The sequence below is a fragment of the Electrophorus electricus genome, chromosome 2 (assembly GCF_013358815.1).
Source record: "Electrophorus electricus isolate fEleEle1 chromosome 2, fEleEle1.pri, whole genome shotgun sequence".
NCBI classification, from domain to species: Eukaryota; Metazoa; Chordata; class Actinopteri; order Gymnotiformes; family Gymnotidae; genus Electrophorus; species Electrophorus electricus.
The window spans coordinates 4712130-4834948 of record NC_049536.1 but is presented as its reverse complement, the minus strand read 5'-3'; the positions used below and the strand labels follow the sequence as shown (position 1 = coordinate 4834948).

Genomic DNA, 122819 nt, shown 5'->3' with positions numbered 1-122819 from the left:
GAAACAAAGACAAAAAAAAAGAACAGATTTGTGGAATTAGTATATTTGTAATTATTATGCTTATTATGATTTGCTAACAATGATATCTAAATAATGTATAGGCCTATCAATGAGACTAGATGACTGAAGATCCTAGTTTTGACACTACAGTTTTCCCCTGGTATTATTTATAGTGGGCTAATAATAATAATAATAATCATAATAATAAAGCATCATTTGCCAAAATACATTAGAAAATTAAAATTTGAAAATGGATGTGCCTAATCAATTTCCTGTGACCATTATGTTGCTACATCGAAAAAGATGCAATATCTTCAAAATTATGAATTGGAGACTACTAGTAGTCCTTGATATAACTTTTATGATATTGACCAAATATGCCTTCCATAGTGTAGATGCAGGCAGTGTGACAACATGCACGCATAACTTCCAGGAAGCCTCCATCTGTAGCAGGAGTGTATCTCACTCGTCTTCTCCTCTCCAGAATAGAGAAGCTGCCCTGAACAATCTTAAACCAGCGTATGCAGATCTGGCAAAAACATGCGCGGGTAATCTCCAGACAGTGTGTGGATCTGTATCGCCCTCTCATGGCCGTCATCAAAAAACACTACAAGCTGGAAGGTGTGAACTGAAGCACCGTCTAACGGAACAAACCTGTACTCTCCAGTCATTTACTCGCTTAAGGTGTTACTTTGGCATTACACATCTGGAACTAGTGGTTATTATCTTAATATTCAAATACCAAAAAAAGTATCAGTAATTTTTTGGAGTGAGGAAGCTGTGCTTGTAAAAACCCAGAGGTAAAGGGTAGTTGGTTGTGGCCTAAAAAAAAATATACCTTGACGACCCATTTTATTTTGTTAAGCCATGGGAAAAGGTTTCGTTGTCTACATGTATGTTTTGCAATTGCTGCATTAATGTTCAAACCTAATGTGATAATCCCCCGTTGTTTAATAATGGTGTTTTCTGTCAGAAAGGTCTTCTGGGTTTTTAGGGTGTAACTGTACTTATGTAAATGTACTTCTGAAAGAAGTTGTGGCTATCATGTTTCTTCTTGCATTAAAAATGCATAGCTAGTTTTTACTACAAAGTTGACAAAGTTTACTTAGCTACTCACTCCCACTAAAGAAATCAGTAGGTAGGCATTTTGTACCAGGTCAAAGCAATTCATTTCACCAAGATTGAGTTCAGTTGAACAGCAGTATATTTAAGCAGCAGTATTAAAAGGTCACCTTATTTATTGGAGGATTACTATGCACCTCAGGCAGTTTTACATCTAATACTTAAATTCTTAAAATCTATTCAGATTAATCTCCCTTTATAAATGCATTCTACAGAAAAATGCACCCTTTCCTTGGATGACAGGGACAGAAATGCACCTCATAGCTACTTTGTCCAAACTTTTAGAAAAGGTATTCTCAAAGGTTAAAGTTTTCAGTTGCCTCGTTTGCTGCATTTGCAAAGCTAAATTCCTCCGCTGCGTTGGGACTGTGTCCCAGGCATGCTCATGCCTACAGAGAAAGTGTTATTCGGTAACCTACTAAGCAAGTGTCATTCATAGAAATATGTCAAAGTATGAATTTGAGTCTGAGGTAGATTCTGATGTGACTAGCTTTGAACACTCAGTGGCATATCAGTTTAGTTTAATCCATTATGAGGGTGTCATATGGCTTAGGTAAAATTGGCACTTACATTTACAAGGTTAAAACAATTTTGCTCGCTATACGGTGATGCTACTTCCATTGCTTGGTGCGTTGTCTGGGTATGAAGTACCTCTGTAAGGGACCTGATCAAGTTTGTTTTCACATGACTGTAAATGTAATTCCAGCTGGACACAGCAGATGTCAGCAGATGTAATGTGAGGTATTCACACTCAATCTCTCATCTCTCCAGCCTTAGCAGAAAACTGTCATAAATTGCATGTAAATACCAAGGTACAGACTGTTTTTTAAAAACAAAACAAAACAAGGACTTATCCTATGTATAGATTAAAGCTATCAAATGAGTCTGCTAAATGAAAGGGTCCCATTACCACATTAGCCAGATTTAACAGATTTTAGAAAGCTTTCATCCAGGAACTTATTTATTTTGATCTGCACATGGTTCAGGTAGGCCCATAACTAGATTATAAATAGTTCTTCATGCATGAAGAGCCATGTGAAGGACAAACAGAATGATAAACTGTTTTGACAGTGACGCAGTACCAGGGACTTTCCTTAAAAGCCTCTATAGTAGCTCTGAAGTTTATTTTGTACAGGGTCATTTCACATTCACTATACAGTTTTCATTACAAAATTATTTACAATTCAAACAATCCTTGCCTCATTTTTAATTTAGGCACAAATGAAAAATTATGTAGAAAAATCAGATACTTCATTCAAATTTAGAGCAGTTGGCTAGAAGTGAGTCATGTGTTTGCGAACTATGGTGAAGTGAATCATTTGCATCAGCTTAGCGGATAGGTACACTTTTCTCAGTTACAGAAACACTGTTCAATAGGTGCAGCTGTGCCACCACAGCATAGAGCTCCTGAACTAACTCAGGGTCTGCAAAAGATCATCACTGTCTAGAAACACTTATGACAATCTCCAGCCTCAGGTAAATAATAAATACCTTCAGCACAATCTTTGGGAATACTCAGGAAATGTAGAAGAGACATCACAAACAGTTAACTCATGCACAGGTAGAGGCAGCATGAAAAAATAAAGCCTAAAACAGAAGCTGTTAAACAGGAAACATTTCATAAAATAAAGTTCACAGTGTAAAATGGTAGTAACAACATATCACTACATAGACAAGTCCTAAGACCTCCATTTTTTGAGGCCAAAATCAATGATCCATGGAGCCAGTCAGCATTTCACATTAAGCGTAAAAGGTTAATGGCGTGTTGCATCTTCTCTACTGGCAGAATACCACCCTTTTCTGATCAGACCACTAAAAAGAGTCATTTACTGTTATGCACACAGGGGTGGACATGGTTCTTCATTGAGCTGCACTCAGAAAATTCATTTACACTGCAAACTTCCCCACGTTGTAAATGCTTGCATGCAAAATAACCCTGGAGTAAACCTTCCGCTGAATGTAATTAAAGATTTTATATTGCTTAAGTTCATTAGTTAAAATAATTTAAAGAAAGGCTTTGAGCAAACAAGCAAGAAAAATGTATTTCTGTGGCATTCATGTTAAATTATAAATCTCCCAAACCATCTATACACAGAACCTAGAATCCAAAATTAAATACAGACTAAAATTTTCCCCCTTACTCGATGTTTTTCAACACCCTATGTAGAATGCAAATAAATGCTTTTCCAACACAACTGCACACTTCTCATTTTACTTCCTCTTTAAAACATACAACAAAACAGAGACTAAACATGGGGGGCCTAGTAACATTCCACCGTAACACCTACAGTATTAGAAATCATTGATAAACACCAACCAAATGCAAATAAGAAAGCTGAACACTGATGAGAAGTTATTAGATAAAGTAACATGTCAAGGGAGAAAATTACTTCCTCTCAGTTTTGTTTGCACACTTCTCTATTGAGATGCTAAGCAAGGCAGGGTGAAGTTACCGGCTGACTGCCAGTTTGCAAACTTCTCTAGATCACAAATGTGGACTGAACAGAAGACAGGAACTCAAATGAAAGAAGTCTTTGCATTTAAAAAAAAATCACCTAAACTTCAGTTCAACACTGCTGGGAGGCACCATGAAGTGAAAATAATTTTAGGAACAAATTATGCCGCAAAAACAGTTCATGAGATTGACCGAATCATAAAACTCACCCACACACAAATTTACCTGTAGCAGACACTCCCAAGTGATAACTTAAAGCATATCTGGCCATTGCTCCAGCTTAACCAAGCATTAACAATTGAATTCATAAACCTTTGATTCTAAAGACACACATTTTTACAGAACACAATAGCCTCTACATAAGACCTAAATGCAACATTCCCAAACTAAAATTAACAAAAAGTAATGCTTGCATTTTTCTGCTGCTGAACAGGCGATAAATGATGGTTGCTTGTTAGTAGCGTCTTTTCCAATAGTCCATTTTAGATACCAACAGGACTAAAAGAACCACAGGATTCAGTTTCATAATTCTGTCATAAGGATCGACAGGACTTTCATGAACTGCTGCAGGCAGCCCAACACTCTTTATACAGACTCTAAACTCGTTTTGAAAGGTAAAAGTGACACATGCATAGAATTTCCCGCAGAGCACAGCCAAGCTGTTTTTCACATATGAACACTGTGAGATGCTTACGGGTTAAAACTGAGCAGACACTGAGACTGGTTTGAGACACAGCTGGGCTGCTGGAGCTACCTGTTGGGGACAGCTGTATCATGGCACACGTTAGTGTCATGCACATTTTTTGCTTTACTTTAGATGAGTGACTAGGAGGTACCTTCCCCCCAAATCATCACAAACAGCCAGAAGGAGATCAAGAGGAGGTGAGGTCGGCCAGGAGCAAGCAGGCCGTCCCGCCTCAGATAGGTGGGTCTGGCTGCCTCTGCATGCGCCTTTCCGCTGCGGCTGCAAGCATCCGGCGACGCGTGGTCATGGCGTCTGAGCTGGGGCCTTCATCCTCCGCCGGGGTCACGGCCTCATCACACTCGGGGGCATATGCTAAGGAAGCAGTAGCTCCTTCCCCAGGGCTTTTGTTCAGATAGCGCCTGTTGAAAATAAAAGGCCCAAAGTCAACACCCTTCTTTTATTGGATCCTAGTCATTGAGCAAGTACACAAACAAATCTGAACTCATGTTACACTCCTAAAGCACTTCTAGTCAGCTACGGGAAGTGCAGCGAAAGGAGGGCGGAGAAGAGGCAAAGCTGCAGACCTGCGTGCTCTCTGTAGGAGTTCCTCTTTCCTCTGCAGCAGCATTCGCTGCCTCTCCTCTGCAGACTTAGAGAAGCGGCTGCCCCGCACCTCAAAGTCCTCCGTCCCTGCAGACGGCGCTTCTGTGCCACCACTGGCCCCTGCGGGCTCCTCCAGCTCTGGGTTCACCTGGATAGGTGTACGCTCTGCAGGCTAAGGGCAAACAGAATGAAAAAAGGGCATGATACTCAATAATCCCACAATCAGTATTTTTCTCATTTTCACATCAAATGCATTCATATGTTTGTTTCTCCAGTGTAATCCAGGCTTCGTATTGGGACCCAACCACAGCACACAAAAAAATACCCATTTCACTAATATACCATATGTGGCATACGGTAAACTGTCTGAAAACTGTCACTGGTGTATCTCACTCCAGTAGCTGGAGAAGGAGCAGTTGTAAACAGTCATTGACACAGTCTGGATCTTAACAGCACATACTAGCACTCGACCTGACCTAGAATAGCTTGGCAATGTTATATCTTGACATCAACCCAACAAAAGTATGCTGGTGGAAAATTTCAATGCGTTTTATAGTGTGGTTTAGAGTGACAAGATCCACCTTGTATCTCGCACCTCTACAGGGTCACAGGTTTAGGGTCCAACTGGGGAAGACTCCAGGAGAAGCAAAGAGAAACTGACTTCCACTGGGAGGTGCTACAACCAATCTATTCTTCCTCTTTCCTTTTCGCTTTTTGAGTTAAAAATGCCTTATACCAGTGCCAGGACCAATCCTTTCTTTCATCCTCATACGCACAGGTTCTGAGAAACATTTATATGAGGACATCTCACGATGGATGGTAGCCCACCACCGGAAGCTGAATCCAAGCAAGACCATGTTGCTGCACAACTGGTCCTCGCAGGGATCTTGTCCTCTCTTTTGAGAACACCTTGATGCCTCTACCTTAGAATGCACGAAACCTTGGTGCAATTGTGGGCGACCAGCTGTCATTCTTGGATCATGTCACAAACTTTCCCCAGTCATGCAGATTTTTCCTCTTCAACATTCAGAGAATTCGCCCTTTTCTCTCCAGGGAGGCCAGCAAGATGCTTGTTCAGTCTCTTGTCATCTCCAGGCTTGACAACTACAACTCTCTTCTGGCAGGTCTTCCTATGTTTGTCATAAAGCCATTGGATCGGATCCAGAAAGCTGCAGCACAGCTTACTGTCCCACTACTCCATTCACTTCACTGGCTTCCTGTAGCTGCTTGCTTAAAACTCTGATGCTTGCCTATAATGCAAAAAATAGACCTGCTCTTTCCTACTTGATGGCAATGGTCAAATCCTGATCTGTACCTTGAGCCCTTTAAGTTTCAAGTAAAGCCCAATTTGAGCCCCCATCCTTCAAGATTCATTAAAGACAAGCATCAAGACTCTTCACCTTAACACCCAGCTGGTGGAAGCAATTTTCTCTGTCCAAACAGAGTCTTCAAATGTTGTCTGAAGAATTATATGTTTGAAACCACTTAAATTTAACATACTGTAAGAAGATATATTTTCATTCGGTCCATCTTGTTTAGTAATATAATGAACTGTATTGTTTCAAGTTTGGTTTATTTGTCACATACATAATCATACACAGTATAACTCGCAGTGAAATGGTTTGAGTGCTCTGTCCAAACTGAGGAAAAAAACAGGGGTTTATAGGGAAACATATATCTATATATAAACAAAATATATTAATGTATGTACAATATATGTATAATATGTTTATATACACAATGTACAATGCATATATGGATATGTATAAATGTATGTACACAATGTACAGTTCCAGCTTACAATTGAATATTTACAGTTACATGGTGGTGGTGGTCCCCACAGTTTATCAGTTTCCCTGATTCAGGGCCCGAATAGCCTGTGAGAAGAATTGTATTCTATATTTTCTATAATTGTATTCTATCTCTAATCTAGGTTTTAGCACTTAGTTCTGGCAGCATCTCTGTTAGGGTTATTTTTGGATTCCAACCTATTTGTACTTCTTAAGCATACTTTTACCAACGTGCTTTATGTTCTACTCATAAGTCACAATGGACAACGCAATAACAAATTTTATTTTACCAACATGCACAGGAGGTAACTTAGGTTAAGGTATAAATAAACAAACCGATACAAAAATAAGTTTTTGTGCTGTCAGTTCACAAGTAAAAAAAATGGGGTACACTAAAGTCTAATTTTTGTTTGCAAATTACAAAACATTTTTAAATACACCACACAGAGTCATGTGCACAACATTGTATTGCAGGGCTTGCAAGTTAGATTTAAATATAGAAGATTTGTCTTTAAAAACTATCATTTCCGTTTCAGAGTTTACAGTAAGAACCTTTCACATACTGCCAGCTGTGCTGTGGGGGTTACCTGAGCAGGGAAGGGCACCTGGATCCTGCCTTCCAGGATGTTGTCAGTGGTGACCTCCACAGAGCGAGTGAGTTGCAGGTCCTGAAGGACAAGGTGGTAAGGAACCTGGGGGAACATCTCCTGGATCTGATGGGCCTAAGGAAGTAAGCATGACACATCTTTAGAACATCGCACTTCAGAAATGTAACAGAATAAAGATGATGGGACAGAGGTCACAATGTGCCTACGGCTATTGAAAGAAAAGTGGTATGTACTGTCACTGATGACTGTACTGTGCTCAGGGCATACACCACATAAACTGGAATGCTCACCATGGAATTGAGCTGAGAGTTGTTGGCCTGTCCAATACTCAGGAGGTTGGTTGTATGCATTACCTCCACAGAGAAGCTTGGGAGCCAGCTAGCAATGCGGGAGCCTGGGAAAAGGAGCAAGGATGTTTAAAAATGTGTGTCTACTAGTCAGGCACCAATCTGAAAACTGTGGGGCATTCAGTACATTCAGACCTACATCCATGACATGGGTAGCACCAATGAAATCAATGAGAGGAAGACTGATATTGTGCAGGGACATGATCAGTGACTACCATCAAAGTGAAAGAAGTGGTTATGCTGGTTGAGGTGAGGTCTGGTGTCAGCCCCGGGCCCTGCAGCCAGGGTATCGTCTGCTGGCACTCGCTGGCCAGGCTCCCTCTCATGCTCGCCCTCATTTATGTTTAGCGACATGCGGCAGGTCGGGCAGGACGTGTCTTGCTCCAACCATGAGCGCAGACATGAACTTTTTCACACACACACACACACACACACACACACACACACACACACACACACAAGGAGGGGGACAAATGTGAACAAATATGCATACAAATAGCAGGGTTTATTATTAGCACTCCACAGCAATAAAAACAATAAAAACAACAAGTCACATTTATTTAGCGAGTTGGCATCAGGCACCCAATGGACACTGGATCCATTTTATACTGTGATGCATTAGTTTCTCCAGAAAGTTGGCCTTAGAAGCAAAAAGAAAACAGTCCTATTAGCAATTCACTGAAGCACTCGCTGTTCACAACTTACTTGTGGAAGAGGTGTCCACAGGGCAGCTTCCGTGCTGACGTCATTGAATCCCAGCAGATCGCACAGTCATCATTATTAGCCATGAGCTCATCTGGGGTCGCCACTGCAAACCTGCACAACAAAGACGGCCAGAAAAGTGCACCCCTCAGTGCATGAACCTTGACTATGAACCTTAATATTCATACCAGTATGCATCCATTATGCATTACACACCCCCCCAAAAAACGCAAAAATGGCATCACCACCTGGACTCCATGTTGTCGATGACGCGCAGGTAATTTTTGTGGCGGCGGATCCTCCTCTGCACCTCATGGAAGAGGTAGCGCAGCTGCATGAAGATCACAAGACTGGCCATAGACAGCCAGATATTCCCAAAGAGCTGGGAGAGGACAGGAGAGAACACACAGCACATGCCGTTTTTCATATGCCTGAAAAGACTGAGTGCAGTATCTGCAGAAACACAGAAAGGGGGGGGGGGATCAATGAAGTGGGGACCTTCAGAGAGTGCATTCAATCCAGCCCCAAGGCCAATAAACGACCAAAGTGCAACAGGTATGTGTGCCAGGGGCTTTGCTGTAATGCAGGTTTTCATAACTGTGCTGAACCAGAAAGGCTATTGGGCATTAAAACAAGGCTATAACTAAGTCACATCAGATCAGTTGGAGGCCACTTTTGAGGTTATGTGATCCTCTAGCTCAAACAAGCATAACTGCATTCATCTACATCTCTTTTCAGCAGGGACAGGGTTTCATTTACGACATTAAAATGTGGTCTGTCTTATCATTCACTTTGATCAACCAAGATCATATGTATTAAAACTGTTTACACTATAGGGTCAAAAGCATGTCAAGCCTCCCAATTATTGAGTTCAGGTGTTTCAGGCGCACTCAGACACACACACACACTCTTAACAGGGGTACAAAATCAAGCACATAGCCATGTAATCTCCATGCACAAACACTGACACTAGAATGGCTGTATCAAGTAGTCATGTGACTGTAAACATGGCACTATCACAGGACACCACTTTTGCCACAAGTCCAATTGTGAAATTTCTGTCCTAACACTGTCTCTGCGAGCTGTGTGTGTTATTATTGTGAAATGAAAGCATCTAGGAGGAGCAACAACCCAACCATGAAATAGTAGACCACACAAACTCTCAGAACAGGGCTGCTGAGTTCTAAAGCATGTTGCACCTAAAAATCTCATATGTCTTTTGCAGCACTCAACAGGGAGCGCCACACTGCCTCTCAAAGCAACATCGGCACAAGAACTGCATGTGAGGAGCTTCAGGAAATGAGTTTCCGTGGCTAAGCAGCTGCATACAGGCCTAAGATCAATATAAGCAACACCAAGCATTGGCTAGAGTGATGTAAAAGACACCACCATTGGACTAGTAGTGAAAACGTGTCTTCAGGTGAAATTAATTACACTTCACTATCTGACAGTCTGAAGAACAATTACGTGTTTAGTGAGTACGATTGGAACACTACCTACTGGAGCACAGTGCTCACAAAGTTTGGTGAAGCAAGGACCTGGAACTGTTTTTCAGGGTTTAGGCTAGGCCTCTTACTTCCAGTGAGGGATGATGGTAATGTTACTGCATACTGAAACATTTAAGACAATTACATGCTTCAATCTTTGAGTATGGCTTGGGAGAGGCCCATGACTGTGGTCCTGTGCAGAAAGCCAGTTCCTTAAAGACGCGGTCTTAGAAGAGTGATGCGGAAAAACTCTAGTGGCCAAGACCCGAGTCCTGACCTCAACCCCACTGAACACCTTTGGGATGAACTAGAGCCAGGCTCTCATACATCAATGCCTAAGCTCACCAATGCTCTTTTCACTGAATGGGAATCCACTTCTGGCCACACAGTGAGTGCATGTGTGTGATATTTGGACACATACCTTATTGTTTAGCATTTTTATTATATATTGCTGGGAAAAAATAAAATGATATTCTGGATAAACTTTGGGACTGCACACTCCATGCACATTAAGGACACAATTATATACTAGCTACAAACACAGCATTAAATTTCACTCCATAAGCTCAACTCTTAATCTGCAATGCTCAACATAGTTCACCACACTATGAGTAGAGTTTTAATCATTCTGCTTATCAGCACAACATCTGAGGATAATCACAGGAAATGACTGTTCACACATCAGTTGCACATCACTCACCAGCATGTGGATGTGATGCATCAGGTCAAGGCAGAGAAGGGTAAGCTCCATAATAAAATCAGTGTAGTAGATATAGGAGCCTTTGCTCTCCCATGTACCTTCATGATTAAGGTCCCACAAGTGAATTGAGTACCTACAAAAACATTATGAGGACTGAATAATAGTAAAAACAGGACAACCTCAAACCAGCCTCAGTGCCATATTTCTCTGTGTGCACAGAAACCTGAGAGAGCCAAGCAGCTCAGGTACCTCTACGTACAAATGGCCCAGTGTAGATGGCACACTTGTAATGGATATTGCACAAACAAAACACTTACCTTATAATAACATGCCCAGTGCGCACTGTAATGAGTAAACACTGAAAAAGAGAGACAAAGATCAAGACATATATTTAATAAAATGAATAAACAATCATCTAGGATTGTGAAGCATTTAAGAAATTCAAGAGACCCTACCTCAGCCACCATAAAGGCAACAGTATGCATGCCATGGAGATGTCCAACCAGGCCACAGAGAGCAGCCAGGCCTCCACAGCACATGAGCATGGACACTAGCAGAGCTAGCACTCGCACGTGACTGCCCATGGGAGTGGTTGGGGAGAATGACAGCTAAGAAACAAACACAGAATGAGGGAAGGCTAAATCAGATGTGCTTAAGTAGTAAAGTATTAATTGTTCATACTCCGTAAAGTATTTGTTGACACCATAAAGTACTTTAAAATCACGTTATATAAATTGAATGTGTGGTGAAATCATCAATTCAAAGATTCGGGAACTACTCACATATTCAAAACGATCTTTACATAGTTGAACCATGAGATGGAGGAAGATGAGTACAGCGAACCACAAACACCACAGTACTACCTCCTCCACTGTCTGCACATTCAGCACCCCAAAGATAAAGATGAATTTATAGAAGATGAAGTTCCAGAATTTGTCCTTCAAATGCTGTTGGGACAAAGTGAACAAACAAACATGGAAGGTCATGTGGGAACAACAGTCATTCCGATCACCCACCTCCAACATTGGCAGTTGCAAATGCTGCAAACCATATTAATCAGAGAATGAAACGCCATTAAACGGTTAACATTTGCCATTTATAACAGACGCCTTAACAATTGCATCACTAAACATATTACCACGCCAGGTATTACGCAGTGAAGAAAGGCCGTAGTGCTTACCTGTTTCTCGCTAACCCGCAAAGGGCCAAAAACAATGCACTGGATCACCTTGGCAACCAACATGAGACCGCAACACGCTGTATTCACCATCACCTGAGGAAGAGGACCATCATCTTACTCCGCTGTTCGTTACACTCACAGAAGAAAGGGATGCTTTAAGAGAAGGCCGACACACATACCCAAACAAACAAGCTGTCCGAGGCCATATGCAACAGCACAGTGGTGGCCACATTTCCAAAGCCATCGCTTTGCTCCAGTTTTATGTCATCGCCAGAGTTGCTCTGAGCTTCTCCTGTCCCCGACGACTCAGTTTCCGATACAGTTGTGTAGGCACTTAGGATTGTCCCAGCCAGCAAGACCGTGCTGAGCGCCGTGTAGGTCTGCAAGCTGGGCCAAGGGAATCTCTCCAAAAACAACAGCGGCATAGTGGAAACGTACGGCGGGCACCGTTCCAATCGTGAGTTTGGTCTCACCTACAGAAGTTCTGGGCAGGACACTGTTGTTAGTGTGCTCCCTTTTGCACCAAGCTTTAGAATTAAGGTCACAAAATGAAACCTAGAGCTGGCCACCTGTTTCAATAAACCGAAGGGATGTTTAAATAATGCAACCAGTTAGCAACTGCAATGTAGCTAAGCAGGCTAAATCACTGAACTAACTATATATATATATATATATATATATATATATATATATTAGTTAACCTAGAATACGTCTGCGTGTCAAGTAACGAAAAACTAACCTCGCTAGACCGTTACCATGCTAGCTGCGTAACTAACCAGCTTACTTGTCCATTTGCAAATTACTGGCTCCTCTGTAAACACAACAATGAAAACGGTCAGTTAATTCCCCGTTTCAGTCTATTTTAAATTCCATTACTACTGGCTCTCGACAAATAAATTTACAATGTTAAATCCTCACTAGTACAAAAACATGTCGCTAGCTTTGCTGGACAGCTTCCAGCGAGCAACTAGCTGACAAGCTAACCCAAACGGCTCTCTAACCAATATTCTTGAGCGGAATAAGAGAAACTAGGATCGGTCACGATTAATTGTTGTCGTGCCTTGTTCACCGACTGTCCCTCGACGGAGTTGTGAAGTCTTAAAAATCGAGCACAAAACGGTCGCAGTCTCCGGTTTTGTGTGATTGTTTCTCGGAGTTTCGCTCTCACCTTTTCCGGCAGTTGTGACGTAATAGTATCCTCTTCCGGTGGACGAGAACGTGACGACGGCCGACAATTTCTCTTTGAAGCAGAAAACCATTTTGAGCGCTTGGCTCAGATTGTACAGAAGCGCACAATAGGATTACCACAGAAATTACTATCAGTGTAATGACAAACGTTTTGGCTGTAGCTACCCATTGTTTTAAAATTAAGAATGAAGGATAAAAACAAAAAAGAAGCCTTTCAATGCATGGAATACGTTTTTAAAAATGGGACTTTACTTCAAACTTTCCGCAAAGACAAGGGACATTTCAGCGCATAAAATGCCACCCAGACTATGTTCAATGTACAAATGTATAAATAAAAACCTGGATCCTGGGAAAATGCATATGAAAACAAGGATACATGTAATCTGCAAATACAAAGCAAAGCCTTTCCACATTATCATCAAAATTACACAAATATGATAAAATGCAACTAGGTTACACTTTAAAGTTTTAAAGTAATTCTATGGAGCTAGCCAACAATATTTTGATTTAAAAATTGTATTGCATAGATTTGAGTCTTAAATACCCTTCACAGTCAACATTTAGCAAGTTAAAACATTTTACACAGAATCTCACATTTAGGCACATCAGCAAAAGGCACATCTCATGGTTTTAAAAAAAAAAACTCAGCTGGAACATATACATTTGTTAGCTAGGCTAACAAATTTAGCTCATCTTTTATGAAACTTCCCATAAACATATGTTAAAAGTCATGCTGACTTCTAATAATGAATCTTAGTACCCAGGTCTTCTGTATACAATGGCTTGATTATGTCAGAGGAACCGATTCACCAACATTGCTGCTATGGCAAGCTGTGACCTTCCCCTGTAGATTCTGGGTCATGGAACAAGCTATGGCCATCCCCCGCACAATCCGGATCCTGGAACAAGTCTCTCACAATGATCTCACTCACTGAAAAAAGAAAAAATATATATATTATTAATTATTAGAAGTATTAATAATTATTAGAAGTATTTATTAATTAACTATCTAATAATTATTAGAATTATTAATAATTATTAAGTAGATAAGCAGTAATAAGGTTTTCAGCATTTGGAACTCTGAATGTACTCTGAATGCTGAACTTACCATACAGGAAGGCATGTTTTAAACATATTTCAACCTTTTATGGTGCTTACCTTAGAATATAGATGGCAATTGTACAGACATATGTGTGTGCAGATTAAAGCAGTTCCTACACTGAAAAACATTTCCAATACAGAATATCTACTGACAGTGTAATTAATAGACTAAACACTGAAAAAGCACCTCATACTGTTATGATGTTCTATTTCTAATAGGATTTCAGAACCATCTGAGAGCAGTATTGTTCATACATTCATACTCCATTATGTCTGAATGTCTTCCTGTAATTCATATCAGTGTGAACATCACCATAGAATGTGCATGCATGCTGTGCAAGCACAAGTGAGTTAGCTACGAATCGCTGATATTTAATTTACTAAATTTCTCTTTAGATAAAACAGTCATGATCTACTATTTTTAACAGCTTACACAGCCAAACCCAGGTTGCAGTGTTTCTAAAATCAAAACGTAAAGGGGCTATTCAGTGAAATGAAAGGGATCAGTAAGAGGAACAGCAACACGGTAATCAGAGAGACCCAATTGTCCATCGCACCTGTCCTCTCTGACGCACTAAAGTGGAACTGAGACCTGGTGGAGGACGCCCAATAGGGTGGGCACATGTGCTTGTCTGCAGACACATCAGCACCAGGACTAGCAAGTAAAAATGATATGATGCATGTCTGTGCGCGTGTAATTAGATTGTAATCAGTGACTGATACTCAACACAGAGTAAGAGATGTTTTGCAGCATATTGCTTCATTAAAAGAAACATGAGCAGAAAGCAACGGTATAAACAAAAGGTCAGAAACAGTAAAGGCCATTGTTTTGGCACGGGCCGTCCAGCGGGTGCCAATTTCCTCAGATATGCAAGGATCTCATTCAGTGCAGAATGCAAGAATGGTTTGTGTGAGCCATGCATGTCTATCACTACAGTGGCTGAACAGCTGTGCACCAGTATCTACAGAAGATTAAGATTCCCGATATATTTAACTCTCTTGATGACTCCATGCAATGCTACATACAGACCCATATCCTCTTTCCCTTCATGCTGCAGGACTGCAGGCTATAATTAGGTGCAAACCAAACAGGTTTCCATATACTGGGGGTGGCAACTGCTGGTCCCTGCTTGAGTGTAAACAAAAGTCACAAGCATATGGCCTGCCTTGTTTAACACAGAGCCGATGTGAATTTGTAGGAAGCACGTGGCTCATTGAGGCAAGCCAATTGCTGGACCATCTCCAGTACTTCTAACAATAATAAAGGACAGAAAAGTAACAGTGAAGTGGCAGAGAGGGTAAATACAAAGAATACCATCTCAGCACTCAGTATAACAAATAGTATCAAAAGTCTCTCACCATCATCAAGAGTGATATCCTGTATCCCAATGGACTGGAAGGTGAGCTCCTTCTCTTCTCCTGGTTCTTGTGTAATGTTAAGTCTATGCTCCACTGAGGAGCAACGTTGTGAAGTTTCAGAGGTACTGGTGCAACTTGAAATAGCTGCTGGGAGGGAGGCACTGTTAGACTTTGGGTCTGTAAAGGCTTCTCCATTTAAAGATAAGGTAGTTGGCACTAGGGCAGAAGCTGGAGACTGCTGGGGAACAGGGGACTCCGGAGAGGGAGAAGAGTTTTGAAACCGCCCCAGGTCCACAGGCTCATGACCAGATCTATGGTGACCAGGGCTACTTGGTTCAGGCTGGTTTGAGGGATAGCTGAGGTAGCTCTCGGTGCGCCCCTGAGAAGAGCTTTGTTTCAAGGGTTGAACAGCCCCAGGAGAGCCGTGATGTCCAATGCCCAGCAGAGAGGTCACATGATCAGACATAAGAGGAGGCGATTTTCCTCCGTGGAGTGGTTCCCAGTTGCTGGGAAGACTGAGCTGTCCATTGTAGGATAGGCTCTGCTGAGGTCCTTGGAAGGAGGCTTTAGAGAAATCCAATGATGAGGGGTGGAACATAGGGTATTGTCCATGTCCAGTTCCAAGGCTACCGTCTTGTGGATGATATTGGTTTAGATAGGAGTGGTCCAGCGGGGTGTAGCTGGGAACTGGGCCTCCAGAGTAGAACCACTGTTCCAGATGTTCAGGAAGCTGCTGGGCCGCAGGCATAGCAATGAATTTGGCTGGGTCACAGGCGACGCCATCCCCAGCACCATCGAACTCCTGTTTCACATGCACTGCTTAAAAAGACATGGTCTAATTAATCTAGCTGTCAGAGAAGTTGGATTATTTACAATTAGCAGTATTGTTTACATTTTCACTTTTCCAGTCCAGTTTTCCACATAAAAACAACATGTTTACTCATATCTCAGTAAGAAAACCCAGAGCCATATGACCGTAATGGAACCAGAGCTGACTCAACCACATGTGACTTAAGATGAATAAGAAAACATTAAGAGCTGTACCATTCAAAGGGTTTTGATTTGGGACATAGCTGAAGTGCTGACTGGGGCTCCTCTTCCTCTTGCCATTGCTGACGTAAAACTGGACTTGCGCAGAGGACAATAAAGTCCTTTTATAATACGATGGGATCTTCACCACGATGCTTGTCTACAAAGGCCAACAATTAAGTTTAAAAATCCATCCTTATTGACCTGCATATCCTGACAGATTATTCTTACATAAAACAGTAATAAAGACTATAGAAAAATATAATTAAAAAAAAAAAATTTTTTAAAGGAAAAATAAAAAACTAAAGAAACTAAAAACAACTGAACCAAAATAACTTAAGTCAGTCATCTAGATGCTTACATCCCTACTCTTTTCACACACGGGTTTTGCATCCACCTCCCACTGGGTTCTGCCATCTGTATTGGACAAAAGAAACTTCAAGTCCATTTTTCAAAGGACAGGCAAGGAGCAGAGTCTCAAAACAGCCCTGGAATGGTACTCATCATTTATTTAGGCAGAAAGCTCTGCAGATGCCTCTTACCAGGGCCCTTTTCCAGGAAGATGACCTTTGAGTCTGGCGTGATGTTTGGGCCTGTGATGAGCATCTCCTCGCCCCCACTCGCTGAGCCGTAGGGAGGGCTGAACGTCTCTATCTGAGGAAGTTCCTGTGCTGAGCGCTGAGCTGAAGCCAGAAAAGAGCCGGAGGGGGGGGGAATAACAGACCATACTCAACTGTATTCATGCGCTCACAATAGCCAGCTCTATTATTACAAATGACCTAGGACGACTTATGACTTTGTTTTCTTTGTTTGTAGCCTTTGTTTCTAGCTCACGCAAACAGGTCAGGACACTCACAGCACTCGATAGGTATCGAGGCCACCTGCAGACACAGCACTTTTCCATTGGCCTGGGGAACGTGCACGCGGAATACGGCCCGTACGCGGGTGTTCTTGCGCCCCACGTCTGTCTCACCCTTCCGCAGCTCAATGTCAGCATTCCTGAGCTTCAGTATCCCAGCACAGTCAATGCTTTAAAACAAAAATTAAATTAATGTCCTGAAACAGTAACACCATAACTGAAACATGACACTTCCAAACATTAATCGGCCATAATTGTGGCATATTTTTCACCTATGTATGCCATGCCTCTGATCTAAATAAATAATGAAATTTAAAAAATAGAAATAAAAGGAAAATCATTTCTGGTAATCCTGCTACCTTGGTATTTTCCAAGAAAGCATAAATGTAAATCCTCACTGTTTCTGACATGTACCTGGCAGACATGTCGTTTTCAGGGAGAAGAGGAATTTCAAGAACTTTGGTGCTGGAGATAACCATTTCATGGCTCGGGGTGGCCACTGTTTTGCCGGTAATCCTGTGCACCTGATAGAAAGCGTGTGGTCTTGTGTGACGATCATCTGCTGTGCCAACAAACATCTGCATGGTGACTGGTTTCTCGTTGTAACCTATGAGCTGTGAAGGCAGAACACATGCACACACGCGCACACACACACACACACACACACACACACAGTACAAGATTAAAAATTAAAGACTGCAATTTGTTTTGACTGCTTTAAAAACAGTGTGGTAATTTTTGGGGGGGGCTGTGTACTATGTGAAATGTCATTTATATACTTTACAGATTGGTGATTATTAATTATAACTCCCAGTAATATGCTGGCATACAAGACAAATGAGGAACAAGATAGTAAGATCCCACTGAACATTAGAATAGAGCTGCCGAGTATTAATATTGCAGAATAATATTACATATGAACACCTGGGGGGAAAAAAAGCACATCTTATCTAAGGCCTCATCTGTTCCACTTCTGGTAAGCATGACTGACCAGCTGGATCTTAGGTTACAAGAGTAAACAAAATGGTCATCGAATGCAATGTTAGCTTTTCTTGGGAACATGTTAAGAATAACTGAATTAAACTACACCAGAGGGAGAGCATGTTTCAGTAGTCACAATGCATTCCTTAACTGTGTATATGGGCACAGGTGCAGCAAACTGTTCCAGTAAAATGCAAATGCATATAATATACATAATAGAGAACTTGCCCACAATAACTCTTTTGTAATGATGATGCAGAAATAACGTGCAGATCTAATGAGCTTGCTCTAATCTGGAATCTACGCCTTTTTTTTTAAATAACATTGACATAAATTCCATATTGCATGCTGCACATTGCAAACACTAAACAGCAAATGCTAACATTGACAGACTTTAGTACCTGAGAAGATTTCAGGCGTAGTTTGGATGCATAAGAACAAGCAGTCAATCCAGCACAGAGATCAAAATGTACATAAGAATCAAAATAAGAATTTAGGTTTAACCACGGCAAACGTAACTGGATTACGCAATGAACGTTAACACAACAAGAAGTGTCTGAATGAAGAATACGCAGAGAAGGCACAGCTGTTCCAGTAGAACGATTAACTGTTCTATCAAATAATTGCCACACACTCAAGTCTGGGCACTGCAAGAAAACTCTTAATACTCTTTTAATACATTAATGCTGTTCAATACTGAACTGTAGTTAGGTTCTGAGCTACAGCATAAATGTAGCATGACCAGGAGTTTGTATCAGAGTTATTTTACCACCGTCTGTCTGGAGTATTTTGGCTGGTGACCTTTAGATGGCCTTAGCAACACTAGAAACAATATATTTGCATATATTATAAACATTTCCTGGCACAGTGCTTGGTGATGGATAATATAGAAAACGAATTTTTGTTTTAAGCATCGTCTGATATAGGAAGAAGCCATTTCTTGCCTGTGGGCACTGATATGGAGTGAGTTTTGGCCTGTGCTTATCCTAGAGGTCAGTTATGGGACTGAGAAAGTTGGTCTGATATTGGGGTAGGTGGATGCGTACCTTTACTATAGGATGCTTTCCGCAAGCTGATTTGATGGCCCCTCGACTGCCCTCTGTCTCATAGTGGGCTCTGTGGTGGGGTTTGGGCTGCACCTCCAGTTTCAGCTCAAACTGCCCATACTGACTGGGCAAAAGAGAGCAGTCCAGCAGGGGTAAAGAAGTGGACCTAAAAGACACACATGCAGAAACAGCCCTTAAAACAGAATCCTGTTGGTCACTAAGGACTCCAAATAACATATATCTATATTTCACCATACCACTGTGAACTGATACACTTCAAACAATGCATCTTACTATCCTACTAAAGTAATTGACATACATTAAGTTTATCTTCAATGAATATATAAAAACAAAGCAAAGAGAAACATTTAAAGGATGCATCCTGTACCTGAATAATGGGGTTTGTGTTTGTTTAGGTTTTCCCCATGTGAAAGGTGGAGGGACAGATAAGAAATGTTCCACTATGTCCTCCTTCTTCAGAGACAGCAGTGACATTTCTACGTTGGACTCCGGTGCTGGGGACACGAGGCTGCGGTCTTCCCGCCCCGAGTCGCCCTGCCCCGGCAGCAGGGACATACGGTCCTGACCGTGGTAAGCCTGGTAAGTCCTTCTGGTTTTAGAGGGAATATCCACCTCAGTCGCACAAGCCTGCATGGAGGCAGCCATCAGGCTGGGGCTTCCCAGCCAGGTGTCATCAGTGACACTGCCCCGCGGGGAGTGAGACGGGCTGGGGCTGGGAGAGAGATGAGGCGAGGAGGACCCCGGTACGGCCTCCGCGCTGGAATGCGGCCTCTTGCCGTACGGGGAAGTCGGGCGAGAGGAAGGCCGCGAGGAGGAGTGCGGGCAGGGGCTGAGCCAGGTGTCCTCGGTGACGCTGGTGCGTGGTGACTGATAGGGCGACTGGTGGGGTGAGAGTGAGCGCATGTACAGGCAGTGCTGCTGCTGCTGATAACGGAGCCAGGGCTCCTCTCTGAACGCGTAGCCCGGGGAGCCGAACGGAGACACCAGAGGGGAAACCTGCGGCGACGCCTGAGGGGAGGCAAGAGGCGACGGCAGGGACGAGCTGAGCGGCGACACCAGCGGCGAGTCCAGGCGGAAACAGGCCGTGGCCTCGTTCAGCTCCGCCTCCACGTCGTCATACACGTGGGAGAATGACTCGCAGGACGAGGCATCAGAGAGCCAGCTGCGTGACGACAGGCTGCTGCAGGGACTCGGGCATAGCGCAGACGCATCCCTGTGCGATGCATCCGGCGGGAGGTACAGCTGGTCGTGGGACACCAGAGGGCCGGTTGCGCCCCCGTGATCCGCCCTGACCCCATCCTGGTGGGAGGCCAGCTGGAAGCTGGCTGGGATGGAGGTGATCTGAATGCTGGGGCAGTCAAACACACGACTTGGAGAGTCCATAGCTCTGTAGGTGGCAGCAGGGGTGGCATGGCTCGTGGGGAAGGGGTCCTGGGCAAGTGGCAGCTGGGTGGCAGCACCCTGCATGCCTGGAGGCTGCTGGACAACAAGCTGCTCATGGGATGCAGGAGAGGGATAGCAGGGTGCACCACTATTTGCGCTGACACCTACAGCAACAAGATTAAAACGGCATGCAAACGAGTGTTTTTTTACTTTATAACTGAATGCCTGGATTATAAGATATGTAGAGCTAAAATAAAATTAAATGAATTAATAATATGATAATGTATGGAAAACAAAACAAGAAAAAAAAAATTACACTCAGTGTGCTGTCTATTAAATAATACATGTGGCAGAACCGAACCATCATGAGTCAGGCATTCATAATGTAAGAGTAACAAATCAACCCAATGCTACTAGTATTAAAAAAGGCTGGTGCTCACACAAAAAGCACGTAACTTCATTTTACATGGACACAGTGGTATTAGCAATCTTTCAAGAGTACCTCATATTAAGTCATTTCAGACAAGTGAGCAAAATAAATGCTGTCAGCAGTGCAACAGCAGTTTACTATAAATAACCTCATGCGTACACACACACACTCTCACACACTCTCACTCACTCTCACTCACTCACTCACACACACACACACACAAACAAACAAACAGGATGCTGGGTGAGAAGACAGACTTCAGAACAAACTGATAAGCTGTAGGGGAATTAAAAAACTGTACTCAGAACAGAAGTAGTCTTGTAAGCAAAACTACTCTGGAAACAATAGTAAATACAAGATAGGCAGTAGGCCATGTTTGCGATTTAAATTACTTAATGTTTCTTCCCTCCACTTATTTTTAAAAACTTTCAAACCTTTGGCAGATCTGTAAACAGCACATCTGCAATATCTACAGACTATTCACACCTGACAACTACATCTCAAGTACACTAAAAAGTGCTCTCAGTATATATTTAAGTCTACCGTGTACTAAGAATGAAATGTGTTTATTTTAAAATATTTAGACAGAACTTGTAATCTAACAATTTAAATTATTTTGCGTCACAGTCGTTTGATGTTTGGTAATGGGAACTAAATGAATGCTTCAAATTAAAAACCGGATTCTCAGTCACACAAAGGTGTGGTGATGAAATATTGTCATGAAATATTACGGTCATGCGGCTAATAAAGAAGGACAACGTCTGAGCTTGAAGCGGGCAAATAAAAAGTACATTATTTTATTCATTTTGAAAGTAACGTGCCGCTCAAATATTTAAGACAGCAAATGCCCTGGAACTGTAATACTTTTACTACTAGTAAACAGTGCTTTGATGGGTCAAGAAACAAATTTTATTGAATGCTATGGTGGCATTTTACAACTTAGCTTGTGGTGACAGGAGTTGCCGCTTAGGTTTACTGCATTTAAATAGAGACAAAATGGCAACGGCTGGAAAGGGAATATGATGCGTAACCGTACAGCTAAATAAGGGTCGTTTTACACGTTAGCCTTTTATTATTCAAACTTAATTCTAAACCAATCCGTCTTCCTCTTTAAGAACTGTAACGCTACAGTTGGCAGCAACAAAGGATGTGGCCGACTTGAGCCAGCATTTTTCAGAAAACGGATGAGTGTTATTATCGGGGGACTAATATGAAGAGCTGGTATAACTCCTTCACTGACCTGTGTGGCCTAACGCCGTGTGTTGACTGTCCTCCCCAAAAAGAAGTCTGAAATCCAGTTCCTCGCTGCCGCCGTATTTCGCAGTAGACATTGCATTTGAAAGGTTCAGGTTCACTATTATCTTTTCAAAATTGCTGAGCGCTACCTACCTAGCTTTCTAAGCAAAGCGTCGTTGCATAATTAAAAGCAAACTCAACCTTGCCGATGTCAACTTTTCCTGAACTGTAACGCGGGTTTGGTTTACAGGGTCGACATGGTGCCAGCTTGTAAACCCGGAACACACACTAAAGTGCCTGTGTTGCTGAAAGTTCTCCAGCTAGCGTTGGCTGGAGGATTTCCCGTTGCAGATACCCGCTGTTGTTATCGCCCATTCAATCGTAGGCTTAATGAGGTCGGAGAGGTTTTCAAACCGTCACAATTTCAGCCTCGCGTACACCACCACCAAAACTTCGCCACTGCACGCTCTTGCGTGCGTGACGTCAGCACCTTTGCCACCACATCGTAGCGAACGAAATGGGAGCACACTGTGTGTGTGTGTGTGTGTGTGTGTGTGTGTGTGTGTGTGTGTGTGTGTGTGTGTGTGTGTGTGTGTGTGTACGGACGTACCATTCATCCAGGAGATAAGCCATCACAGCCGGGACTGTCTCTGCATTCATTTAATAGCACTTTGGAAGTTCATATTTAGATTTTATTTGTTTGTTTGTCTGAATCATTTTTCAGCAACTGCAAGGGGAAAAAAGGATAACTACCAAACCCACTAATGAAAGTAAAATGTTTTAATTCAATAAAAAATTATTGTAATATACACATGGACTCCATCTATTACACCATACATAAAAGTATAAGTCAGCTCAAAACTTCGATGTCCTTGAGAAAGGACAGCCCAGTACAGGAAGTTCTTGAAAAGGAGTATTCTCTCAGCCATAGTTGGTAATTTAAATTTCATTCGAAAGATGAGGAATGAAAGGTTACTAGGCTGCCCCCTTTTGGTGTATGGAACACTTAGTTACTGAAATGAAAACTAAAAAGGCATGCTCAAGCATCTCTCAATCTCTCTCAATCTCTCTCTCTCTCACACACACACACACACACACACACACACACAAAATAAATAAAAGGACTGTGTAGTGCGTGTGAGAGAACATGCAGGTGTTCCTCTCAAGTTGACAAGAAATCTCTGTACATGACGGTAAGAGATGATGTGCAGCATTATCACAAACACAAAGCAGCAGACACAATCCTCCGAGTTCAAAAGGTGAGCAGTGTTCTTTGGTCATGGTTGTGGTACACCATTCACTACCATCGACTTGTCACTTGATTCCTGTTCCTCTTTCTGGGATTCTTCGGTGACCCGTCTTTTCCTGTTTGTTGAGTCTGTGATGCCAGTATCCTCAGATGCACTGTGTCGTCTCTCCTCTCTCTTTCTCTTGTTTACCAGACTTGAGTTCCCCTCTCTGATAAGGCCCTCAGGTACTCCAAGTGTGCGTAGACATACAATGGCAGCAGCTTGTTCAGCAAATTTCTTAGACTTCTCCCTAAAAAAGGAAGGGAAAAAACCCCCATAAAAATCAGATTTTACCATCCCAAAATGAAACCACTTCTGACTGTCGGCACGCACCACAGGGTGGACCGATACTTCTTCTTTGCCACGGTAACTGTAGACTGGAAAGCTCTGTCTTGGGCGCGTTGCTCCTGAAAGGAGAAAGAACAGACACTTTGATAAAGTTGCTCTCATGAGACATGTTATTCATAAAGCTTGAAATTCACATGCTTGCAAATAGGAATATTATTACTTAATATGTACAAGTTACAGTTAATGTTAAAAAAAGTTATTTTTTTTATTTACAATTATATGTTAATATCTTAAAAGGAAACAATTACTAGATAAGGACATTTCAAGAATGTATAAAGAAAGTTTTTAATACATGTAAATTTGACCTACAGTCTATTTTAAGCATCAATATTTGGCCTTTAACTAGGAATACAAATAAAAATGTAATGGACACATTTCTTAATCCATCATGTTCCACTACTAAGCAAACTTTTAAAATGTTATGGGAGACTATAAGTAAGATAAAGAAACAAAACGTACTTCTACCCTGTAGTGGTGGAAAGTTGAATGCCGAATACACAATGTTCAACTAAAACTTTGTATATTTTTTTTATAGCTGTTGGATTGTACAAGAGAGAACAAAGAGATACATGGTGTTCTGGTGTGCAGCTGCAGGGCATAGCACTGCTGTTTGAGTCGCACCGTCTCATACACAGGCTGCTCCAACTTCTCTTTTCGGCTCCATTCCAGCAAATACATCTTTGGGGTTATCTGAGGGGGATATTCCCTCCTGTGTTTCACACACACACACACACACACACACACACACACACACACACACACACACACACACACACTTAAAGCTCTTTACACTTGTAGTAATTTTACTCTCACAAATATAAACACTTGGGAACCATCTTTGTTTATGGCCCAAGCAGCAGTACTGATTAAGACACGTAAAAAAAATTACCATGCAATAATTTGTATTTAAATACAATATTTGTTTTGTTATTAATGCAAAGCTATCTTGGGACCAACCTTTCAAACCTGACAGCCATAGTGATGACATCACCATCCACTGCAGGCTGGTGCCCTGGGCTGCTGGTGGCCTGTAGGACCCACCTCCGGGCTTCCAGCTCAGCCTGGGTCATCTGATAGTAATCAGTCATTCCGAACACCTCACTGCAAAAACCCAAACCGCAGATAACAACTGTAGCCTTTGCAAATATTTGGATAAAATGCTGGAAAAGAACAAATCCACTTATGCTAGGAAGCTTAGCGGTGCCAGCCAGGCCCCTCTGGTGGAACCCGGCTGTGCTGTGCTTGTGTAACCGGGCCTCAGTCTCGAAGCTCATTAATACTCACACACTCCCCTCAGCAGGCGCTCAAAAACACGCCTCTGAAACTGACGTCAATAGCAACTGTTGTTCTAAATGAAAATATCTCACACTGATGCTTCCAATATGCAACATCTGTGTAGCACAACTTGTAGCTCTATACAAATACATAGGGTCACAGGATGGCATCATCTTAAATTTTAAAAAAGCAGAAGTGAGCTACATAAGAGTGAAAATGTAGGAGGCCTGAAACTCTGTCTTGGTAATGCAGAAACTAAACTGCAAAACTGCATAAACTAAAATGAAGTTAAAATTTACTTCCATCAAAAGTACAACTGCATGAGCATGATCTTATTCTACCACATTCAGTTCCACAACCAAACTGTAAGAAATTAAAACTTTGTAGAACTCAACTTGTTTGGAATTGAGCATACCAAAATGCAGTCATCCTTCATTCAACAATTTGTGAAGTGGGGCAACATACCCAATTGCAGGTAAAGCATGTTTGCATATGTTTATGCTATAAATAAAAATATAGACAATGCCTCACAATAATCACACGAAGCTCTCTGTAGAACACAGCCTTGCCTTTTACCTCATATTCCCTCCCATGACAGTGTCTCTTGCTTGGGGTTTTTAAACACGGTGTAATTTTCTTATCCTTCTGTGCAGATGAGCTACAGTTAGAAGTTATTATGCTATTCAGAAATCTTCCAGTTTATAGCTATTTATGGCACTCGAGAGTCAATTTCAGTGAATGCTTTACCAGATCTCCTCATTGGTCTGTGCAGCGTGGAGCCGTTTGCCCATTGGGGATTCCACCCTGTCCCTGAGCATCTGGCACAGGCAGTATTTGGTATTGAATGTGTTGTTGTCATAGCGAACAGCCTGTGGACAGACACACAAAATAGAATACTGTGGAAGCTCTTTAATATATTGCAGCTGAACCATGAGCAACTACAGAGGCCATAGCAAAGAAATAAAAAAAAAAGAAAGAACATGTAGTTCTGGAGGTTGTTTATTAAGCAAGCTTCTGAAAGGCCCACCACTCACATATTTGATATACTCCTCCATCACCTCGTCCACTGACAACGCCCCCTGGCTCCGGAAGATTGATGGGTTCCACATAGCAGCCCGAGCTAACATGACAGAGGACGCGCCTGTCTCCTCACGGAACGTCTCTATGTCATCATTTGTTTTTATGATATCCAGAGAGCCACCACTGCGAAGATGGAGGACAAATGCAAAGATGTAGCGAGACAAAGAAGGATAGATATGGGAATTTAACACATTACAGGGAGTTTCATCTTGTTTAATCTGACAACCATGGGAAGGATTGTGATAAATCTTAATCAAACTACTGGAAAGATTGGTAACAAGCAATAACTCAACAAGCTTATTTACATTCCTAAAATGTTAGCATGTACAGTTGAAAATACAACCGCTAACGATGATGTAAAACTAGAGGTAGATGGATGCAGGTGGCGGCAGCTTTGTGCTGCGTGGCTGGCACAGACCTAGCTACAACCGGAATGGAGACGCTTTCAGATATGGCTCGAATGTAGTCACAGTGAACTGGGTGCCTTGGCCTCTCCTCCTTCATCCTGAGAAATAAGTGACATAGTGGCTAACTACAACGTCTTACTGCTGCCTAGACGGAATGTTGGGACATATTGGGACACTAAACACATGCAAAAAAACAACCAAAAAAAGCAAAAATAAACAAATAAATAAACCAGACCCTCAACAAATAACCCAGTTACCTGCCATGCACAGCTATGGCCGCCACTCCTGTCTTTTCAATTCTCTTCACCAAACTCACGGTTTCTTCCATCTAAATAAGCAATGTGAACCAATTTTCAACACAGACAAATTAGTTCAAGGTTATATCAAATTTAAATGAAAAATTAAAATTAAAAAATTAAAAACACCACTTTTATTCTGTGACATCTGATTCATTCAACCCATTAACACTTACTGTCGGTAGGATCCGGATTTTGCACGTAACTGGTTTTGAAACCCCTCTCACAAGAGTGGTCAGAATCTGCAGAGAACAAAACATTTGACAACCCAATTTTAGGCATTACAACTTTTTCTTCAGGACTCTTGAAGAGCAACCACATGTTGAGGCACTACCTCTATGTGGTCAATGTACCTGCAGAATCAGAGCATGGATACTTACAGCCTCAATTTTGTCAGGGTTAGACAGGAGAGCAGATCCCATTCCTCCCTGCACACAAGACTGAAATCAGCCACTATCACATCTCATCTCACACTGATCCAATTCAGTTAAATAATCTGAGTGCACAAAACTATAAGTATTCTGAATCATCCTCCAACCATAAATATAGGAAACATTTCCCCAGAGTTGTGATGATGTAGGTATTTGACATGTAACTCTCACCTTGGTGGAATATTCTTTTGGACAGCCCATATTCACATCTATAGCAGCCACATCATTCTCACTGTTCAGGGATATGACATTAATGGATTTATTCAACAGATTTATAGCATGTATTAAATTGTGGCGCAAGATGTCAAAAAATAATATTTTTAAGGTTACATTCAATCGTGAAAGTAGAACAGTTTTTAATACACTATGGATGAGCTGGTGTAACAAGATGCTAGCAACACCAAAGTCATGGGTTCAATTCCCAGTGAGTACACATAATGCCATACTGATAAATATACATAAAACAATTTGGTTAAGAGCATCTATGTTTGACTTGCTACAACTTACACAAGTAGGGCCACTGTCAATGCTCTCTCTGGGTCTGCGGTTCCCTGAACACCCAAGGCAAAAGTCAAACTCTCAAAAATCAGGTGTTTTAAAACCACCATTTACACAAGCAAAAAAAGTGTACAGCTCTGCGCATAAAGAAAGAGATGGATGGCCTGTTCCCATCCAGACACTAACCATCTGAAAGACAACACGCTCCTTTTCCTTAGTACAGGTCCGGAACATCACTCTGTCATCTGGAGCTACGAAGTCAACTGTTTCCAAAACATCTACCGAAGACACAAATCTGGTAATATATCATGCACCGTTTTATATTTTTGAGCATACCCCAGGACCTCAGTAACAACGTTAAGACCTTCACATTAAATAACCAGCTAAACACCACTAAAACATTAAAGATACAGAAAGGAGAAAGATTTACCATTTACTATCCTCCGACACTGAGCCATTTTGATGTCAATCAGTTCCTTCAACAAAACAAGACAAATCTTTGCACTCATCAACAAATACAGGAAATCAAGTGCCATTGAACCATGCATTCACTACATGCAACATAAATATATCAGTTTATGATTTAATTAATGTTTGTTGATATATCCTTTATAATTCATTTTCCCTCACCTCACAGAACACAATATTTGCACCATAGTCCAAAGCCAGAAGCCTCATTGGTAGAGTGCCGACGCGCACCATAGGTGCTAGAATAATCTGATTGTGAAAACCCATCTTTCCCAGAGAGTTAGCCATGATGCTGCCTTCCTCAGTGCCTGATATGGAAAGACTGTTCAGTGCATTGCAGCGATAATCACTGGACTAATTACATGTTCACTGAAGTGATGATAAATCCATGAAGTGATATCATAGTTACTTAACATTGTGCATACATGTTGAAGTTCATTCGAACGGTCCACTGATTTTCATTATGGTCCATATGATTTTTCATATTGATTAATAGCAGTGGTCAGCTGTACCATGGTCAAGAACTGACTACTGAGAATGTAGATTGCTGATTAATTGCATAAACATAGGACTCAGCAAACTGAAGTGTGGTATACTGAACAAAATGTTGTACACTGTAACTGAACACACTGGTTCATTGTCGCAGTAACTGAGCATGGAAGTTGATGCAAATCTTCAACGTTTACAAAGTGAGGGTTTCCTTAAAACAAGGAAACTAACTGAAATTGAAAGACACTGTTTAACAGCATATAAAGTAGCTCTCAAGTCTTGTCCTAACAGATCCCTGCACAGTAGTGTTCCACTGAAATGAATTAACCAGCACACCATCTGCAGCTGGTACTTTACACCTACAGAGGAAGGCTGGATCCTTAATTTATTATGATTGCCCTAGTGACATTAGGTACCCCAATAACTGCATTTCATCTACAGTTACTATAGTTAAAGAATTTACTACTCAAGTACCGTTAACACTATAGGTTTGTCGTTGTAAGAAACCAAACTTGTCATGAGACCACAGGAGAAAAAAGACAAACCAGCGTGTAGCTACCGAGCATGTACATCAACAAAGAGAACTTTACCACACGCTTCTGTTTGAAATAAAGCGATCTAAAACATACATCGATCACATGTGTCTGACGCCACCAGACAAATCTTGTTAAGAAATAAACAAAGAAAATAAACAAATAACCTCTGGCTATCTACTAACGTGAGCCAACTTACTGCCCTACTGCAAGACACAACCTACCCTACTTCGGTTGCTGGGGGCAGTTTCATGGGCGACCACACTACCCGTTTTGTGACATAAACTGCCTGTTTTCTGAGCATCCAGATAACATGATACTGAATAAACTCACCGGCATCAAAAACAAAGTTCAGACAGGCTGCATTCACAGCTCGAGTGCAAACGCGTGTTCAGCTCCTGCTTCCTGCTTAACGTCATCAACAGGCGACAGGTTGTTTTTATTTTTTTACCCTGTATTCAAGCTTGCAACTTGTTTGATTTTTTAAAAAAAAACTATTTTATATAGTGTCTTCAAATAAAAACTGACTCGATTTTAGTGTTTAATCAACCCTCAACCAAATACATATTTTACTTTGAAATTGGCCTGTTGTATCAAGCAAGCGGTTCTAAACGCATTTCTGAATTTCATTGTGAATTTCCCTGTGCTGTAACCGGCCTGTCAGGCCGCTTCATGCTTGCATGGTTAAGGGCACGCATAAGAAGTGTTTGGAGAGGTGGAACATAGATGTCTTTGTGCATCATTCGAAAGCTTTGTGGGTGGTTTCTGCTGAGATTCATGTACCCTTGCAATCTTAACTCTTAAAATTTACCATTAAGGCTAATTTACATACATACTGTATGTAATGATAATCTACATACTGAAATAAAGATGCTTTTTGTTAAAAAAAAAAAAAAAAACAAAGAAAGAAAGAAAAGAATCAAAAATGCTATTGAATTAGTGGTCATGAATAGTACAATTGGATCGATTGTTTCAGTCTCAGTTTTAGATGTGATACTGGAAGGTCTGCCAGCTACAGTGAGACTGAGGAAGAACAACTGAATTAAGATTGGTTTCTGCACAGACACATAATCTCCAGATTCCCTCAATTACTCAACCACTAATACTCTGGCTAATGATTTTTGTGGTGTCTGTGGTGAAATCAACATTAGTTAATCGTATCTTTTAAGGCTTTTAAGGCTAACAGTATATATATATATATATATATATATATATATATATATATATATATATATATATATATATATATATATATATATATATATATAATTTTTTATTTTTTTATTTTTTTTTTTGGTTATACCTGATATATGAGTTAGTATTTTGATCTGAGATTTGAGAGTTTAAAGTAATTTTATTTAAAGTAATTACACACTGATGCAGAATTGTTTTTCATATTGAAGACAAGCATTATGATATGAGTCTCTTTGTTTAGTAACTTACAGGCTCTCCAATCTGGACTTTAAGGGTTCATCCAAGCACTTTTTTGTCCAGCTTCTTTTGAACACCACTGAGCTCTGAACTGGAAACACTTACTGTTATTTTGACTTACGCAGAGGAGTCACCAGTTTTCATGGATGAAGGCGTGCAACTTTGCTGTCCAGTTATATAAAGGTCATATCTAAAGTGGTTTTGTAAGGTGTCATATATATGGTGGACTTTCTCTTCAAACCTCATTCCGTTACATAGTGGAAATACCCAAGGCAAATCTATCATCCAGTAGTCACTGAAAACATGCCCTATTTGTATGTAAATATAGATACATTTGCACATTTACATTTAAATCTAAGGTGGACATCAAAGTACAGTAAATCTCTCCTTTGCTCTATTCTCTATCTCTCTCACCCCCGATTACATATCTACAGCGGTATTAAAAAACTGTAATGTGTAAACCCAACTATTTTTCAGTTCCATATGCAGTATGTAAGCAGTTCACTGTGGAGTATTTCTCTGTGAGTCTTCTAAGCACAGTATTCACTACTAACCACAGTAAAGGCTCCCTTTTCACTATCAAACTGACTGATTATCTAACTGATCCCAGGGGGTAAGAACATTGCAGAAGTTACACAATTATCTCAAATTAGAGACAAGACAAATAGATTGGTTACACAGACATAAATTAAGCTAAGCTGTATACTTTTAAAAATATTTAAGTACACATTCCCCTTTGACAGTGTAATTCGGTTCACAGTTTTGTAGAAAATCAATTTATTGTTTTGGAGTAAGAGCAATCTCTTCTTTATAAATTATTTTTGTCCTTTAAATTAAAAGCTTTCTTAAACCACATACTAAACTTTAAATATTCCTCAAACCACTTTTCTTGAAGTAAATGACCAACATAATTTTGAGCTTGTATCATGATGGATACACATATCACAGTATCATGAGTAGGATGGCCTGGGATTCTACACCACTGAGAGACATCTTGAATGTCACAGTGACTATAACAGCCAGTCACACTCTCTGTTCAAGCACTATTACCCTCGCTGTTACTGTTAATGACATTAGTGACAATTCTCTCCACAGTTTATCTTATAACCTCCCAACCTTCCACAAGGAAGATTAGTTTGTAGTCAGAAATGAATATTATACTGATGGAAATCTAAGATGTATGTAGCTATCCAGTCCATCTTACAGCAGAGATCGCAGGGTGGTAGTACTGGGGAAGTTGTCTAAGAATGTTTCAAATATATTAGAGATGTTGCTCTGTTGCCAGTTTTCCTCTTTCTATGGAGAATGGAAGAGAGGTGACTGAGACAGCAATGAGGGGAGCGTTCACCTCTACCATCACACACACTGTTATTCATGTGCTGCCTTCATTCACACCATTCATTTTTATGGGTCTTGCCTGTCTGACATACAGACAGCCATTTTCCCTAAAGTCCAATCACATTAAAGTAAGACAGTTATGCACTTATGGGTGTATATTCATCATTCATACAATTGGTAAGCCATATGTAGAAACATTTATGGCTGAAAAAGACTTTAAAAACCACAAAAAATATTTGCTGACATTTAAATAATATACACAATATCAAACATTCAAATGTTTACATTTTTTTGTATAGTTGCTCAGAGTTCTATTCCCACAGCTGAATGGTAAATTGGACTGAAAATCCTGGTGGTCTCTAAACAATGAATTTAGCCTTTTGGTTATGGCACTACATTAAAATGACACAAGTGACCCACAAGTGACTTTGTGATCTGTGTGCATTATCTGTTCAAGTTCAAGTTCAAGTTCAAATTTGGTTTATTTGTCACATACATAGTCATACACAGTATAACTCGCAGTGAAATGGTTTGAGAGTGCTCTGTCCAAACTGAGGAAAAAGAAAAACAGGGGTGCATAGAGAAATATATATTCTATATATGTACAAAATATATTAATAATGTATGTACAATATATGTATATTATGTTTATATACACAATGTACAATGTATATATGTACATCTTGTAATTGACATATTTAGAGTTATATGTTACATGGTGGTAACATGTAACCGTGTTACATGTTCCTTTTATCTGTTTGAGGAGAGTTCTGACTTGCTGCTCTCAGTAGTAGATGCCATTATTTATGTGACTGTGACTCTAGTTAACAATTTTGCACTTGTGGTGTACCCCGTGTTTTATTTATATACTATTTCTGAGCTTTCAGGTGGTGCTCCTATTTATCTACTCCCATTCAGGTGCAGGTCAACACTACATTATATAATTTAAGATATTTGCAGTATAACTGTTTTGTAAAAACACTTTTAGTCAGGCAATCAGGTAATGAAGTCCTGGAGAATATGACAAACCTTTTTACTTGATAAAAAATTATAAAGTTGTATTTTACAGCGTAAGTTATTTAATATTTGTTGATCAAATTTGCTTGAAGAAAACTATCAACAATCAGCCTTACATAACTATAACAAATACATTGCATTGCTACTATGTATGAAAAGGGCTATACAAAGAAACTTTCCTTGCCTGTCCTTGTTTTCATCCTCGCCACTCGCAAATGTGATCTCTGGTGTCCACTAGCAATCAGGGAATGCAGGTGCCAGACGAACCCTATCACCATTAACATGTGATTAGAGACCATGCACCTCACCGGTGACGCACAGCAGGTTGGATAGGTTCATGAGTGAGGTTTTCAATTCAGGAAGATATGGATTTATAAAAAGACCACATAAGAAATGTTATGCGTTCCTCTCCACTAAAAAGCATCCCTGCTGTAAGATGCTCACACACAAACAGAAGGTGGAAAGAACTGTGAGCACAGCTGAAGCTGTTTTGGCTGTAGTTGGTTTATAGCTAGTTGTTGTTATTTGAATGTGTATTACAATGTATTATAGTTACTTTATCCATATATATATAATAGTGTAATGTGACAAAAAAATGTTAAAGCTATATAGATTTTATGAACTAGTTGTTTTACTAAGATGTAATTGCCATTTAGGCTAGTATTTACCTTTATTTTCCCAGCAAACTGTTATACACTAATTGTTACAATCAGTTCAATAGATCCACAGAAGTGAAATATATTATTGGTTCTAGTACATTTAATGTATTTTCTTAAACATATCTCTCTGAACGTAGAATGCGCAGCAGAAAATCTGGTGCCCAGTGCAGGAAAGATGCCATTATTGTTTTTAAGTCTGTTCTGGTCTATCCAGAGACCAGCACTCTAAATCACCTCTGGCAAGCAAGCTAATGCTGAGTCACCATCAGTTTCTGGCCAGTTACATAGCTGCACTATAAGAGGCACAGCTAGCTCTGCCCAATCACATAGCAGCACTATAAGAGGCACAGCTAGCTCTGTCCAATCACATAACAGCACTATAAGAGGGACAGCTAGCTCTGCCCAATCACAGTTGAAAATATAACCTCATATTGGTTCTGATATGTTAAATGTAAAGAGAGTGAGTAGGGGAACAGTCAGGAAATGAAGCACCACAATCTCACAGATCTTGAGCTGGGTCAACAGACATCAGACATCTGACATCCTCTGTTCATTCTGAATTGGAAGTAATTGAAGAAGATAATTAAATAGTTATACTAAAATGATTGGCGAAAATACTAAATATAACTTAGTATGTCCTGAATACTAAGTATACTAAGAATAGTATTAAACTGAAGACAAAATAAATTGCACATTTTCTTCTGTTTTAGACAGACAGACAGACAGACAGACAGACAGACAGACAGACAGACAGACAGATAGATAGACAGATAGATAGATATTCTAGAGGTTAATTAATCAGTTATAGCAGCAGAAGTAGAGCATAAGTATTCAAAAAATGATATAAAAACATATCTCAGTAAAATATATACTTAATATGTAATTATAGAGTATAGAATACATATTGCTGTATATACACAAATCTGCTGAGTAATGTAAAATGACAGTGCAGTAGTATTACCCACAGAGAATTTAAATGATACATGAGTGTAACAAATAGTGCAAACCATGCAAAACAGCAGGTAGGAAAACAACAGATGTGCAGCAAAACACATGATCAACAGAATGTTCACAATATGTCTTACACTGCAACTCTCATGAATAAAACAAAATGCATCCAAGTGCAAAAGTGCAACTGATGTCCAATGAAATTATTCCTTGCTACTACAGAGATGAAGTTCTGCATACTGTCTGTGTTGGATTAGATCATTATTTGCATAGCGTAACTGAATAAAGGCAAAATATGTCCAGATATCTGTTATGGTCGTTTATTACTGTGTTCGTTATAAATCATCTGTGTATTTTACCTGGCATTGAATCCATCACATATCTCCTGTACATAGGCAGTTTTGTCTTATCATACCTTAATATGAGTAGGAATATATTGTAATAATTAAATATTTACTTTCCACAAAGGAAATACTGTAACATTTAGGTGAACCCTGGTGTTTTCCTTATTAAAATTCAAATATGGTTTGATAGTTGAAAGTTCATTAACAGTTTCCATATCCATTCTACATATATGAGCAGAAAATATTAGTTTTGACTCCAGTATCTCAGACAGTATAGGTCGGTTTTCTAAAGGCAATATAACTCACGTTAAAAACGTATGGATCCTTGCGATGATAAAATGCTAGGATATAAATTGTATTACTCGGGTTATGAAAGCTGTCACTAGGAGTCCACATCATTCATGCAGTCATGCTGACTCAGGAAGCCTGCTTTAGCACAAATGAAGGCGGGTTTTGATAATTGTTTCCATGGCACTAATGTAATTGCTCAAGCTTAGAGCTAGGCACCGATATTTACTTATTACTGGATTACTTTTCACCTTTACATTTAATCGGTTCTGCTACAGGCTATGCTGTGTATGTGGAGGGTTTTAGCTGTTTGAGTATAACATACACACTGACTTGAACGTGATACAGAAATACTACATCTTTATTCCTTAACGAAAATATTTTCTGTTTGCATGTTTGCATCCTTGGAAGAAACACTCTGAGACCCTAACCTGTCGTTACTCAAACTAAAATAACTTCGTCATCCATTGGACTAAAATGGCTATATTCTGTCCGGGTCTGAAAACCCATCCGTTTAGGAGTGGGTCAGCCGTGTTGCTGAGCTGGATGCGCTACAGCGGTTGCAGTGCGGAGCTCTTGCGCTGCGGCAAGTCTTTGCGCTCGCTGCGGTTCACATACGCAATCCCTGAATGGGCGGTTGCCATGGTTTCCCGGGTCACATGCGTGGGTTTCCTGTAGCCAGCAGCAAAAGATGCTGGCTGTCGAGTTCTCTGCCATTTTCATGCCTATAAATTAGGGGATGTTCTCGGAACAAATGGAAATAGGTGTCATGGGATTGTGAGGATTTCTTTGTTTTGTTTTTGCTGTATTGCAAAATTTGGAAAACGCAGGTTCCTTTAATTTCATCTGACGTGACAACGCAGTACCCGGTTTTCACCCGAATACTGCATTTTGCACATCTTTCTCCGGAGATCTGGTATCAGGAATGAGTATAGAAATCCCCGAGGGGTTGACGGAGCTTTTACAGAGCTTTACCGTGGAGGTACTACGGAATCAGCCCAGGGATCTGTTGGAGTTCGCCTTGCAGTATTTTACTCAATTGAAGGAGAACGAAACCAAGGGGGCCGCATTTGGCAATGAACAAAATTCGTCTGTACGAACAGGGAAAGCCGTCAACTTCATCGAGGAGGCTATGCAGATTGATTCTGAAAACGAAGAGGACGCGGATGACGATGAGGAATTCGTAGGTAACAGATTAGGCTTGTTAAAACATTTTTTTGACAATAAGATATGTAGGCAACTACTTATTTAAGCGCTGCATATAACTTGATAGTATAGCCTACTACATTGCGCCTGTGCAATTTTAAAAAGTGTGCGGTTTGTGATGTGGCCCCACTGTAGTCATTTATAACGTGTAGGAATTAGAAATAATATATCCTAAATTAACAACCTACTTCGGGCCCAATGGAAGCCGATCTCGATTACATACGATTTAATCATGTCTTGATTCCAGTACCGCAACGCGAGGAATGCTCTGATTTACAGTTTAATAAGTGAGGGGGTAAATTTGTCCAATGATAAATGCAGAACACGCTCCGCAGAGGGGCGGGGATAGACGATACTACAAGCAGCATACTGGAACATGCAGAAAGATGCTCACCTCGGCCTGTATCCACCGTGCCTCAAGCGAGGATCTGCATTCAGGAATCGTGAAATTGATAAGCTCTTTTTTTTTTCTTTTTTTTTCTTTTTTTGTAAGTGTGTGTGTGTGTGTGTGTGTGCGTGTGCGTGTGCGTGTGTGTGTGTGTGTGTGTGTGTGTGTTAAACATGTCGTTTTCCGGGCCTTCGTTCCCTATCATTCTGAGCTCACCCACACTCTCACGCCAATCTGATTGATTGGTTTTATCCTGGGCTTTTCTTTTTGTTTTTTTTTTTGCTGGCGAGAGTACGCCTTGTATAGGTTATTAGAGGAAAATGTTCAGTCTGTCAGAGTACATTGTCTCAGAGCTAAGTGCTTTTTGTTGCATTGAATGATGCTTAATTATTTCTCTAAATTAAAAAGTTAGTTAAATGGGTATCAACTTCAAGGCACTTAAAAGCCATGTTTAAAATGTTATTATAGCAAACGCATTCTGAATAATTTAGATTTATGTTGTAGAAATGTGTTATGATGTATTATTGCTGGGAGTTGTAGGTAAACAGGACACTCACTGCTATGAACACTCTTGTGCTCTCTTTACAGCCCCAGTAATAAACAGGTTTATAAGGCGACCTTCTGGTAAGTGACCCTATAATTTTCTGGAAAGATGATACCATTCTGGAAAGATGATATGCATTTAGGGAAACATTTAAAGTTTGCTAATGACAATTTAGTTTGGAGTAGATAGTATGTACTAATTAATATTTATTAGCTCTGTGCAATATATATTTTGTCAAATCATATAGCTCATATAAATCTTTTTATAGGTAATGAGAATGTCAAATATTCTCCCATCATGTGACATTTTCAGTATGTAGCAGTATATTTTGCTTATGGTCTGTAGCTCTAAAGAATATGAAAAAAAGCCATAATATACAATCTGATTAGAGGCTGTCCTGTTTTCATGTACATTCCTGCAGCTTCCGTCTAACATTTAACATAGTCCAAGAGAACGCATAAGAGAACCTATATTTCACAAAGCAACTATCAAACAGCTTACATTTTCAAGAACCCACTCAGGGTCATGTTAGTGTAACTTTACTGATCTATCTGACAGCTGTAGAAGTGCTGTGGGATCGAGGCTTGATTTGTTTGGCCTGTCTGTGGAGGGGAACAGTGGATTCGCAAGCTCAAACTCTTCAAACTCCAGGCCTGGTGTAATTAGATGTGACCGGAGTCCGAATGGTCTGTGTAGTATGAGCTGTATATCTACATTCAGCTGCAGACTGAGGTGGCGCATACTGACTTTTATTACACTCAGTGATGGAATGAAACCAAGCTGCAGGGGAAAGGACTGTTTAAAAGTATTTTTTCTTGAAGGCCATCTCTTACATACAAGAAGAGCAGTGTTTTGTTAAAGAGATTTTAGTGTTAAAATAGATGTAAATGGGAAAGAAATGCCCTGGGCTCATATACTAGTTCTGACATAGCCTGTTCAGATTCTTAAGTTGCTTTCACTTTTAAAAGGCAAACAGTGGTTTTAACATCATATTATTGTGCTTGTCTTACCCACTGCTACAAAAAAGGCATCAAACGATACTGGCTCAAATGAAACTGATGGAATGTGTGGCCTGTCTGGGTTAGCAGCTGTATACATAAGCTGATTAAGGCTTATTTGCACATTCCTTCAGTAAATGAAGAATTAGTAAAATAATTTTTTTTTTTCGACACAGTCATATATTTACAAATAATCTCAAACTGATAACACTGATCCATCATTCTAAAAAAAAATTAAAAATCCCAAAGATCCCAAAGGCATTCGTACCGTTCCTCTAAATGTGTGCAGTTATAAAACATATTTCCATTTAATGTGGTGGTGCCTTTACTTTACTGTGTAAAGACATCTCTATGCACTTTTGGCTAGTCTCATGAATCATCTTCCCTTAAAGACTCCATCGGGATTTTTCGAAGTAGCCATCAAGCGAGTACAGGCTTTGCGTTAACAACAAGAAATGTTTGTAAACACATGGAATTTCATAGCTTTTATGGGCTGTTCACATTACATTAGTCATGACCTAATTTAAGGACCGTGAGTGGGAAATCATGTCTTGCCTCTGTCTATTTTTGTTTGTTTGTTTTGGAGGGGGGAGGGGCTCTCATCATAGTACTATCAAAGCAATTCCTGACTTGATCTTCAGCAAGCAGCTACCTGGCTTAGAACTCAGTGTGTTTCACACCACACTGAGAATAAACCTCTGCTATAATCCCATTCTCAGCCCATGATTGGCATGCACAGGATCTCTAACTCTCACTGAACTTACCACTGAAGTTAACCCTAGGCTACAGCTGAAGGAGAATGTGAGAAGCCAGGCTGAGTTTAGTATAGATTTGGCCATGTTGTGCTCAGGCCTGGCCATGGGAGGTGCATTGATCCAGACACTAGATGCACCTGTCATGCTCTGTGCCAGTATTAATAGTAGAAAACTGGGGGCATGCGGTGGAGGAGGCAAATGAGCCTCTCATCTCAACTGCCAGTCAATAGAGGAAAAGAGTGAGACAAAAGACAGAAAAACAAACCAAAAAAAACAGGAGAGAAGCTCAGGATACAGGAGGAATAACGGGATCAGATAGTTCTGCTTGGGATTTTGAGAACGTATTGTTTAGCAGTCAGGAAAGTCACTTTTTTATTTGTTTCAAGGAGCATGTGTTTTTTTTTTATTGAGTGTTATTCCCAGTCTTATAGAATATGTCTACTAAACCAATGCTCATAGCCTGCACACCAACTTCCTGTTTACTCTGCTGCCCTGTCAACCTGATTCTCTCCTTTGTTTGTCCCACACTAGTGTGTGCAGAGGCATTCAACCCAGATGATGATGATGAGGACAAGGAACCAAGGGTGAGGGATCATTAATCCAACACACTGCAGAATGAGAGCTCTTAGTGGCAGAAGGGACAAATGCAGGGAGGATGCAAGCTTGACACTTTTTACGCATATTCTTCTGTTCCCATTATTGGTGTTGAGATCCTGTTTCACTCATCCTGAATGCCTTTGGTCTCTTTGCAGGTGACTCACCCAAAAACAGATGAACAGAGGCAGAGACTACAGGAGGCCTGCAGAGACATACTTCTGTTCAAAAATCTTGACCAGGTGAAGAGTGTGCTCCTGTTATTTCTTCTTTTTCGGTGTGTTTTTTTCTCTGAAAGCAGAATGTTCTTTATTGTATGTAAGTGCTTGTTACAGAAGCGATTAAAAAGTCCACCGAAGACAGTAAAGTGACTGGATATTGCATTTAGATAACAAAATCACAGCCACACTAATTGTAACACTATATAATGCATTATTTTGCTGTCACACTTCTGTCGGAAACATGGGAATAGTTATGCAATATTGGGAATGATGTGTGTACTCTGAATTATTGTATCATTTGAATTTATATGTTGGGGTTTTTAAACAAGGTATCCTCACATTTCAGGAACAAATATCACAAGTATTGGATGCCATGTTTGAGAAGACAGTTGTTACTGGGGAACACATCATTGATCAAGATGATGATGGAGACAACTTTTATGTCATTGAGCGGTGGGAACAACATAAAACCTTTGTTATATTGAAACATTTTGGATTTTTCACTGTTATGAAGAAAAGTTGCTGATGCTTCATTCTCACAGAGGGAATTTTGACATCCTACTGAAGTCCGATGGCACCTCAAGAGCAGTTGGCTCGTATGATAACCGTGGAAGTTTTGGGGAGCTTGCCTTGATGTATAACACGCCAAGGGCAGCCACCATTGTTGCTACTTCGACTGGAGCCTTGTGGTGCCTAGTGAGTAACTCTGTGGTGGAGGACAATTTTGGGTTTTCTTTAGCAATTGCTTGGAATTCTCTACTCTTCTCTACTCTTCCTAATCATAATTAGTATCTATGAGTAACAATTAAAGATCCATCAAGTTCTAATAGGATAGGACATGGCTATGCTTATTTTTTTAGATAATTTAGCTTTAATAAGAAAACTGTGGTTGGTTTGCACTTTACTGTGCTTTCTTAATTAATTTATTAATTAGTTAATTAGTTAATTAATTGTTTATCTATCACATTAGAGCTCCCTCTCCTGTTTTGATGACATACCAAACTACTCCCACACAAGAGAGACTGCTGAAATAAAATGTTGACTGATTTTCTCTGGAATGTAGTACTTAGAGTCTAGCCAATGAAAATACAGTCCAGTGTATCAAATGAAAACATTATTTACATGTAATTATTTGTTAATGGCCATTTGACACTTAAAGTAGTAAGACTTTATATTAATTCTTGATGAAATACCCCAAAACATTAACATTGCCTAATGGCCGTAGTTAGAAGTATGAGCATCTTACCCTACTAGGTCATGGTAACAAGAAGTGAACGCTCATAGTTATATGCGAGATCCCAGTTCAGCCTGTTGCGCACCATTATGGAGAGCTTCAGAACAAAAGCTCTGTGCTCCAGTGGTACAATCAAGTGGTATTCACCAGTCAAATTAATGTAGTACTTAGATGAACATTGAATAATCGCTTTTTCTATTGTTTGTATGTTTTAACTGCAGGATCGGTTAACATTCAGAAGGATCATTGTAAAAAACAATGCAAAGAAGAGGAAAATGTATGAGGCTTTCATTGAAACCCTTCCACTGCTTACATCCTTGGAGGTTTGAACCACTTTTACAGAGAAAAAACAATTTTTACCAAATGCTAAGGTAACAATGATATAATCTTTTATTGTTTTCATTATTATTATTTTAGGTCTCAGAAAGAATGAAGGTGGTGGATGTTTTGTCATCCAGAGTGTACAAAGATGGAGAGCAGATTATTGCCCAGGTTAGCTCTGTCTTCAACCCTGGCATCCAAAATAACTATTGGGTTATACTTGTAAATTAACTATGAAATGTAGGAATGTTAGTGACCTGTTAGGAGGTACCCAATATCTTACACAGTAATTCTCACAGTGTGATAATATATTCAACCGCATCTGTCTAAATATAGATTGACATATAGAGTGACCAGACATTTGTTTCTACAGGGTGACCTGGCAGACTGTTTCTACATTGTAGAATCAGGTGAGGTTAGAATCACCATGAAGAGAAACCGGGTAAGTTCTAATGGAGGAAGAAACCTGCGGAAGCTACTCCCTCACATCTTAAAACCCCCTGTTCCCTCTGCTGAACTAGATTCTGCATAACAGACATCAAGTTGAGGCAGAAATAACAGGCAATAAATCATGTGCCATTAATTGACATTCTCCAAATCTGTATTTTTTTATGTAAATCTTACATTTTCACTATAATGGCAAACTCACCCAAGAGACGTAGCTATTTTTAGAATAAAGCCTTTATTTAGAAATAATTGACAGTAAGGTTTTCTGTGAGGTTTACTGTTAGATTCAGAGAGAACTTTAAGCCTTAAATGCTTTACAATCTAACTGGTTTAAATGTCAGACCTCCCAGGTAAGAGATTTACGGGGTGTTTCAGCAGTGCTAAATACAATGTCTAATAAAAATAATATTTTCCAGATAATTTTTAGGAATGCACAGGATATGCTTTATTAAATAAAATATGCTAAATATGTTAAATATTACCTTCAATGTAAACCTGACTTGTTATACAAAATATCTTTATCATCACATTTGCAGAGGAAAAAAAATCAGGCATCTTAAAAAAATAGCTATCCTTTAAATGATGATGTCATGTCTTTTACTCTTTTGGCAGTTGAAACTAGACTGTGAGGAGGAGGAGGTGGACATTGCTACATGCACCAGGGGGCAGTACTTTGGAGAGTTAGCCCTAGTCACCAACAAGCCAAGGGCAGCTTCAGCATATGCTGTAGAGAATGTCAAGTGCTTAGGTACTACCTTACCTTTAATAAATGTTTAAATACACAAAAATACATATTGTTATCAGAAACCTGTAGATAATAATTATAGCAAATTTATATTATCATAACAGATGTAGCATGTGTGTGTAACAGAATACTGTACCTTGCAAATGGTGGATCTTATGTATATTTGTGTATATTTATGCATAGATTTTAGGGGGAAAAAATCAGTTTACTCTATGGAAATGTTGTGCTTCCTATTGCTTATTCTTTTGATTCTTACATGTATGTGGACTGTGTTTCACAGTAATGGATGTCCAGGCATTTGAGAGGTTACTGGGGCCTTGCATGGATATTATGAAACGCAACATTGCTAACTATGAAGAGCAGTTGGTCATCCTCTTCGGAAGTCATACAGAAATAGAGGAACCAAGTGCATGAAATTTACAAATACAAAAGCAACAACATCAACAAACTGAAATGCAACAAAATGAAAAGGATGAAATGAATACAGGCCTCTCAGCATTGGTCAGATGCCACTCGATCATAACTTCTAAAGTTCAGAGTTATTGTTTTGCATTCACAGAAGTGAAGCTCTGGTGTATCAGTGATAGTGATTTTTACATGTGATAAGCCAAATATGTAGGACATTCTTTACAGGTTACACAAGGTTTATAAAAAGAGTTTTTTCGATGTGTAAAGTGTTTTGTCATACTGGGAATATACTATGTTTATCCAGTTATTGGGTTATGTCAATGTTATTGGATTATTTATCCAGTTATTGGTTTATTTCCCCACTTCTGTATTTTGTTAACATGTATACAGATATAAATGATTTTTAATGGTTATTTTGAGTTTCTCTTTGTGTTTGGCAGCAAGACACTGATATCTCGAGCCATATTTATTTGTCCTGTATTTTATCACTTTTCTGAATCCTGTTTTTTTTTTTTTTTAAGTACACTAATCAGTGTTTTTAAAATGTCTCATTCATAATTACCTTCAAAGAATGAGCAAATCGCACACAAATTTGGACGGTCCATGTGTGTCAATGTATGAGGAGGATACAAACCGAAACCTATTAACTTGTATTCATTAAAGCTGGAAGTATAGCTGTAATATATAAACAAGTAATGGCTTGGTTACATGAGAAAGGGAGACAGACGTGTGTATGCTGATATTGCACTTTGATGCTAGCCTCATGAAAACAAAATGGAATTGCACATGGCTTTAAGCTGAACATAATTATGTTGTACACAGCCTTTTTAGAATTTAGTTTAGAGTCCATACTCATAAATAAAATTCATATAGAGTGTTTTCAATTACTGTTTAAGGGGTAGCATATTTATTTTACATCTTCATTCTTTGGCACTAATTTGACTTTTGTTCAAAAATTTGTTTCATGGTGGAAAATTTGATATGTGTGAAATAACCATCTGTTACACATCCTTTTCTACACACCAACCTACAGTGTGTGTTTGCTAATAAAATAAAAGAAGAATAGAAGAATCAACATCAAATACATATTAATGCATAACACATTATCTGTTGACATGCATTAATGCTTTATCCACCATTTCTACCCTTAAAACATTTAAATTTTGCTTCTGAACTGCAATATGCTTCACCGGTTTTAGTCCTGTTTTCAGTTAATGTATAGGTTTCTTTCTCTTTGTATTACATTATTCCATTGGCAAGTTAACATTTAGAACTTTTTTCTTCCAATGACATTAATGGGGTTATTTATTACTGTCTACCTCCACACAAATATCACTCCATTAGCCCATCTGGGGGTCTGCAGCCCCCCCCCCCTCTTAGTAGCCAGCCTCTGCAGAGTACTTTTATTGTAGGCTATTTGTGTAGTTCCATCATTTTATAAAGTTTAGGCTGTACACCTGTTAGAGACTTTAAATTGGGAATAATGTTGCTCTGTGTTTTATATATTAAACATCAGTTTGTGTCTGACCAGCTCTAAAAGTAGCTCTTTGTGTTGCCAGTGCTCTCTGTTTCATGAAATTCAGATAAAGGTCTACTATTGTCAGTGATATTTGACTATCAAAAAAATAAAATACAATTTTGTATTAAAGTTTAGTGAGCCGGTTCTTATTTAAATGAATTGTTTTATTCCTTGAAAGAGAATATATCAAATAATTTTGGTACACTGATCAAAATCAAGCATTTAAAAGAATAATGTTTATGTTAGTACTGATGCAAAACAAAGGCCCATCCAGTAACAAAAGAGGAGACAATGCTGAAAACATGTTAGCGCACCCAATGAACTACAAAAGTAAGGTAACAGACGTCCAAAACTGACCAATGAGCATTTCAATAACAAAGCAAGCCATGCCTTCCGCAGCGTTCGGAAAATTAGCCAATCATGCCTCGAGTATACTATATTGACGTGACCATTTACCAATGAATGAGTAGATCTAAAAGTAATCAGTCCTGCCTCCACGGAGAACGTTAGAGATCCTCGGTAATGGCGACAGGTTTGGTAAGTAAAAAGTTAGCAAAAGATTACACAGGGAAAAAACAAACAAACATGGATGTCGATCCGTTGAAACTGGCACAGGCGCGATAATAATAAACGGATGTCGTGTCTGTGGCGATTAGAAAGGCTGTCATTCATTCTTTCGTTTGCGAATGACAACTTACGGTCGATCCGTCTTTTTCCGTCATGACGTTTGTTGTTTTGTGAGTTGCTAGGTTGAAGTATGAAGTATGAAGCCAGCTGGCTGTGTTGTCTAGTTAATCAACCGTTTTCAGTCTGTAGAACCTGGGTAGCTGGTAGTTCCGAACAAAGGAAAGCCGTTTTATATGTATAAAACCAAAAGTACATTTTGCCTTCATTCATTGCAATTCTCGGAAGGGGTTGCGAGCGCCATGTCTCAACTTGTTGACATTCTTTTGTTTACAAAGTCGAGTTATTTGCCTTCGTAAGTTTGGACTCGGTGACAGGACAGCGGACAATAGATTTAGCCAAAATGACCTTTCTTCACTGGCTGGAGGTGGTCAATATGATTGATGTTGGTGCTAGTTTTTAGTACAAAGACTGGTCGTGTTTTTGTTGCTGTACTAGTGGCAGAGAATGAAAACTATCCCTTTGTTTGATTAGATTTGAAGAACAAATTCACTCTTAAATGTATCGGATTGTGTCTATGAATGAAAAATTGTTCGGGGACTAATAGATCGTATTCTTTGTAGTAACGAATGCGTATCTAAAGCCAAGCAGAGTGTTAACTGATATTTTTTCCTTCCTGTGCGTATTTGCTGAAAATTTCAAGTTCGCAGTTAAACCACTTGGATTTCGAAATTGACCAAAGATCGCCTGTCATCAAATTACATTCGTTGTCATTGAATTCGGTGTAATGCCGAAATCAATAACTGGGATTTGATTTCTTGTAACGTCTTGGCTGCTGTTATTGATCCCTTGTTACGCAGTTATGAATGAATGAGCGCAGCAGCGCATGCGCGGGATCTGTAAAGTTTATAAACAAGGCTTGCATGCAAGAGGGTCACATGACAGTCCTTTACGAAACGGGGACTGGAAGTTCTCAAACAAAGAACAGCACTTAAGACACGGAGTCCCAAGACTTGCTTAGTGAAACCCATTCGAAGTTTTGTTTCAATTTTTTGTTTCTGCATCGCATGTATGTAGTAACATGTATGTAGTAACGTTGTTTATTACAAGCAGAAAGCAGCTGTTGCCGTGATATTTTAGAGATGACCAAGGTTGCATATCAGCCTGCGTGACAAATAAGGTTAATATGTTGTCAAAGGTAATAAAAATAGATTCAACAAGTAACTGGATTTTGAATGATTATATCAGTTATTGTCTTCTGTTCATTAATTAATTCATTTATTCTTTTAAGCATATAATTGTAAAATGTCATACTTTCTCAACAGTTTGTCCCACCATTTTGAAAAAGGTACATTTAGCAACCAGTTGGACCTTAACTAAATTACAAATGATTAATTCACCATTGCCATTATTAAACCCTTTATCCTTTTTTTTTCTTATATTGTCTTCAGCCTGGCCAGGTGACATGGCATAACATGGTATGGGAAGTGAAGACCCCACAAGTCCCCCAAAAAGTTCAGGAATCCCAGACAGACTGCTCAGGCATGGATGAGGCTTTTGACTTACTAAAGTGCAATGAGAACCTGCCTTCCTCTCCAGGACGCCCATCCAGTGAAGGCCACATGGAATATGGTAATTCCACATTACACTTTGACTGACTGACTCTTTATTTGTTTGTCTGTTTTTGTGTTCATCTGTCCAATATCTTTTTACCAGATGACCTGCCAGAGCTGCAAGAAGTGCAGGATGACCAATCATCCCCCGTAGTGTTCCAGGTGACCCCGGGCGTGTCACATGAAGAGAGGCCTGGGCAGTGCTGGAGTGTGCAGTCAGAGAGCAGCTCCTCCCACACAAACTGGCTGACTGAGCTGGCCAACATTGCCACCAGTCCCCAGAGCCCCTTGTTGCAAAACACCCCCCACAACAGGTCAGTAACACAACATTTCTGTGTAGTACACACATGTGAAGAGATGGCAACGGTCAAAGGAATCTTACAGCAACTTAGGAACAAAATGGAACAAGTTCTACTGTTCTACTATTCTACTGTTGTAGTTAGCTTAACCCTAACCCTAGGTTTACCATTTTTTAACTTTACCAGTCCTTTCTGGTTTGTTTTTTTTTCCCCCTCAGTGGTCAGTGGCATTCCACCAGTCTGAAAACAGGAGTACCCACTCCTCCCCGGCTTGTCTGTTTTCCCAGTTGTGAACTCATCCATATGCTGTCTCCACAGGTCCTCTCCTGTGCACATCTTTGCCAGCAGTAACAGTTTACATTCCTATGCGCGGCCACCTTTGGCCTCCAGCAGCGCCCCTGGCCCTGCTCGCAGTCACATGAGAGAGCGCAGACGCCTGCGGGTAGAGCCCCCAGTCACGGCACGCACACTTCCCCCTGCCCGGTCCCCTAGCCCTTCTGCTATTCATGACCGTAGCTGCATGTTACTGTCATACATGAGACTTATAATACATTATTTTTTACAGTTGTTTCTTTAGATAATTACTTTACATTCAGGAGTTCATATATTCAGTGATTTACGATTTAGTAACTCGGTCATCTGTGTTGCTGCTGGGACTGATTGTAGGCAAGCAGTGAGTCAGAGTCAGGGATATTCTGCATGTCTTCGCTGTCAGACGATGACGACATGGGATGGTCCCATTCATGGCCCTCCACAGTCTGGCACTGCTTTTTGAAAGGTATAAAAGCCACACACAAACAAAAAGAGGTTTTGAGTCAGAAACTTACATTTGGGTTTTTTGGTGTGATTAAAGAATCACACATTTGTACAAATATTAACTATGTAATTATTGTAAATGGATCTGTGTACTAGGTGCTAAAAGGGAGAATATAGTCAAGCGTGTCTTAGCTGTGTGGGGAAAAAATAGCTGACTTTTTCACTTTATTACTTTGTTAACAGTATACCAGCCATTTTATGAATGAGTTGTTGTGGGTGAAATAGCACCCTCTGCTGTCACATATGCACCAGAACAACAAAAAGTGCAAAAAACAAGTTGAGAGCGCAGGTCAATGGGAGGGGTGTGAGGCATCATCTGAGATGTATGCATTTCTCTCCACCCTCAGTTCTTGATGTACAGTGTACAGAACAGTATTAACTAAGTTTGTTTTTAAAGCATTAGCCGAATGCCAAGAACATAAATCGTTCAACATCGTGTGTCATTGGCAAAATAAATGGAGCATTTTTGAGGTCCTCCAGGTCACATGTAAAAGTCTTTATGAGTGGATCCCTGGGTGTTCTTTTGTTTGTAGGCACACGGCTGCGCTTCCATAAAGGGCCGAACATGGAGTGGCAGGACGTTGAGGACCTGGCAGAGTCAGAGGAGGAGTCTGATGATGATGGTGGCCTGCACATCAGTCCCGTTAAGGTAAAATACCCCTTAAATGAATTATGTCATTCTCTATGTTATCCTGTGTTGACAGAAGCTGTTACTGAGCTGTCTCACTCAAAATGAGTCAGATTCATCCTCACCTCAACACATGTTACAGTGCATGTTGGGCCCATGCAGAATTGAACTGAGACATTGTAGTTTGTGAGGTTTCAGTAGTGTAATATAGTGTTGAAGCTCACCTCAGCATTGACATTCCATCTTGCGTTGCAGAGCTTTGGGTCTGACGGATTGAAGCTTGTGGCCTTGGAGGAGACTGTGTCTTTTGGTCAGTCCATTCTGAAATTAACCTTTGACCCCGGTTCCCCAGAGGCTGGGCTTCTGACTGCTGAGTGCCAACTTGACCATCCATTTTATGTGAAAAATAAAGGTAAACAAATACTAACTGTGTTTAAGTAATGATAATTCATTCATATTTTAAAGGGGCATAAATTTGCTTCCAGTGTTTTTAAGAAAAGTAAAATTTCACCTCAATTTGATTAGATTTCTCACAGTTCAATTATATTCATGGTACTTTTATTTTTTAAGAAATGCCACATATCTGAAAATAATCTAGGAATTTTACTTTGGCCAAATGGTGGACACTTACTCAAATGTAGACACATTTTTATGTTATTATGATCCAAAATCAAAACTGAATTGAATTGGCACATCCAAATCTATGCATTATGATTCATCAATGTATTTTTACACTCATAATGTTTAATTGTATGATATTTGTGATAAATGCCACTTCACATAAACACATCCTTTATGGTCATAGTTCAAATGCTGATGATTGTAAATTACACATTGTCTTGAACTGGAATTTTAATAACTGCCTGTGTGTGTGTTTTAGGATGGTCCTCCTTTTACCCAAGCCTTACTGTGGTACAGCACGGCATCCCCTGCTATGAAATGCAGGTTGGGGATTTGTGTCTGCCACCAGGACATCGTGACGCCATCAACTGTGACGACTCAACTGTTTTTGACACCTTCAAGAGGTAAGAAAAAGAACATGGTGTCTCTGAACTTTGTACTTTATTAATGTGCAATATAAGATTGTTGCTGTAGATCTTAAGCTTGTGATAAATGGTATTTGCCATGATAAATGGTTTACTGATACAAAGTTGTGAACAATTGGTACATTTAAGCACTGCACTGTACTGTACCTTATTAAGTGGTGTTTTGTGCAGGTCGCTAAGACTTGCAGTTCTTCAGTGTGTGCAGTGTGTGTTTCTGTCTGCAGTTATGACTTCACCCCTCTGGACTCGTCTGCTGTGTATGTGCTGAGCAGTATGGCACGCCAACGTAGAGCTTCCCAGTCCAGTGGGGGCACCGTGAGCCCTGACTGTGACAAACTTGAACCTTCTGGCCCCTCCCACCACTCCCCCAGTAGCAAATCACAGCGCCACTCCTCAGGGGGCAGTGGAGCCACACCTACAAAGTGCAAACGGCCAATGAACGCATTCATGCTCTTTGCTAAGAAGTATCGAGTGGAATACACACAGATGTATCCTGGAAAAGACAACAGGTGTGTGAAAATATTAATAACAATTTACTTTTGTTTATTTTTCATATTAATTAAAAGTTAATTTAAAGAGTAATAACCACACCGACTGTTGAACTGACATCATTGTCTCCAGGACATCACCAATGCTGCTCTACACAGACCTATTGACTGTACATAAATAATATATAATGTACAGTCAGTTACAGAATTCTGTAATAGTGCTGTTTTGTTGTAAGATTACTAAAACAATTGCTACATTTGTACAAGTGCTGTTTTCACCTATATACTGCCTAACTGAGCAGCAACTTTATTTATTTATTTTCCTGGCTCACAAAGTGAGAAAGCTGCTCAGAACACTAACGGGTCCTGTTTGCCTCCAGAGCTATTAGTGTAATACTGGGCGATAAGTGGAAGAAGATGAAGAATGAGGAGAGGAGGATGTACACTATGGAGGCGAAAGCACTCGCTGAGGAACAGAAACGTCTCAACCCAGACTGCTGGAAACGCAAGAGAACCAACTCGGTGAAACACCCTGTGCTTCCTTAATGCATTCTCTCTGTTCACTTCACAAGAATAAAATGAATAATTTTTTTTCTGTTTTTTTCTATGGAAGCACATTTTTAATGCACAGTCCAGTATGTAGTTCTCTGCTATTTCTGTTCTTGTATCAACATTTCAAAAACTCTGAATGTCAGTGGAACAATGCTGAGTTTCAGTAATTTCCAGTTGCATATTTCTTGCATTGATAGGCACCTGTGCTGTAGAAGTTAGTACAAAGCACTTTAAACTTTCAGCACAATGTAAAAATATCCATGTGTTACTTCACAACCATGGTTACACAGCACAGAAGCACAGTTCATTATTTAAAGTTAGTCATGTGGAACATTTCCATTCTTCCCAGACTCAGTTATCTGTCCAAGGAGCGCTCAGAACGTCAGACTCTTGGGTTAACTAAATCCCTTAGCTGAGATTTTGGGAACAAGTCAGTGTCAATGATCAGATCCCATCTCAGACGCGCTACCTGTCCGTTACAGAAGTGGAGACGCCTACATTCTTCCAGGACTACTGAATGTATATGTATATAAACTGAAGTGCTAAGGAAAAACTTTTTCAAGAACACCTGTGATATCAGCAAAAACAAATAAAAAGAGTCATATTTGGCTATATAATAATGAACTATAAATCTTGTTTCAAAACAGACTAATTTGACTTACAGGTAAACACACAGCCATCACTAGATGTTTTGTGATCTGAACTACCAGCAGGTTTATAATGAAGGCCTCTTGTCTTGTCTTAGGGCTCTCAGCAGAACTAGTGGAACAACCAGGAACGTGACAGACCCGTGCAACTGGACAGTAAGACTGACGCCACCTATCCCACAACCTTCTGCAAGAGTGATGCGTGATGACACTTAACTGTGAGGCTACATATAATTGCTTTGAAGAAAAAAAAAAACGTCATAGAGCGATAACTAAGTAAAAGGAAAAAAAAAGCTGAATGAGATATAAACAATATAAAAACATGTAATCTAGTAAACTAACAGTGCTTATATTTTTCATATATTTTCAAAAATTATGGAAATGCCTTATCCTTCCAAAGTAAAAAAATGCTCAGTTCTACTTTCAGGTAATTTCGTATGTCTGTGCTTGAAAGGTGAGACCCTGTGGTGCTATATTTAGTGAGGGCGAAGGAGTGTATATGGACAAAGTCTATTTTTACATGTAAAAAGGGGAATTTTAGATGTTAGCTAGCTTGTTTTCAGCTGTTCATATTAATTATATTTGTATAACTCAAAGAATTGCACAGACTCAACGTATTGCAAATAGACGAATACTTTGAAATTCATATTCGTCATTGATATGGTAAGGGTTGTATTCTTTAGACACCTCTCCAGCCTAGACCATATACTGTGTGTGTTTTTATCTGTTTGTGTGTGTGTGTGTGTGTGTGTGTGTGTGTGTGAGAGAGAGAGAGAGAGAGAGAGAGAGAGAGAGAGAGAGAGAGAGAGAGAGAGAAAGAATGAATGAGAGAGAGAGAGAGTTAGAAAATCATTCAACCGGCCATATTACAGTGTATATGAGGCTTCTACACACACACACACACATACACACACACACACACACACACAAATTCACACATAAAAACATTAACAAATACACACACACACACACACACACACACACACACAGCACTTCAGGGCCATGCCTTCACTGTAAGTTTTTGTTTTTGCACTTTAAATATATACATAACCTTTTACAACCAGTAAATGTATACAAGCTGAAATATTGTGTATAAAATTATATATATCTTGCTAAGATATATTCTCTGACACAATCATGGCCAAACTGTATAGGTTGTGTTGTGCTTTACAGGGTTTCCATTGCATTGCAGAAAAAAAATCCCCTGTTGTTGATAATGTACAGCCCACGTTCCCATTCAGTTCTTGCACAAACTATTCTTGTATCATATTATAAATAAAAAAAAATAAAGTTAACTTGTTGCTATTTATTATCATAAATGCATGTTTTTTGAACATACTACTAAGATAGTAGACATTTATAATTTGTAACAAGGTTATTAATCACACAGCCTTAACTCAAGGAACATGTTACTTTAATTCCTGGAATACAACTATCCTTAATTACTATTATCTGAATGTTTAGCAACAAGAGACTCACAATAACATATATAGCGGGTGTGCATAGCTGTATTTAATATCTAGTCATTGTAAGTTAGTTGCCTGTTGACCTGCTTTTCAGGATAATGACAGAGACTGATATTGTTACTTCTGTGGTGACCATTTCCACAGAAACTTTGATACATCAAACCATGCATGTAACGAGTCTAATCAATACTGTAGACTAATTAATACTGTAACACTTTTAAGGACTGGGAACCTTGTTAAGAATATGCTTTGAAGGCTTTAATTAAGATGCACTCTATAGTGGACCTTTGTCTCAAAAACAAAAGTCCACCATTTAAAAAATAAATAATAGAGAATTACGCAGTACAAAGGCTTTTATTTAACATCGGCATCTCACTTTTATCCACATGGCACAAAGTCATTTTCAGAGAGAGAATAACATTCATGCTCCTTGGATGTCATTACTTGCACAGTTCTTTTGCTTATGGCCACATAATCACCTTTAACAAGCTTGATGATCGACCCCTAAGAAATAAAGGGTGCGATTATTAATTTATTTACTCAGTCAGTCAGTCAGTCAGAAACAGTTTAAGGTTTTTTTTTTTTGGGTAGCATGACTGCAGCACCTCATGTATTACTCCCATACCAGTGTTTTGCACTCTTGAAGTCCATTCTGATTATTGTTTTGCTAGTACTGGAATCCAGCCTCCAGAGTGTGCTAAAACAACATGTTAGTTAGAAAATCCAGTAGCCCACTTTCAACGTAATATTAGCCTCTTCTGCAGTTATTGTGTATGTTGCTTTTTAGCATTTAGCAAAAAAAGATATATATAAAAAAATTAAAATCTGCATAATCTTTGTGAAACCAAACAAAACACAGGAGGACAGAACTGGAGGTGGGACGTTATGAAGAACAGATAATATCTAGTGACATCTAGGATCATGTAGATGTTCTGCTTCTAAGTACATCATATATATTTCTGAATACTAAGGGTCATTGATTAACTAAAGCATTGGTCCCCAATCTTGAGTACTGAGACAAACACGGGGCTAGCATATCTGAATCAGTTAATTATCAAGCAATTTGTGAGTTGAATGTAGTGTGTTGTGCGTGTAGTGAGGAGGAACAAAACATTAAACTATAGAACTGTGGATATCCATGTCTACCTCACTGATCTGTGCAGGGCTGTGGATATCCATGTCTACCTCACTGATCTGTGCAGGGCTGTGGATATCCATGTCTACCTCACTGATCTGTGCAGGGCTGTGGATATCCATGTCTACCTCACTGATCTGTGCAGGGCTGGGGATATCCATGTCTACCTCACTGATCTGTGCAGGGCTGTGGATATCCATGTCTACCTCACTGATCTGTGCAGGGCTGTGGATATCCATGTCTACCTCACTGATCTGTGCAAGGCTGTGGATATCCATGTCTACCTCACTGATCTGTGCAGGGCTGTGGTTATCCATGTCTACCTCACTGATCTGTGCAGGGCTGTGGATATCCATGTCTACCTCACTGATCTGTGCAGGGCTGTGGTTATCCATGTCTACCTCACTGATCTGTGCAGGGCTGTGGTTATCCATGTCTACCTCACTGATCTGTGCAGGGCTGTGGTTATCCATGTCTACCTCACTGATCTGTGCAGGGCTGTGGTTATCCATGTCTACCTCACTGATCTGTGCAGGGCTGTGGTTATCCATGTCTACCTCACTGATCTGTGCAGGGCTGTGGTTATCCATGTCTACCTCACTGATCTGTGCAAGGCTGTGGTTATCCATGTCTACCTCACTGATCTGTGCAGGGCTGTGGTTATCCATGTCTACCTCACTGATCTGTGCAGGGCTGTGGATATCCATGTCTACCTCACTGATCTGTTCCTATGACCAGCTAATGTATCTGCACAGCGAGGGTCCTGGGGCTGCTCAACTGCGAGGAAGGACACCTGCTGGGCTCCACATTAAACTGCACAGCTCCCAGTGACATGCTCCACCCACCCCAGGAATATGGACACTCCTGTCCGCTGTTCTCCGCAAGGTCTCCGAGCAACTATTAGCTGAATCCCCTGTGCAGACAAAGTTAAAATCATAAAAAAATGTGATCCCTTGTGTGTCTGTGTTAGTTTTACCACAGAACACAAAGGGTATGGCATGCAGTTCAGTACAAATATACAGAATGCGATGCAATTTAAATGCCATGGTAATTTGTTTAAGATGAAACTCAGATGTAGGAAAATACTGTTTGATTGTCCTTTAATGTGATAATACAGTTTCAGTACTATGCCAATAGTGTATCACGTGGGTAAGGAAATGTTTTTAAGTTATCAGCACTTGTGCTATTCTCAGAGCATTTAACTACATGTTACATTCATTCAATAGTCATTTCAGAGAGACTCAGCTATCTTCATGTATCTGGTCTTTAGAGAAGAGTAATTTTAGGGAACAAATGAAATGAACAATTAAGGATGGAGGGTGAGGGAGAGAAATCTCAGTGTGTGCACCCATCTAATCAGAGCTCAAATATGCACCAAGACTCCTTCCTTGGGAACAATTAGGCAGCAGTAATGGAAAGAGAGACAGTGGACCGATCTCCGTAACGGGGCTCAAACCCAGGTTAGATAGGTGATGCCACCGACACTCCACTGGGTGAGCTACCACGCTTTAATGATGGAGGGCCCGTGTGCAAAACAGCTGGATCTTAGAACAGGTCAAACAAGAGAAGTGAAAACCAACGGAGGGGAGCTCCCGCTAGACTGCGACGGCCATTAAACGACCCGTAGGAATGGAGGTCAAAAAACGGGTAGGGAAAAAAAAATGTAAACACCACGGCCAAAAAAAGGGAAAAGAAAGGACGCCACGGGAAGAACGGCAGCCCTGATGCACTGGGGTAAACAAAACTTTAAAACTTCCCAAACAAAACAAGAGAACATGGAGGTGCTTTAGTGACTAAGGGGAGCCGAGAGAGAGAGAGACTTGACAGGGAAAACTGTAGAAGGGAGGGGACGTGTAAAAACACAGGCACCCTCAAAGAGTAGAAGAGAGGCGTAGCACAAAGGCTCACGGACCTCAACACCCAGAGTTACCGGCTAGGAGCTTGGCTCAACACTTTAGCAAAGACCCAGCACTGAGCGACTGTCACTGGGCTTATATAAGGTCTAGCCCAGCTGTTGGGTGTTGGGTGCTGGTAGTGTGCCTGACTCGAGGCCTCCCCCTGGTGGCCGGAGGGGGCCTCCACATGGCGCCAACCCTTACACTCTCAGTGCCCTGCTAAGCAATGATGAAGTGTGTGTGTGTGTGTGTGTGTGAGTTTCATGAGCAAGCACTTGCATTTACTGCAGGTATGTTAAGGTGTAAAAAGTAGAATTATTATGTAGAATAGCAGAAATAGTAGAATTATTAGTTTAAATTATTTTCTTTACTCATAAGCATTTGCCCTCAGAATAAATGAGATATTTTATACTATGAATATTTACATTTCCTGTATGTATTTATTCATTATGTATTATGTAGCCTTCAATTGTTCTTGCCAATAAATTATAGTGTGTGTAATGCGTGTGTAACACAACTTACAAGAAATTCTAATAAAATGGAATGATTTTATATAAAAGGCCAATGAAGGGTATTAGCAGTTTTTGTCACCAGATAAATTGCATCCTTTAATTGCTCTAGTCATTGTTGCATTTGGTTTATTATGAAAGAATGCAAATGTCACTTTAATTAATTACAGTGTATCAGTATGTGGGAAATTAATGGGGAAAAAACAAGAAATTAGAAAACAATTAATGTAAATATAATGGGAGGCTATGCGAAATGTTTTGTCTCAAAGGCTTTAAGTATAATACACAAAAGCTTTGCACTGCTGCTAAGTACAGCAACACAGAGACGCGCTTTGTCCCCTTGTTCTCACTGTGTGCACTAGCATCATGCCAATACTACCACAGCCAAGTTCTCTTGACATTTAAAAGATACAGCAGGGTCAGAAATGACTGTCAGAGGGTCAGAGAGTGAATGATCTCTCTCTCTCTCTCTCTCTCTCTCTCTCTCTCTCTCTCTCTCTCTGTGTGTGTGTGTGTGTGTGTGTGTGTGTGTATGTGTGTGTGTGTGTTTTGAACATAACCAATAGGGTCAAAGGTTAGAGTGGATAATGAGATCCAAAAAGAACAAAACCTTCAGATGGACAACTGCACAGGGCAGAACTTATTGTTCTCTCATTGTTCTCCCTTTTAAGTCTTTCCTTTCTTTCTTTTCCTCTTTTTTTCTAATTGTGTGCTGTACAGAGATAGTTACAGAGAAACATGACAGAAATTCATCATGTGGCTCTGGTGACCTGAACCCCCCCCCAACAAAAGGTAAAGGCAATCTGTAAAAACCAAAACATGAGTCTTTACAGCTCATACAGAATGATGAGCAAACGCTCAGACGGTGACAGCTTACAAATGACAATATGTTCTATGTCACAAAAACCAATTCATGATTATGATGATAACATAATGTAATATTTAAATTAATTTAATATAACTTGCCCTCATTAGCCTTTATTTTTTCTCTGAAGGAATTCCATTAAATCGGTAGGATCCAGTATTTGTACTCAAAGAAATAGTACATTTTTGACATTTCACACTGGGGGAGAGAACCAAATGATTAAACATTTTATTCTGGTTTTCAGGGCTGTGTTTTGTCACTACTGCAATAATATAATTCCCAGCTCATATGTAAGTCGAGGAAAAGTAGACCATGACCTATAACCAGTAAACAAGGCCAGCTTCAAACATACCTTTTCATAGCATTGAAGACGATGGTGCCCTACAACAGCACTACAATAAAATTACTTTCTATTTGCTTTAAGAGTACTGACGCCACCAGACAGGCACATGGAAAGCACATAGCCATTTATTACATCATTTCATTGGTTGTCTGTCATATTCAGAGAGGAGGAGACATTTGATCCGCTGGAAATAAATATAGACAGTGTTCTGTCACTGGTAATTGACCAGCGCAAAAATAACTGCTCATGCTGATATTGCTTATGTGTCTGTTTATCTCGCTTTCCTGTTGTTGTCTTAATGCAGACTGACAAGAATATCTGTTAAGATTAGATCAGAAAGCAGGACCGATGGATGAGTGATGCACAGGTGGATGACAGGGGAGAGGAGATCGAACAGTGTTTCTTAAAAAGGAGGAAAAACGAGAAAAAGAATACAAGAATTATTGAGCATTTGAACAAGCTGTCGTAAAAAGAAAGGTGTTTACTTTTCTTCCATCTCTATTCAGCACCACTTTTCCTGTTACACACACCGTGACAGGATGTCATCAACAACATGTTTAAAATTTGGCTGACAAAACGCAGGGACCAGTGACTGAGTATTAAAACTCAGTTGGTGAAGTGCCTGTGGTCAGAGGCAGTGAATCACTCCTTCCACAATGCTCCATCATTCACACCAATCATCTGTTGCAGTATACAAAAGGGTGAGCTGGAAAAGGTGGGATTGGTCTAATTTAACCCCGCTGTCATAGCTAAAATATGTGCCAACATTCACAGCGTGAGCAGGAATATGTTTGCTATGAGAGAGATGGGGTGGGGGGGTTGCCTATAAAACAGAAGCTCCTCCTGTTTTGTCTCACTTCTTTGGAATACCGAACTGTGTGTTAATTTCTGGCACAGAAACTGTGATTAGTTATGTTCCTCTGGCCAATATTTCTATGTTTTTACATCATCTCTCTGCTCAGTGTATTTAGTAATTTCCCTTGGATATCCTTGTCCCATTGGCACAATATCTGTCATGCACAAATCAGCACTGATGAGAGGCTGTGTGCTTGAGAGATCATTTATGACCCTGGCTAGTTTGTCATGGCATCGGGATTGCATAGGGAAGGATATTAATGTTGCGCAATGGACACATACATCATCAGGCAGCTATCAAGGAGGACACTGGGGATTGGCTGCCGAGGCAGCATGCTAAACGCTCAGCTAACGAGAGCATGAGCAGGAGGCAAACCGAGGGCACACTGTAATAAGCACACAAGAGGAGGTAGAGGAGAAGAAAAGACTGGCAGCAGGTGGAGAATTAGAGGAATAAAAGCAAAGGATTGTATGTGTTCTCTGGAATCTTTGTCTATAGACTGCCGGAAGTGCTGACTCAGTGCTGGCACTGGGAACCGGAACCCTTTTATTTTACATTGTATTTTATTACTGGTTAGATTAATGTATGTACTTCATAAAGAGCTTAGCAATCAAGAACATATGTTGTTCACATCTCCTTAAGGAGCATCCTTATATGAACGAAGATGTAGTTTGATATTTTCTTCCATTCTCACTAGCTGTAGTGTGTCTTGTCTTGATGTTGCCATGACAAAACCAAGCGCAATCATGTGACTGACTAAAAAAGAGAATGATCTGCAAAAAACAAAACAGGGGTTTTAAGCATTTTGATGTTGTTACAGTCTCGCCTAAGTGTGAAATCCTTCTGAAACACGTGTCGGATGTTATGCAGCGTTAAGTACAGCATGACTGCTGCAAAAGAAGCTGCATAGCATTGCATGAGCCGCTCATCATCCACATAAATACCTTCCACAAAGGCCATAAACACAGTGAGGTGAGGAGTTTATATACCCACGCTCAAGCCCACGGTTTATCTTGCAGACAGACTGTATGAAGGCACGTATTTGCAGATTGATGGTGCACCCTCAGCATCATTTTATGGGCTCCATCCAAGCCTGTTGGGAGAATGAATCACTGGACAATGTGTGATCATCTCCCACTGAGCCCCTGCCACAGTAATATGGAGAGCCCAGCCTTCAGCAAACCTGCTCTGAGCGAGACGACTGCAAAGCCACTCTCACGCCTGCGTTTCGTTTTGCAAAACAACAATGTTAAGGCCCTTATCTGGAGCCTTCGATATATTTGTTTCCTTCAGATTCTTCATCGTCCAGATTCTCCATTCTAGTTTCAGCCACATTTTACATCCATGTTTGGCACTGTACAGACAGACAGACACACCGCAGGGATGCGCAGTATGTGTGTGTGTGTGTGCATGCACGTGCACATGCGAGGGTGTGTTTTGTGAAAGCAGCCCAAGTACACGTGCGCACTGCTGTTGCCTCTGCTTCACTTCACAAACACTCCTGGCCTCCATGTTCAGAATACTAATGGTGTCCTGCCGTTCTGGAACAGCGAAGGGCGATGCGGTATTAATCAGTGCCTCTTCCCTACCACGGCCTGCGACGTGCCGCAGCCCACCAGCAGCAGGGCAGGCAGCCAGGCCCAGAGCTTCCTTTTGCTTACCCTATGCTTAAGAGAATCAACTCGGGCTGGTTGCAGAGAAACGCTACACACGAGGGGAGCTCATTGTTCCTGACACAACCTGAGCCAGTGGTCCTGGACTCAGAAAGGAGAGTCACACTGCTTTTAGCTTAGTACCAGGTTTAGACTGTGTCTGCCATTTCTGTTTGGAGTGTTCACTTTTAATTGGGCACTATGGGTTCCTGTTTCCTGAGTCCTGCAGTGTGGATTTGTTTCTCTTAGACTGAGGACAGCCGGTGGAATTGATTGTACCCTGTGCATGGAAAAAAAAAAGATTTGAAAATAAATGGCTTGTAGCTGGAACATGTTGGAGCTGGCTTGAAGTTGGAATGGTTTCAAAGCCATGGCTCTGTTTGTCCAGAGGATATTGCTGCCTGGAAATTGAGAATAGTTCTTTATGATGTGGTCTTCTTCAAACCATAACCGATTAGCATCTAGTGGCCTGAACCATAAAATATGCCTATCAGACAGAGCGTCTACAAACAATGATCTATATGGGTGTTTGTGTGTGTGTGCACGTGCAAGCTTGTGTGTGTGTATGTGTGTGTGTGTGTGTGTGTGTGTGTGTGTGTGTGTACCACCCGTACAAATTCATTTATAAACTCATTTGACAGCCAGTATGCTTGTGGCCCTGCTGAGTGCATGTCTTAATAGATCTGTCCAACACATACATTAATACATTAACCATTTCCTGCTTACTATGGAGGGGTGGGACTAAATAGTGTGTATTGCATATTGTCTGTCTAATTAGAGGTATGTACAAAGCTGCTTGCTATGTCTGGGTCTAAAATAGCCACTGTTTTAATTACACTGTCACCCCCAGATTCTTCTTGGTTTCTGTAAGCTTGAAGGGTAAACGAGTGCAGTAAATGTGGTCATTGTGAGGGAAGCTGTTCACAGAAAGAGAAATGCAGAGGAAGTGCGAAGCGTCTTCTGCAGTCAGCCCCCGTCAGGCCTGACGTCAATGTGTGCAGACAGGAGGTGCAATTCCACACGACAAGCCAAAAAAAATGGGTCATATTCAAATCTCCACAATCTGCAATTCACAGCTCAAAATCTGGGCTACTTTTCGATCGCTCCCCTGTCCCTCTGTTTCCATGCATCGCTGCAACTTGCCTTTCTAACCAGCCTTCCTTGCTAGTGTATGTGTGTCAAACCTAAAAATACTCTCACCTCTACTTCAAAGAGAAGATCCTCTGCTTCCTCTAGCAACGTTTACATTGGCAGAGGCTGAATATCCAGCCACAGCAACAAAGAGGTGGAAAGGGAACTGATAAATCTTCAAGTCCTCAAGTGTGAATGCCATACATAATAGGCACATTTCACCCTGATTAGCGCATTCATTAATGACTGTGTGCCTGGTAGCAATCAGTACTTTAGTGAAGAGGTAATCATCCCAGGGATTGTGTACCTTTCCCCTACACCTGCCCCCTACCCCCACCCCGAAGTGAGTCATATACTGGATTGGGGACAGAGCACATGGCTAATTTTTTATTTCTCTTTTGGAATACTGCCATTCTCAGGCTTTTTTTTTTTTTCATATGCCTTTTTAGCTCTCTTAAAATGCAGTAATTTGAGACGAAGTGCTAACACATTTCACAGGTATAATGTTCACGTACCAGTAGAAGGATAGTGGAGAAGGCGCAGCAAAGTGGGAACAAATAAGATCTCCTTTCAGCAAACGTCACACACTTAATCTATCAAAGCATCATTTATGCCGTTTGCATTCACAACGAATCGATACCAAGGTCTGCTTTTGTGTGCGCCAACGGCGTGCAGAGAAACAGGTGTTAAAAGCGGCAGCGTTCTCAGCAGCGAACCGTGAGCGTGCTTCTCTGAAGCCGATCCCGAGACGCTGTGCTGGCGAGGAGGTGTTGGAGCGGGCAGATGGAGGTCAGTGCGTGTGCCAGGTGGAGTCAGATGGCGGAGGAGAGGGCAGGCAGACAGGCTGTGCCAAGGCGTGTCTCTGCAGGGGGCGTCCATACTGCACCCCAGAGCCCGGCAAACGAGGACAGGTAGCAGGACAAGTAGCTTTAACATCCAAAGCGCTTTAAGTTCGCCAGCCTTTATTGATCTAACTCAGCTTTACTGCTTCTTATGCAAGCTGATTCTTTGCCTCTGAGTATTTTGGAAAGTACTAAATGTAAGACTTAAAGAAGCCATAAAGAAGATTCATTATACATTAATGGAATACTGTTTATACATACTATGTAAGACTCAGGATGCATCCAAAATATTGGAATATTAGTACCAACAAAACATCTCTTATTTAAAAAACAACTTTTTTCTTAAACATAAACTACTAGAAACTAAATGCATAACAAATGGAGTCCATAAAGTGAGTTGTATATGAAAGCTATTAGATTAAAGCAGGCTGTAGCTATGCTAATAAAGTTCTATTCACATTGTGCAGACATCCTGCCTTTGTTAATGACAAGTCACCAAAATAGACCAATATAATTAAGTTTAGTGAACCAAACTTGCAGAAGAATGGAGTATGTATGTATCTCACCCTTCCCCTCCCTCCAGAGATCAGAAAGCACAATTTCATGGCTAATAGGTTCATTACAGCTGTCACGCTTCGAGAGTCTGCGCTGATAAACGCTCGTAAGAACTGAAAACCAAAGTGGCGAGGTAAAGGTATTAATGATGTGCGCAGGCATGTGTGCGCGCATATATGCACCCCCCTTACACTCACACGCACACATATCTTACAATAAGACAGTTTGTGCAAGTACTGCACAGTAACCATGACAATGAACTATTTTAGGTTACTGTGATTGCATGTTGCCATGATTATTTTCTTTTTCACTGAAAGCCATGCTTATGTTGCCACAAGTGTTGCATTTTACGGTATCGGAGGTCATTTTGATCTTCAATCTGTAATGTAGAAACTTTGTATGAAAATATCATTTCTGGAAATAAATACACCTGCAACTATAACCTGCACCTAAGTTTCCAGACGATCACATTGCCTAGACAGGTAGAGGAGCTGCAAAAGAACTTGGGGAAGCAAAACATGTTTTAAAAATAAGTAAGTGGAAAGAAGCTGTGTGTTCTTCCTTTCACATATAGCCTGGCTCCACTCACTTCCATGGGGAATCTGCACCAAATGCAGACATCATTTAAAAACTCACACAAGTCACGATGGCAGCCTCCACCTACCAAAGCAGTTATCTGTTATGGCAACATATAGACAATCTTCTAAGGCTGAGAATGCATTCAGTGTGATTGATATAAGGCTGTGATGGAAGCCTAGAGATGATAATAGCCTCCGAGCAGGGATGCCATTAGTCACACACCTGTTGAGCTGTTCAGTGTGATTGAGTGAGTAAGCTGTCAGGCCTCGTCCCCAGCTGCCAGAGCAGTCTGCACCGCCTGGTCTTTCTGCACTGCCTGGTTTGTCTTCACCGTCTGGTCTGTCTGCACCGCCTTGTCTGTCTGCACCGCCTGGTCTGTCTGCACCAACTGCTCTGCCTCAGGCTGCAAACATGTGCTGCCACCTGACGAAGTACGAGATTCTGCCACCAATAGTATATGAGGCTCTTCTAGACCAGGGAAACTTTGGTGGATTTTTTTAAGCAAGCAAGGGCTGAAGTAATAAGTTATACCTCACACCTAATAGTGAGGAGGTAGAAAAAAGGAGATTTAGGTAATGCAGACTAGCTGCACAAAAACAAGAATGGGGTGGGGAGAAGAAATTCTGATCTTTCAAATTAGGGGTGTGTGTGTGTGTGTGAGAGAGAGAGAGAGAGAGAGAGAGAGAGAGAGAGAGAGAGAGAGAGAGAGAGAGAGACAGAGGAGAAGGGGTTCAACCAAGTCCAAGAAAAGAATTTCAGAAGAACTAAGTTCAGTATATTGCGTCTAATGCTGTTTTATTTTTTTCCGTTTTACCCCTCTCCAAACCAGAGTGGAGTTTTCTCATTTCTCATTTTGTACACAGTAAGAGGAGAGCGGCTGTTCCCCAGCTCTCAGCTGGGAAGCCAGGCGCAGCTAATTTAGTTGCTATTTACAGGGCTGGATTTTCGGCCGTGGGTTCAGATAGGCAGCTTCCATCTGTGTGGAATACTAAAGCCCCTGAGCTGCTGCTGGTACCACAGGGTACCCGTCATCACCCATTCTGACCATGCCCCCAGTGCCGTGCTGCCGTGGGGAAACGCTACGGGCTGCAGCTCCTACCTGCCTCTCACACAAACAGAGCACACACACACAGAGCACGCTTCATTTGCGCTCCGCTAACATTTTCTGCTTATCTCACCTTCACTTCATTTTTATTTAACAATGCAATGTTGGGAGGTGGAAGTGGCGGAGCCTCTCGTCCCAGAGAGCGCGCCTCATTCCCCCGGTCCCGCGCAGACATGTTGACCCTAGTGCACCTCGTGTTTGTGAGATCTGGCAGCCCAAGCATCCTAAACCTGCTCCCCGCAAGATCCCCCCTACAATGTGGAGAAAAACATTCTGTTCCAGGTGCTTCCAAGGCCTAATTTCCCCTTTGCTCCCTCACGTCATGCATATGGCAATTTCAACTGCACTCACCGAGGAATATAATTACATCCCCATGTATGTTTATGCATGACTTGGCTTATTCACGCTCTCTGTGGCAGATAGTTCTCATTGAATATTAACAGGAGTTCTTTGAAGGAAAGCCAAGGAGATGTCTTCAAGGACACAGTCAGCCAAGCTGGGCGAATGGCGCTGTGGACAGCAGAACACTAACGCCTTAACTTACATAACACAGGCTGTCGCAGCAGCTCCAATACATCACTGATTGCAGCAAAGAGTTATACAATATTAACACTGTGCTCCGAGGTAACATTGCCTAAGCCTCAGTGAGGCATAAGTGCGCATGATCAAATGTGCGCCACCTGTTTGTATTGAATCTGTAAGAGTCATGTTTCAAAAAGGAATTCCATTTGCCGAGGTATTGACCTGTGCAAAAGCGTATGATCAGAAACATAAATCACCTGTGGAAAAAAAAACCTATAATAACAGCTCACACACCCAACAGAGCTGCCTCACATTTTCATCCTTCAGGTCTGTCAGTGCTTCTGAGTGTAAGAAGATGTCAGTGGCTCGTTCATGTTAAATGACGAGCACTGAAAGGGACCTCTTTTGGGCCCTTAGGGTTCGTTCATCTTTTTTAGTGTGAGAAAGTTACAAGGACCCATCTCCACTATGGACCCCCTCTGTCGATGTTCATGTGTGAGATGTTTGTAGTGATATTCCTGTGTTTCCCCCGTGGTTCCAAACAACGGCTGCCCCAGTCCCCAGAGTGGAAAAACAAGCAGACCTTCACGTGACTTCATGGGAGGTTACAGTGGCCTGACCACACGTAGCTCTCTACGTTGACATAATGATTGATGAGTCCATATCCCATCCACTCCATTCGAGTTGCTGCTTATAGCTCAGCTTCATATGATATGTTGTCTTATGCTCCCATGTTCCTGTCCTTGATAATGTTGCTTCAATCTGGAAATTAAAGGCCAAACATTCAAACGAGTCAGAACAAACAATGTTGGTTCTCATACAAAAGCTCGGATACTCAAAAGACAGCTCAGAGAACATACTTGGTCCCCATCAGTAACAGGTGGAAAAACACTTGTGAATTAGACTAATAAGTGAATTTACAAATGACATCGCTACATACAACACACATGTAAGTCTAGTGTATAACCCGCATGCAGACCTAATGGATTTAGTGAATTTAGCAGTGTCTTTGGTCCTGGAAAGATGACTTCAGTGCTTTGGCAGGCATGACAGTGCAGTTGGCCTCAGGAGCCTTGGCTGGAGGGGAGAGTGTGGATGAGCGTGCAAGCATGCTGAAGACAGCCCCCTGCAGCAGACGCTGGAGCCGCAGTGACAGGCGGCCTTTTCCCACGCCGTCCCCTGCACTCTCACACCCCAACACAAACACAGCTTACCCAAGCAGGAAGTGTGGCACATTGCCAAAAGCCACTGGAACCAGAATTAAGCCATGATAGCTTCTTCAGAGAAAGAGACATTCATTCCAATTTGGCCCATTTGGAGTTAGAGTGGAATATTTTTGTTTTATATATTTTGTTCCAAAGGGCCCCCCCCCCACCCCCAGCCCAATAAATTATTACAATTAAATGTTTTAAAGTCCAATCAAATTAGGCTTTTCTTGAAAAAAAAAAAGTGGGAGTGGTGAATGTCATAGTGAACAACATGAATTACAAAGAAGTGCAATTATAAACATATGCACAATTTAATGTGGTGGGTTTCTCTCTTTATCAGAGAGAGGGAGAAAAAGAAAAAGAGAGAGAGGGAGAGGGATAGAGAGATTATTTAATCATTTAAACCCAAGACAAATAATCCAAATTGGTTTGTGTAGTTCTAATAATTGAGAAGTGTAGGAATAGCTGATTTGTGTAAGAGCACATTAATGAAACTGCCTGAATGGTGGCCCTAAAACAACCTTTCATTGAGTACATCATTTTGCTTTTAAATGTTGGGAGCTTTCTTTTATGTAGACCCAGTGATCAAACCGAACCAAAATAACACCTTAGCAAAACACTTTTAGGCTCTTTCATATAGTACAGTCTGATGTACAGTGCATAGTAAAAGCCCGCTGATTAAAACCATTCAGTCCCTTCAAATACACAAAGGCAGGCGGCTCTACTGGCAAGCGGCTAATCTAGGGGGGCTCACACGTGCTCCGGATTCAGAGCAGCAGAGAGCCACTGCAGGCAAGAGAGAAAAGCCATGCCCCCCCCCCCATCTCCATCCTGCTCTCTGGCAGCTGACTCATCACAGTCACACTGACGAACATGCAGCTGGAACTTATAGAAGTATCCTCATATAAACATATTGCTTAGTGACTGATGGAAGCCTGAACTGGACAAAAAACCAAAATTACACAGCAAGGACAAACTCCCCCAGCCTATTCTAGAATGTCCGGCAGTGTTGACTCGAATAACGTCAGCGTGCCCAGTATGAGTATAGATGGACCACAGGCTTAAAATGTGAAATATATGTATTTTCTACATACTTATGGACTTTGGATATGCATAACAGAACCTGAGTTGTTTCTTAGAGTCCAAACACTGTGTGGGGGGATGTTTGAGGATGATAAATCATTGTTGAGGCTGTGCAGAATTATTACTTTGCACTTTGAGTGCCCAGCAAAATATGTAGAAAACATACTTGAACATACAAAGGACATACTTAGTCCCCCATCAGTACCTTGGAGTAAAAAATAATAATTCGAAAGTTATTTTGTAAAATTGTATTGAAGTATGTGCATTATCATCTTCTCCCCTTTTCTGTACTAGAACATAGTACTGGAGGAAAAGTGTTCATGTATATGGTGCTTTAATGCAGTATCTGTTTCATTCATATACATGAACATATACAATAAGAATGCTGCCCCCTCCATCAATGCAGAACAGCAAAGGGAAGAAAAATGACTCAGAATAACAGAATATCAGTCAGTAGCGTCTGGAGACTGCAGGAAAATCCAACTAAAATATTAATGTGAAAATGAAATATTGAGTCCCTCTTTAGTGAAAAGTTTTACTGAGTGCTTTGCCTCTTCTACAGAGGAACATTCGCCACTTAATGATACACTATCTGCACACCACAGGATCCTCAGAGAGAGTAGGAATTGTGTCATGCTCTCCGCACTGTACACTTACACACAGTCACAAAAGCAATCAGAGCAGTATACAACAAATCTACAAAAGTATTGTGTACATGTAAAACCACGAGGCTCAAATAACTACCCAACTCCGCTATTTACACCGGAAATATTATTATTACAAACATGATTATTGATTTAAAGCAGCAGTGAGCAGCCATATCTCTGGAGTTCTATGTTCTTGTGGTATCACTTCCAATGAAAATATAGTAGCAAATCAGAGACTTCTGAAGACAATGTGGATGGTTGTAAAGAACTGGGGTTGGAACTAAATTCTGCGTGTTGTTAGATCATCAGCAGCATGGTTGGTGGCTACTGATATAAAGAATAGTTCCACTTACTGCATCCAATCAGTAGCAGTGCTGGTCATATTAATGGGAGCTAGGCTTATCTTTGCACGGCTGCTTCAACACATGTAATTCCTGGTGCTAAGAGCTATGAGTGGGAGGCAGAACAACATGCATTTATGTCTAGAAATGCTTTAAATTAAACTCTGATGATATGCGCATGCACATGCACAGGCATGCTGTAACAGTCACTGGACACAGGCGTGCTGTAATAGTCACTGGACACAGGCGTGGTGTAACAGTCACTGGACACAGGCGTGCTGTAACAGTCACTGGACACAGGCGTGGTGTAACAGTCACTGGACACAGGTGTGCTTTAACAGTCACTGGACACTGGTGTGCTGTAACAGTCACTGGACACAGGCGTGCTGTAACAGTCACTGGACACAGGCGTGCTGTAACAGTCACTATAGACAGACATGCTGTAACAGTCACTGGACACAGGCTGTAACTGTCTAAATCGGTAGCCATGCTCCGCCCACTAGCTTTTATCTCACCTGGCAAATGAGCCAAATAAAATGAATTGAGGTTGACGGGTCCCTCTGCCGACTGACAGGCCGGCGTAATTGAAGCTATCAATCAGATATCTGCTCTGTGTTAGAGCAGTGCACATCATACACAAACACACACACACACACACACACACACACACACACACCCAAGTAATCTCTTCATCAGTCATCAGCAGGTCCTCTTTATGCCCTTTACCCATAGGCACACCCATCTATTTTGATCATGGAGTATGGAATCAAGAACAGGCAGTGCCATATCCTGTGCTCAGCACCGCACGTCCAAATCTCAGTGCATGTCCATTAAAGCATTGCAAGAACAGGAGAAAAACAAAAGCAAGAATGCTTTTCACTCACTGGAGGCAAAAGGGTTAACCCTATTACAACAAACCAATCAGGACTGAGAGTAGGACTGCAAAACCTCTGCAGTGAGAGAGGGAGAACGAGAGAGAGAGGAAGGGGGGGAGAGAAAGAGAGAGGGGAGGGAGGGAGAGAAAGAGAGAGAAGGAGGGATCGAGAGATAGCGAGAGGAGGGAGGGAGAGAGAAGGGGAAAAGAGAGAGAGAAAGAGGGAGGGAGAGAGTGAGTAGGAGTGGGGATGAGATGAGAGAGTGCAACAGCATACCGGGGTAGATGAGCCAAGCTCACGCATACATTGACACACACCACAGAGTGGAGAGCGAGACGGAGAGAAGAGAGTGTGTGACTGTGTATGTGTGTGTGTATGTGTGTGTGAGAGAGCGAGAGAGAGAGAAAACAGAAAAAGACACATGAAAGTGTGAACTGCTTAAATTTGTCTGTGTATTCTCATTCTTTCAGCACTCTTGACAGTTCACGTGGATAAGAAAAGGAGTCTGACTGTTTACACCTCTGTTTAATGCTCCTCTTCAGGGCAACTGTGGAAACCTCAGGGAATTCTGGGAATTACTGTACCGAAACCCTCAAGGAGCTTATCAATATGTAGTCTCTGACATAATTATTTTTAGATTATCTGGGATCTGTTGGGAGATGTTGGTGAAACGAGTACATGCTGGAACTCTCTAGCCATAGAGGTAAGTTGGTGACATCAACAACCTTGGCTATTAAGCATTTGTTGTGATAACCAGTCATATCTTAGAAAGTCACTTGTTTTGTTACATGCTGTGTATTGACATATTTAGCTGGTGTTTGAGAAAGCAAAGCTCAGGAGTTCCGGTTCCCATGGATACACCAGCTCTCTTTCAAAGAGACAAAAAAACCCTCATATATGCAACAGTAGTCATTACCAGCTGCAAGCTGTTTGCTTGAATCTTATGTGTATTTTTTTTTTTGGTGAGATGCTAAGCCTGTTCTATGCTAGAAGCAGATCTTTATCAGCTCCAACTACAGCAGTCCACATTTTAAGATAACCAGTCTTTTGCTTTAAATTGGATTGATTATGCTCAGCTTCCAACTGCGTTTCCTCTGGTCAAAGAGAGCTGGGCTGTAGTATTTGGGGCAAACTCTCTGATCACACTTGCCCTTTCGTGGCATCATTTCTGAGACGCAACCACAAAATCTACTCCCCTAAAATAACCCATATTTGCTAGTGATCGAAAATGTCACGCTGAGATCCAAAAATCTGAAAGTTTGCTTAGTGAGATGGATATTGTTTCACATTGCATATACCTTCCCTAAAAAGGACTGGGGTTGGAAGGTGTGCAGCTTGTACAGTAGATGCAGCCTTCTGCTCCTTATCTGCTGCAGCTCCCAGCTGTCCCTTGTCTTACCTTAACACAGACCATAATTAAATCCAGGGGTGATGCGCTTCTTCCGTCTGCAGCAGGGAGCATGTCCAGGTAGTGCACTCCAGCTCTTGCATGTTGACTGGTGACAAGCTCAACACAGGTGGCTCTGCTCATCAAGACTCTTCTGCTTTGTCTTACTCTGTCAGGGTGCCGGGGGAATGGAGCCGAGGGGGAACGATCTTTTTGAAGCGGTTTGCAGTCCGTACAAGAACTGTTCCAGTCCTTCATGGAGTCTCACCAAGGCAAGACCCATGGCTAATGAACTCTTCCCCTACTCTCTGAATAGGGCAACCAGCCTTTGAACAGAGCTACTGAAACCAGACTATTCACACGCTACCATATTCATGAGAAAGTGGAACGGATTCGCAAAACAAACGATTACACACCCATTTCTGGTTCATCTTGGATTTACAATTCACCAATGAAATGACAAAATTGGAATCTAAGGGTCACTACTAACAAGACGTCTGAAAGTCACCTTTCCACAGCGACGTAACTGCACAACACTGCTGAACGCACAGTTAAGGCATCTTTGTTTCCTTGGCGGATGTGTATGCATATCAAAAATGGCAAATCAATGATCCTGGTCCATAAAATCTTAATTATGGGAAAACAGTGCATCTGACAGAAGGCACCTTGGGATGGAGCACGGTTATTTAAGATCGGAGACTGGCTACATCTGAAATGTTAAACGAAGTTGCTATTTTAAATTCAACTTTGAATTTCTAAAGTTTTTTTGCTCTGGATGATCCACATGAATTGCTTTCTTAATTTTCTCCCTTGTCCAGTTCTGTCACAGGCTTGTCCCAGTTTTAACTATAGGTTTATAAGCAGGAGAAAATAGTCCAGCATTATTCATGACCCACTCAACCTCTGGTCTGTCAGAAACCTGAGAGGTGGTTAGATTGAAACTAGCTTCTTCATGGTTTAACCAGGACATGGTAGTAGGCCAAGAGTTACGTTGAGTTTGAGAAAACAGAAGAGGTTTTGAGGACTTGGAGGTGAGAATTCTCTGCTGGATTACAAGGATTACAAGGCACAAAACACATCCTTCCAAAGCCATGCTTGGGTTTGACAGTCATCTTGGATTGTTCCCAGACTGTTCTGGGCCAACCACAGACTACAGAGACTGAGAGAGCCAGAGCTCAGGTCTGGGGTAAGTTCTTCTGAAAAGTATTACTTTTAAGAGTGACACTGAAGTTACATATATATGGGCATCATATTCAGCATTCTCATATTTTGATATTCAGGACATTTTAGCATCAAAAAGCATTATCCTTAGCTATTGTTTTACAGACTGGGTGTCCCAGAACTACTGTACATGTTATAATCCCACAATTCCCCAGGCCTTTCTCGTCTGTTTTAATGTCACCTGGAGTGCTACATGGCCATCACTGCCCATACTGTGACCTTGAAACAGCTTTACATCATGCATGCTGTCTTCATACCCCACCCCCACCTCTGTGCTCTCAGTATCCTTCTTTGGATGAAAACCAGAATGCCAAGTACTTTATTGTGAGCACAGTCACAATACAAAATAGGCGCAATGCGTATCCAAAATATAACTTCATAATGTACTGTGGGAAAATCAAGAGGCCATCACATAATAGTAATGGATGGTTTGAAGAAACGTCCCAAGAAATGTAATGAAGTTAATTTCTCAGATTAGCTGCACTGCACAGTGGACATACTGGGAAAACACTCTCTAAGGTCTGGGACTGGTCAACATCAGTGGTCAACATGTGTCTTTGTAGCTCTTCATTTTTCTAAGGTAGCTTTTCAACTGCCCCCTTCCCAAGTCTGTTTTCTGTGAAACTTGTCATTGTTTTCCCACAAAAGTAACACTGTTCCTTTTCGCTCTCTTTTTTCCCCTCAATTGTTTTATTAATAAATCTGAAAAACATAAATAAAATATCAAATACCCGATTTCATGGATGTCTCCCAAGCAAGGGATCACGTGGTATTGGGGAAATCGACTAAAGAAATGACTGGGGAGCTTATCTGCTGCCTACACCTGCAATATTTGTAGTCTCATATGTAATATGATAAATGTATTTGGATTTATAAAAGTGACTGTCCAACAGAATTACATTTTTCTCATATCCAGTCACTTTATGGTCACAGTCTCTTTATTTGTTAACACTGTCACCCTCAAACATTGTTTCATGGTACTCTACATTTGAGAATTCAATATTTACCAGATTTTCCTGACTCTCATTTGCATCTCTGATTCTGCTTCCATCTCCCTGACTGTGTAGGATAATGCATAAGCCTATCCCTTCAGCACAGGAAGAAAAAGGCACCATGAGCAACGTCACAGTCCTGGACATCACCGAGTCCGCAAGCCCCGCCATGACGGCGTCCGAGCCGCACCCGTACCCCCTAAGCTTCCAGGTCTCACTGACCGGCTTCCTCATGCTGGAGATCGTGCTGGGCTTGAGCAGCAATCTGACCGTGCTCGCCCTCTACTGCATGAAGTCCAACTTGGTCAGCTCGGTCAGCAACATCGTCACCATGAACCTGCACGTGCTGGATGTGCTGGTGTGCGTGTGCTGCATCCCGCTCACCATCGTTGTGCTCCTGCTCTCACTGCAGGGCGACACCGTGCTGGTCTGCTGTTTTCACGAGGCCTGCGTGTCCTTCGCCAGTGTGGCCACCGCAGCCAACGTGCTGGCCATCACACTGGACCGCTATGACATTTCTGTCAAGCCGGCCAACCGTGTGTTGACCATGGGCCGGGCAGTGGCCCTGCTGGGGGGCATCTGGGTACTCTCCTTCCTCAGCTTTCTGGTGCCCTTCATCGAGGTGGGTTTCTTAGGACCCGAGGCAACCAAAGCCAACCAGACCGTCGTGGTGCACGTCAACGAGTACTACACCGAGCTGGGCCTCTACTACCACCTGGTGGCGCAGATCCCCATCTTCTGCTTCACCGCCGTGGTCATGCTGGTCACCTATTCCAAGATCCTGCAGGCCCTCAACATCCGGATCGGCACGCGCTTCCATGCCTCACAGAAGAAGAAGAAGAAGAAGACACGGTGGAAGAAGAACATCTCACTGATGTCCTCCTCACAGCAGCAGCTGCCCGAGGTCACGGACGGCTCCCAGAGCAGCGGGGGGCAGCGGGGGGTCGGCGGGGGCGCCACGCTGGGCATGCGCACCTCCGTCTCGGTGATCATCGCCTTGCGGCGCGCTGTCAAGCGGCACCGCGAGCGGCGAGAGCGCCAGAAGCGCGTCTTCCGCATGTCCCTGCTCATCATCTCTACGTTTCTGCTGTGTTGGACACCCATAACCGTGCTCAACAGCGTTATCCTCAGCACGGGTCCCAGTGACCTCACCGTCAAGCTGCGCCTGGGCCTCCTGGTCATGGCCTATGGGACGACGGTCTTCCATCCGCTGCTCTACGCCTTCACACGGCAGAAGTTCCAGAAAGTTCTAAAGAGCAAGATGAAGAAGCGGGTGGTGTCTATTATTGAGGCGGACCCGCTGCCCACCAATTCGGTCATAAAGAACTCATGGATTGATCCAAAGAGAAATAAAAAAGTGACCTTTGAGGATCACGAGGCCAGACAAAAGTGTTTGTCCTCGGAAGATGTTGACTAATGAGTTAATCTTGCAGTCGCAAGATTGTATCTTCAAATCTGCTATTTGGTCACAGAGGGAAAAGACTGAATTAAGGGTGTGATTTAGACAAAAGTATATTAGATGTGCACATATTGTTCAGTATCAGTTTATTACTATTTATATGAACATCAGATTTAGTACAATAGGATGACATTCACTGTGCTGTAGAAAACAAAACAAACATAAAAAGACACCCTGCATGTTTTTGTAACACTGTAAATATGTCATTATTCCAGATGTACATATACTCTATATGAAACTGTATGTGCTGATATAGAATCCATAGTCAATAGTATATATAAATGTATTTGTAATAAATTAGGGAAAAATGTCTCTGGAGCTCAACACACATAAATTTGCTCATCTGTCCACCACCTTGCCGCGCCCCACCCCACCCTAAGTCAAGCGCTCAGCATGTTATGGGATTACAATATTCATAATGATACAGTGTACAAAGCTTGAAGATGAGCAGACTGGCATGAAGCCTATCGGCCTCTGTGAGCAAAAACTAAACCGCAAAATGCTAGTCACCTCTTGCTCCACAGGGTTATCCATTGTGCTCACTACTTGATTCAAAAACATTATGGTATTCATTATGTAAACTTGTGATTCCTTTTTGCTGATGAAGGGTATCTGAGTCCAGTAAAATGTCTTAATTTAGGCTAACCCCCCAAATCAATATAACAGTAAGACATGCGACATTGGCTTGTCCTGTGTTTGCTCTAAGGGACATTGTTGTTGCATCAATCAGGAAATATCAATGCTTGCACAGGGGACAGAGGCCTACGCCTGGTGGCGCGGTCCAAACAACAGCAGCGTTAATTACAGGAAAGAAAAAAGCAATAATCAATACAATCCTGACTGTCAACATCAGCTCTGTACAAGATTCTGCCCTGTCATTTTAGCACAAACAAACAGGGACAGCGAGACAAATGAGGGGGTCCCTTTGCACTGCCGCAGGAGGGCCCATTTCCTATTTGGAGCGCAGCTGTTTTACGTGCTGGCGCTGCACACCCAATAAAATGCCTGAGCTCCTCATCTGCTCAAGGTCATTCCTATTTTGACAGCACTTGGAAAAAATAATAATAAGATGCAATCTGCCCAGCAGGGCCTGGGTTGACTTTCATAATGTTTTGTTTTCCAGAGCAATCAAAAAGGTCATTAGCACATGAAGTCAGCACCCTACCTATTGTTTACTGAGATTAGTACTAAAATGTCAGACTCAGCTGCCATATTTAGCTTAAGAGGGGAAGGATCCAAAGAGATTAAACATATTTTGTTGTGCTTGGTTTGCAAAGGCAAGCATGCATGTATAAAACAGAACGATAAAGAAATACAGAGAGAGGGAATATGATTGTTTTGCCATGTGACACTGTGTGTGTGTGTGTGTGTGTGTGTGTGTGTGTGTGTGTGTGTGTGTGTGTGTGTGTGTGTGCAAGTATGTGTTTGTGTGCGCTCGTATGTGTGTGCATGCATGTTCGTGCGCATGCATGTGTGTGTGCGTATGTATGTGTGTCTGTGTGCATGCGCGTGCGCGCGTGTGTGTGTGTGTGTGTGTGTGTGTGTGTGTGTGTGTGTGTGTTCATGCATCTGACAGCTTTATCAAAAGGTGACAGAGTGTTACAAAGAGTGAGCAGAGTGGGGCAGTGCCCTAAAGCTTTCTGTGCCTCACCAGGCAGACACATCCCCCTCTTTCTCTCTCTACCCCAGCCCTACCTCCTCCCTTCATATTCTAAACCCACAATGGACGGCTTCTGCTGGAGCCCTGATTGGAAATGCAAGCAAGAAGCTGCTCAAGTAATCCAGAAGTGATTAAGTATCCAGATAAGACAGAGCACTCGCCAGAGGACAGTCACAAAGAAAAATCCTAAAACCAAAGCGCACCCTGGTGGACAAATGTTGCGGGTCATTTAGTTTGAAATTAGTCGTGTTATTGGTACACAACTGTACATCACAATCTAAAATATAGGTCATCAGCACAAAACACACACGCTTTTTCTTTTTGGAAATGGGAAAAAAAATCCTGAAGGATAGAAAATACAAGAAGAAAATACAATTTTTTTCATTTAAATGAATTTGTTCTGTCGTTGTCCTCTGCATCCAAAATATCCCTCAGCTCCAAATAGGCTTCTAGCCAAACATTTCAGCTGTGCGATGAGTTGAAACAAAGCACAGTGATTCTTCATTTTCTCTAACTGTGATAGTAGTTTAAGTGTCACTGCAGATTTGAAGGTGAAAATTATGCATCTAAAGTGTTAGTGTGCTAATGGTAGCGGGCTCACCTGCAACAAATGTTGCTCTAAAATGGAAATAATTTCTAAACCCAACACTTATTGTCACTAATAAGACTGGTCTTATACTACTGCAGTGACTTGCTTGTAATGTTCTTCTCCTTTTTGCTGGTGTGGTTTTTAATGCAGTGTGTTCTGATGAACCAGGGAATAGATTTAACCACCTGTGTTTGGTCTCTTATTCTGAGGAGGAGAAAATACATCTAGAATATGACTCATTAATCATTTCAGTAAACACAGATGGCAATTTAAAAGAATGGGATATTCGCCCCCTTGTACTGACCCTCACATTATTTGATGATATATCCAGAGCCTTAATGGTAAAACACTGACACCAAAATAGGGAAAAGACCAACACAATATGTTGGTTAGTATTTTGTGATAACCTAAAAAAAACCTCTGACCTAATTAACAGGATTTAATAAATGGAAAAATAGTGAAATAGCGCAGAATAGCGAAAATGTCCTGTTTAAGCCACCTCTATCCAAACTGACCAGAATGTAAAGGTGTGTACCTGGATGTACTCGTTTAGCACACACTATATGCACAGCAAGGCAATAGTGGAACAAGTCAGACTCGGGAATGCACCCTCGCTGTAACATTTCACAATCTCTCTCTGAACAAAACCAGCTTCCTCTGGTATCTCCTAAAGAGGGAGACATAGTGAGAATGAAAACCAGTTCTGCAATTAACAGCCTCCCAACACATTCAGGAGCTATAGTTTTCAGTTTAGATTCTGTATGCACAGCCAGCATGCAAAACCAATGCACACATCCTACACGCCTTCCGCTCTGTTTATACTTTCCCCAGACCAGGGCCAGAGGACATTTTATTACGTGCGCCAGAACGACACCAACAGTTTTTTTTATTCTATTCTAAGTTCTCTCAATTGTAATGAAGATGTCAGTGTGACTTTTCACCACTGTTATTGCAGTGATGTAATGGTGCTGACATTCACTGGACACTAAAGTTCAGATGTGATTGACACTTTGTAAAGGAATATGCTATTTTGGGCCAAGAACTCACGCTGCGGCCCACTCACGTGGAGCCACAGTGTGTGTGTGTCCCAAACCCTTTCTGAAGCACTCTGCTGTGACTCAATCCACGTGACATGGGAGAAAGAGAAAGAGAAAATATATAAAGGCATCACCATATTAATTGTCAATTTCCCAAATGCACTGAGGAGATGCCTGTTCTGGAAATAAAATTAGCTTTATTGTGGCCATGGTGTATTGTGTGCTAGACTTATGCTATTTCTTACATTCTCTTCCATGAGGGCTTGGAAATGTGCTCTCTATAGAAGGAGTATTGCATTTCCAACTCTCTGTTCTTCTCGCTCAGCTTATACATCAGTTTCAGGAGCACGGAGAGACGAGCTGCACACAGAGTCTTGATGCACGGATCTCTGCAGCTTGTGCAATCACCCTACTAAAACCACCCGAGTAACGATCCAGCTTAAGGGTATGCAGTCATCAAGACTGAGCGATGCACCCACTCAAATCCTCCGTCAGCTGACATGTAATGCTAATATTTTACCTGTGATCTGCAGAGAACCTGGGCAGAGCAGGAGAGACCCACAGACAGACTTTAGGAAGAGCGTGGAATAGGCGTGTGCAGGGGCCATCGCTCCTCTCCACCGTGCTGACCTTTGTCTCTATCCACTGCTACAAAGGAGCCCAACATAGGGAAAGAGAATAAAGAAGAAGAAATCAAGAGATCTCAATCAGGCTAGCTGCTACAGCGCTGATGTAGTCCAGTTCTCCAAACATGTTATTGTAAATGAAAGATATCATGTATTTTACAGTAGAAACAAAGTTTGCTTTTAATTGAATAAAAATGGGTTAGTGTGACATTTGGCAGGTTTAGCAAAGCTTAATTACATAAGGAAATAGTTTTAAAGGCAAACCTCACATCCCCAAACATTCTGACTCACAAAAAGCTGAAAGGGTGATACTGTTAAAATGCAGAATAAATATACACACATTATATGTTTAAGTGCATGAACATATGAGTACACTGGTTCACTGAAGTGTGCATACACTTCACTCACCCCTCCACACATACAGAAATACACACACACACTTACTGTGCAGGAGGGTATATTTTACGTAATACTGGGATATTTGCCCTGAGTTTTCATATGCCCCTTCACAATAGTGCCATTGAGAGACTGCTGAAGGGCAGTCGGCTGTTCTTCTAGAACTTTCTGAACCTTTGCCTGGAGCTGAGGATGAGCTTTGTCCAGAGCCTTGTCTCCTCCTCCTACCTAAAGCACAGACACGTTTTACATCTTGATGCCCAATCTGTATTTTGTGAAATAAATGCCTAAGGGAAAGAAAATGTAGAAAAAAAATCATCAGAAATATTCGTTGTTGGTAGGATACCATGTTCTTCAGAGCTATGAAAGTCTGATCATTTTCATTTTAAAGCAAAAGTTAGATTTACTTCAGTTTGTTTAGATATTTTTGGTGAATATCATCAGTTTTGCAGAATTGACTTGCACGTTCCAACTAACTACTCAGCATTCAACCTGAAATGCATAAAACATCTGCATGTTTTTTTGATGTTCTAGCAATTCAAACTTCAAGTTTGTGGATGTTATCTATTTATTCCAAGACTTATCATACATCAAGCTACTATGCATAACATTCTGTACACTTCTGTAACTGCAAGTTTTAGTACCACAGTGTTCAACAACATGAAAACACTGAAATTCTACTCTCTCTCTCTCTCTCTCTCTCTCTCTCTCTCTCTATATATATATATATATATATATATATATATATATATATATATATATATATAAAATATGATATATTCAACAATATATATATATATAGATATATATACATACTTAAATATACCTGCCTAGCCAAAAAAAAAGTTCACACACTCTGATATTTCGTTGGACCGCCTTTAGCTTTGATTACAGCAAGCATTCACTGTGGCATCATTTACACAAGCTTCTGCAATGTCAGAACATTTATTTCTGTCCAGAGTTGCATTAATTTTCCCCCAAGATCTGGTATTGATGATGGGTGACACATCCCAAAGATTCTCAGTGGGGTTCAGGTCTGGACTCTCTGTGGTGGCCAATCCATGTGTGAAAATGATGTCTCATGCTCCCTGAACCACTCTTTCACAATTTGAGCCCGATGAATCCTGGCATTGTCATCTTGGAATATGCCCGTGCCATCAGGGAAGAAAAAATCTATTGATGGAATAACCTGGTCATTCAGTATATTCAGGTAGTCAGCTGACCTCATTCTTTGGGCACATAACGTTGCTGAACCTAGACCTGACTAACTGCAGCATCCTCACTAACACCACAGGCTTGTACGGTAGGCACAAGGCAGGATGGCTGCATCACTTCAGCCGTCTCTCTTCTTACCCTGATGCGCCCATCACTCCGGAACAGGGTAAATCTGGACTCATCAGACCACATGACCTTCTTCCACTGCTCCAGAGTCCAATCTTTATGCTCCCTAGCAAATTGAAGCTGTTTTTGCCGGTTAGCCTCAGCTAGCCTCACTGACAAGTGGTTTTCTTAAGGCTACACAGCTGTTTAGTTTCAGTCCCTTGAGTTCCCTTCGCACTGTGGAAATGCTCTCACTTTCACTATTAAACATATCCTGAGTTCTACTGTTGTTTTTCTACGATTTGATTTCACCACACGTTTAAGTGATCACCGATCACGATCATTCGATTTTTTTTACGACTACATTCCTTCCTCGAAGATGATGTTTCCCCAATGTCCTTCCACTTTTTAATAATGCACTGGACAGTTCTTAACCCGACTTTAGTGGTTTCAGCAATCTTCTTAGATTTTTTTCTCTGCTTGATGCATGCCAATAATTTGATCTCTCTCTCTCGCTCGCTCGCTCGCTCGCTCTCTCTCTGAGAGAGAGAGAGAGAGAGAGAGAGAGAGAGAGAGAGAGAGAGAGAGTCTGGACTTTACACTAATGAGAGCTGAGGGGTAAAGATAAATTGGTTACGTCATTACTTCATTTATTTTTAAGGCAAATTGCCCCATTACTGTAGCCAAGATACATTACAAGACTTTACGATATGGACTTCAGAAACTGAGAAACCCATGGGTAAATTATGTATGCTTATGACACAAGCTTTAAATTAGATATACCAATTATTTGGATCAAATTACACTCTTCACCTCATATAAATTCTGTCATGCATGTTGCATCGCATTCGCCTAAATAAAATCTAAACTGAAAACTGGAACTGGCTTAAAATTGTAAGAAAGGAAACTAAACCGTGAAGCAGCCAAGATAAGCAACTCCTACTTGGAAATGGCAGGGCGACTGTAAACTATTGTGTGAAATATGGCTTGTAAAAACCGCGCTCGATCGTGTACGAATCGAAGCAAGTCTTTAAATGTATCATCGATAAGCGCCTCCACTATTAAGATCGGGCAAGTGGAAAAGGCCTGAGTTCCTCCACGACGAGCAGTAATGGGGTGGCTCTACAGAGAGCTCTGCACAGGCAAACGGTGGGAACGAGAAATCACATCCAGTATATTACGGGACAAAATACCACAGCTAGTGATAGCTAAACATTTTTAAAACTAATGTTTAACTAGATTTTTAATGTCCCTTACTTTTACCAGTATATTACTTTTAGGCTAGCTGTTGTATTTTTTATTGTGTGTTTATCTAATCTTTTTGACCTTTTTAAATAATGTTAATGCAGCTCATTTTGTGTCATCGCTTTTATTTGTTGCCCGTTTGTCTTTTTTCTGTTGCTTTATGTTTAGTGTAAAAAACTTTGAACTGCACTGCTGATGTATAAAAGTTGTCAAAGTTTGGTCCTTCACCTTCTGCGTCATCCGACTCAAACGAGGCATTTCTCCAGCTGCTGCTGCGCGTCTCCGTGTTGCTGGAAAAACGGCTGAGAAAAAAAATTCTCTTCAGACTGACTGAAAGCACCAATGGTGAAAGCGCTTATGTCTATTAAATGTTGTAAAACGTTTTCCACACTAAGAGCTTTAAAACACTTTGTTCTTTTATTGACAGCTTAGGTCTGGTTTAAAAATTGTACCAGAATTGTCTCTTATATTACTTTACTAACTGCCTAGTTAGTTTTCAAATTGTCTGGAAACGCATACTGGCAATACAATAGAATGAGACATGCAATAAAGATTAAGAAACATCGCTTTATTATGGCAATAGATAATGGCATAACATTGAGCAACAACCCAAAGGTTGTGGGGAAGTGCATCAGGTGAGACACCAAGGCTTACTAGGTAATGGACATCCTAATACAACTATGTACAAAAATATATACTACATGTCAATCAGTATAAAAAACAAAACAAAACATGGAGGTTAAGTGTTTTGAAATGAGCTTTTCGGCTGCAAAAATTAAATCTTGAATATGTCCATTCAAAATGCAGGTTCACAGCTAAAGGGTGCATAACTTTACTTCTATACAGTATAAGTTGTATTCTAGATAGGGATCAAAGAAGCTAGATGAATATGTAGTCATGTGTATGTTTATAACATTGGCCTGAGTCGTTAATCTTAAATGTGTTACCAGTTTATCATCTCCTATTTAAATGTTTAAATAACCACTGACATTTAGACAAATAACCAATTAGCAAGGGACAAAATTCAAAGAGCAGCCCAGACTAATTAAGGTTGATTGCCATAAACTCTGAAAAAGTTCCCTATAATAAAACTGAATCTGGAAATTTAACCTTCAAGTACCCTCACATACTATTGGCAATAGCACCCATATTTACTTGTGCGAATATCACTTACACACTCTTGGCCCAAATATTAGCAGTTTGCAAAAGTCTGTGGAGTGAGCTTTTAATCAAACATTGAACATTCACACCTTCACAAATAGATAATTTCTAAAGACTTGACCCATTACCTAAACCACAGACATACTTTATTAGCAGTGAAATGTCACTGCAAACATAAACGCACACAAACACGTACACACACCTTAGATGAGGCTTTTTACTCTGTCTTCTTGTCTGGTTTCTCTCCTTTCACTGGAGTGTGGATGCCTGACCAGACCTCTGTGTAGAGTAACGTGCCAAGGAACACCACAGCTGTGCCCACCCAGTGCCAGGCAGTGAAGGGGTTCCGGAAGTACAGAATAGAGATGATGAGACTCAGGAATTTACGCAGCGTAACGACTAGCGTTACGGTGAGGGATGTACACTCTGTGGTCAAAATGAACACCCCTCGAATGCACACATATCTGAGCGGAAGCGTCAAGAGGTACAACAGGTCCCCAAATTATTAAGAGACAAAGCTGGAAAAATGAAAGCATAAAGGAACAATAAAGAACATCATACATTTATGAAGAGCGTAGTGTACAGAGAGCATTGTGTTATTTGTATTATTAGTAGCATCATTATAGATATTGGAAAGTGCTCGTGAAAGGATACTGAGTAATGACATTCATCAGTAAATACAGCCACATCACTGGGACAGACTGACCAATTATGGGGATTTCCACAGGACCTTTAGAAGAAAGTCAGTGCCACAATAAATGTGCATCAGCAATTAGAAGAACGTGTAGTTATTTAAAATGAAACCTCAAAAGCCCAACTTTGTCCCTAGCTTAGTCATGTTCATTTTCACCATTGCCGTATTTCTTCTTTAGTGTCATAGTTGAAGAAGCAGAATGCACCAACGCCAAAGGGAGCACAGCTGGAGAAGACTGCTACCTGATTAAAGGACAAGCTACCTGAGAAGCGCACCACTTGCGAAGTTCTGCCTGTCTGGCCCATTTCCTGCATTTCCCGCTTCAGTATAGAAGAGGAACTATGACTATGACTAATTGTACTCACTTGGCTTCAGAGGCTTAATGAGCTATGGAATCTTTATGTCCAAGGGATAGAGCCAATTGGGAGTCCTCAAGGTTAAGTGCAAAAGAATGGGGAGTCCAACTCACTGCTTTGACTGAAGAGTACCGCATGATTATAGATGCTGGTTGAAAGTAGCACAAATCCTGGCAAAGGCAGACAATGCTAAAAGAAGAAAAGACATTGTACTGAAATCAAAATGACATGGAGAATGTATAAAATCTAGCAACTTCTTACATAGCAGGTAAATTCACTCACATTATAGAAGAGAGCTTCCTTTGAGTGTTTGCCATATTTCTTGTACAAAGTCTCTTGGAAAATCCCCATTCTTGCAGACATTAGCAGGGCAAAGGTCAGCATGGTAATACCTTAAACAGCAGTTTCGGGTGAGTCTCGTGACATGAGCATTTCAAACTAAATAAAAATTCAGCACAAGGGTACAAAATGTAGGAAAAGGCTAAACAAACAACACCAAATGAAATATATTAATTAACAGTAATAGGCCAACCTAAAAGCCAATGTAGAAAGGCATACATTCCTTCTTCTTCTGTACCACCTCTTTCAGCACTCTAAGAATAAAGGGCCAAAATCAACATGGAAAACCATGCGACTTTTCACTGAACATATACCATTAGCAGAAGAAGCTTAATACAAACAAGCATCTTATAATGCGAGTACACATGCTCATCTTTAAGGAAAACTGTTTAGGATACCATTTATGTTAATTAGCGAAGTCTGTGAGAACACTCACCACTTGTTTGGCAGACATGACAGTGCAGATAAAGATGCCTACTGATACGAGAACTATGGAGAGATATTTACTCACTGAATATCTGCAACAGAAAGAAAAACATCCCATTAGTAATAATGTGAAGTACCATCCATTTAACATTCAGTAGCCCTTAAGTGAAGCTTGATATTGGTATGTAAATACACAGTCTGATTGATAAGATCTATCAAAACAGAAAACGAAGACAACACAGATAATATACCGTATAAGATGAGAATATCAATAAGCTATCCATAAAACAAACGACAAATAAATGAAATAGATGAAACAATAAACTGTTGAAAATAGGAAGTGAAACTGAAGTGAATAGTTAGGTAGCATATTTTACCTTTTTTTCAATATGATGATACCCAGTATCATGTTTGCTATTAAAGAGCCCTAGAGAGTAAGACATTTTACATCAGTCACCAAGTGTAATTCATCTTCTGGGGTCTGTCATTATGCCAGCCCACAGAAATCACAGATCTTATAACGTTTTTTGTTTATTTATCCATTTTGTATTTTTGTTATGTGATATCTTTACATTCACCTGACCACCTGGCTAATAAAATACTATTCTACCCTGTCTCTGCTCTAAAAATGTATATACAACATTATAATGTCATTTATAAGAGAAATGTTATTATTGAGTGTTAAGTTTGGTCTGTTAAGTTCTGCAGTTTGGACCCTTAAAGCAAGGTATCAAAAATGCCTTTGCATTTTTGATACTTTGCTTTAAGGGTCCAAAGTGCAGAAGCAAAATAAGCAAATAAGCAAAAAAGGTTTGTACCAAAAGTGTATAATGATCAGAATTACATAGCCAAGAATCTTAAGAATGAAAACGACTGGACTTACAGATCTAAAGATCATGTGCAGTGGCATTGCGATGTTGAAATTGAGGGCACAGTTGTTGATAACACTTACAGTAAAAAACATGGTCACCATTATTACATAGTTACTGCAGAGGATAAAACAGAAGACAAAACTTGTAAAACAACAAGTTAAAATCTAATGTATGAGCAGTACTCTTTCATTCATAAAATCTAATGTATGACCTGCACTCATTCATTAGATAAATATTTACCCACAAAAAACAGTGAGCAGGCATTTGGCTAAACTGCAGATACTGTGCTATGTGTGCAAAAGCCAAGACTCTTTTTGGACTGATACAAACATGGCATTTTTCAGATAGATACCTGAGAGGTATGGCTGGTTTCTTGCGTCCGAAATTCACTTCAAAAATGAACCCCTCAAATGCAATAAAAGCAAACTGGGCAAAAGTGACAATATTTCCACATCCTGGGAAATCCCTGTTAAAGTAATAAAAGAGTTAACTTGTTAGTTACGTTTACATTAATGGCATTTGGCTGACGCTTTTGTCCAAAGCGACTTACAGTTATGACTGAGTACAGCTTGAACGGTTAAGGGTCTTGCTCAGGGGCCCAACAGTGGCAACTTGACAGTGGTGGGGCTTGAACCAGCAACCTTTCCGAGTACAAGTCAAGTACCTTAATATATAGCCATTAGCTATCTACCCACCTAACACCGAATGTGATAACTACATGCTGTGCTACCAAACACAGTAGTTAAGAGTGTAACAAGGGTATTATTAACGACGGCAGGAGGGAGGATAAGGCTGTTTAACCAGGGCTAGTTGGAGAAGTGGTACTCACCTTACCAAAAGTTCCAAGAACACCACATTGCTACAGCACCCAACAAACACCAGAGTGACTGCAAAAACCGTGTTCATCTTCACGGGCCTTAAAGAATATCTCTGTACAGGCAAAAAAAAAAAAATTGTCTAGGATTATATTACGTTGGCATACTGCATACAAACGTGCAATTCTGTCAATGAAGGCAAACTGTTCAATGAACTCGTACGCCGACTTCGGTTTGTAGAGTGTTATGGGTGTTGTAGTCTTTTAAATGTACTTTAACAGATAACTCTCAAGCACGGAAATAATTAAACAATACATTTCCCAGAAAGCAGAACACCACAAATGGTGTATTCTTCTGAGTCAACTCCGCAAACCTATACGCAGAACGCCACAAGTAAATCTAAATTTATCGGCAAATGAACACAACATATTACCATTATATAGATATTTTTAATTCTAAGAACAAAGTGTAAATGTAATTGATGGTTAAATTGTCTAACAGAACATTTATATCGTTTGCGTCGTGTGGGTTGATCGCAGGCGTAAACAGCGAAGAACTCGTCACAGCTGCGTCGCTACGTGTTTCCGGAAGACGTGGCGATCACACACACACACACACACTTACGGTGCGGCGTCTCTACCTGGTCTCTGTTAACGAGGAAACACGTTCAGAGACTTCAAAAATGATATCCCTAACAGATTCACAGAGTGAGTTAAGCGTATTGTGCGTGCCTGGTAGTGATTGATCACTGTGCGAATAGATATTTTGGTGATTAAAGAGTGAAAACGTGGGCAGCGGCAGTTTGAATGAATGAGACATTATAGCGTGGCCTATTCAATGGAAGCCGACTTGCCGTAGATAGCTAGGTTAACCTAGATGCTTTTACCGTTAGTTGACTAGCCAGCTCAATTTAAAACTTTTGTTGTTGTTTTTTTGTTTGTTTTCACATGTTTAGCGTGTGTTACTCTATATATGGAATTGCTCACGAATGAAAATAACGTTAGCTAGCTAAGTGAGATGCTGTCTATGATAAACATGTCTGTGTCTCAACAGAGATCGGAATGGGACTAACGGGCTTCGGCGTGTTTTTTCTTTTCTTTGGGATGGTCCTCTTCTTCGACACAGCTCTTCTGGCCATAGGGAATGTAAGTGTGTGAGGTCTGGACAGAGTTGTCGCAACTCCAGGCAGGATGGTTGTATAGAGCAAGTAGCCTTACCCCTGAATCTAAACTGGAGGCTTTGCAGTACAGTTCCATACAACACTAACTGTGTGTGTGTCCGTTTCCGTCCAGATCTTGTTTGTTGCAGGCCTCTCGTTTGTTATTGGCTTGGAACGTACCTTTAGGTTCTTCTTTCAGCGGCACAAAATGAAAGCGACAGGTTTCTTCTTAGGAGGTGTGTTTGTGGTGTTGATGGGATGGCCCATCATTGGCGTGGTTCTGGAGGTTTACGGGTTCTTTCTGCTTTTCAGGTGGGTTTGATAGTACCTGGTATCAGCAGAATCGCAAACTTGGGTATTGCTGCATAGTAGTTTCACGCTACTGTAAATCATACATTTCTGCAAGTTGACTTTTTTTTTTTTTAATCCAAGCTTCGACGGGTTTAATACACACAGGCCTTGATTCTCATACATAAAATTAAATCGTGATCTTGATAATGTCATTATCTTTTGTGGATCATATTCAGGTATTTTTAACCATGATTAAAGCGGGTCATTTGTAAGCTGGTTGCGGAGTCTGCGCAGTGCTGCTGTTTGTGCACCTGGATGAACCCGTCCTCTCTGTGTAATTCAGGGGCTTCTTCCCAGTGGCGGTGGGCTTTATCAGAAGAATACCTATACTCGGATCTCTGCTTAATCTTCCCGGAATTAGTGGGGTAAGAGTAGTACACGAACATGCTTTTAAAAAAACTTGTGAAAACAGTTAACTGGTTCTTGATTAGTACAAGCTTGAAATGTGCCTCCTCTAATTTATCTACAGTTTTTGAAATATTGCAGCTCTGCATTTGTAGTTTTCAGGTGAATGAAAATACCAAAAGTGATGGTGTGTTTTTATGCTTTCTTCTAGTTGGTGGATAAAATTGGTGAGAGCAACGCCATGGTATAATAATACATAATATACACAAATGCATATAAAACTAGTTTTCTAGGAGTGATTGCCACTTGTCAGTACTACTCATAACTTAATGGTAACACTCTTGGTGAACATCAAAAAAGACAAACTTCTCAACTTTGAGACAAAGGTGGCGACACAAAGAGTTGCCAATTATGAACGCGGTGTTATCAGTGGAGAACTGTTATTCTGGGACACTGATCCACAGCCCAAATTGAGCTTGGTGTAGTCACTACACTGCACACCCCAGTTGGAGAGGTAATGCAGACCTATTAGACCAACAAATGGCATGTTTTGATGGACTATCATGATGCCCACTGACCAGCATCTGAAAGGACTGCTGTGGGGAAGAATGTAGATGTGCTACTTCAGTACCCCTGTCCCTGTTCTGGCTTTTTGTTGTTTACTTTCTGAGCTGTACATGGAGGTCTTTTGTTTCTATCTGAATGTGTTACTGCAACTTATACTTTATAGTGTCAAATGCTTTTTAAAATCTGCTGCGCTGAAGCTGTCGCAAGAGAGCCATGTACTGGGTGAACCACAACTCTCAGCACATCACCTTCTACTTCATTGGCTCAGTGAAGAAATAGTAGCCTTTGTGAAATACACTGTGTAAATATGTATTTTAAATGCATAAGATTGTTGTACGTTTTTACATAGAGAAAGCTATAATTCAATAAAGCTTTCAATGACTGTATATAGACACACTTAAGTCTTTATTTTCCAACATCAACCATTTTGTAGTCAAAAATGCATGTGCACAACAAACATAAGTTCTACAAGTTGATCACATAGCAGCTGACAAGACATTAACATGTCATTGTAGAGTGCAGATTAACTGCACATTATAAGCGTAAAGGAAGAGAAACCTGATCTTGCACTTCTAAGATACTTCATGATTACAGGTGCTGGTACAATCTGACTACATAAATGACTTGGACCTTCAGAGATTTTTTAGATCTCTCTGAATGTTCCACAATGTACCTGCGCTTTTCTTCAGCTGAGACACCTCGTCCTGAGTCAGGGTCATGTTGACCACACTGCCCACTCCACTGTTGTTCAGCACACAGGGCAGGCTCAGGTACACCTCATCGCTAATGCCATACATGCCCTGTTCAACAGCATCAAAGTATGAGTTTTCACTCTAGACATGTGTGCAGAAGCACAAGCAGATGTTAGTTTATTTGATTTATATTTTAATACAGGTCCATTATCTTATGGAGAACGAATAAGTATAAATAAATGCACATATAAAGAAAATATTTTAGTCATTAAAAGGTATGTCTTGAATATATATATCTATGTACATAAATTTCCACACATGGATGTTTATTTGGGCTATCTGCATTTCCACATTTATTCATTTATGTTTTTCCACAGTGCATTTACTTTGTATTTATTTGTGTGTCTAGATGTCAATTGGGTGTGCGGTCTTAACCTCTGTCTAAAGCATGATAGATCAGCTGGGAGAAGAAGTTGTAGCCGATTGCAACTCATTATGGTGAGCTAGCTAAGTCAAACTCATGTTAATTAGGCAGTGGCGTCAAATGGGAGACAAATAGCATAAATTGGCTATTGTATTAGTTCATCTAAAATGTACTAGTGTATATTAATGTTCTAGTGACATTGTAGTGTTAAACACTGTAGATGTATTTAGTTGTATTTTTTATTAAGCATGTGGCTGCAGGTGTGGTTCGCCTGCTGATCACTCCTGCTTTCGCCCGAGGTTAAGACCAACCACCCAATTCAACGCAGACACACAAATACAGGGAGAACAATCTAAAGAAATAGCTAGAATAAATAATGCATGTATGGTAATGTAGAAATAAATTCAAGACATTTAATTATGAGACACGTAAATTATTTATCATGACCAAAATGTATGTATTCATTTGCTTGTTTGTGCTTAAGTCGTTTTTCGTCCTCGGTATTAGAGAAGCCTCTCTGGAAATGTGGGATGGATTATGGAATAGACACTGGAGTGTTAGTTGACTGACCTTCACCATGGTGGAGACCGGGTGCACTCTGCTCATGTTCCTCATGAGGCTCTCTGTCAGGTCCGCTACACTCAGCCCTATAGCCCAGTTAGTGTATCCTTTCAGTTTGATCACCTCATAGGCACTGAAAGCAGAAATGCACACCCATCACAGCTGCTACAGTGCGGCGGTGTATCAGGGCAAAGATGCTCCTGAGGTGAGGTGGCTTCAGACAATCAGAGGACAAACCTGTCAACCACCATCTTGTGAGTCTCCTTCCAACCCTCCTTGTCTTTGTCTTTACCGATGTCTGGGTTCAGTTTCTGTAGGCTGACGCCTGCCACGTTCGCACCACTCCAAATTGGGACTAGCAAAACACATTTTCTCTATGAGTGGGAACGGGCGCACACACACTATGTCCCTTGCCTACTGCCTGTCGTCTGGCCTCCAGTTGTGCATTTAGGGAGTGTTATCAACATTGATCTCAGGCTCATACAGCAATATTAGGTGAGAATTGGAACGGTAACGGTAGGGGTATTTAAGTGTCTGTTTTGAAGCAGGAGGGACTGTTGCCTTACCGCTGGAGTCACCGTGCTCTCCCAGGATCCAGCCGTTGAAGCTGCTGGAATGTATGCCCAGGCGCTCTGCCATCAGGTAGCGGAAACGGGCCGAGTCCAGGTTAGTGCCGCTGCCGATCACACGGTGCTTGGGCAGGCCGCTCAGCTTCCAGGTCACATAGGTCAAAATGTCCACTGTACATGCACACAACTCAGGATTATAGCCTGGATGGGTCATAGGTCCTGCCCTTGTGTCAAGGAATGAGTCCCTTCATGCATTTGTTTGTAAGCGTGTTTGGGTACCTGGGTTGGACACCACGATGAGGATGCAGTTGGGGCTGTATCTGACGATCTGAGGGATAATGTGCCTGAAGATGTTGACGTTTCTCTGCACTAGGTTAAGTCTGCTTTCGCCCTCCTGCTGACGCACACCTGCTGTCACTACCACGATGCGCGAGTTTGCCGTCACTGAGTAATCTGTGGACAGAAGCGAGCGAGGGTAAGGGTCAGATAATAGCTGGTTTCCCATAAGGCACGGTTTTAATTCATGACACAGGCCCAAGCCATAAGCAATATGTATGCACTCGTATTAAAATCCATAGAATTTCATATTAATAGATGTGGTCTCTCACCATTCAGCATGAATTCATGCCACTGAGACTCACATGGCAAAGTGGCAAGAATGTTGGTAATTTGCTCAGATTTTTACCTTTGCCTGAGATTATTTTGGGAGTTTTGATGAAGAGGCTTCCATGCTGCAGGTCCATCATCTCTCCTTTCAGTTTGTCCTCCATCACATCCACCAGGGCCAGCTCATCCGTCAGTTCCTACACAGCCCAGAGAAACAATGAGTTTAAATATTCCCTGTTTTTTTCCTTCATTGATCACGTATTTCACTTTTTGAACCGATTACTTTCTGAATACAGACAAGTTCTGAATATCAAGTATGTGTGTGTACTGTATATAGGACCAGTAATGAGAACTCTAAAAAAAAAAAAACTGATGAGATAAGAGTGCACAAGACTGCAGCACTCCACCAATCTTACCCGTAGCAGGATGCTGACGGCACAGGCCATGCCCACCTGACCCACTCCAATGACCGAGACTTTATTCCTGGGTGGCTCGGCTGGCCCGCTGAAAAGAGGCGTGATGAGCTTGTGCAACACGGATGCCATGTCTAGCACTGCAGAGAAGCACAGCAGAGCTAACGTACACAAACACACAGGGGCCTGCTCTGACCTGCTCTGCTCCACATTCTGTAGCTATATTACTGAGGGAACGTCGAGGACAGACTGATGAAAGCTAAAGTGATTTAGCATGATGGGGAATAGCAGACATGCACTGTAAATATCACCTTCTCCCTGCTGAAAACTCTAGAGGTTGTAACCTTATACAGTCCAACAAAAGACTAGAAGGTATCAGTTATTGTGATTCAAAAACTGATGTGCACATTACACAGAATATAATCTCACCAAAATCATAAACATAACATTTCCACATAAGTAATATACTGAGTGATACTGGCTACTGTATAAAATATTAATAAAGCATACTATATAGACTGTACCTGAGCTCCTATTTTTACATTGATGCACAGTATTGGTCTGTGTAAAAAATCCTCTAAAATGCAATAACAGTCTGCTTTTCGCTTAGCATGTGTTCCAAGTCTCCTTAGATCAAGGTCACATCTATGGCACACACCATGGTCTACATGCTCATGCACACTCTGGGCTTCTCTCCCTCTCCGCACACAAATCAGCTGTTTGATATGGACGCTCGACATCCAGGTTACAGCACAGTAGAAAAATGTATGACATCATAGCACTAACGTAAAAGCCTTGGCACAAACATGCACATTGATTAAACACTTGCCTTGTCTGTAGATGCTTTGTGTTGCCAGGTAAAAGTGCCACCATGAAATTAACATGGCAGTGGAGCTGGGAGGAAAGCAGGTGAGTGCAGTCTTTTGGCAGTAGTGTTGCAATGTTTCAGCGTGGCCACAGAAACATCTAGCCTGTAATCGTCTCGGAGCTGCAGCACAGAAATGAAAGGAGGGCAGTCTCGACAACTACACTCCTCCTCCTTTGATGACTTAAACTGGTGGTTAGCCCTGTCTACAGACAGCTAACAGCCTTACTGTAATTCCCATGACAGCCACTGTTATAACTGCCCTCTCTCACACTTAGAATTAATTACTCAAAACAACCACCAAGGCAAAGAAAAACCCAAATATGTGTTAAACAACAATAAAGATTAGCAGGTTTTAGCAGAAAAGGCTAAATAATCCTATTTGTCATATTTATATGGATACAGACTTTAGAGGGTCCATCCGCTCAGCTAATGTCTCCTCTCAGACACTGAATTTGAAAGTTCAGTTGTGGACTGAAACCTGCAGAAATGCTGGTCACTTTTAGGCAACCAAAACAAGGGAGTGTTTAATCTTTACCACAATTTTACTGCTAGTTTTGGATAGACAGCCAAAGTGAGCCTTGCAGAAATGTCAACACCTCCTGCAGTCATGTCAACCTCAAACATTTTACATCTCTATGTAGACATAAAGTGACATGTGTACTCTCAGATCAGAGATGCAACCCTTTCATGCATGAATTGTACCCAATTGTAAACATGCAAATACATTTCATTCCACCTTCAAAATGAAAAAAAGGAGTGCCCACATTCGGCCTGATCAGCTACATACATAAGCAGAAAGAAAGGCTTGTAACCAAATCCTATACTGTGCAAAACTTAACAAATTTAATGTTTTAAAGCTAATCTAGTTCAACATTAACTGGAAATTCTGACCATCAGTTATATACATTACAATGTAATACATACTTCATGCTTAAATTATACGATATTTTATTTTTATATATATATATATATATATATATATATATATATATATATATATATATATATATATATAACAATTACATACAAAAGCAGCCTTCAGTTACCACCCAGAACAAACATGACAACACCATATATTTGTATTACCAACTATCACTTTCCTTTTGACCGCTTCCAAAGACGATGAAAAAACAGTTTCAGGACAACACATTAGTTAAGGTCCTTTATTTCATCCCTTTCATTCAACAAATATTCAGACTTGTACTGTGGTGTTCTCTGAGTTGGAGTGTTCACAATACTTTTGGGGTCATGAAGTTGACCATTAACAATTCAACTCAGGCAACCCAGAGAAATGTGCGAAGACATCTATACAGAAAAATGACAGCTGCATACATTTCTAAATACTTGTTTTTTTGTTTTTGTTTTTTTTAAATCATACTATTGATGCATTTTAAAATCAGGTGGCATTCATTCATGTCATAGTCTAGTGATGCTTCCATACATGGAGGAAGTCCCTCTCACCATGGAGATGGAAGATATGAGCAGCAGCCTGGGGGGTTACAGGGCAGCAGGAGCTTAAATATATAGAAAAAAGGAAGGAACATGATTGACAATAAGGGATGGTGGATGGTGCTGCTCTCTACTCAGTGAGACCCAGCTTCTTCTTCAAGGACTCTGGCATCTCAGGGGGAGGAGGACGGGGTAGGCGGAAGTACACCTTGACAGAGTCATAGATGAACCACTGCAGGGCTGTCAGGGTACCGATCATGATGATACGGGCAAACAGACCCTTCCAAACACCTGTAAAAAGTGTCATACAGAAAATTAAGCCAATGGAAACAACAGTACTGCACGTGTGTTAACGTTAGAAAAGTGTGTCCGCCCTCCAGCTCTTCTGCCCTGGTGCAGTCCAGCGAGGGAGCCAGGGCAGATGTGGGGCTGGAGGAGCAGGTAGACTGCTCTCACATGCCAATGACTCAAGCACCTCTAACTGTACAGCCAGAAAAGCTGCTGGGAGCCTCCAGCCTGGAGCTGCAGCACCCAGAGCGAGTGAGTGCAGTACCAGAACTGGAGGACTCCCCAGAGGTGGATCTAAGGAACATGTCATCCATGCAAAACCAAAAGTACTGCAACACTGAGAACAGGATGCATTTGAAAGTCCCAAATAATGGAGAGGTAGAGTGAGTGGAGACTCACCCATGGGTCCGAGTCTCTTGAGTACTTGAGTAGCTGTGCTTCCCTTCTCCTTGTTCAGCACAGACACCACAGAATCAGCAGGGTGGGACACGATTGCACAGAACACACCAGCTGCACAAGAAGGGCAAAAAACATTTAACTCGCCTCCCATCAACAGTTTCATTGTTACTGAAGTAATTTTTTCAGCTCATTTTTAACTCGGACGAATGAGTATCGATGCAACTGCCAACAGGAGTAAGAAGGGTCAGACACATTTATTTTTTCCTCTGTAAATCATAATTGAGATTCATTATGATGGTAGCAAATTATGATGGTAAAGCAGCTATATTTAAATTTTTAGTACCGTGTCTCTCCAAAACATGAAAGTAAACAAAAAGGAGAAGCATTGCAGAAACTATGAAGTCTGAATGCATATGTACTCTCTAAAGCCGAGAACTAGTTAGCTCAAATCACAATATGAATGCTAGTGCACATGCTGTTGTAAAGTATTAAATTGAATATTTATGGTCAAAAATTATTTTCTTATAGCTATTGATGTAGGCCAGTTTGTGTTACAATGATGAGCAGCAGCAAACAAATCAAGAACACTTACTAGCATCACTAACAGTAATTTGAGTGATGTGTGGAACCACTGCCATGTGAATAATATTAGGGCTCAAGTTTAATTGAGACACGGCTAATTTATGAGGATAATTATAAAGTTACCAACACTGAGTGAAAACATTTTTCCAACAGAGAGAAGCGAAGACATGTGACGACACAAAGTACAACTTTCAGCAAGAATGCTGCGATCAGTCAGGCTTACCAATATAACCAGCCACGAAGGTGACCACCAGCTGTTCAGGCTTGCTACACTCGCTGCGTGGTTTGGGCACCACGTACTTGTAGAGCATCTCAACCGTGCGTTCAAAACAGGCAAACTTCATCATAGTGTAGGGAATCTGCCTCATCCACAGAGGGACGACACCTTTGTAGAACCTGTAGGACATTTTAAGCACATGGATTCGTTCCACAGCTGTAAGGCAAGTAAAAACCATATAAACTGCACTGTATTAGAAAATTGCATTTCCATTCTGTGCATGTATATTTTATATAAGCAAATTTGGCCTTGTCCGCTCTCCAGCTCTTCTGCCCTGGTGAAGTCCAGCGAGGGAGCCAGGGCAGATGTGGGGCTGGAGGAGCAGGTAGACTGCTCTCACACGCCAATGACTCAAGCACCTCCAACTGTACAGCCAGAAAAGCTGCTGGGAGCCTCCAGCCTGGAGCTGCAGCACCCAGAGCGAGTGAGTGCAGTACCAGAACTGGAGGACTCCCCAGAGGTGGATCTAAGGAACGTGCAGTGCCCATCAATACCCAGAGAACATCCTGCAATCAATCTCACAGCATCCTTTGCATGGAAAAGATAGGATGGAAACTCACGCCCAGAGGCCCTCCTCAGCATACATCTTGGGGGCGCACTCTCTTAGGGTGTTGGCATAGCCAGGTTGGGTCTGGATGCGCACTTTACATGCCTCCATAGGGGCCAGAGCTATATCAGCAAAGAACTCCGCACTCGCAGAGGCTGCCAGGTACAGTGAGGTTCTCCACAGGTAAGAATTTTCCTGTTGGAGCAGATTGAGGATCATCAATGCACACTGGAGAAGACTACCAAGGCCATATTCATAGTTTAAGTGACTTTAGACCTGTACTTTTAGAACCGCAAAACGGAAATACATAGAACATTTGGGCCAATTTGCAATGTTATCAGTTATCTTCTAGCAAGACCAGTATCATCTGGATCAATATCACCACTAGATTATTTACTGAGCACTGAAGCTTACTTTTTAGGTTTTAACAAAAACCCTTGCTTTCACAGAGGAAATCCCCGACAGACAGCAAACCGAGCGCATTTCCAATTGATGAAATTTAATGGAATACATTTTATAGAAATAGTCACTGAGCATATATACACAGACATCCTAATGGTCAGCAGTCAGGTTTTTTTTTCTTTACAGAAGTGTTTGCATGTTCACATTAGCCAACATTCTGCCTAACTTTTGTTGGGGAAAACCTCTGGTCATAGAGCAGCACACATTATTTGTGGGTACAAATTCCAGTCATAGTTCCTGTCAGGCAAGTGAACCTACCTCTCCAAGCATGTCACCATATAGGATCTTGAAGACCTCATAGAAACCAAACTTGCAAAGACCTTGCATGGAGTATCCAATGAAGGTGGGTGCCCACCCCTTAGCAAGCCCCCGTATCCCATCTTCCTTGATTGTGACTGAGAATCCATTGAAGATGGTCTTGTACTTAGCTGGATCCACCTAAATATGACATTCAGTTACAGAACAGCAGATTACACAGAGCCCACACAAGAAATACTTGTTTACATTTATGGCATTTAGCTAACGCTTTTATCCAAAGCGACTTACAATTATGACTGAGTACAACTTGAGCAATTGAGGGTTGCGGGCCTTGCTCAGGGGCCCAACAGTGGTAACTTGGCAGTGGTGGGGCTTGAACCAGTAACCTTCCAATTACAAGTGAAGTACCTTAACCATTGAGCTACCACTTATGGAACAATTGTTCTGGATGGATATGGTGAATACATTCAGTGTCATCACCTCATGAGTGGTGTTTACATGATTATAAAAGGTTAACATAGAAACAAAATCAGAAATCAAACTAGTTAGGAAATCATTCTCTTGGATTTCACCAGCTACCTGAAAGTTAATGTTTAAGGAGGCATGAAGAAAGCACAGTACTTTCACTTAACATGACAATTAGCATAATTTGAGTCAAGAGTCAAATAAGATCAAGTGTGTTCCTCAGCATCAGTTCAGATTCCCTTTAAATAACTTGTTACAAAATTAAATTTCTGTGGTCAAATACCAGAGCATCTAAGCATCTCAATCTGAGCTTCCCAAAAAGGATTACACAATTTCTCATCATAGCACAGTGAAACCATAATGCTTTTGGGAAAAGGTCGAACCAGCTAAAATATGTGAAGCATTAGGATGCACAAGTGCTCTTCTTTACGCCCCCTTAAAATGACGGTCAATGTATACAACTGGATTGAAAATTTTTTTTGGTGAGCAAATACAGACCTGGATGCGACACTTGACCAAGTCGAGAGGCACAACAGCTGTGTGTGTGATACCGCAGCTCAGGATGCCCCCGAAGCCACAGAGGGCGTAGTATTTCATAGAACCAAACTCACAGCTATCGCCCGTCTCTGTTTCATGAGGGACAACACAACACACATGCTCATGCATCACAAGACGATACACAACATGCTGGGGGGGGAGCCGGCGTCATTCACACATGACTCCAGCACACACACACACAGACCTGCATTCTGCATTTGACCAAGTCGAGGGGTACCACTGCTGTGTGCGTGGTCCCACAACTCAGTATCCCACCGAAGCCGCACAGGATGAAATACTTCTGTGAGCCGAACTCACAGCTGTCTCCCTCTGAGGATAAACAGGGCATGGTGTTCATTTTAACCCCAACACAATACCTGAGGGTTCTGAAGGAAGTTAAAGGAATGGAAGCAGTTGTTCCTCAGGCATAATGACCTTTAGGCTGAAGGTCATAAGCTAATGTTATTAGCACCCTTAAAAGTGTTCTAATCCCCCCCGTAGCCTTACAGAAAATAAGACATGTTGACTGAATACTTTCATCACTTATACCATTACAACATAGGTAGTGCCATAAATGGACAATGCACGAAAGTCAGTGCACGCATCTTGTAAGGAAGCTACTAAAATGTAAAACTATCTACCACACAAGAGTCCAACAACCTCTGTGAAAGCAGGAACCCAAGATTAGAAGTCAGAACGACTCTGCGCAACTTAAAGCAGCCCAAATGAAAAGAAAAACGTTTCTGTAAAGGCAAAAAAAGTGACTATAGCTTTAGCTGGAAACTTGCACGATATCGGGGGTGAACGCAGCTGCGACTAGAGCCAATGGTATTGGGCGTTGGTAATACACCAACGTGTATTACGTTGTACATGTCTACGTTACGTTGTACATAGTGTACATGTCTAGCGGTAAGCTGCCTAGGACTGAGAATGCGATGCCCATGAACTTACTGTCATACATCGTCTTATTCGCGATACTGAGCTTCCCCTGGCATTTTACGGCGGACCCAGTTGACCCAAATGTGTCCTTCACTGTCCTCCATGTACTCGGCAAGGCCCGAGATCTTCACAAGAGACATTTTCTACCGTGCAACACATGAAAAACCCTAACCACGACCCTGTGCCCCAACATGCATGCTGCCACACAATAACTGGTAAAGCAACACAGTCTAACGACACAAGTGCTTGGATGGACCAGGACAGCTAGCAGCGCGTGCAGACTAGCTCGCTCTGGCCAGTGTTAGCTAATGCTAACCGAGTCTGACCTTTCAGCTGTTAACGAGATTAGTACTCTGGTGTCTGACATCAATTCAGACAAAAATAATAATAAAGCAACAAACAAAACGAACAACCTTTCGTACTTGGCTAGCTCCTACACTCGTTAGGTTAAATGTAATCGAAATAGCTCGTTAGCAAATTCAAATAGCCTGCTAACTAGCCAACTAGAGCTGAAGGCTGTGCTAACCTAGCGAGCTACACGTCAATGACGAGGCGCACTTTCGGTCGAGCATATTAAAAACAAGGGTAAACCCTAAGGGTCACTACTGCAGTTAACCTACCAGTCACTGAAGCTGCTGCAAGCCTGCGTTTCTGTGCAGGGACGACGGTTGTCTGTGCGGGCTCCTCGACTTTCTGCAACCTGAACAGCGGGGCACTGAAGGGATTTGCCCGTGCCAGCTGCGTGAGCGTGGAAGGGTACATTTTTACAGTAGCTAAGATCAATGAGAGAAAGAAAAAAGAAGTGCATTTGCGTTAGATGCTTTAAACTATTAACAAAAGACAATCCAAGCTGCACAGCTAACGCTAACCAACACCCAGTAATCAAGTTTCACCAACAGTCCCTGCGAAACTCACATGAATTATATCAGACTTGAACAAACTTTAACACATGACGAGCACATAGCTAGCCAGACAGCGTTACGTTTGTTGGCTTACACACAACACTTTATCTTAACATAAAACAGTCTTACTAGCTACTCAGCTACTAGCTAAGCTAGGTCAGGTCACTCAGAAGGAACCAGAACGGAGGCCCGGCTGCAGTCAGAAGGAAAAAAACAATGCCAAGACAAACGAACCAGGTAAACTCCTTTAGACAATGCGTGACAGTTTATTCACTTGCGAACACGGTTCACGGTTTACAAAAGAAAGCCTATATTGCGTTTCAAAAAAAACCTTACTTATACAACTTGTCGCAAAATGGCGCCTCTGTCCTCCAATGCCGGCCGCGCATAGAGAAGGAGGTCAGCGTGGCGTGGCGCATTCAAATGTCGGGTGAAGGAAATGGGGACGTCACCCGTAGTCTGTCCAATCGGAACCGACGGGAGGAGCTTAGTTATGATTCAACGCAGCGCATGTCCCGCTTTATTGTTTATGAGCGAGAACGGCCATTAGACAATTACAGTTCATGTTCACTAGATGGGATATTGTGTTAGTTGTGCTTCATTGCAAAAGGCCAGACTTCCAAACCTAATGAATGACAAAATACTGTATACAGTCTATGGTCTTAACAGGAGAACTTATCTAATGTTAGGACTTGTCAGACTTGACCTGTTCTCTCTAGATCACACACACACCTATTGAGTAGTTAGCAGAAATTATTGGTGGGAGACCAGTTTCCACCTCCCCCCAAAAACATGTGTATAACAAAAACTAAATTTAAATGTATATAATCTCACTGAAAGGGAATGGGAAGGGTGAGTTGTCTTTCTTTTTTTTTTATTTCACGCAGTTATTGTATTTGACCCATAATAAACATTCAAAATTCATTCAGAATGAAAAGATCAAATTCTGTAATTACATCTACCCACTGTTAGCTGCCCAGTGACAAAGTGCAAATTGATACAATATTTTAAGAACCATATTTTCTGCCTTTTAAACAGCAGGTAGACACCTAAATGTTGGTTGTAGCATGTTGATGTAGGATTCCATGTACTTGTATTTAAAAAGTTAATTTCAGAAGACACAGCCTTAGAAAAATATTGCAGTTTAAAAGCAAAGACAATTAAAAACCAAAGTAGTAAAATACAAAAGTAAAAGCTCCCTAGAATAAAAGTTCACCACAAAAGGTATCCTCCAAATGTAAGGGAATAAACCATTTCATGTTGGACAAATAGATTTGAATGTGGACTTCTGAATTTTTATATTACAGCAGAAAAATAAAATTTTGTTCGTATTTTCACCAGATAACCAGTGACCGGAGAGAAAAAAAAAACAGACAAGCTTATTTTCATTTTGGAAATTGTCCAATTCACGATGGATTTGAGCATTTTAACAACCATGTCCACAATACATGACGATTAGATAAAAAAAAATACTAAAATGAGTCACTTACCACAAACTGGTTAAAGATTGAATTCAAAATTTCACCCATTGCCAACAAGTGCTGAGCTGGGTCAAGCTCTGGTCCATAACTAGTACGCACGGCCCCAAAAACAAACTGTTTAGCTGGCCTTGTAAAATCTAGTACTCTGGGTATATTTAAATGCTAATATACACCTTGATGAAAACTATTTTTTTAAGATGCAATTTCCATGTAAGACATTATCTTTACTGTCCCAATAATGCCACATTAACTGAAACTAAAATTCTCAGCAGTTATCATTTTTATGTACATATGGCAATCCTCCACTGAAATCACATTGAGCTTATGCTAACCCTGTGCTGAAGATACTGAACATTTTTAGAAAACCAATTTGGTGATAATCAAAACAAATAGCTATGCTTTTATAGAGGGGTTAGTTCTTGCAGTGCTATAGACATACTGGCAACAGTTTCACCATGATACAAAGCTATACAAATACAATTGATTCCACTGTCTGCTACAAAAAAACAAAAACAAAAAGCAAGATGAAAACATTTCACAAGAAGGTTAAAGACTACTTAAAACAAGTATTTTCTGACAAGAGTACAAAGTTGGACAGCAATATTTATAACTAAAAACCCTGCCAATATGTAAATTCTCCAGAAGACCATATAGGGGTGAGGCTAAAGTCTGATAATATAGACAGCTCATGCACACACTACGAAAACGCTCTGAGCAAAGGGGCCCTCATTCGTTACCACCAATCTCCTCCTGGCCAATAACACCAATCGCACGGAGGACAGGCATGACCACGCGGTCCTCTAGGACAAGCCTGTAGGAGTCGATTTGCTCAGTGGTCACATTTTGAAAGATGTAGTAAAAGAGGCCTGTCAGCATGAGGAAAACCAGCAGTTTCAGCCAGATGGAGAGGGACCGGCGGGCTGGGCGTGGGACAGATGATGGAGCCTTGTGACTGTCCATGAGGGACGATCTGGTGGTCTTGTACACACTCTTTTGTAGGAAGGACTCTTCTGGCCAGAGGTCCATTGGCCTAACTGGACGGCCAGCTGCACCATGGATGGGCCTCCGACAAGTAGCACTGTACAGACAAACAAAACATGCACTTATAAAAAAAAACAATAGGGCTAAGCCAACCTATGATAAGAATAGGAATGTGTGTGTGTGTGTGTGTGTATAAAACATGTACCTGTAAATTTAGGGCTAAAACAAGCAATGATGTTTTGCATTACTAATTTCATTACCAGTGTGGGATTGTTTAAATTATGTATTGCTCTATCAGTTTTATTTCTGAAGGATGAGACCAATGATTGTGAACAAAAATGCAAAGAGAAATTTTAACTATACTCACATAATCCCTGTGGGTGTAGCAGGCTCATTTGGGAACATTTCCTTTAAAATATCACCTCTATCTGTTACAGTCTCCTGTACCTGCTAAGAAGACACAAGTAGTACAGCCAGACATTGGTTCTCTTTCAAAAGTCTACAAATTCCAAAGGAACTCCGCAAGATGTGGTGTCAAGTTTAACAGAACAGAACAATTAGAATAAAGCTTTAGTGCAGAGATGATAATGTCAGCCACTACTGCTTAAATCCATTCTGCAACCCAGAATTCTATGCACTTCAGGCCAACTGCATTAAATACAAATCCACAGGAGAAGATGAAGAGTCAATCAGCTGTAGGGATAGATTGTGTACTGCCAGTAAAACAAATTGCAAATCCCATATTGCAGATATTCTTACAGTAATAGCCAGAACTTTATTAGCTAGTTGCTGCTTGTGCTGTCTGGTCATCAATTGGGTGTCATAACATCACGCTACGTTGTGGGCCTAATGTTTCCGATGCACAGTGAAATACTTACCATGTGGGATTGGCCCAATAGTGATTACTAATGATACAATCAGTGCAACCCCAATTAAGGCTGCTATCAGTTTTACCTTGCTGCGGTGTCTGCTACTTGTTCTGGTGGTGACTGGCGTTTTTCCTTGGATTCTCACTGGCTTAGTCACTATGTGAACTGGCACTGTTGCTTCATCTACAAAGCAGGACAATAAAAACAGCAGAAATTAATGAATGTCAATCATGGATGCTAAGCAGATTTGAAAATGCATAGCATACAAAATAACGAAAAGTACCCAAAATATGAAAGAAAAAAAAAAAAAGAAAAAAAATCACCCATATCCAAGTAATTGTTATTACATTTTTAAAAATTAAATTGTACTTGTTTAAGTGTGCGAAAATGAAAAAAAAAAAAAGGTTTTATCTGAAACATCTTTACATTTCTTTTTCAGCATAATAATAATCAAATACATCATGTAGCATCCGCAAGCAACTTTTGAATGCTATTCTCCTAGTGTTATTACTAGGCAATGAAATTAATGTCAGACACACTTGGCCTTTAAACCACACCGAGCACCCCCCCCCAAAAAAACCCAACTCAAACAAAAACATAAATCAAAAACAGCAATGAATAAAACCTTCGTCCTTGTCACTGTACTGATCTTCCACTGAGTGCGTGTTTCCATTCTGATTTCCATCTGCCTTTAGGGTTACTGTCTCTGGAACCGCAATCTCAGATTCTGGTGTTGTGGTGTCCACTGGAGGCTGATCCAACAGCTTTTGAAGTCTCTTCTCGTACAGTTTACGAGTTGAGGCTACGATATATGGGATAGCAAACTCAGACAAGCATTTGTACTTTGTATTTAATAAACTGCATATGCCTTCAGTGATGTGAGAAAGTGCATTATGTGCAAAAATGATGATGCATTATGTATATGTAAATAACAATGTCTACTTTGGGATTGCACTGTAAGACATTAAGTGTCCTTTAACCTTTTAACATTTGCACCATAGAGGAGAAACAGGAAACTCACCTACGATGGGACCTGGATTGATTCCACACTTGAACAGCTGATCTTTTAAGTCTTCATCAGTTAGACTTGAAATATCCAACTCTTCTTTTCGAATCTTATCTGTCTTTTTTGTAGCTTTCTATGGAATCAACATAAACCAAACCAGTTAATCAATTCAGTGGTTCGAGCTGAGTTTAAACACATCCGAAAAAACTAAATGCACTAAATGCACATTTGAATAATAATAATACACATTTAAATGTTTAAATCACATTTAAATAATAATAATAATAACAACAATAATATTAACAACAACAACAACAACAACAACACCTTTCCCGAACGACTCCTGTTAGAGATTACTGGCGTGATTTCTTCATCGCTGGAAAAAGTGTCAGGTGGAGGGATTTTTCTCTTGTTAAGCACAGTCAGGTTCTTCAGGTAAAGTTGAACATAGACCTCTTTCTTGTGCTCCCCTCCAGGCAGGGCCACGGCGTTCGCCAGCAGTTCACTTTTCAGCTTCTCCTTCGTGAGAACCGACGGGTCTTCAAGAAATTCCGCCATGCTTTGTTAGCCAAGTTAGCTAGCTTATTTCCAGGGCAAGGCAGATGTAAAGTGTATAACACTAAAAAACAAAAACAAAAACAAATCCAAAAAAAAACAAAAACCCAGTTCCGTTTCACTCCACGCAAAGCGGCAAGCCTATTATTTGAAAGTTAACTCGCTGTTTCCGACAATCTTACAGCGCTGTTGACAAACGTCAAACCGGCTGGCGCGCTCCGATATATTTGAATATTCTCGTAGGCTTGCACGACGAAAACAGCTGCAGTTGGCTTCAAAATGCGAATTCCTCTCAACGCTGTGCATAGATGCTTGTCGGAAAAAAATAGTTATCGCGCAAAGTTTTGCTTCGTTTACTTGGATTTAAGAACAAATACCCGAGTCTCTGGTGTCGCTAGCCGTGTCCCGAGTGTCTGTCCGCGCCTCTGACTGTCACTGTGAAACAAGTTATTCTGCTATTGGTCGGCTCGTTTCAAAAAGGCATCCAGGTATTGGTCTGAAACAAACGGCACTCATTCGCCGAAACAAAGAGCAAGGTGAAGGGCTGATGGCGATCTTGGCTGTACACACACACACACACACACAACGTTCAGTTTAATACGAGTAGAAACGTTTACCAGTTTTAGAAACACGTGTTAAGTTAATAAAAATGCAATGTGAAATCCAAAGTTACGTGGGCTCAAAAAAAAAAAAAAAAAATCAAGCGGAAAAACAATAGCAGTGGCATGGCATCCTCTTTCCATTTTAATATGTTTGTATTTACTGTTTAGGTTTTTTATTTCCCTTTTCTCTCACACAGGCGGGCAAGACAAAAATTCCTCAAGGTGGCGGCATTAGCTATGCTTAACCAATGAACTAGACCCGGTCAGAATGATGGCGTGGAAACTGTCCAGTTCTATCAAAGTACTAAAATACCCCAGGTGTAAATGCCCAGTTATGTTTTGCTCCCCACATATTGTCATCTATGTGAAAGAGGTAGGGTACTTCGGGCAGTTATAATAATGTTATAATAATGTAGCCTATAACTACCCAAGCAGGGTAGTTATAGGCTACATTATAGCAACTTTGTAAAGTGCATAATTATCGAAGCCCTAGTAATGAATTTCTGATTGAGGTGGATTCAGTTTCATATTTTTGTCGCGCAATAGTGACAGTTTAAAAAAGGTTATGGAACTTAATAGGCAGTCTCAAGACTGACCTTTAACATATCACCAAATTTAGATGAAAGAAATGATTCTCACTGACCTCCTTGTCAGTTGAATTATTGAAATGAGCTGGGATCATGCGTTATTTAAAACATTCAGTTGTTTAGTCTAATAATGAAAATGATCACACACGATACTGGAAGGTTAGTGTTGGTCTGAGTCGAGCGGGCATTTGACCTTGTTCAACCACCCCCACCAATACACACATGCACGCACGCATGGACTCGCTGCCTGTCTTTTGACCAAATACTACACTTATCTGGGCTCAGGTCTGTACAGCTCGGTTTCACAACCTACACACGTTTAATGAACTTGAGTCCTGAGTATGTGTCTGGGTGTGTTGCTTCTGACCACTGTCTGGTCTTTTTTGCATTCCAGTTCACTGTGGTTAGGGCTTCTGCATTTCCATCGTGAGAGTGGTTTGAGATGGCAGGTCCCTCTGACCTGATTGTATTTCTAGGATATAGCTAAGCTTATGGCAGTGATGCACAAATGCTTACTTAAACCACACACGATTTAGTGCTTAATCTTTACTTGGTTCTCCAACTCGGGCTGCCAAAGATGGTGAGAGTGAAACTTAAAAAATGTTGAACTTCTAAGAAACACCTCCTCAGTCTTCATTGTATTTTGTTTATACAGAAAACACCAAGAAGGCCAAAAATCACAGAAAGTGTCTTTTAAAGCATAACTGTGGTGCCCTTAGTAAAAGATCTAAGAAACACTAAGTAATTATCAACATTTGTGTGTACCAAAGTGGTTTTAAAAAAGGAATGCAGAGTAAATTTTGCTGAGTTGATGACAGATTTACAAATGCCAATTTATATATTTTCTCTTTCAATTTTCAGTCATTAAAACACTATACAACTACCATCCATTCTTATTTGAATCTAGAGAGCCTCATTAAATTATCAACTTTTTTATACAAATATTTTAAATAATAATCTTACCCATTTGTTTAAAATGATTTGAAATCTGCTTCAAATTCCATTTTTTTTAAAGATATGTAAAATATTAATTAGCTGGTTCATAGCATGCATATAACAACAATCAAAATGTGTATAAATGTCTATAAATGACCATACTAATCACTTACACTCGATGGCAAACTACACCATTGGTGCTTAGGTGAAGCACAGTGTAGGCTCACATCATACAATTAGTCAATTATTACATTTGTGGTTATTTATATGTTAATTCCACCCTGCTTTCTTTTTCTAGGAAATGGTACATTACCCTGTCATACCAACTGGACTTATTTCACAGAACCAGTTTCCTCTCTATGGCCAGTACAGCAAGGTTGCTCAAATGGTGTTAGGCCATTGTATTGTGGCTGTATGACTGTATGACATTCGTTTTAAGCAGGAGAAGCTCCTATCGAGACCTGTTGATGTCACTCCAATTGATGTAGCTAATGAACTCAGATTGTATATGCTTATGTGTCATCTTATGTGTCAATAATTTCATCTGTCCGCACTCCACATAGACTGAGCTTGAATTTCTCTGATTTGGATGATTTTAAAACGCTGTTAGTCCTGTTCATTGCCATGACGTTTAAATGATGCCCACCCTCTCTGAGAGTTCCTCCAATCACTGTATACAGGAGCCCGGCATCCGGGCAGCACAAAATCAAGTCCAATAAATGTGAAGATATCTTTTTCAATACAAAAATGGCTCTCAGCAGTCTCATTTATGGTAGCTGTGCGTCTGGGTGTAAATAAAAAGTTGTTTTAAAAGCATATGTCTAGGTTTGCTAAACTAGAAATGAAGCATATTCTGAAGGGCCACAGTAGCACAAATATGCACGGCATCAATCTGTTTAAATGTGTCGTGCTTCCATGGGCTTCTATAAGAAAAAAAAGTCATATTAGATTATGATGACGTGAGAATTACTACCAAACAAACTCTTTAAACACTTCCCAGTCCAGTATGTTGATATGAAGTAAGAGAGATATGTAAATACAATAATAGATATGTGATTGATGAACTTTTTTCAAAATATTGAACTGCGCTTTTCTAACAAAGACTTTAGCCTACATGCCCTAACCTCATAACTATATTCTGTATAACTCATACAATTGTGTATGTGTGTGTGTGTGTGTATACATATATGTATACAAGACAAGGAAACTCCTCACAGTGCATAGAGGGTTTCATCCTAAATCCAACACTCTGAGATTGTAAGCGGAAGGAGGTGGGGCCGAAGAGCAGTAATTGTCAGAGTCACTATCCAGGATGAAACAACCAAGATCCGGGAATACACCATAATGGCCCCAAGTGACCAAGTGCTTAGTGAGTACCTCAGACAGCAGAAACCATAAGAGGATAGAAATGAGGAAGAGCAGGAACCATCATGGGAGGATAAACCCCTGCACGGTATGTACCATCAGCAGACAGTGGAAGTTGCTGATATAGAGAAATCCTACCAATGGTTGGAAAAGGCTGGATCGAAAAAGAGCACAGAGACACTAATCATGGCAACACAGGAACAAGCACTGAACACGAGATCAGTAGAGACTGGGATCTACCACACCAGGCAGGACCCCAGATGCAGGCTGTGCAAAGATGCACCTGAGACAATCCAGCACATACAGCAGGATGCAAGATGCTAGCAGGCAGGGTGTACATGGAACGCCATAACCAAGTGGCTGGCATAGTGTACAGAAACATCTGCGTTGAGTACAGGCTGGAAGTTCCAAGTTCCAAGGATATCTCCCCAAAGGTGGTGGAAAATGACTGTGCTAAGATCCTGTGGGGACATACAGACAGACACAATGATACAGACAGACAAGATGATAATGGCTAACCAACATTACATAGTAGTGGTGGTCAAACAGCAGAAGAGGGCCGTAGCGATTGATGTGGCAATCCTGAGTGATGGTAACATCAGGAACAAGGAACATGAGAAGCTCGAGAAATACCAAGGGCTGAAGGAAAAGCTAGAAAAGATGTGGAAGGTGAAGGCAACTGTGGTTCCCGTGGTATTCAGAGCACTAGGGGCTGTAACCCCCAAACTGGGAGAATGGCTCCACCAGATCCCAGGAACAAAATCCGAGATCTCTGATGTGCGTGATGGCTCAAGTGGTGCAGGGCAAGGAACAGGACGCACAAGTGTCTTTCAAAGTAGACAGACCTTTAATTACATTTGATGAAACATGGAGAAACAATCATCGTTATGGCACTCACATACCAGTGTAGCGTGATATAAACGATGAATGATAAACAAGCCCCGAAGAATGACAAAGAACATGAGCAACGAAAAAGATCAGCAAACAATGAGCATGAACAATATTTTATATATATATATATATATATATATATATATATATATATATATATATATATATATATATATATATATATATATATATATTTGTAATGTATTTCATAATACATATTTTAATGTATGAGGCTTCTCTTTACTTAATTAGAATTTACAGAAAACATTCTATTGTTATTGTTCTGTTGTATTGATGATATGCTATCAACTTGCTGCTAATTTCACATGAAATTCTTCAAGCTGGATATCAGTATGTAGTGTGGAAGCGGTACTCAAAATTCTCTTAAGGATTGTTCTCCTGCAGTGGTGAGGACCTAATCCTTGACAAACCTACAGCAACAAATTCCTCAAAGGATGTTATTCATAATTAATTAAGATGAGACTATTGGTGTCGTGCCAGACTGAGACGGACCTTTTCACAGGGGCTGAATAGGTTTGTCCTGGCATGGAAAAACCTGTCCTGCAGCCTTCGCACAGTATATTTCCCCTGTTGACAGTCCAAACTGCACTTATAGGACACACACCTTGATGTCAACATCTCTCAGTGCAGGGAAAGTGAGACGCCCCTTCCCGAACCCTGGCAGCCCATCTTGTGATTTGTGTGCCAAGCAACTTCTCCATTTATTTGCCCAATTATTATTTGAGCCATTGCGATGTTTTGTTTGGCAGATATTGATGAAGGTCAACTCATGTCAGTTCTGGGTCGCATTCAAAGGCAATGTGAACTCTGTCTGATGTTTTCAGGAGACCTTGAATAGGCACAAGCCCATGCCTATGGCCACCTACGGTGTTAACTTGTCATTTAACAGTTACCCTTTCCACTGGGGTAGCCATGTCATAGGGCCACATTCACTTTGTGTGACTTCTGTGTGTTATGGCAAGTATTCTACTCTGGGGATCTTATGTACAGGGCTTGGCATAAAGGGCTTGCTCATGATGCCAAGCACAGTTACCTTTACCACGAGAACTGGCCCACTTTCCCAAAGAGCAGGTCTGGGCCCCACAGATTACTCTGCAACATTGAGCTCAGCGGACTGATTCAGCATACCATAATTGTGGGAACTGTGCTACCTAGACCATATGTGTGTATTGCTGAGAATGTTCTCAGAGTGCTGCTGACTTAGTTGTTTTATGAATGTATAAATATGATCTTAGTGTTTGAGAATCAGATTAATTTATTTGCATGCACAGAGCAACCAAATTGGATGCTGGGGCACCTATGCACACAGCTAAAGAAAAGGAAGAGGTCAGTGGGAAACTACAAAAAACTTTAGCTTTATATTTAGCTTTATATCGGATACTTTATTCTGTGTAACAGTGGAGCTGTGTGAGGAATGATCAATAAAAGGGAAAATGGAAAGTAACAAGACAAAAGGAAAACAGAAAACAAACAAACAAAAAAAGTCTCTCTTAGCCTGTTCCCGTCCTTTGCTGAACCCCTCTCTCAATGGAAACTTAAACAGCTTTTTAAGAATGAGGAGGCTTTTTCAGGTTGTTGCTAAATTTAGCTTGGCCCTGCGCAGGCGGCAGGTTCCTGAGCCATTTTCAACAAAGATGAGCCGTAGGCCTTGCCCGGGGCCCAGCGGGTGGCGGCTGCCGGTGGTCTGCTGTTCTCTTATGCACCAGCTTTAAAGTAAACACAGCAATTCTGCGGTCTCCAACGCCGTGGCAGCCAGCAAAAGGCCTTACTGTGCGGCAGCACACACAGCGCTGGTGTGCCGTCTCCCACACCTCTACTCAGGCCCCCTTTCTGTACCAGAGGACCAGGGTCGAGAGCCAGCAACACCCATGATGTATGATCACCCAGATCCTACTGAGCTCCATCGCCCATAACCCTTGAAATTTGGATGGATCCCATTGTATATGGCCTTACAAAGTGCTTCTTCACGCACCTAGCTGTGGGGTATCATGCAATGGCGCTGCTGTAAGAATTATTTAGTACCGATGGGGCATTAGAAAATAACTTCATCCACCTTCATTATGCAGTAAATATTTGTGTAGTTTATGTATGGTTGGATGGCAGGTTGCTAAACAAACTGACCGTTTACTGGAAGGACTTTCCCTCCAGACGATTAGATAAAATCAAGACATGTTTGTGCATGTGGTTTATTCACCACTGAAATGTTGACAGACCTTATAGGATGCCACCTGCTCCTCATTTCTGAAACAAGTGAAAAAAATTAGATATTGTTTCTAATAACATATCATATTTGCCCTTATCTTGATATTCTGTCCAAAGAACTATTTAAAAGGCAAAAAACATTGTTAAATTATTGTGTTGTAGCGTTGTCTCCAATCAGTATCTATCAATATATTACACAATATATATTTACGTGCAATATTTATGTGCAATATACATTTTACAGAATAATTAATTTTAGATCACTCTAATGCCTCAGTTTTGTATTTTAAAGTCAAATGAAGGATCTGGACAAATTAAATTTCTGGTGCCATAGAATAAATGTCTTATCTCAAGATAGAGACACAAAGCATGCTACTAGAATTTGATTACCAGTTATAGTCATATGTTGCACAGCCTTTATTAATAAAAGTAAAAAAAAACAAAACAAAACAACTTTTGCCAGTATAAATATATAGTACATTCTGCACCACTTCTGTTAATAAGCTCACTTCTTCAACAGGTTTTATGTATAACAATGTGGTAAACCCACTGACAGCTGGGTACAAAAAAAATGTTGGTGTGAGTTGCAGTTGATAATGTGTGTGTGTGTGCAGTGAAGTGCAAGGTATTTACCCCATAGAAGCAAGGCAGCAAAAAGGTGGGGGAAGGTTTGGGCAAGATGGGGGAAGCAGCCTTGTAGGTTTCCAAACTTCTTAGTGCTGCTAGCAGAAGGATTTACTGTAACTCTCAGACAAGCATTCACAGCTTGGGCTCTAAACGGTCTGTTGGCAAGGTGGCCATGTTGTCTCTGGCACAAAATCAAACCCACCGAACTGAGGTCCAAAAGTACCTACACAACACAAACCAGTGGGATGTTTGGATGATAAATTGCCGACGTTCAGTAGTAGAACAAAAAATATTGGCCTTGCTGGGGACATCAGTCTTAATAATTTCACAGCAAGCTGGTATACTGGGTGGTTTGGTTCACCAAGCCTGGTCTGTTTCTCAAGTGACATATCATATCACTTAAAGGTGGTTTATAGAAAAGAACAACTCCTGCGCAGGTGCCATATGACAGTTTGTCCAAGTGCTGAGAAGGTCAAGTGCCAGTGGTCAGTGGGGTAACATGGCGGGTGTTAAATGACACATTTTATTCATTTACCTGTCTCAGTGAGCAGACCCCCCCCCCAAAAAAAACCTTTCCAATGAAAAAAAGAAGCTTTTCTTGGTAGCCGAGTTCAATTACCTGTGATTATACTTGGACCTCTATGGTTTTGCAGAGCTTGGCTGCTCTCTGCATATCATGCTGCCAACATCAAGTCTCTATACCATATACTGATGTGCATTTATGTGACAGAACAGGGAGTAGCAGTCTAGAAAACACAACAAATATTAGTCAAACAATACGCAAGAATTGGGGCGCAATGAACTGTGGGAGTGATAGCACCTCGCATTTTGGGGTGTTTTTCTTGCCAGGAATCAATCAAAAGTGATAACTGGTTTAAAAACATAAGGGGAGGAGAAGGATGGGATAAGAGTGGGAGGTTTTCCCCTTAAAATTCAGCGCTAAACAGAAAACTATTCACTAGGTGTCTTTACCACCGAGTAAAAGGTTCAATCACTTAAATTCAGTTTTAGCTTTTTAGATTTGATTTATGGTTCTAAATAAATAAACAGAAATCCAGGTTTGACACCTAACCATTCTCTCGAATGCAAGCCCAATAAAGCAAAGCAGAGAAAGTGGAAAACGGCTCTTCTCAGATAGTTTGTTCTAGAAACCTGATGACAGGTATAGGGTATCTATGGGATGATAGGACTGTGATCACCTGCTACAGTATTCTACAGCCAATGGAGAGACTATCCATACAGGCTAATAAAATAATTAAAATATGAGGACAAAGAGCGAACTTAAATGAAACAAAAATCTACCTCGGATTTTACAGTCTATCAGGGACCACTATAGGTAACACTAAGTTCAGTCTTTTGGTTTTCTTTTTTTTCCATGGGGTGGGAGGGGGGTGCATGTTTTTTCTCATAGATAGGTGGTGTATATCATGTGAGATACAGGCAATGGATATTCGCAGCTTGCGAGAGTGCATGACACATGCACACCAGAGGAAAACATCAGTTATATTTGATAGATTCATTGGTTCTCACAGGGGAAGTTTAGTGTGTGATTAATGTGCCAAATGCTGAACGGATACAATACAGAAAGTACATCGGAATGCATTTTGCGTCTATAGTGTCTGAGACCTAGTTAAGACTGAATAAAAAATCACCCGTGTGTGGGTGACAAGACAGAGTCAATTACTAAGTGGTTGTGAGACCAATCTCCAGTAATTCAAATAACAATTCAAATAAGCTCACCCTTTAAAGGGTGTAGGGTTAAGAGACTGCATAGAGACAGATATCAGGAGAAAAACAAAATAAGAAAACAAAATTAAGGGGAATTTAAATGAGAGCATTGTGTGGCATTAATCCTGAGACACCTGTTTGTTTGTTTGCTTGATTTTTATAGAAGATGCTAGCATCTTAAAAGATCAAATGCTATTAAGTATCTAATCCATGTACACCAGTTATTCAGTAAATGTACACAAGTTATATAGTACTTTAAATGAAGTGTTACCGTTTCGTGGGATCTTCAAAAACCATCTTGACCATTACATGGCTACAAGGTTTGCTTAGAAGGGGAGGAGACCAACCCACAGGCTTGATTTCATTGAGGTTATGGTCAGGATCTCTTGGGACAGTGGTCAGCCAACACTATTTGCTTTCTTCACCCAGTTCTGCACATCTCTTGGGAAGGGAGGGTCTCTGTGCTCAGTGAGTAAACCTTTCTACCAGCTCGGGCGGCAAAACGCCACGTTAGGAATTTCCATTGGAGGTTGGCCATTTAAATTCTGTTTCAATTCAGCCCATTTATGACATGAGTTCAGTCTGAGTTCTTGACTCAACTTCAGTTCATTTCCTGAATCAGTTGAACTAAAATGGAATTGACCTTAATTATGTTTGCAAGAAGCTCAAGCATAATATTCATTGTACCTATTTTGAAAGTGTGTCCCTACAATGCCTTGCAAACAGATCGCACCTCAAGAGACACACCTGGTTAACAGGAATGAAATAAAAGCAGTGACTAAGAAGCCAGGCTTAAAGGTAAAACACTCATGTTTGCAGTAGGAAAAATCTTACCATTAAGGGTTTTAAGCTACTACGCCATCTTCTGTTCATTCTTTAGGCACTCGTCCCTCCCCTCTCTGGGAGCCTGGGAGGCAACCTCTTTCCACTGAAGGTGTGTGCCTGTGTGTTTCTCAGAACGCGTGTGTGGTGTGTCAGTCTGGTGGTACACTTTGGCAGGCGTACACACGCACGCACGCACGCGCACACACACACGCACACACACGCACGCACACGCACGCACACACACACACACACACACACACGCACGCACACACACACAAGCCAGTTAGGTATGCAGCACTCTCTCTGGTTTTCCCTGCTCATTCTCTTTTACTTGCTGGTGGACCGCTGGGCACCATCAGAGACGCCCACAACCTGTGAGTGAGTGCCATAAATCCTATTCAGCAGCGCAAGCAGCCAGCAGGTTCTTCTGCTATCTTCACCCTCCACTAGGCATCTGAAGGCAAATAAGAAGACTTCAGCTGGATCTACTGCATTTGGATATGTGGCCATTTACCCAGCAGCTAATGTAATCCAGACATGGTCTAGTAGGACACTGTTACATATTGGGTGCACTATCCATCAGCAAGATGGTCAAGAGGTGCAGTACGCCCTAAATTACTCTGCAGGAACACATGTAAGTACGTTTTTCCACATAAAAAGTGCTTTTGTGTTTCCTAATCAACAGAAATTCAGGCAAAACCTAAGGCATCATTACAGTGCCTCCAACATAGTTCTTCATAAGGTTCTTGCTTGTATAACCTGCTTGCACTTCTGGAATTATGTATAATCTTAAGAAGGGACAAAGTAATATTTAATGTTATAGTGACTGAAATAAGGGGACACAATCACTAACCCTTCATTTAAGGAATCAAATTACCCCTACTGAACAACTCGGCAAAAGCCTATTATAAATTAAATATAAATACTTAAAACTAGCATTTTTAATTGGTTATTGCACTTCTTTTTACCCATTTAACATTTAATGTGTCTTTTTCAGATGAGGGGCAACAGAGGTTTGTGGATAAGCATGATGCTACGGCAGTGGGCTTTCGCTGTGCTCTTACTCAGCATCCCTCTACCTGTCCAAGGGAGACCCATCCATGCTCTCAGCAACAGACTGTATGTGCTGACACTATGCAAAGAGACAGTTAATTCAAAATAAACATGATCATTTACCACAGTCAAACCATAAATTTACAGTGCCATCTACTGTTAGAAGGGGTAATGTTCATCTGACATGAATCACTCAAAGCTGTAGCTAAAGATGTAGATGACTATCACAAAAACAAAAGTGCATAGCTGTTACTCAGCAAGAATAACTTGATGTTTTTGCTTGTAACTGTTATACAGTGAGTAAGAAAGGGAACAAAGTTAAGAAAAAGCATGCCTTGAACATGACCACTGTAACGTCCCATCTTCTTTTTAGGAGACGGTCAGTGAGCCATGCCCAACTGATGCACGACAGAGGCCGGTACCTGCAGGACAGGAAGAGGCATCTGTGGCTCCAGCAGCTTTTTGAGCAGGTACACACTGCCGACTCATGGGACGCTCCCTCCAACCGTCACGTCAGCCCCCAGACGGTCACCTGGGGCGTACCCAGGCCGAAACCTGCTAGCAATGCCAAGGACCTGCCCTTGGACTTTCAGCTGGAGCAGACGGACACCGGCGACAGCCTGCCGCAGGAGACCAACAAGGAGCAACCCCTGCAAGCAGCCACCAAGAGAAAGAAGAGAGTGTGCCTGAGAAAGTGGAGAGACAGCACTAAAAGAAGAACATGGCCATGTTCAGCCCAGGCGCCGTTAAGAGGTCAGTGAGTAGAGTGAGTGACAGGAGAAGAAGGATCGGAGACCACGCCAAAGACTGTGAAACGTGTGAGAAGATGCCATCAACCACTCTGGATGAGCATTCCTGAACCAACCATTGGCTAGTCTCTAGTCACCAGCAGAAGTAAAAAAACAATGTCCCATGCACTGTTTAAGACTCATGGTTGTATAAACTTACTGTTTTTAATACAGCAAGAGCCTGCAAATATTACTATTATTTTGACTGAAAATAATCTTGTAAATTTGACTTCTGTATTTGATTTGAAAAGATTCCTACACATTTTACATGTATTGCTCTAATCATCCATATTTGCATTTATTTATTTGATGGTGTATATTTATTCTGAGAATTTATCACAGTGCTGCTGATTTTTCTACAAATTTCAAACAATGCACTTTAGACAGCTTTGCTATGCGTCTACATCAGTAGTTTTAATCAAATTCAGCACTTCTTTTGATACTTCTGGCTACAAGTTCTGTTACAGAAATAATGCCTGTCCTGCTTCAAATAATATTTCAATAAAAAAAGCTGACCAAAATATATTAAATATATTAAAAGAGAGGTATCAAAATGAATGGGTTCATAGCAACATCATGTCTCAGAATATCAATGATCATTTACATTAAATATTCCATTAAAAATAGTATTCCGTTCCACACATGAATGTGCCCTGTGGAACACATATGGGTGTTAATGAGTGAATAAAGTCTGCACTGTGACACTATCATGCTCAAAATTACACATGCTAATGGAACAGAGAGATAATGCACTCTTGTGTCAACCTCCTGAGCGTTTAGCCGAAGACATTAAAAAATCATAAAAGAGCAGAAAAAAAAGCAGAGACTGATAAGCTCTGTGTTACAGAAATGGCAATTACTCTTTACAAATCAATTCATCCCAGCAGGGCTTTCTATATTGTCTGAGGGTGTGATACAGCACATAGAATTGTCCATGGTTATAAAATTGAAAGAAAGATGCAAAAACAGGTAAAACCAAGAAATGTACTTTTGCACAAACATTTTACACTGTCATTTTGTTTCTCTTAAAACAGGTGGTTGTGGTGTTTCTTACCTAAATGTAAGAAACTAAATAATGAAAGTAAAATAATTTTAATTGTTCCATTTATGACTTGAAAGCACTTACGAGTCTCTTGGCTCCCTACACAGACGCGTGGGTGAAGGGTTAAGCTGGTTCTGTTCCTTTAAATATGACCAACTGATTTGGAACTAATTGCCTGACCTACCTGGTGAGCACTCTTTATCTCCTACCACTGACTGCTGTGAGGTGCGACCAGTTTCACAGCACAGAATGTTCATGTTGCTTCTAGTGGGACTTTTTTCATAATATTTCATCAATGGGTGGGGACAATTTATATGTGATAAAATCCAGACTTCTCTTACACTGAACAACTATGGTGAGTAACTCTGATAAAAGGATGTTAATATTAAGGACCTAAAAAAGTGGGAAGTGTATTATAGTCACTGGATTTGGATTTAAAAAAAAACATTTAAATGTATTTCTTCAATACCTAATACTAAAATGTAATAAACGGTTTTTACAAAATATGTAAAAATGATAACTGTACAAATCAGGATGGTACTCCAGCTCAGTTGTTGACTTGTCATGCAGGCCTTCAGCAACCACTACGGGGTGATATTCGCCTGCACCTGCGGCGTCATCCTGGGCGTCGGCTTCGGCGCCAACCTGCTGGTCTTCTCTCTCTTCGTCAAGCACAACACCCTGCGCAAGAACCGGCTAGACGTGCTCCTCCTCAGCATGGCCCTGGCCGACTTCCTCACACTGCTTCTCATCCCTTTCACCCTGCACCCGGCCATCAGCTTCTCCTGGCCTCTGGGCAACACGTCCTGCAAGGTCTACCAGTTCTTGCTGGCCTTCTCACTGGCCGCCAGCACCTACTCGCTGTGTGCCGTCTCCATAGCCCGAGTCATGATCGTCACCAACCCTTATCAGCCACCCACTACTGACTTGGTCGTGCTCATGCTCGTCGTGGCCTGGGCCCTGAGCTTCTTTATCAGTATGCCCTTGCGCATTTTCGCTACCAAGGAGAGCATCGGCCCAGGGATGACCAACGTCACCTTCTGCCTGCCCACCACGCAGGAGCACCACTATGAGGTGATGCTGAGCCAGTTCGTGCTCTACTACTTCATACCAATGCTGGTTATCGCTGTCAGCTACGTACGCCTGGCCTGCTTCCTCCACAGGAGCCCCGTGATGTCAACGGCAAGCGCCCGAAACACGCGACGCGCCTCGCTCATGGTGTTTATGGCCGCGGGCACCTTCTCTGCGTGCTGGCTGCCCGGTTATGTCCTGGAACTGTGTGTGTATCTGGGCCTGTACAGGCATGGCAAGGCCTGGGACATGTTCTACTTCACCTGCACTGTGCTGCAGTTCCTGCACCCGTGCGTCAACCCGGTTCTGTATGTGCTCCTGTCCAAACGCTACCGGGCCAAACACAGAGCCTGGCTCCTCCGCTGCACCCAGAACAGGGTGCACCCCCAGGTCACCAGCGTGACCGAGAGCTTCTAAGGCACAAGAACGCAACAAAACCTTCTGAAATGCAGAGACATTTGGTTCGAGACATTTACGTTACCTGCAATTTACTCTTAGAGTACTTATGACTGGGTGTGTGGTGTGTGCGTATGGGTAGACTGTGTAAGACTTGATAGTTTGCAGTTATAAGGATTAAGGTGTTTAATTACTGAAAACCTCTGCTCTTTCAAACACACAGCACTGGGAAAGTGGAAAATACGGAAATGTTAACGGCTTTCTTTAATATCCTTCATCCTCTTGGCTGCTCCTCTTCCTCTCTTTTTCAGCGCTACTTCTTGCCACAGGCAGCACTTACACAGATGCTGAGTTAAGCTGTTCTTCCACACACCCAAACCCACACCCACACAAACACACAAGTGAAACATGTTAAAAATGATTTATTAAGATGGCAAAATAAATGTTTGCCATGAACTGAATGTTTATAAAACCCCTTCACTCTCACAAATGTGTCCTACCTGTCTGTCATATCTTCTAGACTAGACTATTTGGTGCAAGATGGCATGCCCTTAACTGAGGTCAAACGAAACAACACTTAATCAGCGTAAGAAAAATGGCATGAAAATATTACATTTACTTAGGCATGCCACATTTCTCAGTAGAGTAAAATTAAGAATGAATAATTCATAGGACTGTCTAAATTAAAAAGTGGCTCTTGCCTGTGTTTACTCAGTGAGTCACAAAAAATCTGGCACAGAGTCTAAATTTCATCAACTATAAAAATGTACAGTAACCACCTTCATTACCGTTATATTTGCCCTGTGCAGTGTCAAACCTTGCTCACACTGGACTAGAGACAGTCTGCCACTGGTCTTGTCTCCAGTGTTCAGGTGAGAAAGGCCCGGGAGTTGTGTGGGGTTGGTGAGGCAGTGCTTGGGCCGAGAAGGAAACTGGGCAGCAGATGCGTGCTTAAACGCCTGACCCTGACCATCCTGCAGAGAGCTCCAGCTCTGCCCTGAGGAACATCATGGAATGTTATAAAAGTTAAACATTTACATCGCCTACGTGTCAAAGGAAAATTGATCCACTTCCACAAAAACACTAACTGACTTAATGTGATCACTGCTTAAATTCACCATAAATTATCGTTATTTCGAAAAACATCCATTCACAATTTTTAAATTATTTTCCTCTCTTAAATATGGCCTCTTTCTTAAAGCATACACATGCAAAGTCAAACCGAATGCCATCCACAGTTATTTACAGGACCACTTCCATCTACACACACTCACACCACACATGCGCAATGCAAGAAAAGCATGGCAAAATCCCAGCAGCACCCTTTGTGGCTAGCCTGGAGCTAGCTGGCAGGGGCCCTGGATTGGGGTCCACTGCCTGCAGTGGCTCCTGTGAGAGCAGCCTTGGTAAGCCTTACTGAGCGAGACCACAGCAGACAGGATCGTCCTGCTGCATAGTGCTGCGTCAATTATGGAAGCATTCGTAATCTCCAAACACTCGCACGTGTGTTTACATATACAAATGATTGTTCACACACTTACATTTACAGCATTTGGCAGACACACTTGTCCAGAATGACTTAGAAAGTGACCTGTACTCTCATCCTATCCACAGTCTGCAGTTATTTATCTCCATCAATTACATATCCTTATGTGAGAATGGTATTAAGAATACTATCAGGCTAAAGCCCTGGCTAGAGTGGAAGAAGACAGTAAAATATTTTATTGCTTAGTGACTCAGGTAAGAGGTGAGGCTTCAGCTTAGCCAGGGGAAGTTCGTTCTACCACCTTGTGACAGAAAGACAAGAATTTTGAAGTATGTCTTCACACACACACACACACACACACACACACACACACACACGCACAAACACACATACATTCTCCCTCTCTCTCTCTCTCTCTCACACACACACACACACACACACACACACACACACACACACACACACACACACACACACACACACACACACACACACAATATCTGCAGTACATTTAAACCAGGAGGCATTAGTTTGACATGTAGATAGCATGGGGGTGCAAGAGGACTAAAATATATTTATGACATTACCACTGAGCAGTGAGCCCAGCTTTATCTGCACTCTGCTCCTCTCATACTCAGCCATCAGGTGCTGCAGATACTCTGCCTGGAGTAGAGAACACACACTTCCTAGCACAGAAGGTATTCAGTCTGCAGCAACAAAAATGGTCAATTAGAAAATCCACACAACCTCATCAAAAGCCTGCAGGTGGGCTGGCAGTCCATCAGAGTCTGAGGACTTCGATTAGCCCAAACACCAGTATGTGATTTCAAATGTGGCACACTGTCCACATATGTCCCTCCGCTTCAGCTCAGATATAATAAAGCTCAGTCTCACCTGCCTGCATCATGTGAGGTGTTCACCACATCTGCAGGTGCAGTGATAACTGCCTGTCCACCATCCTGCCTCAACATGTTTTGCATCTCACCTATGCAAATATTTTACTACACCAAAAATCAGATATAACGTCAGTGCAAACCACCCCCTTAAATAGCTACCTTGTACCTACACTCCCTGACCACTGTGTTATGCACATCGATCTTACAGGTGCATTTTATAGGTTTACAATTACAAACTGTGGACCCTAAATATCCAGAAACTGTGGTCACAAACTCACTAACACTGAAACGTTGGAAGGTGGCTAACACTAAGTGTCGATAGCAATAATTGGGCTGTAGCCTCTAATTGTACGCCTATAAAGTGTATCTACAAAGTAAATGCTTCTAGTAAAATACTTGATGAGTACATATTTTTTACAGAATGCAAATATTTTAGAAACACATCCTCAAATAAGGCAGAGTGCACACAAGTGCACCTTTGTCCTGTCTGGGTCACAGTAATCCAGAAGCGTGTCACAGAATTCGGCCCACAAAATTTCTTTGGTACTAAACTGAGTCCCCTTCCTTTGACCGGTATTCAATACATAGTGACTTGTGTAAAGGCTGAGAGATTTCTCATTTGTTTAAATCTGCTTAAAAGCCTTGCATATAAGGATTTTAAGCCAAAGTCAAGGCTTAAAAGCAAGAGAGGCAGCTTACCCATGGTGGAGCCACAGAGAGATGTCTCCAAAGTGAAGCTGTTGATGACCTCTAGTCTCCAGCGGGGCATCCTACTGGTTCCTTAAACTGAAGACACACTGCATTGGACTATTTAGTTCAGTGACTCCTTTAAGCTTGAAAACAACACAAACAAGCAATATAGAGACAAGTAGAGACACAGTCCCTAATCTGCAAGTTAAAAGTGACAGAAAAAATGGTACCATATCAGAGCAGTTCTTGTGGAGCATGAGTGGGAAGACTCCCGAGCAGAAACCTAAGTTCCTGCTGGGGACTCTCACAACCGTAGGTGAAGACGTCGTGACCATGGAGGCCACAGTACAGCAGCACTTTACGCTCCTCACACAGCCTGAGAAACACAGGACAACAGTAACTGTAACAGTCATTAAAAAGACAAAAACAATACAATACAAATACAAAAAAACAATACAAAAACAAGGTTACTGTTGGTACAGCACTGCATCTGCTACACCATACACAATAGCATATACTCTTCTGTGAATCATATAGCATTCATCACAATCACAAATATGAAGCCTTTTTTGGAAATATTCCAAAGAGTACAAAAAGCACAACCACTTTTGCTTCAGCGCAGTAAAGTTTGACCTCTGCACCAGCCTCCGTGTGGCCCACACTGAAGGGAAGGAGTCTTGGAGCTTGGACCTGTCAATTTGGTTCAGATCTCTTCCTGTCAGCAAGCAGCGGTGGTTCCCCACTCTTACCCCAACAGGGCTGACCATGGGCCGGAGCTTGAACACAAATGCGTCTCTAAGCCGTCTCTAATGCCCTTCATGGCCCAGGAGCTGTGTTAGGCTCCTGAGGGTGGACCCGTGCAGACAACACCACAGCTGGCTTCAGCGAAGACCCTCCGTCTCTGCTGGGGTTGGAGACAGTCACCACCGGGACCAGGTTCCCGGCCAGCGAGCGGCACAGTGTCCGCACCTCGCAGAAGTGCAAGCACCTCGGGTCTCGCTCCAGTTCTGCCAAGTGGCTCCAGAGTTTTGTGTAGGTGTACGGGTAGCAGTGAGCAAAGTAGCACACATCCTTGGTCAAAGGGAAAGAGTGACACGGGTGCCCCAGATCGACATGGTCATTGGAATAGTAGGCCCTTTTGCTCTGAGTAAAACAGCAAGGCTGACCCTTCCTGTACAGACTGCTGCCGTTCAGCAGGTGTGGTGATGATGAAGTGGTAGTGTGCACCCACTCGGATGTTCTTCACCTGGAAGTAGAACCACTACAATCAAATGTTTAGTGGTCATTAATTTGCCAGTATTGTGAACATCATG

The 122819-nt window shown here is 41.2% G+C and overlaps 13 protein-coding genes and 2 non-coding genes across 26 annotated transcripts; 6 read left to right on the top strand and 9 right to left on the bottom strand.

Moving 5' to 3' along the window:
- Window positions 1–2065: 2065 nt before the first annotated feature.
- On the bottom strand, window positions 2066–12860 carry amfra (autocrine motility factor receptor a). Its single transcript, XM_027003238.2, has 13 exons — window positions 11859–12860; window positions 11680–11772; window positions 11282–11446; window positions 10955–11107; window positions 10817–10857; window positions 10500–10632; window positions 8561–8694; window positions 8316–8426; window positions 7826–8016; window positions 7554–7657; window positions 7243–7377; window positions 4847–5037; window positions 2066–4681 (listed from the first exon to the last, which is right to left on the bottom strand). The coding sequence occupies exons 1-13, from the start codon at window positions 12102–12104 to the stop codon at window positions 4495–4497; spliced, it is 1884 nt and encodes a 627-aa protein (XP_026859039.2). The 5' UTR covers window positions 12105–12860; the 3' UTR covers window positions 2066–4494.
- Window positions 12861–13094: 234 nt separating this feature from the next.
- nfatc3b (nuclear factor of activated T cells 3b) lies at window positions 13095–22792 on the bottom strand. Of its 3 annotated transcripts, none has more exons than XM_027003256.2 (10): window positions 22317–22792; window positions 19631–20810; window positions 19243–19408; window positions 17630–17829; window positions 17213–17385; window positions 16899–17039; window positions 16718–16773; window positions 16372–16516; window positions 15328–16146; window positions 13095–13798 (listed from the first exon to the last, which is right to left on the bottom strand). In XM_027003256.2, the coding sequence occupies exons 1-10, from the start codon at window positions 22405–22407 to the stop codon at window positions 13689–13691; spliced, it is 3081 nt and encodes a 1026-aa protein (XP_026859057.2). In that variant the 5' UTR covers window positions 22408–22792; the 3' UTR covers window positions 13095–13688. The 3 variants fall into 3 exon arrangements, with proteins under 3 accessions (XP_026859057.2, XP_026859058.2, XP_026859059.2); XM_027003257.2 differs by having other exon boundaries at window positions 15328–16143; XM_027003258.2 differs by having other exon boundaries at window positions 22466–22792.
- A 228-nt stretch (window positions 22793–23020) lies between these two features.
- dus2 (dihydrouridine synthase 2) lies at window positions 23021–29846 on the bottom strand. Its single transcript, XM_027003191.2, has 16 exons — window positions 29760–29846; window positions 28567–28712; window positions 28367–28412; window positions 28123–28214; window positions 27946–27989; window positions 27610–27670; window positions 27388–27435; window positions 27184–27249; window positions 26969–27039; window positions 26723–26809; window positions 26259–26427; window positions 25972–26093; window positions 24907–25050; window positions 24571–24658; window positions 23935–24008; window positions 23021–23851 (listed from the first exon to the last, which is right to left on the bottom strand). Exons 2-16 carry the CDS (start codon window positions 28690–28692, stop codon window positions 23590–23592), a joined length of 1500 nt encoding a protein of 499 aa, XP_026858992.2. The 5' UTR covers window positions 28693–28712; window positions 29760–29846; the 3' UTR covers window positions 23021–23589.
- A 6278-nt stretch (window positions 29847–36124) lies between these two features.
- LOC113573111 (cAMP-dependent protein kinase type II-beta regulatory subunit) lies at window positions 36125–44207 on the top strand. The gene is made up of 11 exons (XM_027003172.2): window positions 36125–36638; window positions 37634–37669; window positions 39874–39926; window positions 40095–40178; window positions 40504–40610; window positions 40700–40853; window positions 41613–41714; window positions 41809–41883; window positions 42086–42154; window positions 42772–42907; window positions 43185–44207. Exons 1-11 carry the CDS (start codon window positions 36377–36379, stop codon window positions 43316–43318), a joined length of 1212 nt encoding a protein of 403 aa, XP_026858973.1. The 5' UTR covers window positions 36125–36376; the 3' UTR covers window positions 43319–44207.
- Window positions 44208–45318: 1111 nt separating this feature from the next.
- On the top strand, window positions 45319–52467 carry hbp1 (HMG-box transcription factor 1). Of its 3 annotated transcripts, none has more exons than XM_027003287.2 (11): window positions 45319–45368; window positions 46907–47087; window positions 47172–47382; window positions 47686–47809; window positions 48034–48145; window positions 48717–48832; window positions 49067–49223; window positions 49692–49836; window positions 50082–50366; window positions 50726–50867; window positions 51643–52467. In XM_027003287.2, exons 1-11 carry the CDS (start codon window positions 45354–45356, stop codon window positions 51658–51660), a joined length of 1506 nt encoding a protein of 501 aa, XP_026859088.2. In that variant the 5' UTR covers window positions 45319–45353; the 3' UTR covers window positions 51661–52467. The 3 variants fall into 3 exon arrangements, with proteins under 3 accessions (XP_026859088.2, XP_026859086.2, XP_026859087.2); XM_027003285.2 differs by having other exon boundaries at window positions 47686–47827; XM_027003286.2 differs by lacking the exon at window positions 45319–45368 and adding an exon at window positions 46309–46653 and having other exon boundaries at window positions 47686–47827.
- Window positions 52468–69356: 16889 nt separating this feature from the next.
- gpr22b (G protein-coupled receptor 22b) lies at window positions 69357–75549 on the top strand. Of its 3 annotated transcripts, none has more exons than XM_027003196.2 (4): window positions 69357–69433; window positions 69696–69856; window positions 70717–71726; window positions 72829–75549. In XM_027003196.2, exon 4 carries the CDS (start codon window positions 72833–72835, stop codon window positions 74168–74170), a length of 1338 nt encoding a protein of 445 aa, XP_026858997.2. In that variant the 5' UTR covers window positions 69357–69433; window positions 69696–69856; window positions 70717–71726; window positions 72829–72832; the 3' UTR covers window positions 74171–75549. The 3 variants fall into 3 exon arrangements, with proteins under 3 accessions (XP_026858997.2, XP_026858995.2, XP_026858996.2); XM_027003194.2 differs by having other exon boundaries at window positions 69403–69433; window positions 69624–69856; XM_027003195.2 differs by having other exon boundaries at window positions 69426–69514; window positions 69624–69856.
- A 6083-nt stretch (window positions 75550–81632) lies between these two features.
- Window positions 81633–85951, bottom strand: slc35b4 (solute carrier family 35 member B4). 2 transcript variants are annotated; one of them, XM_027003251.2, is made up of 10 exons: window positions 85763–85951; window positions 85286–85399; window positions 84945–85047; window positions 84439–84488; window positions 84072–84153; window positions 83829–83889; window positions 83579–83688; window positions 83410–83485; window positions 82901–82976; window positions 81633–82710 (listed from the first exon to the last, which is right to left on the bottom strand). In XM_027003251.2, the coding sequence occupies exons 1-10, from the start codon at window positions 85837–85839 to the stop codon at window positions 82464–82466; spliced, it is 996 nt and encodes a 331-aa protein (XP_026859052.2). In that variant the 5' UTR covers window positions 85840–85951; the 3' UTR covers window positions 81633–82463. The 2 variants fall into 2 exon arrangements, with proteins under 2 accessions (XP_026859052.2, XP_026859053.2); XM_027003252.2 differs by having other exon boundaries at window positions 84147–84153.
- A 398-nt stretch (window positions 85952–86349) lies between these two features.
- golt1bb (golgi transport 1Bb) lies at window positions 86350–88556 on the top strand. The gene is made up of 5 exons (XM_027003278.2): window positions 86350–86455; window positions 86802–86893; window positions 87041–87219; window positions 87542–87623; window positions 87815–88556. Exons 1-5 carry the CDS (start codon window positions 86431–86433, stop codon window positions 87851–87853), a joined length of 417 nt encoding a protein of 138 aa, XP_026859079.1. The 5' UTR covers window positions 86350–86430; the 3' UTR covers window positions 87854–88556.
- ldhbb (lactate dehydrogenase Bb) lies at window positions 88557–92467 on the bottom strand. 2 transcript variants are annotated; one of them, XM_027003275.2, is made up of 8 exons: window positions 92265–92467; window positions 91439–91575; window positions 91102–91219; window positions 90696–90869; window positions 90414–90587; window positions 90085–90202; window positions 89857–89980; window positions 88557–88970 (listed from the first exon to the last, which is right to left on the bottom strand). In XM_027003275.2, exons 1-8 carry the CDS (start codon window positions 92317–92319, stop codon window positions 88803–88805), a joined length of 1068 nt encoding a protein of 355 aa, XP_026859076.2. In that variant the 5' UTR covers window positions 92320–92467; the 3' UTR covers window positions 88557–88802. The 2 variants fall into 2 exon arrangements, with proteins under 2 accessions (XP_026859076.2, XP_026859077.1); XM_027003276.2 differs by having other exon boundaries at window positions 91439–91526.
- Window positions 92468–93452: 985 nt separating this feature from the next.
- On the bottom strand, window positions 93453–99855 carry slc25a3b (solute carrier family 25 member 3b). 3 transcript variants are annotated; one of them, XM_035536420.1, is made up of 8 exons: window positions 99745–99855; window positions 99127–99279; window positions 97773–97897; window positions 96566–96745; window positions 95859–96040; window positions 95245–95417; window positions 94440–94550; window positions 93453–94043 (listed from the first exon to the last, which is right to left on the bottom strand). In XM_035536420.1, the coding sequence occupies exons 2-8, from the start codon at window positions 99266–99268 to the stop codon at window positions 93883–93885; spliced, it is 1074 nt and encodes a 357-aa protein (XP_035392313.1). In that variant the 5' UTR covers window positions 99269–99279; window positions 99745–99855; the 3' UTR covers window positions 93453–93882. The 3 variants fall into 3 exon arrangements, with proteins under 3 accessions (XP_035392313.1, XP_035392297.1, XP_035392306.1); XM_035536404.1 differs by lacking the exon at window positions 97773–97897 and adding an exon at window positions 97529–97656; XM_035536413.1 differs by lacking the exons at window positions 97773–97897; window positions 99745–99855 and adding exons at window positions 97529–97656; window positions 99643–99730.
- On the bottom strand, window positions 94117–94348 carry LOC113573197. The gene has a single exon (XR_003410186.2). It is a non-coding gene; the product is annotated as a small nucleolar RNA SNORA53 (small nucleolar RNA).
- On the bottom strand, window positions 95547–95778 carry LOC118241007. The gene has a single exon (XR_004775779.1). It is a non-coding gene; the product is annotated as a small nucleolar RNA SNORA53 (small nucleolar RNA).
- Window positions 99856–100259: 404 nt separating the features above from the next.
- Window positions 100260–104723, bottom strand: tmpob (thymopoietin b). 2 transcript variants are annotated; one of them, XM_027003303.2, is made up of 6 exons: window positions 104073–104723; window positions 103761–103878; window positions 103365–103541; window positions 102825–102922; window positions 102238–102320; window positions 100260–101967 (listed from the first exon to the last, which is right to left on the bottom strand). In XM_027003303.2, the coding sequence occupies exons 1-6, from the start codon at window positions 104301–104303 to the stop codon at window positions 101616–101618; spliced, it is 1059 nt and encodes a 352-aa protein (XP_026859104.2). In that variant the 5' UTR covers window positions 104304–104723; the 3' UTR covers window positions 100260–101615. The 2 variants fall into 2 exon arrangements, with proteins under 2 accessions (XP_026859104.2, XP_026859105.2); XM_027003304.2 differs by having other exon boundaries at window positions 102238–102317.
- A 9944-nt stretch (window positions 104724–114667) lies between these two features.
- Window positions 114668–115898, top strand: pthlhb (parathyroid hormone-like hormone b). The gene is made up of 3 exons (XM_027003299.2): window positions 114668–114718; window positions 115082–115203; window positions 115511–115898. Exons 2-3 carry the CDS (start codon window positions 115082–115084, stop codon window positions 115896–115898), a joined length of 510 nt encoding a protein of 169 aa, XP_026859100.1. The 5' UTR covers window positions 114668–114718.
- A 1633-nt stretch (window positions 115899–117531) lies between these two features.
- Window positions 117532–118455, top strand: LOC113573131 (galanin receptor 2a). Its single transcript, XM_027003204.2, has one exon. The coding sequence runs from the start codon at window positions 117532–117534 to the stop codon at window positions 118453–118455; it is 924 nt and encodes a 307-aa protein (XP_026859005.2).
- Window positions 118456–122819: the final 4364 nt, after the last annotated feature.

Coding starts and splice junctions, on each gene's coding strand:
- nfatc3b (XM_027003256.2), bottom strand. CDS start 22,407: ATGTCTACTGCGAAATACGGCGGCAGCGAGGAACTGGATTTCAGACTT. Junction 19,409..19,630: donor ACACAAACCCCATTATTCAG/GTACAGGATGCA, acceptor TGTGTCTTTTAG/GTCCACTTCTTTACCCCTGC. Junction 16,774..16,898: donor CTTCCTGGAAAAGGGCCCTG/GTAAGAGGCATC, acceptor TGTCCAATACAG/ATGGCAGAACCCAGTGGGAG.
- tmpob (XM_027003303.2), bottom strand. CDS start 104,303: ATGGCGGAATTTCTTGAAGACCCGTCGGTTCTCACGAAGGAGAAGCTG. Junction 103,879..104,072: donor ACAGGAGTCGTTCGGGAAAG/GTGTTGTTGTTG, acceptor TTGATTCCATAG/AAAGCTACAAAAAAGACAGA. Junction 103,542..103,760: donor CAATCCAGGTCCCATCGTAG/GTGAGTTTCCTG, acceptor CATATATCGTAG/CCTCAACTCGTAAACTGTAC.
- hbp1 (XM_027003285.2), top strand. Junction 47,088..47,171: donor TGAAGGCCACATGGAATATG/GTAATTCCACAT, acceptor TCTTTTTACCAG/ATGACCTGCCAGAGCTGCAA. Junction 48,833..49,066: donor TGCACATCAGTCCCGTTAAG/GTAAAATACCCC, acceptor CTTGCGTTGCAG/AGCTTTGGGTCTGACGGATT.
- LOC113573111 (XM_027003172.2), top strand. CDS start 36,377: ATGAGTATAGAAATCCCCGAGGGGTTGACGGAGCTTTTACAGAGCTTT. Junction 37,670..39,873: donor GTTTATAAGGCGACCTTCTG/GTAAGTGACCCT, acceptor GTCCCACACTAG/TGTGTGCAGAGGCATTCAAC. Junction 41,715..41,808: donor CACTGCTTACATCCTTGGAG/GTTTGAACCACT, acceptor TTATTATTTTAG/GTCTCAGAAAGAATGAAGGT.
- slc35b4 (XM_027003251.2), bottom strand. CDS start 85,839: ATGAACACGGTTTTTGCAGTCACTCTGGTGTTTGTTGGGTGCTGTAGC. Junction 84,489..84,944: donor TGCACATGATCTTTAGATCT/GTAAGTCCAGTC, acceptor CTTACTCTCTAG/GGCTCTTTAATAGCAAACAT. Junction 83,486..83,578: donor AGGAAGCTCTCTTCTATAAT/GTGAGTGAATTT, acceptor TTCTTCTTTTAG/CATTGTCTGCCTTTGCCAGG.
- LOC113573131 (XM_027003204.2), top strand. CDS start 117,532: ATGCAGGCCTTCAGCAACCACTACGGGGTGATATTCGCCTGCACCTGC.
- gpr22b (XM_027003196.2), top strand. CDS start 72,833: ATGCATAAGCCTATCCCTTCAGCACAGGAAGAAAAAGGCACCATGAGC.
- ldhbb (XM_027003275.2), bottom strand. CDS start 92,319: ATGTTAATTTCATGGTGGCACTTTTACCTGGCAACACAAAGCATCTAC. Junction 90,870..91,101: donor CAAAATAATCTCAGGCAAAG/GTAAAAATCTGA, acceptor TTCTGTCCACAG/ATTACTCAGTGACGGCAAAC. Junction 90,588..90,695: donor CATCGTGGTGTCCAACCCAG/GTACCCAAACAC, acceptor GTGCATGTACAG/TGGACATTTTGACCTATGTG.
- pthlhb (XM_027003299.2), top strand. CDS start 115,082: ATGAGGGGCAACAGAGGTTTGTGGATAAGCATGATGCTACGGCAGTGG. Junction 115,204..115,510: donor CATGCTCTCAGCAACAGACT/GTATGTGCTGAC, acceptor TCTTCTTTTTAG/GAGACGGTCAGTGAGCCATG.
- slc25a3b (XM_035536404.1), bottom strand. CDS start 99,268: ATGTACCCTTCCACGCTCACGCAGCTGGCACGGGCAAATCCCTTCAGT. Junction 96,041..96,565: donor ATGGTGACATGCTTGGAGAG/GTAGGTTCACTT, acceptor CTGCTCCAACAG/GAAAATTCTTACCTGTGGAG. Junction 94,044..94,439: donor CAAGAGACTCGGACCCATGG/GTGAGTCTCCAC, acceptor CACTTTTTACAG/GTGTTTGGAAGGGTCTGTTT.
- golt1bb (XM_027003278.2), top strand. CDS start 86,431: ATGATATCCCTAACAGATTCACAGA. Junction 87,220..87,541: donor GGGTTCTTTCTGCTTTTCAG/GTGGGTTTGATA, acceptor TGTGTAATTCAG/GGGCTTCTTCCCAGTGGCGG. Junction 87,624..87,814: donor ATCTTCCCGGAATTAGTGGG/GTAAGAGTAGTA, acceptor GCTTTCTTCTAG/TTGGTGGATAAAATTGGTGA.
- amfra (XM_027003238.2), bottom strand. CDS start 12,104: ATGCCGCTGTTGTTTTTGGAGAGATTCCCTTGGCCCAGCTTGCAGACC. Junction 8,427..8,560: donor ATCGACAACATGGAGTCCAG/GTGGTGATGCCA, acceptor TTTGTTGTGCAG/GTTTGCAGTGGCGACCCCAG. Junction 8,017..8,315: donor TGTGGACACCTCTTCCACAA/GTAAGTTGTGAA, acceptor TGTGTGAAAAAG/TTCATGTCTGCGCTCATGGT.
- dus2 (XM_027003191.2), bottom strand. CDS start 28,692: ATGGCTAACTCTCTGGGAAAGATGGGTTTTCACAATCAGATTATTCTA. Junction 26,810..26,968: donor GCCATAGCTGTGCATGGCAG/GTAACTGGGTTA, acceptor CTTATTTCTCAG/GATGAAGGAGGAGAGGCCAA. Junction 23,852..23,934: donor AAGTATCGGTCCACCCTGTG/GTGCGTGCCGAC, acceptor TTCCTTTTTTAG/GGAGAAGTCTAAGAAATTTG.